The 144,179-nt window shown below is 37.0% G+C and overlaps 1 long non-coding RNA gene across 1 annotated transcript; it reads right to left on the reverse strand.

The window, feature by feature from the left end:
• Window positions 1-31,772: 31,772 nt before the first annotated feature.
• LOC120223204 lies at window positions 31,773-87,468 on the reverse strand. Its single transcript, XR_005526229.1, has 3 exons — window positions 87,371-87,468; window positions 53,595-53,671; window positions 31,773-31,900 (listed from the first exon to the last, which is right to left on the reverse strand). It is a non-coding gene; the product is annotated as an uncharacterized LOC120223204 (long non-coding RNA).
• Window positions 87,469-144,179: the final 56,711 nt, after the last annotated feature.

The raw sequence follows: 144,179 nt of genomic DNA on the forward strand, positions 1-144,179 counted from the left end.
CAGCCCAAGCGCAGAGTCATGGGAACAATTGTGCAGGTTGTGTCTTATTCATGAGGGCAACATGTTAAGAAGGTCAATGGGGACTCAAATCAGAGGAGATCTGCTTATTAGATAAGATGCCATGTTCTAATCCACACAAGAACTTAGTTTGGACTAACAATAGTTGTGGTCATTCAGACTCACTCCCTCCTAAAGGTGCCCTGGTATGCACCTCCATTCTAACAGCATGTGGATCAGACTGATTCTATGGTGTCACCATTGATGAGGTTCCTACTATCAGTTCTTAGGTGATCCTGAGCCTGGGTTATTTTTCTACACTTACCTCTCATTACTTTTGTGAGCCCCTGTAAATTTTACTTGAGCTATACACAGCCAGAGTTGATGATGATTGCCTGAAATCAAAACTTATACAGAGATGTATTAATGGATGAATGAAATACTATCACTTATAGTTTTGTTTTTGTTTTTTTTTTTTTGAGGTGGGAGATGTGGGGTAAGGTGCAGGAGGGATGTGGAGCAGAAACAGAGATTGGTAACTTATTGAAAATATAAGCTCTGGTTCTATCAAAGACCTTCCCATCACCATCTTCCTACCTTCCTCGACCTTGACTCTAACTCTCTGACCTGTGTCCTGATCATAGAGATATGAAGATACCTATTCTTGAGGCCCAGAGCAATTGCTTTCAATGACTTTATCAACACCAGTGAGAACAAAAAATAGTCATGGGAATGTGCAAGAGAGCAGGAGTCTGAATATTAGAGCAAAGAACAATATTCAGCTAGGGATAAGGTCACTTGCTCTTGATGTGGGAGATGAGTGAGAAGGAGGATCTCAGACCATAGGTTTTTAAATAATGAAGAAATTAAATAGCAGTGCCTTTTTAAAGAAATGAATTTTGGCAGAAGGCAGTAAAATGAGAGCTTGCAAAGTAAAATAAAAGGCAATGATCAAAAGTCAAAGTTGTTCCCTTAGTCTGAGGCACCACAGAAGCAGAAGAGCCTGATTAAAATGAGCAATTTACCAGATGTATGTATTATATTATTCATTTCAATGGAGAATGCTCAGAAAAGGAAGGAAGCAAAATTTAGATGAAACAGAGTGAGCTTAGTTTCCTAGGTACTGTTACTCACAAAGGGAAGTGCAGATAAGCCAATTCAGCTGGGAAATAATGACACATACTATGAGCCGGGACCCACGTGGCAAGCTGTTGATACAAAATATTGCAAAAGTCCTTGTCATAAAGGCTCAAGCAACTGGAACCTTTCAAAATGACAGAGTACCCTCTGTGTTTTGCTGACTTTTTTTCTTAGTCCGTAAGCCTCGCTGGACAATGACATACACCAAGATATTTATTAAGGAAAAAATAATATTTCAAAGTGAAGGTAACAGCCACTTATGCTATATTTGAGAAGATGAAATCACAAAGTCTTTGGAAAAAATGGAAGGTGAGTTGTGTGCCCAAGTTGGGTGTGTAAGGAGCCTCCCTGCTTGGCACTTGATTAACTGCAACAGCAGGATCCTGTGGTAATTCGCGCAGAGGCTAGATTGAGGGTTTTTTCTTCAGTATTTAGTTCACTTATAAATTATCTTATAAATGTTAATAGTGGTCCTGCTAATGGAAGCACATGGAGTTACCTAAGGAAATAAGTTCAGAAGGTGTTTGGGAAATGCACCCATGGGCCATGGAAGAATGAAGCCGGTGACCTATGACACTCTGTGATTTATGTTGCCAAGGTGCACATTTGAATCATGGGGCTCTGCAAAGCTGGAGAGCGCAGGGAGTCATCTGGTACATTTTTGTTGTTCACTACATATCTTTAAATAAACAGTACTTCTTACCTTTCCAGAAAATCGAGATTTTTGTTTCACCACAGGAAAACAGCTGGGTGGTAACTGCTTACATTTAGAGACTAAATTTGGAATGATGGAATTTCACGCTGAGATCCTTTGGGGGTAGTTCAAAGAGATAAGTTTCCATTCCCCAGACCAGCTGAAACTGAGGATAGACTGCAACAAATTTTAAGAGTATGTTTGTGTTGGTCTGACGTAAAACACTGGCTTTCTGATAAACATAAAATGCATACAATGGAGTAACATCGCCCAGACACAAGTATCTGTCCTCCAGAAGCAAGCACCAGAGTAGGAGCCCTCCAGGGGACCTGAGGGGGAGACCTGGCTTATCTACCAGAATAGGAGCCCTCCAGGGGACCTGAGGGGGAGACCTGGCTTATCTACTGTGAACCTCATGTTGAGAGTCACAGGGACAGACGCTCCTATTTGCAGGTTTACTTTTACGGTGGCTGCTTCTCATATGAACAGCGTCTAGTAGATGTAGTCTAATGTTGGACAGCTACAAATGGTTCATTATTTAACAGGATTAATAAATCCTCAGAGCAAATGCAGGTAGTCTGTCTTCAAGAGTGATAAAAATGTTCAACTGTTTATTAGAAACGGTCCAGAAAATGAAAGACAACAGTTAGTTTCCTGATGGTGATGACAGAAGGTAAAATAATAAAAAGTATAATACTGAACTGCAATAGTAGCTCACCCCTGTGATGTGATGAAGACTGATATGAGAAATAAGAAAATAGGATGTTATTGGTTAATTCTGCAGTCTTAGGATATAATCATCCAGAATGGCAAGAGGCATCCATAGTGTAAACAAGACTTGAAAGGGATCATTCAGCTACTTTGGGGATCAAATAGATTTCAGTTACCCTTAGGCATCAAAATTCACAGACCTGAACTATGCCAGTCAGATCCATAGTTAGCATTCCAGCCTATAACCAGGAGCTACTTGTTTAACATCTCTGAGCCTCAGTGCTTTGTCAGTAATACAAGGTTCAAAATACATTCCCTACCTACCTTACAAGGCTGCTCCGAGTATTAAATGGAATATAATATTCAAGAAACTTCTCTATGATGTCTCTATTACTCTAAAAAATAATGAATTAGCATTATTTTATGATGGATCCATATGCTAATTTCTAACTATTCTATCTCTTCCCTAAAACAAATTTTTTCAGCAATGTCTACCAGGCCAGTCAGCTTAGTTCCAGTTTATTCCTTGGTGCTCAATGCAAAACTACTGTTTTCACAAAAAATAAATTCTATAATTCACACTACTGTTTGGCTTTAGCCTCAAAAAGTCCTAACAGAATTTATGTCCATTGAAAGATAATGTCATGTTTGGGACATCTGGGTGGCTCTGTCAGTTAAGCATCTGACTTCAGCTCAGATCATGATCTCATGGTTTATGGGTTCGAGCTCTGCATTGGACTCTGTGCTGACAGCTTAGAGCTTGTAGCCTGCTTTGGATTCTGTGTCTCCCTCTCTCTCTTCCCCTCCCCCACTCATTCTCTCTCTGTCTCTGTCTCTCTCAAAAATAAATAACCATAAAACATTTTTTTCATAAAAGAAAAGAAAGATAATGTCATGTTTCTTCATTGCCTGAACTTTGTCTATTTCCTGCCATCCCAGCTAATTCCTGAGAATTTATTTTTTTTTTATTTTTTTTTTAACGTTTTATTTATTTCTAGGAGAGAGAGAGAGAGAGACAGCGTGAGCAGGGGAGGGTCAGAGAGAGAGGGAGTCACAGACTCCGAAACAGACTCCAGGCTCTGGGCTGGCAGTCAGCACAGAGCCCGACGCGGGGCTCGAACCCACGAACCGCGAGATCATGACCTAAGCGAAAGTCAGACGCTTAACCGACTAAGCCACCCAGGCGCCCCTAATTCCTGAGAATTTCAACATGTTTCAGATTTATTTTCATCTTCCTAAGCTATTGTGGTAGGTAAGATAATAGTCTCCCAAAGATATCCAAAGCTAATGCCTAGAACTTGTGAATATGTTATTTTACATGGCAAAAAGAGGTTTGTAGAAATGAATAAGTTAGGGATCTTGAGATGTGAGAATATCTTGAGTTATCCATGTGGGCCCATGGTAACCACAAAGAGCCTCCTTAATAAGGAGGCGAATCAGAGAAGGCAATCTGACAACTGAAATTGTGGAACACCGTGCAGTTATGAGCCAAAGAATGAGTGGCCTTTGGAAGCTAGAAAAGACAAGGAAATGAACTTTCCCTGAGAGCTTCTAAAAGGAACATATCTCTGCTGACTTATTTTAAATTTCTCATCTCCAGAACTGTAAGTAAATAAATTGGTGTCTCTAAGCCAATGAGTTTGTGGTAATTTGTTACAGCAACAAGAGGAAACCAATACACCTAGTTCTATGTTTTTTTTTAATTTGTTGGTGGAGGGATGTTGGTATTGGTAGTATAGATTTTATAATGGAGTCAGGAAAACGATGACAAAGAAAATGTCACAGTAGGAACAATCTACCAAACCCCAAACGGCTGTAATGGCTTCCTTATTCCTCATCGAAGTTGATAACAACAAACAGGAATTTGGCAATTTTAAGGTCTCAAAGAAACTGGGAAATAAGAAAATCAATAGTTAAACAGTTGCTAAGATATTTATCAGCTGAGAAATGTGGAGAAGGATATAAATGGCATCAAAATATGGTGAACTCCAAGTAATTCAAAACTTCAGGTTTTTGTTTTTGTTTTTGTTTTTGTTTTGTTTACTGTATTTGTACAAGGCAGCTGTATCCTATTCACTTTTCCATCAACTCTGAAAGTATCTATGGCTAATATCACCCATTTCAATAGAGAAATTGGAGCTGAAACAGAATAAGTAAGTTATCCAGATCACACAGTTCCTCAATATTATATCCATGCCATCCCCCTAATTATAGGAAGTTGAAATTGTACTTTCAAACTTCAGTTATTTCCTTGTCTTCATGAATCCTCTCTTTTTTTAAAATATTTTTTGCATCCCCAGCACCTAGCATAGTGACTGCTACATAAGAGACATTTACTTTCCTGGTGTAAAAAATAGATGACATTGCTATTCTGTGTCTAATTCTTAGGTTAAGGAGTGAACAATTCATTTGGTTTTGGATCCCCAGCTATAGAATCTCATCTAATAAGGATCAAATGACCCTTTGACCTATAATCCATGGTATCTGTGGGAATATAAAAAGACCTTTTTTGAGATTATTTTTTTATAATGAGTCACCTAAGATATAATAGCTTAAAATTAATTTCTGGATTAGTCAGAAGTCACTATTAAGCGAAAAAATTTAATAACAATGACTTCAAAAAGAAAATAAACAGAGAATCTTCAACAAAGTAGTAAGAAATTCTCAGGAGTTAAATATTAATCAAAAACATTCAATGAAAGTGGAATTGCTCTTGAAAGTCAGTCTGCATTTTTTGGTGGATTAACTGGACAGATTCCACAAACATTTGTCTAAGCCATTATCTGGAAAATCACTTTCAACACCAATACAATGAAAATACATGAACCATGTTAATAACAATGTCCCATCTGTTTAAGCTCTTTACAACCTACTGAAAGCCATACCTGCAGAGAGCCTTATGGTTCTGAATTCAAAAACAGTTGCAAGTTGAATGCAGGAGACAGTATTACCTGGTAGGTAAGCTCTATGAGCTTTATTTTCGTGGATTTCACTGGTACTGTAAACCAATCTTTCAAAATAAACTACCCTGAATCATCCAGGTGCAAATTTTACTGAACAACAGACAACCTTTCTCTAGCCAGGGATGCGACTCTTCAGTTTTGGAGATACTTTAATATAAATGCTTTAAGATCGAAAGCTATCACATATGAATACCTAAAGGATAAGCAAACAATACAACCCAAAATTAAGTACATTTATAAGCCATGAGTGTTTACTCAACAAAGTTAGAACACCTATCAACCCAGCCAGTTCATCAAGGAATACAAAATCTTGAAAGTAAAGGTGTAAGTTTCCTTATTATAAAGGCCATTATATCAGCTTTATATCACTTAAGAAAAGTGGGTAGGCATATTGGAGAGTGACATTCCTTCTGACAGAATCAAATTGAGCCTGAATCATCCTCCAAAGTCAGTTTAAAGAAAGCAGTAGAAAGGTGACACACCAGACTGTTTAATCTGTGTCCAACTCACTAACTATATGTACAAAAATGCAGTAACTTTTGATGATGTGGTCATATAATAAAACACACCTGAGTATAAAATTTGGCAAATATTATCTCTCTCCAATACACTGAAGGACAAGAAAAGTAAAAAATCAAAGGAAGAAGTTTCAGAGTGAGCAAAGAATACTTTGATTGTATCAAGAGTAATACTACTGGATTCCCAGAGCTGAAAGGGAAGCACCAAGCACTGATCCAAAGACATTAAATTGCTTCCAGAAATGTGAGCCTTTCTCCATAATATTTAAGGCTGATGATCCAGGCAGTGGTGAATTCTTCAAGAAAGTAAAAGTCCTGTGTAAAGTATCCCATCTAGTTTACAATCTAAAGACCTTTATAAACCCATCCTCATGTCAAATTTTCAGTAAAAAAAAATTGACATCATATCTTTAAATGCAGTTCTAAGAGCTTGAGACCCTGAAAATCTACGGGCTTATTCTAAGGAGATTATGCCCAATTTTTTTCAGTTAGCCCTACTTTACTAGATCATATTAAAAAACAAAACAAACCAAACCTCAAAACTACAGCTGATCCATCTCAGGCAGAATGTTTCCCCAAAGCGAACATTAAAAATACAAGATTTATATTGTTTATGTTTTTATTTGATTGTCTTAAGTATTTTTATCAGTTGTATTTTCATGGTATGAAAAACGTTTTTAAGAAAACAATATTCTAAGTACAAGTTTGTCAGTGGAAAATGTAGTTAGCATATGATAACATGGAAAAGCTGGGTCATTTTATTAGTTGGAAGATATGCATTGATTAAAGCCACAGTGAACCTTTCTTTCAGCAAGAGGCATCCGAGTACAGGAAAGTGAATAAAGTGTTGGGAGCTGAGTCAAAATGATACAAAGGCTTTTATGGAGAAGAGAGACTTGAAAAGGACTTTGAAGAATGGGTAGGAGTTGGCTACCTGGAGAAAGATAAGAAGTTTTTCCAGGTTGAGGGAATCTGAGTAAAGGTTTTGAGTCAGAAATGAGCATGATCCACAACTTTGAGAAAACCAGTCTGGAACAATGAGTTGTGCTTTCTTTTCATTTATTCAATAAATACTTATTGAGTGACTATTAAGTTTCTAGCAGCATACTAGGTAAGAGAGAAACACGATGAATAATACATAGGTCTGCTCTCAGTAACATCATTGTCTAGCTAGAGAAACTCTGTTAGAAATTGTGTTTGGCTTCCCGAAAAAGCAATATGAATAGTGTGGCTTAGAAAAAGATTCCCAGTAGGACTCTATATAGGATGTTCATGTTTTGTCAATGGGTTATATATAGGTGTGAAAAGATAATGGATGAACCCTTAATTCCTCTACTTGAGAGCAAAGAGATCATTTTAAATATTAAACTTTGTCTATGAGTTGCCCTTTCCTTGAAAGTTTCAAATATTATCATTTTCTATACATTTTGTGGTGTTAAAAATTCAAAAAAAGCTGGTTTTACTAAACAGGTTCATATTTTTTCATATTCAAAAAATCCATAATACACAGCCAGACATGGTACAGAAGTTCCATACTGACACTACAGCTTCCTTTTATCTACTTTATTTCAAAATCCTTCATATATGGCTTTTATTTTCATGGTTGCCACATGATTCCAAAATGACTGCCCCATGTCTCGCCTCTCATTATACTTCAGCTGTGAAGAAGGGAACTATACCCATATTAGGAAATCAAAAAGTATTTAGAAATCACCAATGTTCCAGTTATTCTCATCAATCAGAACTGTGTCATGTGATGAGTAGCAGTAGCTCCCAGAAAGTATGGGGAATATAGGTTTTTAGTTGGTTATAAGCTTTTCAAAAGAAAATCATAGTTGTTTTAGTAAGAAAAAAAGAGAATGGTAATTAAGTCTGTTGGGTCTGCTCCAGCTGCAAATATAAAAGCAAACAATCATAATGTATAAACCTAAGCAATTTGTAGAATGTCTTGTAAAAAAAAGATGAGGAGATACATTAATTTTGTCTGAGGAGATAATTAATATTTTATAAAGGTCAGGAAAATTGAATAGAGTCTTGAGTCAAAAAATATAACTCAGTGTTAGCCCAAATTAAGAAGGACAAAAATCCAGAGATGGTGAAGTGCATAGCCACAAATTTGAGTTTGGTAGCCAAAAAGTCAAAGACATCTGCAAATTTGTTTTTTGAGGCCCGGAAGCTTACATTAGCATAAGGAAACTCCCTCTGTGGTTTTGGACCTTCTCTTTGTGGCTAGGGAGTCAGCACTTCCTAGAAGAAAGATCTACAAAGAAAATAAGTGGCAAGCCCCAGTAAGAATGTTGAGCACACCTGTTTCAAAGGGGCATAGGCACCCCAATGTTTAGAGCAGTACAACTGACAATAGCCAATTTGGAAAGATGCCAAATGTCCATCAACAAATGAATGGATAAAGAAGATGTGGTGTGTGTGTGTGTGTGTGTGTGTGTAGATATATAGATATATATAGATGACATAGATATAGATATAATGGAATATTACTCAGTGATCAAAAAGAATGAAATCTTTCCATTTGCAACAATGTGGATGGAACTAGAGTGTATTATGCTCAGGGAAACTAGTCAGTCAGAGAAAGACAAATATCATATGACTTCACTCATATGTGAATTAAAGATACAAAGCAGATGAACATAAGGGAAGGGAAGCAAAAATATAAAAACAGGGAGGAGGCAAAAGATAAGAGACTCTTAAATACAAAGAACAAACTGAGGGTTGCTAGAGGGGTTTGGGGTGGGGGCATGGGCTAAATGGAAAAGGGACATTAAGGAGGACACTTGCTGGGATGAGCACTGAGTGTTATATGTAGGGGATGAATCACTGGATTCTACTCCTGAGATCATTACTGCACTATATGCTAACTAACTCAGGTGTAAATTAAAATAAATAAACAAGAATGTGGAATACACCCATTATGATGGTTACTATTAAAAACAAACAAATAAACAAAGAAAAAAATAAAAACAGAAAATAATGAGTGCTGTTGAGGGTGTGGAGAAATTGGCACCTTGTTCACTGCTAGTAGGAATGTAAAACAATGCAGCTGCTATAAAAAAGAGTACAGATATTTCCCTAAAATTAAAAATGCAATAATAAACAATATAGCCATTCCATCTCTGGTTATATACCCAAAAGAATTGAAAACAGGGTCTCAAAGAGATATTGGCTCACCCATGTTCATAGGAGTGTATTCAAAATAGCCAAAAGATGGAAGCAGCCTGTGTCCATCAACAGATGAATGACTAAAGAAAACATGATATATACATAGAATATTACTCAGCTTAAGAAATGGAGGAAATTCTGATACACATTACAACATGGGTGAACCTTGGAGACATTATGCTAAGTGAAATAAGCTAGTCACAAAAAGACAGATACTACTATTCTATTTATATGAGGTACCTAGAAAAGTCAAATTTATTGAGACAGAAAATAGAAAGGTGTTTGTTAGGGGCTGAGGGGGGACAGAAATGGGGAGTTATTGTTCAAGGTATTGTTGCACAACAGTATGAAAGTACTTAATACTGCTGAACTATACACTTCAAAGTGTTTAAGATGGTTAAAAAGGGGCGCCTGGGTGGCTTAGTCGGTTAAGCGTCCGACTTTCGCTTGGGTCATGATCTCGCGGTTCGTGGGTTCGAGCCCCGCGTCAGGCTCTGTGCTGACTGCCAGCTCAGAGCCTGGAGCCTGTTTCAGTCTGTGACTCCCTCTCTCTCTGACCCTCCCCTGCTCACCCTGTCTCTCTCTCTCTCCTAGAAATAAATAAAACATTAAAAAAAAAAAAAGATGGTTAAAAAAAAGAAAAAAGGTAATTTAAAGTTGAATGTTTCATACTTCAACAATTTTCCATCATTCTAAAGCTTTACACTCACCCCTACGATGTTTTTAGTAGTATAAGTCTAACTATGATTTTCATATATCACTTTAGTTTTCAACAGTGCTTTCCCATGTATTTTCAAACATTAGCACTATAAAACAGATGTCCTAGAAGATATGGCAAAAATAGTGGCAGACATTGTGTGATGTCCTACCTTGCCTATGATTTTTAAAACTATAGTGAAATTATTGTTCACACTGCCAAGTGCTGCTTTGGAATGAAAGTTATAACTCTAGAGATAGATTCAATACAGAAATCTATTTCTTGCCTACTTGCCTGGCAGTTGGAAGAGACAAGCACCTGAAGGAGGAATGAATTGTCTTTAAAGATGTACATGGGCTTTTTGGAAGAAAAGTGTGGGCTAGGAGTATGCAAGGAACAATATTCCTGGAAAAGGAAAGAATATATGCAAAAGCATGGGAGGCCTAAGTGAGGATGGTATTCTAGAACATTAACACAGTACAGTATGGAAAGTTACTAAGGTACATTAGAAAGAATTATGGGAAATAAGACCACAAAGGTAGGCAGAGGTGTTGAGTGCCAGCTAGGTACAAGTATTTCCTCAAGGAATCTTTACAACTCTCCCTTGAGGGAGGTACCATTAATGTCCTCATTTTTTAGATGTGCAACACAAAACTTGGGGAGATAAAGTAACAGGTACCATAATACAAATGTCTGCCCCAGGCATCATGGCACTGAGCTGCCTGGTCCATGGATTATTGTCTTTTAGAAAAGAGAAAATTCAATCTAGCCAACAGACAATACACATTTATTGCGTACAGGGTAGTCTAAATAATCCTTTACATATGGTACTACCCCCAAAGAACTTTCCAGTTCCCAACTTATAGGGTCCCATTTAAAGGAGCTAAGTGAGGGGCACACGGGTTGCTCAGTTGGTTAAGTGACCAACTCTTCCACTCAGGTCATGATCTCATGTTTCTTGAGCTCAAGCCCCACATAAGACTCCATGCTGACAGTGCAGAGGCTGCTTAGGATTCTCTCTCTCTCTGCCCCTCCACTGCTCATGAGTACTCTCACTCTCTCAAAAATAAATACAAAAACATTAATTAAGGAGCTAAGTGAGCTATCAGAGAGCAATGAATGCTGGAGATATAACTTGAATCCAAGTTTTACATATTTTCTCATTGCTTCATTTTTCAATGAGGTTTTTTTTCCCCCTTTTTCATATCCATTGCCTATTTATACCAGTCAGAGGATATGGGACATTGTTTGGTCTTGCTGGCACCTTTTTCAAAGACTTTGACAGTAAATCCTCTCGTTGAGATGAACATTAAAGCCACCAATGCTTCTCATGGTGACTCTGTTGTTGACTGAAATGTTAAGTCCACTAAATGCCCAACCAAAGCTAATATGTGACTTTGAATTCCATTACATTTCAGAAATACCTTTAAGTTTGCCATAAAACTCTTCTGACTAATGCTCTGTATCATATTATTATTTTTTAATTAAATAGGAAATTATCAAAATGGTTTACTAGCATTCTGATGAAATATATAAAGAACTATTGACTCAAGTCCAAAAATGGAAATGATTTAATATAGAAGTAAGAAGAAAGTAACAGAGGATAATTTATAGGTGGTATTAATTTGGGTATAAATTAAATTGTTTTAAAGAGGAGGAAGCATTGGAACACCTGAGTGGCTCAGTCAGTTGAACAACCAACTCTTGGTTTTGGCTCAGGCCGTGATCTCAAGTCTCATGGGACTGATCCCCATATCGGGCTCTGTGGTGACAGTACAGAGCCTGCTTGGGATTCTCAATCTCTCTCTCTCTCTCTCTACCTCTTCCCCGCTTTTGTGCATGCTCTCCATCTCAAAATAAATAAACATTTTAAAAAATAAATAAAAAGGAGGAAGCATTATTGAGAATTAATGGCAAGTGCAAATGATAGAAAGCTTTTAAAATACCTGTAGTAGATAACTTAAACCCATCCATAATTAGCTGATTTTAATTAAGCACTTACTAGGTACTGGTAATGAGTTGACCACTTTCTATCCCCAAGTCTGGCTAGAAAATTAGAGGCAAAATGGTAACAGAGGGGACACATCAAGCATGACAGGAGGCAGAGCGGAGAGGCAACATTAAGGGGTGAGGGTGAACTCCCTAGCTCCCTGTGCTATGGGGAGCACAAGAATATTTGTGTTCCTCTATCTCTACCCCAAGCAAGTGGAGGCAAAGGAGTCCCTGGGTAAACAAAAATGAACAATCTGAGAGATTACGGGAAGCAATTTGAAACAAGTTAAGACAAGAGGGAATAGTCTTTTGGATTTGAAGGGAGAAGAAAAAGAAGAGAAAAGAAGGGTAAATAGTAATGTCGAATGGGGTGGAACAAGGCAGGGAAGTGGTGCTTTAATTTACCAGCTAGAAAGCATTGCTGGTTTTAATGGGAGCCTTTTTTTAAGTAGAAGCGAGTGGCTAGAAGGTGGTTGTCGTAGGCGGAAAGCAAGCAGAGGACAAGGAAGTGCAAAGTAGTATGAGCCCCTCTTTAAGTGGTTTTTGCTAAGGGAGTGAGAGAAGAATTTGTGAAGATTTCTGCTTGTTGTGGCCTTTACCGTTTGCAGACCATAAGGTGTGAGAGGCACGAGGCAAGCTTAGGTGCCAGACAAGTTCATTGGTTGAGAGTAAGGATCATGTTGGTGGTGGGCATAGACGTCAGGGACTAGTTGAGACCAGACCAGAAGATGTGAGGTGCGCTTTAAAAAGTTAAGTCAGGTTGGCATCAAGAGAACAAGAGAATTATTCTGTGATTATTCCTTAAAACCCTATCTGTACCCTCAGAGTGCCTAGGCTGCAGTGTATTTTGAAGTTCTATTTAGCACACTCTGCCCAGAAGCAGGGAGTTCTCTGTTCCATGTGCCCCAGGTTTCCCGTTTCAGTAAAGCTATATTCTTTCCAACATTAATGCAGAAAGTCTAAGTGCACAATTCCCAGACACCAAGAGTACACTTGGATAGACACATGTGTAATACAGAGTAGCATCCACTGATTATTATCAAAAATAAATGTATACACCAATCTCTCCGGAAGACCAAAGAACTTTGCAAAGTAAATTGACGAGGCCACTGACCTCTTTTTAAAATGAGGTGAAGGATCCTTTTAAAGCAATTTCATTAGACCTGTTTGATCTCAGAAGCCTCTCAGAGTAAATGCATTCATTCAATGGTACCAGTTACCAGGTCCTAACTTGGGTAACTGTGATAATGTTCCACAGCCCAAGAATTGTCTCTAATCTGCCCTTGGAAATGCACCAGAGCACTACAAAGAATCAAACTGAAATTAAATTGTCTTCAAGCTGCAGAGAAGACGAAAATATGAGCTGGGAAATGCCACATTAACACAAGCCTATTCTTTTAAATACTAGCCTAGACTAGAATTGCCCATTGTGGGTTTTCTTACCATTTACAACATGATCTCCAGCTATTTAAGTGTAGCTTTAGTCTATCAATAAATACTTTTCTTCCCATATGAGTAGATCATGCCATCATTTGTGGGCTGCAAACCTCTGTCAATCAGAGCATTGTACCAGACAGTCTGCCCTTCTGCTCTCCCTTGTAAAACTGCCACAGATGACGTCAAGTTGCAATTCCCCTCTGCCCACCAGATAAGGAGCTGGCACATGCAAGAAAGATCGATGTCGAACAGAAGGGGGAGATAGTATTGAAGCTAACGCTTTCAGTTGCCATTTGATTCCATTTTCAGAAATCAATCTCCTTCTCCTTGACAACTCTGAATGTGTTATCACTGCAGCTTCAGTTCATTGGACGACCAAGTGCTCCCTTACACTTGTGAACATTTTCCATCAGAGTCCAGTGGAAATGGAATATTTTTGCAGCGGGGAGGAGACAAGGTGAAACAAACAAGTAATGTATTGTATGCATGAAAATGCAGTATGCGCCAGTGTGTGTACGTGCAGGTGTGTGACTACAGAGCCGCTACCCGTATAGACAAAAATGGCTACAAAGTTAATCCCATCAGTAGCTGTTCCTGAAAAACTCCATGTGCTTGGGGATTGAAGGCAATGGCGACTGTGCTGCAGACGATTGTTTAACTGTTCACAGGCATACCCATGTGGATAATGGATATTAGTTAACTTTTAATTCACTGTGTTAATCTGAGGAGGAGACAACACAAAACTGACACAGAAATACAAAACCTAATGCCTGTTACTTCTACTTGATTTATGGTGGAATTTTTATGTTGTCAGCAGGAAAGTTGCCTGGTGATCTAAAAATGGATAATACTCCAAATAAAATAACGAGACCACACGCAAGCATCCTAACTACTGAATTTGGCAGGAGTTGATGACCAAAGAATAGACTCCAATCAAAACTTGAAGGATCACAGTTGTGGAAACCAAAGGCCAAGAGAGGATAAAAAGGGTTTGCTTTCACAGGAGTCCTGCATCTGCACCCACATCGTAGCGTGGTGTAAGGAGACAGAAAAGAAAGTATAACTAGAAAAGGAACCAACCCATGCAGAACTGTGGATGAAGAGTGATACAGGTAGAGGATCAAACCAAACTGTGTGACAGAGGATGAAGACAAGGAGTCAGAAATAAAGCACGAGCTGTGGACATGTAACATCAAGTTCCAAAAACACTTAGGAAAGGTTAGGGTGGCAAGGAAAGCAATTTATTTCTAATGGCTATGTTGAAAATTAGCTGCCATCAACTTATACTTAATGTGATTAACATGCCCTTACAGTTCCTAGAGTACTCTGTTCCTATCCAGGCCAAAGAGCTGTGCATCCTAGTACCAACTTGTTTTAATTCCCTCTAATTTGCCCCATTCAGGAGTGAGAGATTCTTGCCCTAGGGTCATAGGGATGGCCATATGCACAAGAGATTCTTGCCCTAGGGTCATAGGGATGGCCATATGCACAACACCTGACACTGGACAGATGGGCTAGATGGCAGTTCATTAGTTACATATACTCACGGCCCAGGGGAGGAACACATCACATGCAAAGCAGGGCTACATGGGGGCTGTGCTCAGGAACAAAATGAACAATGGGGGCCTATGGGATGCTGGTTTTGTGGTATCAAGAGGGTGGGATGACCCCTGGTTCTGTGGGAGGATGTGACTGGCTTCTTTGAATAATCCCATGGACTGGCAGTAAACTGAAACCAGGTACTCAAGCATAAGCAGGTACTTCACTTGGTCCTCTTGATAATGAAAGTTGTTTGGTGAAGGGAACTTATCCATGGTAGCAGAATTGGGAGGGGAACTTGTAGGCAGGCCATTTGAGGTCCTCCTGGTTTCACCAGATATCAAGGCAGCAAATACTATCGGGCCTTAATTTAAGACTTTACATCATAAACCTGAAGAGGGGCCAGAAAACTTGCAAATGTACCACTCTCCCTTCCTAGATTTAGAGCTTCCTTGTTTCTTAACCCCGTGCTAGGAATATATAACCTGTCTGACTGAGGAAAATTATCTACCTAATCGTCTGTCTCTCCTTGTACACTCAATGTCCAGGATAGTGCAAGAAGCAATTAAACTTTTGGTTTCTAGTAGTTTGCCTGCTCTGTTCATGGCTATATATGAAGGAGAAACAGACAGAAGTGGGACAAGAAGTCAACAAAGTCCTTAATTAAGCACAGTAGATGGTAACAGTAGCAAGCACTTGAAAATAAGGTTTGATATATACATGTTGCTAAGAAACTGCCTGGAGGATGTGGGCAGTTAGTGCTATTTTTTAAAAAATATACCTGGAAAAATTACCACTTGCCTAGACAGTATTAAAGGAGATGGAAAAATTTAATGTCCACTGAATTAGCGTCACTGGATAATATATTCTCCAAAAAGGATGATAAAACTAATCAAACAAAATGTGACATGTGCAAAATGTCTTTACTTTCAGTGTATGTGGTGTGTTTCTTCTTCCATTTATCTCTACGTGTATCTGGTGGTTATCCCCCATTGCGTCTTTTGGAAGACAATAAGCTTAGCTTTAAAAGATCTCATACACATTTACAAGATTACTTACAGAAATTTTACCCTAGTAATTCGGCATCATTTTTGTACTAAAAATAAAGTACTATCAACTTCAAAAAGTTAGCAACTCCTTTACCAACTTCCTTAGGCAGAAAGGATTGTGCCATCATCTGATATTTAAAGCACTTTGCTCCTTTCTTTATTATAGTACTTGTCACACTGTATTGTCATTAGGCATTGATACATCTCTCTCCCCATCTAGAAGATAAACTTTTTAAGGTGAGGAATGATCTTCCTTCTTCTTTATATTAACATCCTCATCACTAGCACACTTACCTAACATATGTAATAGTCTCTTAATTTTTTGTGGAGTGAGTGAATGAGTTAATGAATGTCATCCCTCTCAGCTCTAAATTTATATATACAAACGCCTAGTTAACATTTCCACTGGAATATTTATTAGATACTTCAAACTTAAGATACCCCAAAATACATCTTAATTTTCACTCTCTCAAAATGTATTCTTTCTCAGTACTTCCTATCAGGAGATGAGAGCACCACACACAGTTGTTGAGGCCAAAAACGTGCAAATCAGCCAGAGGGAAATGTTATCCAACTCCTTAATCTAATCTAGTAGCACTCCCTGTCCACCTCCAAAGTGTGGCATGTATCCATTAATTTGTCTCCATTTCTGTTACCATCACTCTAGCCCCAGCCTTCAGCATTTATTTGCCTGATGCCTTTGTTCACACTCTTGTCCCTCTCTGTTCTCCACAGAACATTTGCGGTGATCTTTTAAAAATATATAGCACACACCACTATTCTGCTTGACACTCTCCATGAGATTCCCATGACTCCTACACTAAGTATCTTGGCCTAAGGTACCTTACATGAAGACTTTTTCTACTTCTCTTACTTCATTTCCCACTGACTTTATTCCCCTAAGTCTGTTCCAGCTCCACTGGCCTCAGAGATTCTCAGAGAGGCCCAGCACATTCTATCAAGTTGTTTTATTAATGAATTGTTTCATTTTCATAAATTATTTGTCCTCTAAATGTGCTTGTGACAAGTTCTTTTTTGTCACTGAAGGGTCAGCTTAAATTCCATCTCCCGGGGCGCCTGGGTGGCTCAGTGAGTTGAGCGTTCAATTTCAGCTCAGGTCATGATCTCACCGTTCATGGGTTCGAGCCCCGCGTTGGGCTCTGTGCTGACAGCTAGCTCAGAGACTGGAACCTGCTTCAGATTCTGTGTCTCCCTCTCTCTCTGACCCTCCCCTGCTCATGCTGTCTCTCTCTCAAAGAAATAAATAAAATATTTTAAAAAATTTAAAAATTCCATCCCCTATTAAATACCTCCCTAGCCTCTCAATCTAAAGCAGCCCCTAGGTCATTATCTTTCTCATTATTTGATTTTATTTTTATCACAGTATTAATGGTCATCTGAGACTGTCTTGTTGACCTACGCTAGTCTTTATTGTTCACAGCTAAATTTTCAGGGTTTCAAATAGTATGTGGCACATAAAAGACCTTCAGTAAATGATGTTTGGGACTGAATAAGCTCATGAATTCATTAAGAAACTGAATCAATGAATATATAAATGAGTTTGTGAATAAATGCATGAATAAAGAAATTTTATTCCTGACATTTATATTATACTGATCATAACAGTCCTAATATGAAATATTATGTATTACTAATCATGAGCTATCTATCTCTATAAACCTATATGACATACATAAATTAATAAAATCTGAAGAGAACCAACCTTATAAACTTAAATATATTTATATTAAGAAAACCACAGTGACATATTTTTCCCATTGCTGCAATTCATAAGTAAATTTTTAAAAAAATCTTATTGCAATTAGCTTTATTCTCTTTTCATCTTCTCTTTCCTCTTTCTTTTGTAAGTCTCTAATGTTACAGAATTCACCTGTTACCCATTTTATTAAAGTGACTATCTTTGGGGAGTATTATAATTTGAATCTTCTCATTTAAACTGAATAGTCCTATAATTACTTAAAAAATAGAATTTCAAGTTATAATCTTCCTAAAAAGAATACTCTAGGCCCAAATACTTTCTTTCACTGATTACGTCTGCCAGACATGCAAAAAAGGAAATATTACAAATTCTATGCAAATTCTGCCAGAAAATTGCAGACAAGGAAAAACTTTCTAGCTCATTTATGTGACAAGTATTATTCTAATATCAAAGTCAGGCAAGGGTATCATAAGAAAAGAAAACTACAGATCAATATCTCTTGTGAACAAAGATACTAATAAAATATTAACAAATTGATTTAATAATATATGACAAAGTGGAGTACAAGGTAATTTTAACACTAGAAAACAAATAAATGTAATTCATTGTATCAACAGACAAAAAAACCCACATTGAATGAGAAACAGAAAAATCATTTGACAAAATCCAACATCCATTCTTTATTTAAAAAACAAACTGTCAGAAAGCTAGGAATAGGAACTTTTTTACTTTAACAAAAGGTATCAAAAATAAATTTATATCTATCATCACTCTTCATTGTGAAAGACTAAACTTTCATTCTAAGAAAAAAAAAGGCAAGAATATTCACTTTACCACTTCTATTCAACATTGTACTACAGGTTGTAGCCAGAGCAATAAAGCAAGAAAAGTAAATAAAAATACCCCCAAAATAAAAAGCTTGCAAACAGTATGCTATTGACATGAGGATAAACAAATAACTCAATGTGACAAATAGAGCCGATAAATTGACCAACATATATATAATCAGTTAATTTTCAACAAAGAAGAACAGAATATTCAGTAGAAAAAGGATTGTCCTTTCAACAGATGATACTAAAACATTTGGATTTCCATATGCAAAAACATAATAAAATTTGATCCATACATTAAATGGCACACAAAAGCTAATTCAAAATGGATCATAGACCTGAATATGAAAACAAAAACTATAAAACCTCTAAAAAAATCTATAGGAAAAAAGTTCTTATGACTTTCGGTTAAGTGAAGAAGAGGGAAAACATAACAACAAATATGGTTTTTACTTTTTACTAGGGAGTTTAAAATGGAGTCAATAAGTTCTTTCCTAATAGAAAATATTTACAAATTTTAATAGCTGACAGAAACAACTGATTGGAAATATCTGGGTGTAGCATTAACAAGGATTCTGCTCTAAATTTGATGTGTTTTCTCTTTTTTTTCAATTCTTTATTAGTATCAGTGGCTAAAGTTAGTTGGGCATATGTTAATGGAAGTTAAAAAAGACATAGAGCTAATTTGTGAAGAATAATAAAGTCTATTGCTTTCCAAATAATTTTACCTATATAATATTTTTAATTTTTGTTTTAAAATTTTTAAATGTTTACTTAGTTTTGGGAGAGAGAGAGAGAGAGAGAGGATGAGTGGCGGAGGGGCACAGAGAGAGGGAGACACAGAATTGGAAGCAGGCTTCAGGCTCTGAGCTGTCATCACAGAGCCCGATGTGGAGTTGAATTCATGAACCATGAGATTATGACCTGACCTGAAGTTGGACACTCAACCGATGGAGCCACCTAGGTGCCCCTCTACCTATATAATTTTTTTCACCTTTGTTCTTTGCATTCACTAGGAGTTCCTGGCTTCTTTTGAACCTATATCCATGACAAGTCCTCGTCAGCTTAAACCTTCTCCCAATGATAACCAGAACAGCTAGGAGACCTATCATTCAACAATGTTCCATGGGAAAGCCCAGAGACATTTGCTTTTTCAAATCTCCAAGGAATGCACTATTGAGGGAGGGGCACTGACATCACTAAGAAGCTTGCCATCTGGTGGTGAAAGAAGCTGTTACAAAACTGATAGCAACAGGACATGATAAGATCTCAAAATAATAGAGACCAGCTGGTGGTATTTAACTATGAGAAAGCAGGTGGCTGCAATTATAGAAATAAGCAACAAAGTCTGAATGGCAGCCAGAAAATGGGGGTGGTGCTGACCCACAGAGAACTATGGTCATGGTTATATAGAAAACAATCCCCTAGAGGTAAGATGTATTGGCAGCCTGCAAGCATTATTTCTCAATCTATAAAATCAAAAGAATTCAAAGATGGATTATCAGGAAGCTGAGGGAATTCACTCCAATAAAAATCATAAACCCTTGCCACTTTACAGATTAAGTCAGATTTTAGACCCAGGACCCAATGCATGAAGGAGAGACCAGGTCCTCAGGAGGAAGGACTCTACCACCACTACAAGTGTACATTCTAAATTGTTCCTTCAGGACTTCTCCAAAGGAAATTATGATCATTGATGCAGGTAACTACACTGGGAAAGGGGAGACACTACTCAGACACGTGAAAATGTCTGACACAGGATCTGAGTTTATAACAATACTTAAAGCCTTGAGGCATGATCATGATGTCACTTTAAGACCAACCAACAGAGATCTGTCTATGTTCAGCTCACAGTAGGTCCACTGAACTCATGGATCCACCCAGTGGTCATTTCCCAAGTCATCAAATGCATAATTAGAATAGACGTATTTGCTAGTTGGTTGAGCTGTCATGTTAGTTACTTGGTCTGTGGAGTAAGAGTCATCAGACTGGGGAAAGCCAAAAGGAAGACTAAAAATCCACCCCCCCCCAACCTGGAAGAAATAGTGGATTCAAAATGATATTGTATCATCTGAGGACTGGCAGAAATTGGTGCCACCCTTAAGGAACTAAGTGATGCAGAGGTGATGGTTCTGATCATATCTCCAAAACTAGTCTGGTCTCTAAAATAAACAGATTTTTTTTGTGTGTGGATTAGACTACTTCAAACTTTATCAAATACAACCAAACATTAGTAGTTGCTGTTAAAGTTGCAGTGAAAGTTACTGGAACAGATTAATATAGCTTCAGCATATGGTCTGCAGCCATCTATTTGATATATGCATTCTTTTGCATCCTTACTGGGACCAGGACCAGAAAAGTGGGGTCAGAAGCACAGTGCTCTCACATGGGATGGGAAACTCCACGTTAACTCTTTTACTTTCTATCATCAGAGAGGCTTAAAGAACTTGGACCGTGTGGCCATAATAGTGTACCATATCAATGACACCATCTTAATGATACTGAAGAAGCAAGAAATGGCAGGTACATTAAGGTCTTGGTAAGATAAATGTGCTATAGAGGATGCACGGGGCCACTACATCAGTGAAGATTTTAGAGACACGCTAGTCTGGGGACTGTTTGAGTATCCCTTCCAAAGCAAAGAATCATTTACTGCATCTCCCATTTCCCATCAATGACTCAGGTGAATAAATAAAAAGAAAGAAGCACAAAAGTCTATCAAGCGATATGGAAGGGTGTCAAGTTTAAATTGGGCCCAGAGTAGGAGTGGGCTTTGCAGCAAGTGTAAGCCACAGTGCAAACATCTCTGCCTCTTGGGGCATACAAAATGGTAGAATCTATGGTGCTAGAGATATCTGTGATATAAAAGATGCCTTGTAGAGTTTATGTCAGGCTTCAGTAGGAGTATCACAAAGTGGATCCTTAGGGTTCTGAAGCAACACTTTGTTAAACTATAGCAGAAAATTACATGTCATCCTGGAATGCTGTTTTGCTCCCATAGAGCAAGAACACCTAGCCTTGGGATATCAGGAAACAACCAGCCCAACTGCCCATCATAATCTGGGCTCTGTCAGAAACAAGTTATAAGACCATGTGGATGTGACAGCAATCCATTGTCAGAGGTAGGTGGTATTGACATCTGAGAGGGAGCACTGGCTGTGAAAGAGAGCACAAGTAAGCTGCAGGACAGCTGCGTGGCCCAGACATGCATGGTGTCATACACCAGTGCCACCCACATGGCTCTCTCTCTCCTTACACTCATTCCACATGGGCAAGGAAGTGCTTTTACCAGTTGATAGATTAAAAATGGTTGAATTTGGCTCTTAGATGGCTTGGCTCAAATGTGGATTAAAGCCAAAAAATGTTCCATAGCTACTTTATAGCCCCATTCTTGATGGGCCTGAAAAACAGAAATGAGGAGAAATCCTGCCATTGAGCAGAGGTTTGCACAATGTAACTAACTATTCACTTTGTGTGTGGAATGAAAATTATCCTGAGATTAATACATATAATGTAAATATATACATATATAAAGATATAAATATATATACTATATATAGTATATATTGTATATAATATATAAATAAATTATAAATATATATAAAGCTAAATGTTATATATATTTTTTATGGACAGCAGTGAATGCCCTTGGAGCTTCATCTGGGGAATAAAGTGAAAAAAATATTAGCATAGCTAATACCCCCTAAGTAGGGAGGCCTTGAGAAGAGGCACATGGATGAACACATAGGAGTTGTCACAAAGCATGAGGTTTTTCATCTGATATATAAATGTCTGCCACAGACTATCCATCATGGAAGAGGCACTAATTAACTAAACAACTTGGCCAGTCGACGTCAATCAGTTCCTACATCAACTTTCCCAGTGTTGGCACAGTGGTATACATGGTAGTAAGAATGGAAAATATCTATGACCAAAGTATAGACTCTTCCTTACCAAATCTGATCTAGGCACTGCCACTGCAGAATGTCTGCTTTGCCAACAACTGAGCTCCGGAGTACTATGCCTCAGCAAAACCAAACGGCACTTGGTGGCAAAGTAGACTGATTTCATTGCCCCTCTTCTATCCTGTAAAAGGCAGAAAATCCTGTAAATTATTGACACATATTTTTGGCATAAGTATGACACAGCTGCCCACAAGGCCTCAGTTCACATCACTATCTGAAGTTTACAAAGTCTCTTCTACCCATGAGGAATCCCACATAATATCACTCCAGTCCAAGGAACTACTTGCAGTGGAAGTGTAACAATGATACACTACCATAAAATCCACTGGTCTGACCACATACTCCACCACTTATAAACTGAGGCACCAGTGTGGGGGTGATACCGAGAATGGAACAGAGTCCCATCTGTCAGGTCACAGTATATGCTCTAAATTAACAGCAATTGTTTGGTGCTGTAACCTTAACAAATAGAATACATAAATTTGAAAACCAAGGGATAGAAATAGATTATTATCGTGTTCATTAATCCATCTGCAGAATATATGATTTCCATCCCTGCACTCCAAGCTATGTGAATCTAGATATTATGTTTCCCTGAGGGAAACGCCTTCACCATGACGAACGCCACAATACTTCCATGAAAGGTTAGGCCATGCCTGCCACCTAGTCACTTCAGACGTTACATAACAAAACACCAACAGATCAGGAAAGGAGACACTATGCTGATGGACCTGCTTGACCCTGATCATCAGGAGGATGAGGAACTGCTGTTAAACAGAGGAGGCAAAGAGAATATATTTGACACCCCGAGATCTATAATGACAATTTTTGGCACTGCTTTCATCATTCTTGACAACAAATGCAAAAGTGTAGAAGATATGTCCTAAACTAGAGATTCAGATCTCATATAGATGTTAGTGTCACCAAGACCAGCAGAAATGCTAGATGAACTTGAAGATTGGCTAGAATGAATAGTAGGATAGGAAAATGGTGAGTATCATTTGTGTTCCTGAAAACAACTACAGCAGCGGGGGCGATAGTTTGTCCCACTAGCCTTTCTCTTAGAGTTTTCCCAGAAAAAGAGACCAGTAAGAATTGTGAAGAAGCTGTTTCTAGGTAAGTGAAGGTATTTCATGAAGCAAGTTGAGTTGAGTGACTAAAGGCATGGAATACAGTAAACAGTGATGCACTCCTCCTTCCCCTCTTCAGGACTGAGAAACTCATTGTTTTAGTCACTGTCAGTGTTGCTTGTCTATTACTAACAGTTGAGTCCCTGTCTAGGAATTACTTTGGCCAAAGGGAGCTGCTTCATTCAAGATTATGTCACCTTGCCGTTGTTAGCCCACATCCAATATCATCTGGTCGGTGTGTTGGCATTAAGTCCCAACATCATTGTCTCAATTTTAGGCATACCTGAAAAGCCATCCCAGCTTCAGCACTCTCTTGTGAATTCAGCTGAAGGTTTTATTGAAAATGAATTACAGTTCAACTTCTTCCTCTGTTCAAGTTTCATTCATTCTCTGTAACTAACTCATTCATACAATTCATCTGCTACAACTACTGTTCTTGAAAGCCCATCCCAACAAACTTCCTGCATACAAATCTCTGCCTGAATTTCTATCTTCCTTTGGGAACTGCAATTATGAGATTAAATAGGTAATCTCATATCTGTCTTCAGCCATTTTATTTCATGTGACATATTTATCACATTCTCTACTTCTCTTTTTTTCTTTCCTGTTTTGTGTTCATTTGAAAGGTACACATTATATTTTTATGCTTTTTAAAAAACGTTTTTGGATTTTAAGACTCATTTATGTTTACAATCTTACATCAATTTTCTAAATGTATTATCATTTATAGCTTCTTCATGGAAAAGATAAGTGCAGAGGAATATGCCTATTACTACCTCATGTTTGTGGCACACAATTTTCTGGATTGTCATTTATATAGCTTTTTAGGGTACATTTTTTAAAGAATATATTAAATTCTATTAAATTATCTACACATCCTTATTTCTCATATATCCTTTAACATCTTCCTAGAATCCTTGCTGTTCTTTTTAGTGAAATACGTCCTGTGAGAATCCTTTTACAATTAATCTTTCTGTTGTAAAACTTCTGAGGTCTTAGATGCCTGAGAATAATTTCATTTTATTCTCACATTTATGTGAGAAGAGTTAGACAAATATAACATTCTATATTAAAGTTCCTTTTCTTCGAAAATATTATTTCATTATATTTTAATTTTTTTAAGTTTTTGAGAAGTCTGATGCCAATCCAAATCTAGTTTTATAAGCTCTTAGAGCCTCTCCTTTATCCCTTCCTTTATTGGTATTCTTAAAATTCAGTTTAGTTTTTTAAGAGTTTTGTTTAACTTTGTTATTTGTTCTTTTTTGTTTGGCATTCTATGTGCTACTTTAGAATGATTTTTTTCCCTTCTTTTAATCTGAAAAATTAGGGTAAATATTTTTCAACTATTTCCTCTCATTATTTCATTCTTTATTTTTTTCTCTCTTGTGAAAACTTGTTATATATCTGCTCATACTTTTAGACTCCATATGTCTTTACCTAGCATTTTCATTTTCCATCTCTCTTTCCCTTACAGATCCCTTTCTAAGATTTATTAAAAAGGTTTCTAAATCTGACCTTTCAATTCCCTAATTCATTCTTTAGTTGTTTTCTTTGTGCTATTAAACCCATTCATTGAGTTATTTGTTAGAATTATTAAATATTCACACACAGTATTTTGAATTAGTTCTTTATAACTGCTTTCCCCTGCTATACCAATATCTTTATCTCTTTGAAGATAATTTCTGTTCTTTTCTTCTTTAAATTCATTCTCTATCTGGTCAAGGGATTCGGCTTCTTCTCTTAAAAACTGCTGAATATGTTGTCTTTCTTTTGTAGTCACTGTCTTCCTCAGGTCAGTGTTAGACTTTGCTGTAGGCAATTTGCCTCTAGCTGTATCAGGCATTGGGTTAATGACGAGTATGGGGAGAGATAGCTAAAGCACCTCCGGGTCTTATTTAGTAGCTTCCCCTAAGTTTAGGACTTGGGAAAGGAAGTGCCTCAAGGTAGAGAGCCTCTGTTTTACAAACTCCTTTATATCAGATAAATCTTCCTACAAGAAAACTCCTTCCACTTCCACCAATATTATCTAACTCGGATATAATTTTCTCACCTTCAGATTCAGAAAAAGATGTGAGAAGAAGTAACAAATGGCAATAGTCAGTCAGTCTTCCTATACTTCCTGTCGTCTGCGCTTCACCAGAGCTACATGATACTATCACACCATCCCACCGTCACACTGTTCTTTTTCTGTCTTGCAATAATTACTGACTGGACAATGGTCTTCCCAAGAAGACTGGAGAGAGTAGTGGATATTATAACAAAAAACAAAAAACAAAAAAAAAAACACAAAGAAAAAAAACCCTCTTTCCCTTTCATTGCATCTGGTCCTCTTCCACTTTAGGGAACTGTTTCTTCTTTATACTAATATAATCAACTTCTATTTCTCAAGGTGTTTGCAGAGTAAATGTATACTTCTGAGAAGAAATGGAAAGCATTGAATATTTAATAAGTCTGTAATGCAAATATTCTATTTAAATCCATAATTTCCCTCCTGTCTCTGTGTCTCTCTGGATTTGTACTGGGGAGAAAGGCATAGCAGCTCATGTTATTTTGTCAACCTGACCACCATCACTTGATCTATGCCATTTAGACATATTCCTTAAAAATAAGATTTCTGCAATATCTTTCCATTTCTGAAACTACATAAAGAACACCCTCTTTCATATGTGAGTTTTCAGTTTTCTAGCTGAAAATGATTAACATTAATCTATGTATTTTATTTAATAGAAATAGGAATTTAAAAAAAGCCAACCTGAGGCTAATTAAGCATAAGGTACCTCAAGCTTTAATTCTGGCGCTATTTCAATTTTTAGTTCCTTGTTTATGATTCATATAATAGTTTGCTTTAGACAAATTAATTAGTTGTATGTGTCAAGCTAGTTAAATGCATGCTAAATATTTTCCCAAGAGAACTAAGTTGAAACTGGGTGCTATTAAAACCTTCAAATGAACAAAATGTGTTTTTAACAAGTCACACATTATTAATTGGAACTGGATAGTGAGGCATATTTTTGGATGCACGCCGAGAATAATTATGGAACTTCTTTTTTTATTGGAACAAGATGAGTTAATCAGGAGACATTAATCCAGTTTACTATGGTTGAGGCTTGAAAGCATGGTCACAAACAACACACCTTGTCAGTTTGGGTTAGGGTTGCAAAAGCAAGTGGGAGTCCAGGGAGTCCAGGGATCATTCCTCTGCTATATAGTTTAGGCCTTAAAGAGATCTTTACCCAATGTCCTTATTTTAAGTAGGTACAAAATTAGATATCCAAAAATAATGTTATTGTCCTAAATTCATAAAGCTGGTTAGTGTCAAGGCTAGAATTATGAAATAAAAATGTATTCTTACCATGACCAAACACTGCTTAAAAACATTTACTATTCGGTAAATTTTATTATACATTGTTCTACATTAAATCAAAGTCTAAATGGTTTTTTATCTTTAAAAATTTTTATAAAATCTCTATAAACTTCTTTTCATAAAAATATTTCCAAATAACGGAGTCATTGTCAGGAAAAACTCACACAGTGGGGCTCTTGTTCAATGTGCCCACTCTCAATCCCCTAAATCAAGCAAGTTAAATCAGATTCTCCCTCCTAAGACTTTAAATCTGAAGAAGCATGATGTAAGGGCAGGAAAAATCATTAGCTGAAGAAGTTCCTCTGACTAGTTCTAGTTGTCTAGACTCAAAAATCTGAGTCTTATATTTACAGTACCTTGATTTTCTAGTGTTCTCATTACTCTTCCCATTTCTCTTGTCATGCAGGTAACTGACATTCTGTCTCCTCTGCATGAGTTAGCTATAGTCAGTTTCTGTCACTTGCCATCACTGGGTCTAACTGAACAAGCCCTATCTCTGTGCCTAAGGCAGGATACAACCTTAACCAGACTATGTTTGTAGCCAGGAATGATGTCATTGCAATAACAATTGAGTTGACACATTTATTTGTGTTCCATTTGCTGTTCCATTTGCTTAATTTTTTTATGTTTATGTATTTATTTTGAGAGAGAGAGAGCACACTTGAGTGGGGGAAGGGCAGAGACAGAGGGAGAGAGAGAACCCCCAGCAACTCCATGTGCAGCACAGAACCTAATACGGGCTTGACTGCATGATCCTGAGATCGTGACCTGAGCCAAAATCAAGAGGCAACAGTAAAATGATTGAGCCACCCAGGATCCTGTCATTGGCCTGATTTTTTTGTAAAAAACACAACATAAGAGTTGACATAAAACTTTCACTTGTTAGCACAATCTATGAGTCCTGGACATATCTAATCATAATACTCACTTTAATTCGTATCCAAATCAAAAGAGGCAACTGCCCTTATGCTTAATGCTCAACATGAAGACAATGTTTTAAGAGGACCCTCTAAAGAAGGGTTATAAGCATAAAAGTCTTAACCTAAATGGATTTATTACATTTTGCTTTTGTTACTGGATTTAAAATTTTTGGTTTCCATGGTGACATATATTTTGAAGAAATGACAAAATGAATACATGTGTTACAAGGGGATTCTTAAATAAGCCTATACTGACCCAAGAGCACTAGAAAAATCATACTAACCTTATAAAAAGCACTAAGTAATTCCATTAGATGCTGGGAGTAATGGTACAGAAGATTTGGGTAGCAGCATGTCAATATGGGAAAATGAATGATGTTTTTAGAAACTATCAGACATCAGGCTTTTTCCATTCTAATTGAGGAAGTTAAAGGCCACAGTGGAGGGAAAGAAGATAGGAGAGGGGAGGTAAGGAGGGAGAAAAAGATGGGAAAAGAAAGAAGAAAAAGAAACTAACATTTCTTACAGATATTATGGACCTACTATGTGTCAGTATATTCTAGGTGATTATAATAATCATTTCACTTATTCCTAACTATACTACAAAGTAGATATCATTATGAAAAAATGAAGGCTGGAAGAGACTCACTTCTCTAAGGTCACAAAACTTGTGAGTAGAAGTTTTTGCAGTATACAAAACAAAGTATTCAGTTTTTGGAGATGGATCTTCTGGCTCTAAATTCCATGCTTGTACAATTGCTAGTGCTTTACTGGCTGCTCAGCTAGCACTGTCACTATTATTATTATTAATACTAATACTATTGGTGTTGCTATTAGGGCATAACTAGAAAGGCTCCATAAAGTGATGGAGAAATTGTTGGAAAGCTTTCCTAAAAGGAATTAGCCATCCTTCAGTGTGTCTTAGGTGCTCATTTCACTCTTATACTAGGATGTGATATAATCTGATTGAACTCTTCAGTATTCTTTCTCTTTCCTCTTCCCACTGTCTTATCAAGTTAAAAATCATCTCTTTTCATTTAAAATTTGTTGATTCTAGCCTATTTTAGCAAACGAATTTCTGCTACCAAACCATAACCTGACCCAGTTGCAGAATCTGTTGATAACTTTTTCTCTCTTTCGTTTCTCTCTCTCTCTCTCTCTCTACACAGAGAACTGAGTCTTAAGAGAGCATAGAAGTGGCAGGGAGAAGGTATAGCAAACATTAATATCATTTAATTATACTTGTCTCCTGAACACATAGTCAAAAGTGGACCCTGTTTCACCTAAAATAAACTTCCTTCTCTCTGCAGTATAATATAATGGTTAAGAGAGGTGGACCAAGCTATTTGGTCCAAATCTATTTGACTTTAGGTAAGTTTTTTAGCATATCTATGCTTCAATTTTCTTATCTGAAAACTAGGTGCTTAAGATAAAGGAGATCAATATATGGAAAATATTTGGCATTGCACCTGGCAAATAGTGTTAGCTACTGTTTAAATTGTGATTGTGTCAGGATGAGATCTGTGATTCTTCTTCCTTTGAGGGACTCATAGTAGATCTCTAGGGGAAAGAAAGAACAACTGGCCTCTACTTTTTCTACCTCTCTAGAGTTGTTTCATGGGACTGAGAGTGAGATCCATTTGGTTTTTATTTGAGGCTACATGTTTGTTGGACATCAAAAGATAGTAAACAGAATTAAAATGGAAAACATGGAATAGATTAAAATGAGAGAAAGTTTGGGCTAATATGATAAAGGAAGGATTTGAGGAAAAAAATAAAAATTGTGCATTTGCATGAATGAAATCCTAAATGAGACTTTACAAAATGATTCCAAACTTTTATCCATTCTCCACATCAGAAGATTTTAAAAGACAAAAGGACACTAGCAATTTACAAGTATGCCTGGACTGGAAGGCCTTGATGATTCTATTGACACAGGCTTTGAAGTCGCTTCATATAAAACACATACACTGTCCATAGCTGTAGCTTATGACTGGCAAATATTCTAATAAAATAGATTTTGCTTATACCAAGGGAAATGGCATAACAATGGATCAAACAGCCTTTTAAAATACAGTAAGACATTTTAGTATCTATATCTGCTCTCACAAACCTCAAACTATCACCTAAACAAGTCTAAGTCTTTGTATAACCAAATCGCTTTATCAAGTATGCTCAAAAGAACTATATTCTCATAATCAAGTTTCTCAGGTGGAGCAAAATCAATGCCAACACAACATCGATTTTCCAAGATTTTTAAACATCTACTTTTGCTTTTAGCACAAAATGTCAAATAATGAAAAAGTATTAGTTATCATGGATTGGATCAAATAACAATGGGAAAAATGTAGCTGTGTCTGGTAACGTTTTGCACTATGATAATATAAACCTAACAGGTATTAAAAAGAATTGTGAAATCCCAGATTTCCTAGGGTGTGAGGAAACAAAATTTCTTAGAAACTATTTGCGGAGGATAAATAGGTAAAAGTGTTTTTGGAAGAAACTCAACATCTTCAATGTGTCTACCCTTTGACTTAGCAGTTGCACTCCTGGGAATTAATTCCTCCAGGAGGTATTTGTGTAGACTTCTCATGGAGACTTCTGGAATTCAATCCTGGCTCTGCAACACAAGTTAGAGAAAACTACAGGACTGTAGCTGGCCCATAAAATGCTCCAGGATTAGAAAAGCTTGCTCCCTCAGGATAAAGACAAGCTAGGGACACAAAGTTTGACAACCAGAAGGCATCTTTGGGCATTTTAGAATAAAACCTCCTTCTTTCTGTGGAAAACAATCTTGTGCCAAGGTTTGGTGAAAAGTTAAAGCTGGATGTCAGCCCCAACTTCCCACCTCAAGCAGGTACCTCTGAGCAAGGAACAACCTGCATAATCTGGAGAGAGGACAAAGAGTATCAACCATACAGGATTAGTATGGGGTTCAAATGAGATTACCCATGTAACATGCTTAGCATGGTGCTTGGTACATAGTAAGCTCTCAGTAAATTGTACCTATCATTTTATTATCATACACTACAGAAAATGAGTGTTCAAAGAAAAGTTTTGTGATATTCATTACAGCATTGCTTATAAGGGTGAAGGTTTAGAAATAATCTAAATATCCTTCAGTAGAGAGAGTTTAAACAAAATCTAGTACAGCCTTGAAATTCTATAACCTTTACTTTTCTCCCATTTTTTACTATGGTAGAATACACATAACAAAATTCACTACTGAGCCATTTTGAAGTGTACAATTCTTTGGTATTAAGTACATTCATATTACTGTGCAACCATCCTACCATTTATGTCCAGAACTCTCTTCATCTTGAAAAATTAAAAATCTATAAACTGTAAGCATAATGAGATGGATCTATAGGTAATAACATCTAAAAAAGTCTATGATATATTATTAGAAAGAAAGTAGGAAAGTTGTAGTATCTGAACCCACTTAAAAATTATTTTGATGTTTATTTTTGAGAGACAGAGAGAGAGAGAGAGAGAGAGAGAGAGAGCATGAGTAGAGGAGGGACAGAGAAAGAGGGAAACAGAGAATCCAAAGGAGGGTCCAGGCTCTGAGCTGTCAGCACAGAGCCTGAGGAGGGCTCGAACGCACAAACTGAGGGATCATGACGTGAGTCCCAGTTGGAAGCTTAACCTACTGAACTACCCAGGCACCCCTGAGTGCATTTTTTTCAATATAAAAGAGGGAGGGAGGGGAGGCAGGAAGCAGGGAGGGTGGTAAGAACACTATGGGATTATCCCGTCAGCAATGGTTTTCTGGAAATTGCCTTTCCTCTCATTCAATAGTTAGTACAGAAGCTTCCCTTTTAGTATAATGTGACACAGTATACTAATAATAGTTGCTATCTCATTCTTAGTCTGATAAATGATTTAATACTTGTATAGCAGTTAGATCACTGCTGGGCACTTACCAAGGGCCACAGAAATGTTTCTATTCTTGATGGAGTGAAGGTTTGGGGGGATCTCAGTACGTGTCCTCTAAAACAGGATGATAACAGCCCCTGGAAAGCTCATCTTTCTTGATTTCATAAAACTTCTGCTGCTGCTAAGAATAAAAATAAAACAATGATTTAAAACAATAGAAGTAACAGCTAATATTTCTTGAATCTCCCTGTGTCAGGCCCTGGTCCAATTCTTCACCAGCATTATCTTATGCCGTCTTTTCAAGGTTATGGGATAGATTCTAATATCCCTGCTTCATATTTGAAAAAAAAATTTTTTTTAATGTTTTATTTATTTCTAGGAGAGAGAGAGACAGCGTGAGCAGGGGAGGGTCAGAGAGAGAGGGAGACACAGACTCTGAAATAGGCTCCAGGCTCCGAGCTGGCAGTCAGCACAGAGCCCGACGCGGGGCTCGAACCCGCGAACCGCGAGATCATGACCTAAGCGAAAGTCGGACGCTTAACCGACTAAGCCACCCACGCGCCCCTCATATTTGAAGAGATGAAAGCTCAGGGAGGTTAAGTAGTTTGTCCAAAATCATATGACTAATAAGCATTAGAAAAAGGTTATAAAGTCAGAGATACTACTTCCAGAGGGTCTTTCTCAAGTATCACCAGGCATCATGACACCATAATACATACACAGTGAGTATATTTCCTGTACATGTGTGTACAGATATACCGTAATGTAACAAAGAATGAGATAGAGGTATATGCCAAGTTTTAGAATACTAAACCATTGACATTTTCTGGAATGTAGTCTGGAGGTACAAAAGGTACACTCCATGCTTCTTATTGTATTGCAATTCTGTGTTTATATATAGTGTCTCCTCTGGGACAAGTACAATTTTTTCATCTGTGTCTGTATCTGGCTTAACAAGTAGTGAGTACATTAAAAAAACACTAAATTTTATAATATTGAAATATAATTTAAAACTTCTTTAAAGTAGCAAATCCTGGAGTTTCCACTCTGCTTATATTTTTTGAAGACCTCTGTCATTGAGATGCGCTTCTCAAATTGGATTACTTCCCTTGTATATTTTCTGCACTAGTCACATATGAGGTGATCTATCTGCCCTGTCCAATTAGAATGACCAACTCCTATGTAGAAAATTCGTAAGTAATTTCAACATACTCAACTCACTCATTTGCTTTTCCCAAATAAGATGCTAGATTAACCCTTTACAATTGAATATCTATTTTCAAAAATTTATTATTTCATCTGGTAGCAGTAAGTTTAAGAGTAGTGATTATAATAATTAATAGTCTTCTATTTATTGAGACCTTATTCTATGACAAACACTTGACATATATCATCTCAATCAATTCTTACAACCACCTGATTAACTAAATATTATCCCCATTTTATTGCTAATGAAACAGAGACTCAGAGAGATTAATTGCCAAAGATCGCACAGTAACTGCTTACAAATACTTGAATCCATACTACTTTGACTCTAACTCTTATATTATGTACTTACTACAATTCAAGATTTTATTTTTTTAATAACATGGTAGTTCTGCAGAAATCAGGATTAATAATCTCCAAGATAAATTCAATCATAAAGGCCATAAGGAATAAGCCTTACATAGCAGATCAATTGGTATTGAACTTTAAAAGGTGAAAATAAACTGATCTGAAGAGGCTAACACCCATACATGCAAGGCCAACTCTTGCTATTTGTTCTGCTTCCAAAATGAAACACTAATAAACTCACCAAGTTCTAAAGATCTTGCTTGCCTTCCAATCTCACCTGGTTACTTGTTTTCCCTTAACTTCTTTGTCTCTCCGTTCTCCACCACATGTCTTCATCTTTCCCTAATGCACCTGCCACAGAATGTTTACACACTGTTCCCTTTTCCAATTATTAGATCACTCTCCCACATGTCCCAGTGTTCACACGGTTGACCTTTTTTTATCCTTCAAATTTCAGTTTAATTGTCACTTCCTCTGAAGCACTATTCCTGGTCACTCAATTTAAGCAAGTCCCATCTTTCTTGTACTATGTTTGTTGACCTTATAAGCTGTAATTATATATACAATATATAATAATAATTTATAATAATTATAAATATATAAAATTGTACATGAATATTTGTTTGTTTGCTTATTTATTATCTTTCTGGAAGCTTACTGGTAGACTTAGTGTCTGTTACCATTGCATATCCACAGCCTAATTAAGGCCTGCTCACTAGTTATTCTAAGAATATATCACATAAGCTTAAGATGTGGAGTGAATAACAATAAATAACATTTACATGTAACATCAAGGCAACCTGTGGCACTTCAATTTATCATATCTGCATTTGCAACTTCTTACTTTTCCAACATTTCTTATCATAAGTGAGACCCTTTATAATAATGACCAAAACTCATAGCTATAATCTGGTCATGACAGCAAAGTCCAACTGACATTGACAATGCACTAAGCCAGCAGGCACTTGGTCAAAATAATCAGGGGTCTGAGAAGGGAAGGAAGGACATTTCATACACTGCAGATTTTCATTGCAAAAATTCAGGATAAGACCTAGGAAATCCATGTCGATATAAACCATTAAAACATTTTACAAGTTGAAGAAAAGGACCAATGAGGCATCAAAGGAAGCTATTTTTAGGACAATATTTTTTATTAATAAAGGAAATTAGTTGGTATGCTATAAGATTTGACATAAGCTATTAACATCAAAAGAGGTGACACCCTCATTCACCAAAGTTGGACTCGCCTTCACTCTCCAGAAACCATTTATGTTGTAGTTGCAGGCCCTCTTATTTGACTTAAAGTTTTCAAATACTCGGTAAACATTGGGAATGTTGAATCTCAGTTCTGAGAGGGGAAAGACCTTCTTATTATTTCACTGATTCAGTCATGAAAACTGCATTCCCCCCGTGTGCATGGTGCTGTGTAAAATCCCTCTTGTTCCAACTCTGTTGTGCTGTCAGCAAAAATCAAGGTTCCTGAGAAAAGAACCTCTGGCCTTGAGAGATACTGAAAGACCCAGAAACAGCTCGTTGCTTTGTTCAATTCTGTGCAATACGCCTCTAAGGGGATTAAGTTTTGTCCCATCTAAAATCCATCATGCTTGACAGATCTGCCCTTGCTTGAACTATACTTTCTTGATGGATCTGTGCTTAGTAGGTGTGTCTAGCAGTCCTCTCTTCCCCAGTGGCTTGTAACTTCCTCCTCAACAGTCTACTCCTTCTCTGAACTTCACTTTCATCTCTCCATCTGCCAGTTCAACATTACTCCTTGGAGAGCTAACAACAAAATTAACATGTCCTAAATGAACTCTGGATTTCAACATCCCCTAAACTTTCATCGTCCCCATGTGTCTTCTCCTTCAGCAAATGTCACGAACAGGTGGCATTCTAGATGCCCTCTTTTTCTCACATCCCATTTCATATTACACATTCTGCCATCAAATCACATAGACTCTGTCTTCATGTTGTATTAGAAATACCCCCAGTTCTCCACTGTGCTTAGTATAAGCCACCATCATGTCTCCCCTGCACCACTGGAATCTCACCTCCTACTTGGTTTCTCAATTCCATTTTGCATCCTTTAGAATGCATTGCCACAGTAATGGCCATAATTCTCTTTCACATCATGAATCTTGAAAAGACAGTCTTTTGCTAACTGTAGTCTTTCACCCCACGGCTCCCTGTGTCATTTGGAACTTAGTGCAAAGGCCTCACCATGGCCAGAAAACCTTCCCTAATATCACATCAGGGATGGATACACATCAGCTTCCTTGTGTTCTTCACACCAAACATGATTTTCCTGTTCCACCACTCCCAGAAACTTGGTGTTCTCTCCAGAAACTTAGAAGATACTTTTCCAGATAATCTCAAGGACAATTCCACCATGCCATTCTCCCTGTCTCTTCTTAGGAAAAACCATTTCTTTCTATATCATAAAAAGTGAAAAAATAGCAACCTCCTTTTTGTTTTGTTCTTATTTTATAGTTTTCCCTTAACCTTATAATAATATCCACCTGATATTATGCAGTGCTACATACTTGATAATCGACTACCCATCTCTCTATAATATACATTTCATGTCTGTTTGTTTACCTTAATATCTCCACTACCTAAAATAATGTCAGGAACAAACTTGAATTTCAGAAAATATTTACTGAATAAATACATTAGTCCAAAAGCATACCCTAAATCTGGTTATCCTAGGGTTACAGGGTGGCCATTATATCAACTAGAGATTTTTTAGAAAATCCTCAGTCAGCTACATAATGTAGGAAAGATCATGCTGGAATTTTATCCTAGCTCTGGCTTGTTCTTTGCTTCTTACTTGTTACTTTAATATACTAGGGGACTGGAATGGGCACTAGTGGCAATGAGAAAGTAGCCAATTCCCTGCCCTTATGGTTTTTATTCTCTATAAGTTTATGATATATTGAAGAATAAGGCAAGACAAACATTCAGTGGAAATAGGATGTTACTGTAGAATTAGATAGCAAATAATAAGTCCTACCAATATATGTGTTAAAAGAGCTCTTAAGTGTTTTTCCACTTTGGTGAGTTTCTTATTGTTCATTTGTCTTGAAGATTCTTCTAAATCAACTTAATATTTTCTCTTTTCTTTTTTTGAAGACAGTATTGGTTGTGATAATACTGACTTCTTGGTGAAAACACCACTTTATTTGTTTTATTAACTTCAACTTAAAAATACATACCTTAATTGCTACACAAAGAATGTGCCATGCTTTTGCCATAACAGCTATATTTCTTGTCTACCGATCAAATTGCCCTTGAAGCTACAACTGAATAATCTATGTTGAAATTCTGCTTCACATTGTAGCAGCAATAAAATTTTGCAGTGTTTTGTTTTGCCCACCAATTGAGTAGAGCGGTCTTATGAAAAATTTTTAAAACCAATGAAGTCTGTGATATTTCTTTTTTTTTAAATATTTATTCATGAGACAGAGAGAAAGAGAGAGAGAGCACATGAGAGCAGGGGAAGGGGAGAAAGAGAGAGAGAGAGTTAGAGAGAGTGAGAGAGAGAGAATCCCAAGCAAAGCAGTATCTGCACTGTCAGTGCAGAGCCTGATGTGGAACTTGAATCCCAGGAACTGTGAGATCATGACCTGGGCAGAAATCAAGAGCCAGACAATTAACTGACTGAGCGACCCAGAAGCCCCAAACCTATGATATTTCTATGATACTTGCAAATATACCCAACTAATTTTGCCTTCAGATTATCCTAATTTCTCTCTAACATGTCCATAGTCCTTGATTTAAGGAATGACTACATTAGCCCAAAATGTACCCTATTTTTGGATTCAAATTACCCTCAGACAGTGCCTAGACAAATAAAATATAGATTTTTGAGGTATTTATATACATAATTCAAGTCTAGGGCACATTTGTATGATTTGTTCTCATGTATCAACACATCATTCGTACCTACATATAAACATGCCACACATATGTTATTAACATGTGTGTATAACAAAATTCATAAATTCATAAATTCAATAAATATTTATTAAGCACCTATAATATGCCAGACAGTGTTATAAATCCTAAGGATAATGTGGTAAAGAAAGCAGACAAAAATATTCTTGGAACTTAGTTCTATGAATGCAGGGAAGGAAATAAGACACATAATACATGAGGAAAAGCTGTTAGATGGTAATAACTGCCAAGGAGAAGACAGAGCAGAAAAGAGGACTATGAATCAGGTGTAGTGTAACTTCAGGAAGAATAATCAAAGATTGTTTCATAGAGAAGGCATATTTTTGGGAACCACATGAACAAAACATAAGGGTTCTAGATATTCAAATGTCTGGGGGGAAATCCCTCTTTGGCAGAGAAAACAGAGACTGCAAGTGGCCCAAAGGAGTGTGCCTGGGACTCTGAGGATCAGCCAGGGGGTTATGTGGGGCTAGAGTCAAATGAGATCAAAGAATAGGAGGTCAGAAAGATGGGGCCAGGAGTGCTGTAAATAATGAAAAATCATGTAGGTCATTACTAAGACTTTGACTTTTATTCTAAGTGGAATGGGAAATCAATTGGAAAGTTTCAAGCAAAGAAGTGATATGCTTGGACAACATTTTGAAAGAAGGCGTTAGCGGCTGTGTTGAGAATAGACCACAGAGTAGAAGCAAGAACAGCAGGTAGGTTCTCATGTAATCCAGAAGCAAGAGAGGATAGTTTTGATGGCAGCCTTGGAACTGAAAATTGGTCAAATTATGAAAGTAGAGTCAAATGACTAGACCACATGTGGTATTTGAGGGAAAGAAATAGGACAAGGATTATAGGAAGGTTATTGGCCTGAGCAACTATAAGAAATGATATTCTGTTAATTTAAGTGAGGGAAAACTGAAGGACAAGTATAAGAATAAGCAGTTGTCCTATCACGCGTTTAGTTTGGTCATGTTAAATTTGAGATGCTTTTTTGCCATCAAGACAGAGATGTTCAAATAGGCTGTTAGATATATGAGTATGGAGCTGAGGAGTAATGTCCATGCTAAGGAAATCGATGTTCAATGGCTAAATGGCATTAGAAGTCATCAGAGTAGATGAGACCACCAAAGGGGTAAATGCAGATTGGGAAGGAAGAGGTCCATGGCCTGACCCCTGAGGCACAGCCTTTAGAGGACAGGGAGATGATGAGGAATCACTAAAAGAGATTTGAGAAGTATCTATAAAGGTAAGAAAATTCAGCAAATATATTTTCAAGACAGAGTGATCACTGTGTCAAAACTCTCGATGAGGCCCGAGAAATGCCCACTGAGTCTAGAAGCATAGAGCGTCTCTTTACCATAAAATGTATTATTTATCCAGATGTTTCCATGTATTAGGACAAAAATGAATCTCCAAAATACTATGACAAGACAATATAATTATTCACTTAATTCTTTATTATGTCCATTGCTGCTTCAGATTTACCTAGATTGGCAGAAGATATTTACAAATGACATACTGGATAAAGAGGTTGTATCCAGAATCTAAAAAGAACTTATCAAACTCAAAAAACAAATAATCCAGTGAAGAAATGGGCAGAAGACATGAAGCGACACTTCTCCAAAGAAGATATACAAATGGCTAATAGACACATGAAAAACTGCTCAACGTCACTCATCATCAGGGAAATACAAATCAAAACTACACTGAGATACCACCTCATACCTATTGAAATAGCTAAAATTAACAACTCAGGAAACAACAGATGCTGGTGAGGATGTAGAAAAAGGGGAACACTCTTACACTGCTGGTGGGAATGCAAACTGGTGCAGCCACTGTGGAAAGCAGTATGGAGGTTCCTCAAAAAGTTAAAAATAGAACTAGCCTATGACCCAGAAATTGCACTACTAGGTATTTATCCAAAGGATACAAAAATACTGATATTAAGGGGCACGTGCACCCCAATGTTAATAACAGCACTATCAACAATGGTCAAATTGTGAAAAGTGCCCAAATGTCCACTGACTGATGAATGGATAAAGATGTGGTAGATACATACAATATAATATGACTCAGACATCAAAAAGAACAAAATCTTTCCATTAACAATGCTGTGGAGAGAACTCGAGTGAATTATGCTAAATGAAATAAGTCAATCAGAAAAAAACAAATACCATATGATTTCATTCATATGTGTAATTTAGAGGCATCAAAGCAATAGAGCCAATAATATGAATCTGAACAACCTTCTTATGCAATTTCTTTATGCCTCTGGACCTCCTCAGGCCCAATATCCAATATCCATTACCATGTTATAAGCGAATGTTGCTGATCCTGTCAAATTTATGCTTCAGCAGTTCAGATAACACTAGTCAAAACTGCAGTTTGAACAACTCAGTCACATTATATCCCATGGTCAGGCTCTACCCTCTACCAGAACCCAGTAACAAGATTATGAATTAGGAAGTACTGTTACTACCATTTCTGCAGAGGTGAAGAAATTTGCACAGTTATATCAGAAGTTTAAGTGGTGGATCATATGTGTAATTTAAGAAATAAAGCAGATGAGGGGCGCCTGGGTGGCTCAGTCGGTTAAGCGTCAGACTTTGGCTCAGGTCATGATCTCACGGTTGGGTTCGAGCCCCGCATCGGGCTCTGTGCTGACAGCTAGCTCAGAGACTGGAGCCTGTCTTCAGATTCTGTATCTCCCTCTCTCTCTGACCCTCCCCTGATCACACTGTCTCTATCTCTCTCTCTGAAAGAAAGAAAGAAAGAAAGAAAGAAAGAAAGAAAGAAAGAAAGAAAGAAAGAAAGAAAGAAAAGAAAAAGAAAAAGAAATAAAGTAGATGAACAAGGGGAAGGGGAGAAAAAATAAAATAAGATAAAAACACAGAAGGAGGCAAACCATAAGAGGCTCTTAACTATAAAAAATAAATTGGGGATTGTTGGAGGAGAGGTGAGTAAGGGGATGGACTAAATGGATGATGGGCATTAAGGAGAGTACTTGTGATGAGCACTGGGTGTTATATGTACGTGATGAATCACTAAATTCTACCCCGAAACCAGTACTATACTATACATTAATTCACTTGAATTTAAATAAAATCTTAGAAAGAAAAAAAATCAAATTTACATAGATTGGACTCTGAGCATAGAGGGTTGTAGATTAATATCAGCATCTGATAATTTCATATAAATCACCATCTTTAAAATGAATTGCTGATACTGGTAGAACCTTTAATGTTTACAGTAGCTTCCAAGTACATTATTGAGTGTGCAGTATTCAACATACAGGAATAGTGTAATTATTAATGTCATTTTACAAATGTGGAAAGTGAAGTTCTAAAAGGATGTAGGGACCAGTTTCGCTATGCATGCATTGGGAAGTGGAATCTAAACTCTGCCATCTGGATCCAAAAGCCCATTTACATCTTATACCATGCTGCTTATTCCACTGACTCTAAAACAGCAGAATATGTATGTGTATGTATGAACCCATGTGTGTTTATATATGTATTTTGTGTATATGCAGGGATGTGTGTGTATGTTGGTATGTATACACATATACATTGTCATTGTTTCTGCTTTTTTAATTAATCGACTGATATTCTCTTAATCATTTCCCCCATCAGCAAACAAGCTCCTGGGAATGATATAGGGATGGCAATCTCTTCTGCAACAGACAAAGGCTTTGGAACCAGGGGTTAATACTCCAGGTGTCATCATTTCTACCTGTGTGAACTTGATGTAGTTTCTGGCTTAATTTCTTTATCTGTACAACACAGATCATCATACCTACTTAAAAGATTTTAGGGAGTCAAAACACACAATGCATAAATTTGTCCACTAAATCTTTCTAAGGTGAGACTGGTTACATGAGCGTGTTATTCCGCCCCACCCCTTCTTAGCTTGTATCACACCCATTGCAACTGTGAGTCTTCCACATAAGCATTTTGAAGGCAATTACTTTGCCATATTTCTCCCATTTTGCTCCAAGAATACGGTGAAACGATGGTTATGAACTGAAAGAACAAAGCCCATGGCAAATGTTAGGACTGTATTATTGATCTTATTATTATATCATCCAGAGCCACAGAAATCAAACCAGTAATTCCTGTCTCAACGACCAGACAGTTGATTGACAGAATTCCACTGCCATGAGCAGTTTGCATCTAATTTGGACCTTTCATTTGTCATATGAGCATGTTAATTAACGATAGCTCAAAGATAACTGACCAGTGCTCCAAATTATTTTTAAACTAATCCCACAGGTTGGCAAAACTCAAATGAAACATATTCAACTTCAACTAGATGTTCACTTATCCTGAATGTAAAATCCCATGTTGTCCAAGCTTCTGGAGCTTTTCTTTTAATATACATATTTTATACATTTTTAATATTATAGTTTTAATACACTAAGTAATACATTTAATACATTAAATAATAATACAATAAATAATACATCTAATAATAAGTAAAAGGTTTTTTAATATACATAAGCTGATATGGAAGTAGAGTTGAGTATATAGTGACTCATACACAAATGCTTTTTGAGAGAATTAAAGAATAAATAAATGTACCAGTGATAATTATTAGCAACAACAAAGATTAAAATATACAAATATTTTTCTAGGTTATCAAATACCAGAAGAATGAAGGTTCTGGGTATTTTTTTCTATCAAGAACATAATCTTTTTTATAACTGTGTGTGCATGCTGTGAAATCTTTTTCCCTTATTAATTTCCTTTTTACACCCGGTTTTTAGACAGCTGAAAATTATGAGTTTACAGAACAAGATGTACTTTCAGTTCTTATTTTATGGCCAAGGACTATGGCATGCACTATTATGAAAACAATTCTAAACTATGCTTTATTATATTATATTGTGCAATTTATATTCAGAAGATACTATCAGCACCAGGGAACAGACAGAGTTAATAAAAGACACAGTATTCCTGTTGTCCTAATAGTTATTAAAATGAAACTTCCCAGAGACATTTATAGTGTCTTTTCAAAGATATTCTGCATACTTTGACAGATCAATTGGGGCCTCTACGTATGAATAGCAACATCATAGGCCTTAGAGACACACAGTGCTATGCTGGGAAGGATCTTTATAATTAACCAGGCTGACTTCCTCATTTCACAGGTGAGGACACCGAGGCTGAGAGAGAACTCATGACTAGGTCGTGCCTGGAACTGAGGTCCCTTGCCATCTAATCAAGGATTCTTTTCACTGTTATTGTCAATGATGGTAATAATCTTGTAGGGCATTACCAAAGATATCCATATCACCCCTACGCGGCTCCAAAGGTAGACAAGAATGATGTGATTTTAATCATTTCTCAAAGGAAAATCCACAATCTTAAGAGGAATAACTAACCTGGCTTCTATTATCTTGGTTATTTATCTGTTAACATTTTTTTGGTCTGTCCCTTGATAGAATATGAGTACCATAAAAGCAGGAAGCATGGTCATTTGGGATACTGCTGAAATAATTCCCCATGCTCAGAACATGTCAAACACATTATTAATTCAATAAATATTTGTTAAATAAATGAATATAAATTCACTAGATATGATAAGAGATACAAAAATCTATTAAAACTTAAGAATTGACCCCTAAAATGTACAGTCAAGAATCATACACATCCGTGCGCACATGCACACACATACACCATAAGGTAGAATATGCTAAATGCCATGCAAATGGAATAAATAAGAAGTTGTAAGAGAACTGGAACAGTCACTATCACTCTTATAGTAAGGAGTTTACAAAAATTACTAAGTAGCTATGAAGCTTCAGTAATGTTACAAAGTATGAAAAACATAAAGGGCACATCAGAGTTTTGTGACCCTGTCCAGCTATGCTGACTAGCCTTGGTTGTGGCAGGTAAGGACTGGGTGACACAGGGAAGCCGAGCTTGTCTGAAGCCTGTAGGGTGAATAGAAGTCATGATAAATGGTGAGAGTATTTCTGAGGCTAACAGGATGCAGTCTGGGAATGGTTAAACAGTGTTTGAGAAATAAAACGACTCTTTTTAGAGGTGTAGAGTAAAAAAAGGGTAGACAAATATTAAATAAGAGACTAATATTAGTAAGAGATTGGCTATAACACATGGCTATGAATTTGTGAAGAGGTAGTGGAAAGAAAGGAATGGAAGAAGAGGAGGAAGGATGGAAGAAAAGGAGGGAAAGAAGGGCGGGATGGAGAAGGAAAGAAGGGAGGGAAACGTAGAGAAAAGGGAGAGGACGAAGGAAGGGAGAAAAAGTGAAGAAAAGAACTATTTAAGGGACACCTACTCTACACTCAACAGTGGACACACAACGCTTTCACATACTTTTTTATTTGATCCTCACAACTTTCCATTTTTAGATAAGAGAATCAGCCTTCCAAATAACCCTAAAGTCAAGATTCAACGGGATTCTATCAAAGCCAAAGCCACTTGTCAGACACACTTTCAATCCATTTTGTACAGTTACTCTCCACATTTAAAGCTTTTACATTTAATTTAGGCCTTAATGATCATAGAGCACCTTCAAGTAATTGTTTATTCTCTCTTTATAATAACCCTGTGAAGATATTCTTATCCCTATTTTATAAAGAAATGGAAGATCAAAGAGGTAGCTTAATTTGTCTAAGAACACATGGAGATCAAACCCATGTTGTGGTTCTCAGCTGATGATCCTTTCTACTATGACATGTAGTGAAATCCATGACACAGTTCACAGCATATCAACACCTACAGAGTGTCAAGCATCCCACCAGGAATTCTCCACATTTGGTCTTTTCAAAACATTTGGGAAAGAAACATATTTTCTTGCATTTCATAGAGAACAAACTGGCACGTATCTTTACTTACAGCTCCTCTATAAAAACAGAAAAATATACATTTTTAAATTCAAAGAGAAGAAGAGACATTTTACTTATCTAGAAATGCTCCATCGTGCCTCACTCTCAAGTTAACTAGACATTGCTTTAAACTCTCCACCACTCATGATCATCTTTCGCTACATTCAGCAACTTAGGAAGCCTTGAGGAGCTCCTTTAGAACAGCAATAAACCCAGAGTCAGTGAGTATAAGCCTAGATCTTTTTACTAACTCATTCGATGACTTTAAAATAATTCCTTGGCTTCCTTCTCCCTCATCAACCTAACGCCACTTGCCGAGGTGCCGGGAAATACAGGGTAGAAGCAGAAAGACAGTGATACTTCTCATCTACAAGATGTTCCTACAGATCTGTACAGATTTCAACACTAGCATGACATCCTTTCAATAATATCTATTTAAAAGTTAAAAGCAGAATTAAGTTAGTTTTGCAAATTTAGAAGATAAGAGTTTTCCACAAACACAAATAATATTGACACTTTACTGAAATCTCACCGAGATTTCTCGTAAATTCACAGACATAAATTCTAAATATTTACAGACATTTGTCTGAGAGTGCCCCTCCCTCCCCCTTCTGCTTCCTAACTTGTCTTTGGTAAAGCCTTCCTCATCTTCTAACCCAGAGTTAATCATTTCCCTCTGCAGCTTCCAGAGAACTGTAGATTCCCACCACTATGATATTTAAAATATATTTTGCATTTATTTGCCAAAGAATTTCCCATCTAGATGGCTAGTTTCCTTAGATCAGGGTTCAAGTTCTTTTACGTGCAGAAAGTGTTTAATAAATGCCTGTTTAATGAAGAGATTAGTTCCAGAATTATTTCATATGCTGGAAAGGAGCAATACATTCCAGAAAGAGCAGGAAGTAGAAGTAGTAAAACTGAATTTTTTAAACTGGCTATCCACATATGAATTGGGAGTTTGAGGTTAGCATGAGCATACAACAAAAATGTAAGAGTTTTGGTAACAATAATAATGCATAACTTATTTAGTGCTTGGCAAAGGTCTAAATACTTGATAAGCAGTAACACTTATTTGTCAGAAGAACTCCATAATATTATTATTGATATATTATTTTAAATTATTTTTGTTTATCAACATATGCAAATTGATATGTTAATTTTACACAGTTATGTAATTAATATATTAAGTATATAATTTAAAATATATTCTGAATGTTCTTATTCTCATTTTATAGATGAGAAACTGAAGTGTGGAGAAGTTAAAAAGTTTTATTCGACATCCTAGCATGGCTAAGACATGGTACAAACTGCCCTGGTAAAGTGGTTAAAATGCACAGTCTCTATGAGTAATGCACACAGGCCTATTAGGGACCAGCATGTGGGCATGAGTTTTTAGGTTCCTGAGGCATGTCTCTCTTAGAAACAAGAGAGCTGCAGTCAAGTGCATCAAGAAGTTCCTCCCCATATATACCCACAGAGTTTTACTTACTTGCAGTCTTCTAAACTGGAAATTTCTCGGGTGCCCAGTTTCTGTATTGCATCTGGGGATGGATAGGGATAACGCAGCAGAAAGGGAGAGGTGACTAATACCTCTGCCTCATTCCAGCAGTCTAGCCATAACATACTCTTTATATCAAGCCTGCCAGCTCCCACTGGTGGGAGGCCTTGGACCTGAACCTGTGTGTTCTTACCTTGTCAGTTAGATGAAGGGGTGAAATTGAATTTCTTTATATGATCACATCTCTGGTAGAGGACAGCAATGTTCCATCATTCATTCACTCATTCACTCCGTGTTTTATGTCCATACAGTTAGTAAAGAACGTTTATTCATTGTTGATTAAGACCATCGATACGCTCATTGTTTTGTGGCCATTCGGTTGATTAAAAGCAGTCATTCAATGTTGATCAATAGCATTTATTCATTTAGGTTAAGAGAATTTATCACTTAGCATTTTCTATCCATATAGTTGGTTAAAAGTGTAGGCCCTCCTGTTAGACCATTTCTAATTTTGGCTACACGGCTTCCTAGTTATTTTATCTTGAACAAATTCCTTTCTGCTTGCCTCTAAAATTTATTTTCTTACTTTAAAACCAAGGAAAATAATACTTTTCTCATAAGATGGTTTAACAACTAAAGCAGATGATACAAGTAAATCTCAACACTATCTGAGACCTAGATAGTGCTCAGTAAAGTGTAGCTATAAATATTGATTACAATCTACTTTTATAATAATGGTAACAACAGTAAACACACTCTACTAGATAGATTAAATAAAAGATAAATTGACACACAGTCCTTGACTGTTAGTGCCACCAGAAACCTAGTGGTTTTCAAAGTTAGAAGAAATTGAGTGGGAGATTAACTAATTAAAGACCTTGAATATTAACCCAGACGGCAAGTATCTGACAACAAAATACAAAATTATAGATAAATAGAAATAAAATATTTTGACATAAAGATATATACAAATAGTAATATTCAAAATGTTAATAAAGCCCATTTTTGAAACTGGCTGATAGCATAATGGAAATGGTAAAAACAAAATATATTGTACGTTAGATGTCATAACTCACTTGATTATAAAAAAACACATTCTTCATTAAAAATAAGTCATGTGCATTATCTGTCCAGTGATGTGCAATGTCATTTAAGACATTCCATCATTCTGTGCTTGAGCACTCTTCTGTAATCTGATGAGGTGTCCAGGGAAGAGACAATGATAGCCAAGGCATTAAAATGTAATCAAGATATGCAAATTCATATCTAAATGTGATTTGCTGAGAAAAAGAAATTAATCTAGGCATGGTCAAATAAACAATGTGTAATATGGATAATTAATCACCAAATTAGCAGCTGCAGTCCCTTGAGGAAATTATGCAAATTGAAAAGGCCCCCATCCACTGACACAATTAGACCACTTAATGCAAACTCTCAACAAAATAACCCTGGGGAACATCACAAAACAAATAGCCCAATCAACCTTAGTGTCCCAAATTCCACTGCAATATTTAATATTATTTAATCTTGTTTCTTCTCAGTTTGAACTTATTCAGAAAGATTTCATCATACCTTGCTGGCAAATATCTAAGATGCCACCCTATGGATGTTCCATTAAGAGGTCCCCTCAAAGCCTAGTTTTCCTCTATCAATCAAATATGTTATTATTGAAAGCTGAAATTGTGCAAATGATAACACTTCATAAATGAAGAAAGGCCAATTATATATCTCCTGTCGGTAATAGCAAAATCAGGAATGTTGATGCACCATGAAAATGTGTATCCTCTGTGGCCTGATGTCACCTGGATATTATATTAGTAGCAAAGAAAGGATCCCTACAGTTCCCTGACAATAAATGTCATCTCAGACAAGAGTATATTATCTCCAGGAAAGTTAGAGTGTCCTATGTCTGCTCTTGAAGTGTATAGAAAGTAATCCTACCTTTGCTCCCTCTGCTACACCTACACAAAGGTAGGTGACAAAGTTGAATCCTAGAACCCTTTGACATTAAACTAACAGAACCCATGAGATTCTGCTGCTAACTCCCTTCAAAAAATTTGACTCCACCACTAGAGAGATGCCAAAACTTCCTGAATAAAAATTAAAGATCCTCTTCCCCTCACCCAAAGAAAAGGGTTTATTAGGTGCTTTACTATTATAATTTTACAATTATAATTGCTGAAAAGACTAATCACAGAGAAGAAGCTATATTAGTACTGATTGCTGATAGTTTAGTTGTACCCAGTATTTACAGATACCAAAGGCCTCATAGCTCAATGAAGTGTATTAATGCTCTCCCTGGTCAAATTTCCTCAATTTATTTGAGAATCACCCTACGTAAGTCAACTCCCCAAGGTCATACCTGAGTGACTAGTGTTCCAGCAATCTGACAGTGCCTACTTCCACCTTGGTATTAAATCTTATCCACAAATCAACAGTATCTCTGACTCCTTTTATGCGAATTTCTTCTCTGAGCCAGCATTATTACTCATTTCCTATTTTTTTTTTTTTATCTTTTAGAGTTTTGGAGTCAATCTGCGTCAAACATTGATTTGTCAAGTGAATCTCATGACCGAATTCTTCCTTTCACAACCCAGAATTTCTACACAGACAGTTAGCATTGTCTATTCTAACCACATACCTTTACATCAATATAACCTATTGACTTAGCACATTTCCAGTGAATGGCTCCCTAACACTTTTCCCTAATGAACTAGGATTCTTCAGTGGTTTGAACCACTCTAGGTTTAATTACTAGATCACAGTGATCACTTGCCCCATTGCCCATGTGTAATGTCATTCTAGCCTTTTAGATTTCATTTACATACCTGATTTCTCTAGTTTTTTGTTTTTTTTTTAAATTTCCTTTGTTATTAAGGAACTTTGGCTAAGACTATTAGAGTCCTAGTTGTATCCTTTACCAGACCTATAAGCTTGGACCAACATTGTTTGAAATACACTAATCTACATCATTTCTAATTATAGTTCCACTACTAAAATATTTAACTCTTTGGATCTTGATTTTATAGTTGATAATATTAAGATAATAATATCTGTTCCATCTTTCCTTTGAGTTGCAGTATGTATAGCATGAGCTGAATGTGGGTATGTATGCATGCATGTATGAATATTCTTTGTAAATTACATAGTAAACCAAAGAAACATATTATGATTTCTGGACCTGGTCTCAATTACTGCATCCTATATGATAATATATGGCTTCAAGAAACACCTGGCTATACAGAGATGCATTACTTGGATGTTTCCTTTAAATGTTTTTAAACAGCATATCCTCAAATTTTTTGTACACTAAGATATAAAATCCCAGGGTTTTGTGACATTTCTTTGATGTGGGAGAAGAAAATAACACAAGAAATCCTACCTAAGAAGGAATCAGAAACATCAAAGCAGATAAGTACAGTGTGAGAAAAAATGTCCATCCCCCAAACATGCTGACTAGAAATTTGTAGTGTCACAAAGTAATGGTATCAACCACATTTTTCCAGAACAAAATCTAAAGGCAGGGCTATGAACAAGAAAAAATAAGCTGAGCAGAAAAACTGGAAGACTGAATTAGAGATTTGATCATGTCTACTCCGCAACTAATTTTAAATATTGTTTTGCATCATACTTAAACACAAAAATATATATGCCAACACATGCAGACATATACATATCCGATACACCCTCCCATACACCAAAGAAATCTTAATAATAAAGTATATAAACTTGTTTTCTTAATGAAAGAATATGAAGTAAATAAGAACCAGATAGCATACCTAGTACCCCCACCTGACACACTCTATAGGCATAAGTTGTGATGGCGAGAACCTCATCCTCATGTTAATTGGGTCAAGGCCATATGTCCTTCATTCCAAGAGAAGTTAGGAAAACACTACGCTAGAAAATATTTGTTGTTTTAGTCACATGATGACAGACATACATTTAATTTTTTCATTAACTTAATAAAGCTATCATTAAAAAATTTATACCATGTAAAGAGACCAAACTAGAAGGTAATACTCCAGTCAAACTACTAGAGAATACAAAAATAAAGATCTAGGAAACCATGTGAGTAACTGGTAGCAAAAGCTTCTTAGTTTTTGCTCCTTTAGCATCATGCTTCCTAATTGTTCTTTATTTCTTCATTCCTTCTGGGGTTTCTACCCATTCTCTCTGAAATGTAGCTTTTTGGTAAATGATGATGATGATGATATCATGTTTGGTTTGAGACAAAGACGAGTAAGAAATCTTCAAGCATACCTACATTTTTTTTTCTTGTTTATTTCTGAGAGAGAGACAGCCTGATCAGGGGAGGGTCAGAGAGAGAGGGAGACACAGAATCTGAAGCAGGCTCCAGGCTCTGAGCTAGCTGTCAGCACAGAGCCCGATGCGGGGCTCGAACCCACGAACCGTGAGATTATGACCTGAGCCGAAGCCGGACGCTTAACCGACTGAGCCACCCAGGCGCCCCAAGCATACCTACATTTTGCCCTTAGTCTTGGGTAAAGCACAAAGCTCATGAGGGATATCTTTAAATATAGAAATATACTTTTTCCTATAATTTTATTTCTGTATGATAGTCTCTGAATCAGAAGATAGTATAGCAGCACCATACTTTGGGGGTAAACAATAGAATAAGTCCACATAACATTATTTTTTGGTTTGCCTATTCCCAAAAGTTACTTTTACTGAAAAAGGAATATTTAGTAAAGAGTCTTGTCTACACCTTAAAAATCAGTACATGATGGCAGAGTCTACTGTGAACTTTCAGCTTGCTTAATTAATTGCTTGGATCACTTCACAGTTAATTAATATAGACTCTATTGTGAAAATGCCTGAGAATCCCCAAGGAAATAGCCTGTATGGCTAGGTCATCAGCATGAAGGGCAAAAATCAGTAGGGGGTGTATAGAACTGAGACATAAAAACAGGCTTTTCTTCATTTAGGTAAAGAACATAGGATCACTCCCCAAATAAAAACTGCCTCATATGGTCCAAAAATACGAGTGTCCGGTTTTTTAGCTTTGGTACAATTGATTTTCAATGACTGTCCTACTTTTCACTTTGTGAAGTTCAAATATCATATTGGAAATATTTAGGGCTCACCCAATATTCCAGGTGCTCCTCTACATTCCCTAACACCCCCACCAGACCCTCTAGGTATGAGGGTTTGGGTCACCATCCCAAGTAAAGAATGCACTAGCCTTGGCTTGCTAGTGCCTGCTGAAGCCAAAGAGAATATAGAATAAGAAGGAGAAGAAGGCAATTATAAATACTAGCTACAACCACATAACCAGTTACAGAAAGAAGAACTGAAATTGTCAAGAATATTTCCTCTTTATTTTGTTATGAATATGTTTGGCGGTAGCATGGGTGTGTGTGTGTGGCACAAGTATATACATTTAAGCAAGTAACTATTTTCTTTCTCTTCTTATTCCCTTACCATGTAACATAAGGTATATGGATTTTATATCATAGTGTTTAAGTATTGTTAACCTTATATCATACTTAAACTTCAGGATACTGAGGAGAAGAGTACACCTCACTCATAGATTTTACATCCCTTTCTGGGGAAGAGGATATGTGTTTTGGGTTGTAAGCAGGTTTGTTGTATTAGATTTGGTAGAATACTGATCTTGTTATTGTCTGTATTTGAAGGTTAAAGAGGTGTGTCTAAGTGCCTCATTGACAAGGGGAAGATGTCTTAATTTTATGTGTCAACTGGACTAGGTCATGAGGTGCCCAGACATTTGGTCAAACATTGTTCTGGGGTTTTCTGTGAATGTGTTTTTGGATGAGATTGACATTCAGATTCCTTAAGTAGACTGAGTAAAGCAGATTGTTCTCTCTAATGTGAGCGGGACTCATCCAATCAGTTGAAGGCCTAAACAGAAGCAAAGGGTTGACCCTCCCCTGAGTCAGGGAAAGAATTCTTCCTGCCTGACTGTCTTTAAACTGGGACATGTTTGTTTGTTTGTTTGTTTGTTTGTTTTTCCTGCATTTGGACTAGAACTAAACCATTAACTCCTCTGGTCTCCAGCTTGCTTATTCAGCCTGCAGATCTTGGGACCTGCCTGCCTCCATAATCAGGTGAACCAATTCCTTATAATAAATTGATAGACAGACACATAGATAGATAGATAGATAGATAGATAGATAGATAGATAGATACATAGATAGATACATAGATAGATAGATAGATAGATAGAATGATAGAATGATAGATAATCAATCTGTATCTTATTCATTCTTTTTCTCTGGAAAACCCCGACTACCGATTTTGCTACCAAGAGTGAGGAACCTCCTCTATCCTTTCCTTCCTTCCTCTGTTTCAGTGAACATGGAAGTCATGGCTTCCACATGGCATGACAAAATGGAAGACATCTGGTCTGCAGCAGACTTCACCTGAGAAACAAATCTTTATAATGGCACATCACCCTGACAGCTACCACCAAGTTTCTTAACCCCATATTTTGAGATCTCAGCTTCATTCTATGTTTAGGACTCCGAGACTAAAACTAAAATAGGCTAAAATGTATAACCCCACATATTAGGCCATATCATTTGATAAATACAAGTAAACCTACAATGAAATCAATAAACCAATATTGTTTGGTTCTATCATTGTTCTCGTGCCTGCAGAACCACCAGGCTCTTTATGGTCCCCAGATGCTGGCCAGGACATCCCCCAAGGAATGCTACAAGTGTTGTTTGCAACTCAAGCCAAACTATCAGCTATAGCATACATGTGGTGCCCATCATGTTCTACTTCTGCTCTGGATCTCGCTTTTGAAGAAGGATGCCTAACAAAGCACTTAAAGAGCCTATTCATTGCTGCTACCTTGATGACGTTTGCAACAGGAAGGCTGCCTCTCAGTGCTGTCAAGGCTGCAATGTGGGTTTTTCAGAAGAGGTGGATAAGAACTGACTTCTCCTATTCATTTGCTCTTTTCGTCTTCCGGATCCCCAAACAGAATGGGTATACACAGATTCCCAAAGTCACTCATCAAAATAGCTTCTCCGACACTAAATGATCAAAGACAATAATAAAGGTTAAAGGAACAAAAGCTATGCTATGCCTCTCCATTTATGTCCCTCTCTACTCTAACAAAATTGCTTCTATTTTCTTGATTTAGAAAATAAAAGCCCACGTATAGTTCAATGAATGCAAATACATACTAACGGATGATGTAGGCCAATATAAGGAAGAAAATTCTCCTTTTACAAAATTAAAAAGTTAAAAGCTATTTTTTCACTCACGTGACTTGCAGAAGACATAACTCTTTTTCCTAATTACTCTACAATTTATCCAATACCTCTTTATCCCCGAGTATCACCCTGGTGAGCTGCTTCTCCCCTATCCTATGAGCATTCAAGGACATATCAGGAGATGTACACTACTGCCTAGTCATATGGACAGATGAAGCTATCTAAACAGTAAGAGTAAATTACAAAAAAAAATTTTTAATAAAAAAATCAAATAGTGATATTTAATGCCCTCAAACGTCAGAAAACAGCACAACATTAATTATGTCAATTGTGATTTGTAATGGTTCAGGTCAAAGTAATTCCAAAGGAAAAATAAAAACTGCAACAGAGGGAACTGATTCTATATACAACCTACTATAAATTTTTCCATGAAATAGTTATAATGATTACATTTTTGTCTATTTTTATTGAAAAGATAATGTCATCCAGCACTCAGGAACACTTAATTATGTGAAAGTGAATCCCTTCAGAAAAATATTTTAATTAAGATAAAATCATTCTTTTTTCCCCAAATTTCTAAATAATGCCATTATACACTAATGATATATATGATCTATTTTCCAGAACATATATTTATTTTAAAAAAAAAACCAGTATGTTAATCCTCATTATTGCCATGAATATGAAACTTATACTTGAAATATTGATGTTTTCTTTTATGCGTTACTCTCCAGTTAGTAATAGCAGCGTGCTAGAGAGGATAGCGATGTGGAAATCAACATTTCTCTAATGGTGTTCTTCTCAAAGGACTTACCAGATAACTTAAAGCACAGTGAGCCTTCTTTCACGGTTTTCTCTCATTTGCTATCAAAAACCATCAAGCATCAGCACCTGCACAAAAGATTAGGAATGATAGAATTTCTAGGAGCTCATTTAACAGGAAAGTACACAGTGACAAGACAACACGACATATTTTTAAAGCGGTTGCTTAACTAGTTATAATTGTTTAGATGGCCTCTCCATGCTACCATATTGTCATCTGCTAGCTCCCATCTTTTACTTTTAAGAGAAGATGTGGGTCTTGAGACCTGATGTCAGCATTTGGTTCTGATTCGGTATTAATGTTAGAATCCAGTGTTCTAGGAAAGTCTTGTTATTCTGATTGATTACTTCACCTCCAAGATACTACAGGTCAGTAGGTGTTTTACTGAAGTAAATCTTGAGTATTCAGATTTTTAAAAAATTCCTATATGTGCTTTTGTGAAATTTCTTTCACTTTTAGAAACTGTGAGGTTTTAGAGTAGGCTTTCAGATCTTTTTTCACATTCTATTAAAAAAATCCATACAATTTTTTTTTCACTTGACTTTGCTTGCTCTTTTTTTTCCTCCATGTATTTACCAAGACAGGGCAATCTAGAGTATATTTCTATTTATGGACTAAACTGATGATCTTCATTTTTGTTCTGAACTGTACTGAAAGGAATAATTATCTCCACTGGGAAAACTAGTTACTGTTTTGGGACAAGCTATTCCCTGGTTTCACTTAAAATAGTAACAGTATGATTTGCTTAAGATGTGTTACAATATCCATGGCAGCAGTGTTCAATATCTTTAAAATTAAGGGGGCAGTGGTTTAAGCATGCTATAGAAAAGTTAATGACCATTTTTCAAAAGTAGATGGTAAAATGAGAACTTAACAAAACAGGGCAAATAACTGGAACACATGTACATTTCTTAAATCAGTTCTAAGAAAGGAGAATTGATACATATTAGTTACCTTTTCTCAATACACTTTAAGAGAAAGTGACATAAAGAGATTTGGTTTTGTTCCCTTTACCAAATGGAAACAGGGTGGCCTTACATGGTCAGTTGAATGGATTAATGAAAAGAACTGAGATGGTAAAAATGCTAACCACTCTTTACTCAATTAAGAAGTATCTATATAAAAGCCTGCCCAAAGTAGATATGCATTAAGCTTTCAAATGCCACTAGCTCCCAGCACAGCACTGAAAGATTTATGAATTTAAAGAGTAGAATTCAGGATGTGGAAATTAATTCTGAGAGAATATCAGAAGTTGAATTTTATACACATACATAATGCATACATATATGTGCATATATAGACACGTACGTGTCTGAGAATAAAGTAAAATCTGTGACTTTCCAACTATAATTGGTTAAATCTTGCTCCATTTTATCTTTTTTCTAGACCTTTCCTTTATAGCTTACTTTAATCAATATTTATGCTGAATATTTTATTTAGAAGTTTTATGTTTATAGAAAAGCACACTTGATTATGAAAACATTGATTTTATGTCTTGCTCCCTAATCTATGACTAGGCAGATGAATGGTAAAGTTAACTCACTCTCCCAAATGGTTATAAAATTTGTATTTCAGGCACAGTTCCAAGAGGTCATGGCTTGTTTGAAGACTTAACATATTTTCATGCAGATATATTGCAGAAACCACCCCCTAAATCAGAGGCTAACAAAATATATGTCGGAATAATTTACCATGCAGATCGGGTGAAATAAATAGAGCTCCAATAGTGTATCAGTGGGGTGGCCAGTGCTGGGGAAGATATTACAGAAGGGAAGATCTTCAAGAGGAACACTGCATGAATGAATGAGTGGTCAGAAGCCTTGAAGAACAACAAGATAAGCTAATACTCAGTCAAGGTCAACCTAAACTTCTAATATTAGAAAAATAAAATGAGGCAAACATGAGACAGTGCATGCATAAAGTTACAATCTATTTAGATATTATAGGAACTTTTGTGCCTGAATTTAAATAGCATGTTTCTTCCTTAATGTGATTAATACAGGGCAATTGCAATTATAAAGGCTGATGGTTTTGTTATATACTGACACAGATGATGCTTTATAGGAAAATGTGACTTAGGGTCTTATTAAGCCATGAAAGTTCCACCTCTGAGAGAGCCCATCATAAATTCTGAGAGAACTTTGGTTGGCCTAAAGACCCAGGCTTCACTTTATTCTTGAGGGAACTCTAGCCTCTCTCAAGTTTTCCCAAATGGTTCTGGGAATACCCTCTGGGTTTTTTTCCATTGTAGCACATATCACAATAAATTAAAATTGTGCATTTCTGTGCCATTTCCCATTATACTTAAGGTCTTTGATGGAGAAGTGTCCTACTCAAGTTCTTTTTTATTCAGACCCTACATCCAACTAATGACAAGGTTCTATCCTCTCTACTACTAAAACATATCTCTGTCCCAACTCCCTCTGACCAATTTCAATACTACAATCCTACCACACGGTCTCATCATCTTTTGTTTGGATTCATACGATAGTCACCAAAGTGGCCTTCTTGATTCTGCTCCCATCCCACTACAGTCTACCCTACTGAGTGCAGCCAGAGCAATGTTTGTTTCTAAAACTTATATTCAAGTCATTTTCCTTAATAATTCCTTCAAATAACTTCCAATGGAAAGGATGACAAAAGCCAGTCCCTTTACCCAATGATTTCTTTTCATATTTCCGTAGGTCGTACACTTTACGGAGAATATCTTCCATTCTCTTTCTTGAACATTCTACATTTATTCCCACCCAGGGTCTTTGCCTTTGGATGCCTTTCTGTTTGGATTCTCTGCTCCAAGGTCTCTGCATGGCTACCTGTTTGTAGTCACTCAGGTCTCAACTCAAATTTCACCCTCTCAGAGAGATCTTCTTTGACTCTTTAGATAAAGGTGCCTAACCTCCCCCAGTCACTCATTCTCACATTTCCCTACTTTACCTTTTTCATAGCACGTTTTAGTGTCAGAACTATCATATTCAGGGTTGCCTGGGTGGCTGAGTTCATTAAGTATCCGACTTCGGCTCAGGTAATGATTTCATGGTTCATGGGTTCAAGCCTTGTGTTGGGCTCTGTGCTGACAGCTCAGAGCCTGCTTCAGATTCTGTGTCTCCCTCTCTCTCTGCCCCTCCCCAACTCATGCATGCTCTCTCTGTCTCTCAAAAATAAATACACATTTTTTAAAAATTGAAAAAAACAAACTATTATATCAGTTAATGTATTTATTGTCTACCCCACTTGAAGATAAACTGCTTGAGAACAGAGACTTTATCCCATTCATTACTATATTCTCAGTTCTTGGACCTGTGCCTGATAAACAGTTGGTGATTAATAAATATTTTGAGTGAGTGGTAGAGAGTTTGTCTTCTTAACCACTCTTCCTCCAATGCCTCACACCATATACATTTTAGATACATAAGAAATACTCATTGATCAAATTAGCGTTTTCTCTGAGAATAATCTGCTTGACAATTATTTGGTGCTATGGGTTGAATTATGCTCCCCGAAAGATACGTTCATTTCCTAAGCCCTGGTGCCTGTGAATGTGATCTTACTTGGAAACAATGTCTTTGCTGATGTAATCAAGTTAATACAAGGTCATTCTCTATTAAGTTGGCCCTTAAGCCTAGTGTCCTTATAAAAACAGAAGAGATACAGAGACAGACATGAACAGAAGGAATAATACCATGTGACAGTGGAGGCAGAGATTGGACTGGTGTGTGTGCAAGCCAAGGATTGCTGGTAACACCAGGAGCTAAGAAAAAGCCATAGAACAAACTTGTCCTCAGAGATCTCCAGAAGGAACCAACCTTGCCACAACCTAGAATTTTTACTTCTGGCCTCCAGAAGAGTGAAAGAATAAATTTCTGTTGTTTTAAGCCATGCAGTTTGTGATACTTTGTTAGGGAGGCCATAGGAAATTAATATATATGTCAAAAAGAAAAAGGAAAGGTTGGAAAAATGAGTAAGAATTAAAATGTGAGGTACAATTTACCATCTTACATAGGAAATGTACGAAAATGTTCCAGTTTTCATTATTTACTAGACATGTAACTATAAGTATACATTTTAATCTCTCTGAGCCTGTTTTCTTGTTTATAAAATGTGCTTTATAACGCCCATCCTATAGTGTTACGATATTAATATAGTTAACATATGTAATCCCTCAGAACAGTGTCTAGTATATAGTGAATATTCAAAAACTATTAGCCATTACTCTTCCTTAGGGGCTGAAAGTGTAACAGTGAGTAGAGACAGGTTCCATAGCCATGAGCTACATAAATTCTGCTCATTACGCGGCAACTCATTCCTCCAGCAAAGATTACTTTGAGTTCCAAGTATTGTACTATTCTCTGTGTTCCAGTGCCAGGTTGAGCTCTTCAGCAGCATTCCCATAGAATCATCTCCTTGAGGATTAAGGAATCTGGAGTCAGATTTCAGCCTAATAGAAGGTTCAACATAATATGAGTTATTTCTTTCTAAATGTAGACAGAAATACACATGAGGTACTGACTTGCCTGAATTTGTGTGATCATTCCCCAGGAGGCTGTAGATGAGATTCATATAGATCTGGTAAAACAGGTGCATTGCCATGTGTGGTGGATACTGCAATACACTGTCCAGGGCCACTTTCAGAACTTAGAGCACGATTCCTCATCAGCTGCCAGTGTATCTGGTCATCAGTCCATTCTGGAACCTGCTTTTGTCTGAAGAGCTAACTCACCTAAAGCTACACCCTCTTCCTGAGGCAGTGCAGATCCAAAATTGGCTGTTGTAGAGGTAAATAAGACTCAGTCTCTTCTCCCCAAGTCAGGACAATTCTGAAGGATCATCTCACTTTCGAGTTCCCAATAAGATCAGCCAAGAACTTTCCTGAGTCAGATCAAGGTGACCTCTTCCCTCTGCCCAATCTTATTTTCATCTCATTGTCCAGAGATCTTGAACTCATGAGCACTCCCTATAGCCTTCTTATATTTAAATCTCAATCTTCTTCAGGAGGAACCCAACTTATTACACCATCTGAAGCAAACCAACCAATCTCATACAAATTAATTAGCTTACATGGACTTTTAGAGCCTAAATATTTTCCAGAAAGAAATTTGAAACTTTGGTCTAAGTAAGTATGAATAAAATGAGCTCATTTGCCACTGGGTGGGGGTGGGAATAAAAAGGAAAAACAGTTCTCCATAATTTATTCACATAAAAACAAAATGTGAATGCATCTTCCTTTCATTGTGTCATTCAACAGTTGAGGCTAATGGTAAAATTTGCAAGTCAAAAATTATTGCTTTTTATGTTGATAGACACATAAAAATGATGAATGGAAAGAAAGCAGAAGATGTCACAACCCTTGCTAATACTACCTTTACATTTCTATGGCTCATTGATGCTTATAAAGCCTTTCATATGACTGCTTTCATTTGAATTTTGTTCTAGTGCTGACAGAGGTGAAGAATAAGTGTCATTATTCCCTTTTCAGAAATGAGAAAGCTGAACTTCTGAGGGTTGTTTTTTTTTCCTTAAGGTCCAGTGGAAGAGCTGAGATGCTGATTTTCTAAGCAAAAGCCTGTTGGTGCTTGGCTCTCCTTCCATAAAACAACTCAAACTGTAGAAACATATTCATTCACAAAATAATTAGTGAACAATGAAAAGGTTTCAATTACGTGGAGAGATACCAGTTAAATGGTACTGACTCTAGATGCAATAGCACTGACGAGAGGCGAGGGGAATATTGGAAGGGGACTAATGAAGAAAATTACTTACAAAGACTTTGTTGTTGCTGCTGCTATTTTCAGGAGCTAAAGTTAACATTTACTTTCAGATATTTGTACTACGCGTTTTACGTGCATTACATAAATTTTTCCCAGGATCAATCCAATGAAGTAGGCACTAACTAGCATACAGGAAATCAGGTCTGTAATTAAAGTCAAGGATTATGGAAAACTTACTTTCAAATCCTGCCGCCATGTTTGTGCGGCACTGGGCAATACTCAACATCTTTAAGCATCAGGTATCCCTTCAGCAAAAGAATGAGTGTGTGTATAATGTTGCCTACTTCATAATGTTGTAAAGGTCGAGAGGGATTAAGAATGAAAAGTGCATAGGACATAATACAACCTCAATGCATTTTAGTTGTGTTCATCTCACAGATGAAAGAATGTGGGCACAGAAAAATCGATAACTTGTCCTACGCCATACAGCTTGCTGGTGGCAGTGGATTTTCCAGACCATCATATCTCCTTAACTAATATTTTGTGTGTGTGACATTATTTACCATTAGGCCATTTCCTGACATCTTTAAATGAAGCATTTTTAAGACACACAGGTGGTGGTCCTTTTGTCCACATTACAATTGGTATTTGGCTCGACGGGAACAAGTGGATGGACCCTTTTGGTGTGACTTTCCCTTCCAGCCCACATTCTACAGGGCCTCTGTATCCAGTGATGGTCCAGGACTCTGGCTGGCAGCCACTGTCCTAAGCTATTGGTGTCACAGGTGCATGCAGCAACAGGGGAGATCTGGCAGGGAGGAAGGGAAACTGTCCTTTGAGAACTGATAGATAGATGCCTTCTAACTCAGAAAATACAGAATTCCAGTGTGTGAAGGATGACTTGTTTAGGAGATATTTCAAATCCAAAATATTCACTTTCCAAGCACTCTAGCTTCTCAGAATGGAAATGTGGTGCTCGAATGAAACATTTTTTTCATCCTCCAAAAACACCACCTCTAAACCAATCTTAATTAACACATTTTCTATTAACTAGAATGATCTGAAATTCCAAATCCATCATGCAAGACACAAATAGAATTGGACTGCACACTAAAAATGTGCACACTTCACTGTTGTACATCTGTTTGGATCACCTTTAAAACAATTAAATGGTGAATGTGCGACTAAATTACCACACCGTGTTCTCTATTTAATTTCAAGGTTGAAGTGTCTTCCCATCACAAATGTGGGTAAAACCCTAGAATGCTGGGGGACAGAACAGGAATTAATGGCTCTTTCTGTTGTTTTGATTTCCACATATTTGATGGCTTTGTGTAATTTGAATAACTGTAAGCTTCCAGCATGCTGATAAGGTTCACCTACAGTATTCATTTGCATGAAGTGCTGATCAATTAAAGCTTCTCTCTTAAAAAAAAAAAATCATCATCCCATTCTTCAGCAACAAAGCTTAGGTTACCCCCAACTGTCACTACTCTCTTTTACTAGAGAATTTCAACAGGAAATTCTTATCCATCTTTTTCTTTCTTTTATTTTTATCCTAACCTAGTTTGTGTTCTTACCCTTGGTCTAGTCTTCTTCACTTAACTCTTACAGTCTGATTACTGGACTTGTAACACTTACTTCAGAAAAGCCTTTAATAAACATGACCATTATTGGAAGGAGATTGTTAATTCCATGGTTACTAATTTACTGGCAGCACAAAAAGTGCATACATCCAAATCCATCTGTGATGAAATACAGAACTATTCCTTAAAATGGAAAAATTGGTTTTCTTCCTTTGTCTTGTAAGAAAAATATGATGGTTAATTTTATGTGTCAGCTTGGCTGGGCCATGGTACCCTGATATGTAGTCAAATGTTAATCTGGGTGTTTCTATGAGGTTGCTTTGGATGAGATTAAACAAGTGGAGTTAAAAAAATTTTTTTAAGTTTATTTTTTTTTTTATCTTGAGGGAGAGAGAGAGCACAAGAGAAGAGGAAATAGTGAAAAAGAGGGGGAGAAAGAATCCCAAGAAGGCTCTGCACTGTCAGTGCAGGTTTGAGACTGATATGGGGTCTTGAACTAATGAACTGTTGAGATCATGACCTGAGCCGAAATCAAGAGTCGGTGGCTTAACTGACTGAGCCAGTCAGGAGCCCCTAAACCAGTGGATTTTGAGTAAAGTACACTGTTGTTCCTAATGTGGGTGGGACAATTAGTTGAAGGCCTGAATAGAACACAAGACTGACTTCCCCAGAGCAAAAGAGAATTTTGCAGCAGATGACCTTCAGACTTGAACTTCAGTAGTGGCTACTCTGTAGGTCTCCAGCCTGACAGACCTGCCTACACATTTCAGACTTGTGAGCTTCTATAATAGCTGGAGCCAGTTCATTAAAATAAATCTCTTTTGATAGATGGATTTAGATAGATAGATAGATAGATAGATAGATAGATAGATAGATGTTCTTTCCTCTGGAAAAGCCTAATACAAAAGCTAATCAACAAAAAAATGACTATATCTATTTCACAATTATAAAAAAGGATCCAGGTAGCTTATACGTCTAGAATGCCTTCCCAAAGAAGGTAATAGACATTTCATGGAAAAGTTTGTGGTGAAATAAGTTTGGGAAACATGGAATTAAAATTAACTATATTTTCTTTATAGTAGGAAGCTAAAGTCAAAAAGGAGCAAGATGAGCTAGGAAAACTGGTGGACACAGAAAGGCAAACGAGTGCCCATCAAATAAGGAGAGATACGTTTTTTTTCTCCCCAGAACCCAGATGGGGAGACTAGATCAGGGTCCTAGCTTTGGAATCCCCTCCAGTGGCTTCCACTGCATTTAAGATGTACTTCATTCTCCTTACTGTAATCTCTAAGAGCCAGAAAGCTTTTACTCTTCCCTACCTCTTTAATCTCTTCTGTTGCTACTGTCTTCTTTTTGAGCTTTATTTCTAACCCCTCACGGCTTCAAATTCACCCCCATCTCAGGGGCTTTTGTATACTTTCTCCTTGTACACATACCATTGAATGAGATCATCTCATTGTTGGCTCCTTCTCATTATTCAGGTCATCCTCTCTCAGAGAAAAAGTAAGAACCTTCTGGTCTCTCCCCCTCTAACACTTCACTGTTTTATTTTCTCCATAAAATAAATCAGCATAATATTTATTTGTTCATTTTTAATACTTGTCATTTGAGTAATTCAATGCCACTTAAAATTTTACTCGGTGGTCTGAAACCATTTATGAATTGGTTCATCAATCAAACATTTTACTAACACCGTGTCAATAAGGGAGATTATCTTTCATAAAGTAGTCACATTTGGGAGGTGAAGAGAGAAAGGAGCTTGTTGGAACCACCAAAGACAGAGATATTCAAAGTCCATGAGTAAAATTCAGTTAGAACTGAGTGTTGGAAGGGGCATCTGGGTGGCTCAGCTGGTTAAGCATCACACTCTTGATTTTGGCTCAGGTCATGATCTTGCAGTTGTGAGATCAAGCCCCACATCAGGCTCCATGCTGAAAGAAAAGAAAGAAATGAAGTTTGGAGGAGAAGCTCAGGAGCAAAATGCAGAAGAGAAGGACAAGTGGAGATACCAAAGAAAGAAGGTAGCCAGCCTGAACCACTATGAAAGCAATGCTGGGGGCACCTAGGTGACTCAGTCAGTTAAGGATCTGACTCTTGGTTTTGGCTCAGGTCATGATCTCAAGGTTCTGGAGTTTGAGCACCCGAAGGGCTCCATGCTTACCATGTGGAGCCTTTTTGGGATTCTCTGTCTCTCTCCTCTCTCTATGTCCCTCCTCTGTTCACATGCTTGCTCTCTCTCTCTCTCTCTCTCTCTCTCAAAATAAATAAACATTTAAAAAAGTAAAAAAAACAACAACAACAACAAAAAAAAACCAAGAGCAATGCTCAACAAACCAATACAGTACAATGATGGTTTGAGGTCATGGAAATAGGTCCTAGACAATGGGGCACAAGGGAGTCATCTGTCTTGAGCAGAAGATAAAACTGATGAAAGCACTATATCAAAAGTTCAGTATATGTAGTACTCAGTGGTACTACAAGATGATTTGAAGTAGTGTACAGATGGATTTCTTAAAAAATTATTAGTTGTTAGCAAAGGTGTGCTAGCATGCCTTAATCAATATATCAAAATTATAAGTTAGAACCATGATAAATCTAAAAAATATATATCAATTTAACAAAAAAAAGTTGCATGTATAATTTTATAATTTATATGCAACCATCTACAAAACTATTCATGAAGGGGGCAGATATAATGAGGCTAGAATAGAAGGTTAAAGAAAATGGAATATATTTTCCTTCCATATCATATTCTTGAAAAGAGTTCATATCTCAATATATAACAAATTCAAAGCCTGGATCCCAAGGCATGTTGCCTTCTTTCTGTAACCTGCCATTCAAATTCTAGCACTTTCTTATCCCCGTTGGCTTAAGCTTGGTACAAAGAGGCTTATACTCAGAAGCACAAACCATGGCTCTGCCACTTGGGTGAGGCATAACTTACAGAAAGATACTTTGCTGCTCTGGTTCACAGCGCCTTATCTGTGAGTCTGATTCAGTCCACGCCCTCCCAGCTTCCTTCCCTGGCTGGTCACTGCTATTCCATTCCTTCTGCTTTCCACTCCCTCATCTCCAGTCATTCTCAAACGCCAGTGTCTGTCAGAATAAGTGCAGCTTCCTGGGACCGTGCCCAAAATTTTTGATTCTTACAGGTCTCGATAGGGTCTGATAATCTGCATTCTAGCAAGCAGCCTCGTGTTTCTGAAGCAGAGGCAATATATTAAGAAACACTTCTCAATTCACAGTGTCAGCATGAAAACTACAAAAAGAGGTACAAGGTTTTCAAGTCATTATTATGAAGTGACCTCTGACCCAGCAGCCCATCCCTTCCCACCCGCAGTGACTCCTAACTCCATTCCTGCCTGTGAATTGTGTCACTTTTCTTTTTCTTCCCACGGTGGGTTAGTCCAGCCACACATCTTGGCCTCTCAAGTTCGTCTATCACACCATCCATCCTGTGGCTGTCTTTGCCATCCTTCCAGATCAATAGACTCACAAGAGAAATAAAGGTCACTCCTATAGAAAAAGAGACATAATGAGGTACACAGTCCACATGTGACCTTGGATGGAGAAATAGCAGATATCCCTGAACTTAAGAGCTCCAGTCTACAGGCTTCTCTGATCCCAGAGTCTGGAGCAAATCTGGCTAACCCCAGATAATTGTTCCGCGGCCCCTTGCAGCTGCTCTCAAAGCCTGTGTGTAGACACTCAGTGATGTACCGCTCAAAAAGCTAATAAGGTTAATATCTACTTTTAGGGAAAATATAAGAAGAGGGAAGCAGAAGAGTCATTATTAGGAGATGGTGAGGGGGGCTTCTTTTCTTTCCCCATGACATAATCTAAAACTAATTAGGGAATCCTTGGCATATGCAGGCTGAGGTGCTGGGTTTTGAACAGTTGTGAGAACACATCCCATAGAGAAGGACAGAGATAGCCTTCTGGTCCACCTCTCCTTTGTTGAGGCATGTTCTCCTCCCCCAAGTCCTCCCAGAAGATCTGAGCACAGGCTCTTTTTATGCACATGCATCCTGCTGAGGGCTGCAGAGTCACAAAACAGCCCAGAAAAACAACGCCCAGCACATAATATGCACATTGTTTTGATTGAGACATTGCTGTTTGAAATGCATTTATTTCTGCCTCTCGTAAATACTCCTCCACAGCAGAAGAAAAAATAACAAATGCGTTGTAAATAGAGGCCCAGACGTCTTACACTTAAATTACAGTCACGTCATCCCAGTCCTATCCGATCTTTCAATTATAGTCATTAATTGAGGATGTAACCCAGAAACAATTACATCCATGAAATTCTAATGAGTCTCCTGTAGTTAATATAAAAAGAAAACAATGGGAAATGCATGCTGATGCTGGAGTCTAATCCAATTCTGTCGATTAAAATAAAGAACAGCATTTTGTAACATGTAAATCTGATTCTTTTTCCTCTACCCAGTTTCATTTCTCAGAGAGTGACAGACTCTCTGCATAGATTTGCTTATCTAACAAGCTTATCGAGTTGCCCTCTCTCCATTATGTCCAGAGCACATCTTGAAAACTCACCAGTGGGGAGTATACTTTGCTCAGGGATCCATCTTTTAGAGAGTCTCATATATCCACAAGAAAAGGCCATTCTTTATTTACCTGGCCTAAGTGAGACTATACTTCGTGTATTCACTATGACAAAAATAATTACATTAATTACAGTTCTGGAAGAGCATGATAGCTGCTTAATTCTGAATATGTCTGCCTCTGCTAGAAATAGAGCAACAAGATAATGAAAAGAATAGAACCCCCCCCCAAAAAATCACAAACTCCATTTTCACTTAAAATAGGAGACAAAGAAAATCCACAAACTTCCAATTATGTGTACATGCTGCCAAAAGCAACGGAAACCAGCAGAAGCCGGCAGGAAGGCCCAGAGCAGCCATGCTGCACTGATAGGGAAGATCAGGATGTGCTGCCACTGGGGAGGCCAATCGCCGAAAGCAATAGCAGCACAGATACCTACTCTCCAGAAGGTGAGGGTCCCAAACTGTGGGCAAAAGTGCTAAGAACAGTATGGAAAGACAGTTGGGCATGAACAACTGGAGGTAGAAGGAAGACTTAAAAATTTTGCCCAGACAAATGCAGAGGAGAATATATTTAGAGAATGTCAGGAAAAATCAATTTTCTGAAAGTAAGTGGATTACCTTGGAAAGCAAGACATGTGCCTGTGGGGAGGAGCAAAAGCCAATAGAATACGCAGAGGAGACATATGACTGGATGAGGAAGTTCTCTGGAGCCAAGTCAGGTTCTAAGAGGCAAAGGAAGGTGCCCACATAGAAGTGCCACAGTACAACAAAAAATTTTTGAACCCAGGACTGATTTCCAACAGAAATTCATTTCTGAATTATTTTTTTCTATAAGACTGTAATCATTGGCTGAGATGTCTATTTTAAATTGCTTGGTTTCCACACCATATCAGTGCCTATACTATTCTGGTTTAAGTTGTGAATCAGGGAAGCTATTCCTATTCACTCTACATCACCTCATACTCACATCTAGGAACATACTGTTCTCATCTATAGGCTAACCAAAAAATGAAAGGGTAAAGACATACACACAAAATTTAAATGGTGTCAGAAAAAAATAATTTGGGAATTTTCCAACAGAAAGAAACACTCACTAAAATTATCTTACAATATAGCAGATAAAAACTTCAACCCAATATTTCAATAAATGTTCAAAAATAATAGATTATTTGCAGCTATGAAGGAAGATCACAAAGCAGAAATATAAGAGTTCTAGGATAACATAGTCAGACAGTAAAGTTGCCAGAAAACCAGCAAAGTTAAAAAATAAATAAATAATTGACAGAACTCAAGGGTAAAAAGGACAAAATTATTTTACAACTGGAAGAGAAACTACACAAAGGATCTGACAAATAGAATAAAGAAAAGGAAACCAATAAAGCAATGGAAACAAATAAAAATTAAATGATGAATATAGAAAACAAGTAAAGGAAATGTGTAACTGAAGATTCCAGTGAAGAAAACCAGTTAGAGAATTAACATTTAAAAATATCATTCAAAAATTATTTTAACTAAAAGAAGAAGTAAATCTATATATTGAATCTGTGTACCAAGACAAATTGGCCCCAAGACATATCCTAATAAAATTATTGGGCTTTAAGAATAAAGAAAAAATCCACTGGATAGGCAAAAACATCCATACTCTTATAACAGGGTGGGGGAATAAGATTAGTAACAGTTATGGGCGTAATGTTTGTCCTTCCCCCCACCAAATTCATATTTTAAATCTTAATGTCCAATATGATGGTATTAAGAGGTGAGAACTTTGGGAAATAGTGAGGTCATGAGGTTGGAACCTCCATAAATGGGATTATTTCCATTATCAAAGTAGCTCCTGGGACATCCCTAGCCCTGTCTCCATAAGGATACAATAAGGAAGTCTGTGGCCCAGAAGAGGGCACTTAGCCAACTACACTGACACCTGATCTTAAATTTCCAGTCTCTAGAGCTGTGACAAATCAATTTCTGCTGATTATTAGCTGCCCAGTCTCTGGTATTTTGTTATAGCAGCCTGAATAGGCTGAGATAATATCAAACTTCTCTCACAGTATCTTTTAATGTCAGAAGACAGTGGAAAAACACCTATAAGATGTTTGAGGAAGGAAAGTATGAGCCATAAAAAACGATCAAGGTTGGTAATCTCAGATCAGGTAGAAATTATACCTAAAAGCATTTGGAAGAAAAGAGAAGGGAGGTGAAGGAAAGGGAAGAGAAAGAGCTAGAGCAAAAGTGAGAGATACACTATATCATAGTTAAGATTGAAATTCACAGTGAAAATATAATAGTAATGATCATCTATATATTAAATATCATAGTGCAACTTTAAAAAAAGTGATGCCTATGGGGGATATATTCTCTTTCCGATTGCACCATTTTAATTAATGGAAACATAGATATTTCTGCTATAGTCAGAAAAATCTCAAGAATGTCCACTGTCACCATTATATTTAACGTTATACTGGGAGGGTCAAAACCAACAAAATTATGCAAAGGAAGAGTTAGAGTAAAAACAAAAATCTCAAAAATTGTAATAAAAGAGGTAAAACACTATTTGCTAATTAAATATGTAACTGGTAATGGAAGAGAATCAAACATAAAAAGAAAGTGATAGAATTAAATAAGATTGTTGGGTACAGGGGCACCTGGGTGGCTCAGTTGATTAAGCATCCAACTCTTCTTCTGGGCTGAGGTCATGATCTCAAGGTCCTGGGATTAAGCTCCAAGTCATCTCTGTGCAGTAGTGTGGAGAGTGCTTGGGTTTCTCTCTCTCTCTCTCTCTCTCTCTCTTTCTCTCTCTCAAATAAATAAACATTTTTCAAAGCATAAAAGTAATATATAGAAATCAGTAATATAATAATAAATGCCTAGTTATGATATAAGATGAAAGAAAACACTCAATATATAAAGTCAACAGGAAAAAGAAATGCCAAAGAGAAATACTCCGGCACATTGTATTTCTGACAAATTATTTCAGCAATATCTTTCATCCCACACATTCTTAAAATATGACTAGACCCTTCTCCTATCAAGGAGTGGGATCTATGTCTTTGCCCTTGAAACTGGACAGGCTTATGACTATGGTGGAAGTGATGCCGTGTGACTTCTGAAGCTAAGTTCTGAAAGGTCATAGAGCTTCCATGTGGTTCTTGTGGGACACTTGCCTTTAGGACCCTGAGTACCAGGTAAGATGTCCACGGCTGCCATGCTGTGAGGCAGCCTGGGCAACATAGCCCATATATAGGTGTCTGGGTGACAACCCCAGCTGAGATTCCTGAGAGGAGTCAGTATCAAGGCTAGACATCTGACTGAAGATGCGTCCAAATGCTTCCTGCCCCCAGCCACCCATTAACCTCCTGCCTTCAACTCTTTTCAACTCATGTCACAGAGAAGCCAAAAGGGCTGTTGCTATTCTTTCCTTTCCAAATTCCTGACCCTCAGAATCTAGGAGCCTAACCAAATGGTTGTTTTACACCACCAAGCTTGGGGGGCTCTGCAATATAAATAACTGTTAGAAATATTTAATAAGAAATATTCACATCACTTGTAAGGCAAATTTTAAAACTTCTGAAAGACACAAGAGTATACTTGACCAAGAAAAAGAAAAGCTTGTTCTTTCTGTGTTTTTATTTTTTTTTCAAGAAGTTGGGGTGTGTTGTTTATTGTTGTTGTTTTGTTTTGTTTTGTTTTGGAACTAAGAAAGGTGATTCTAAAATGCATATGGGAAAACTTTTTAAATAAAAATATTTTGGAGAACTATGAAAAATGATAAATTATTGATACTAACTTAACTAGATATTGAAGCATATTACAAAAATTATATGATAAAACAATAGATTCACTAATAGACAAACCAATAGAACAGAACGTGGAGTCCAAAAATAGATCCAAACATGTATGGAAATGTAGCATGTGATAAAGTTAGCATTTTCAAATAGAAGAATAAAAATGCATGGTTTTGAGGGAATTGCACAGCCATCTGGAAAAAAAGACAAAATTGGATCCATACCTCTAATCAAACACCAGAATACTCTCTAAAGGTATAAAAATAAAATATCAGAAGTAAAGCCACAGAAGCATTGGACTAAAACATGAATAATTTCCTTTATGACTTTGGAGGAAGAAAAGCCTATTAATTGTGAATAAAAAATAAATAAATCTTAGTTTAAAAAATAACAAATTTAAGTACATAAAAATAAGAAAATTTGCATGACAAAAATATCAGTACAAAGAAAAAGGTAAATAAAATGGAAAACAAAATTTGCAATTTCTATCACAGACATAAGGTTAATCTCTTTAATAAAATGCTTCTATTTTTAAAAAATTTAAATATTTTTATTTATTTTTGAGAGAGAGAGAGTGCGAGCAGGGGAAGTGCAGAGAGAGATGAAGACTCAGAATCTGAAGCAGGCTCCAGGGTCTGAGCTGTCAGCACAGAGCATTATGCAGGCTTTAACACACAAGCGGTGAGATCATGACCTGAGCAGAAGTCAGAAGCTCAACTGACTACCCAGGTGCCCCTTTAATATAGTGCTTTTAAAGAAAATAGTATTTAAGGACACCTAGGTTGCTCAGTTGGTTGAACATCTGACTCTTAATTTTGGGCTCAGGTCTCAGGGTTTGTGGGATTGAGTCTCTCTTCATGTCAGGCTCTGTGCAGACAGTGTATAGCCTGCTTGAGATTCTCTCTCTCTCTCTCTCTCTCTCTCCCCCTCCCCCTCCCCTGCTTGTGCTCTCTCTCTCTCTTTCAAAATAAATAAATAAACTTTAAAAAATAATACTTAAATACTTTAAAATAAAATACTTTTAAAAAGTATTGGACAAAATACAAAAAATGTTAAAAAAAAGTATTGGACAAAAAAATTAGTGATGATTTTACAGTGATACTAGTTTACATTTCAAATCACAAGTTTTAAATTAATTTGATTTTATATGTTTTTTTCCTGCACTGAAAATACTGGTTTCTATAAAACTAACAATGTATTCAAAATAATAGCAGAACTATTAAAAACAAGTCTACTGAATTCAGTCAACTACTTTTTAAATAGATGTTTATCTTTAAAATATTTCTTATTAGGGTTATACAGTAAAAAATAATGCATTTTACATAACAGGAAGTACTCTTTTTTTCATGTGATTATTCTACACACAATATAAAATTTGAATCATTTATTTCATCTTTATTCCGTTTTTAGCAATTATTTTTTCTTAATTTAGTTTATTTTTGTTTTAATTTTGTAAACACTAAATAATTACAAAATAAAAATATAATGCAATGTATATCCAGAGAAGTCTTTGCTTCCACCCTGGTTCCTTTTTCTCTTCTCCTCTTTCCTACTTTATAAGTTGGGGAAATTTTCTGCATTATTTTCTTCACTTAAACAAATACTCTGGAGTTACCTGATGTGAGTCTTTTTCATTACATTTTACAGAGGATTAGTGCTGTATTATGGAGAAATATAATTTATTTTAAACTAGTTCACTACAGATGGACATGTAAGTAGTTTCTAGATTTTGTTATTTTAAATATTGTCAAAATTAAGGGCATGTAGGTGGCTCATCTAACTCTTGGTTTTCACTCAGGTCATGGTCTCATGGTTTGTGAGATTAAGCCCCAAGATGAGCTCTGTGCTGACAGTGAGGAACCTGTCTGGGATTCTCTGTCTCCCTCTCTCTCTATCCCTCTCCTGCTTGTTCTCTCTCCAAACAAATAAATATTTTAAAAATAAAAAATAAATATTGTCAAAATTAATATCCTTGTAGGTACAGTAAAACCTTGGATTACGAGTAGCTTGCTCTGCAAGTATTCCACAAGACGAGCAAACATTTCTAATAAACTTTAACTTAATAAATGAACGATGTCTCACACTACTATATGACACCAAATGTCACATGATCACAACTGAGTCAGTGATTCTTGAAATTCGCTTTGATATACAAGTGCTTTGGATTACAAGCATGTTTCCGGAATGATTCATGCTCACAAACCAAGATAGTACTGTACATCATTCTGTATTTTTGCAAGGGTATCTTTATGTAGATTGCTAGAAGGAATTGCTAGATAAAAGAATAAAGACATATTTTACGGGGTATTTCCAAATTCCGTTGAAATGACATTTTGCATTCCCACCAAGCAATAAATGAAAGTGCCTGTGTCCCCAGAGCCTTGTGCACACATTTATTATGGTCAGTCCTTAATATACTATCTCACTGTGATTTTCACTTGGAAATCTGTCATTGTAAAATGAGTTACTTATGCTGTTATATTGTTACACCTTACTCATATTGTGGGGCTATTTGCATTACTTTTGTTGAGTTGTCAATTATTAGTATTTTCTTCTCTTTTTAAAAAAAATATATATTAGGGTTTTAACCTTTGTGTTATAAACTGAAAATATTTTTTTTTCCAATTTGTAACTAATAATTGTGTTTTGCTGACTGAATCCTGTTTTTCTTCTATTCAAAAAATTTTTGAAACTATTTTTGGGGTTGCATTCTCAAGTTCTCATTACAGTGATGACTTCTACCTGTTACTCTCCAGTCCAGGCTTCTACCCTGAACTTGAGATATATAAATGTGGCTGTCTACTCCAATTCCCCTCCCTGTCTGAAACAGGCTACCTAATCTCATTTACCGTCTTCAGCCTTCCTAAATAGCTAATAGCAACTCTATCTTTCTAGTAGCTCCAGATTTTTCAAAACGTGTCTCTCTGTTCTTTTCTTCCTCACTTCTAATTAACTTCAAAATAAGTTCAAGATCCGTCAACTTTTTACAGTCTTCAGTGTAACATCTGGGTCCAAGAGCACATCATCTCTTACTTGGGTTACTGGAAAAGTCTCCATACTCTTTGTCCACCTCTGCCCTCTCTATTGCATATTCTCAATAAAGTAATTAAAATAATCCTGTTAAAATGTTGATCAGATAATATCATTCTTCTGCTAAAAACTTCAGACCTACAAGTGAAAGCAAAATCATTCCATTGGCCTCGGAGGACCCACACAGTCCAGTCCACTCCCACCTTCCCCTCTGACTTCATCTCCTACTATTTTCCTCCTTGTAGAACTTGCTTGTGGAAAGACTGGCTTCCTTGAGGTTATTGGATGTGTTCACTCTAATATTGGAAGTGAACACCTCCTTGGGTTCCTCAGCGGGGTCTTTCTAATTGCTTCTCACTCTGGCTGTCCTTTCCAAGACACCAGCATGTTCCACTTTCTCATCTCTGCTAGATCTTTATTCTAAGTCCATCATATAAATGAGGATTCCCCTATCCACTCTGGAAAAATTATAGGGCCATGTGCCAAATTTATCCTTCTCTGAGTTACCTTCTAAACCCAAATTACTTCATGAATTTAACTTATTATAAATTTACTTATTTTGCCTATCATTTTTTTCTATACATACAAACACAAACAACACTAAAAACATACATTCTAAGAACTGTAGAAGGCTATTATTTGTTTATTTGCTAACTACTGTCTATATTTACTGCACCTAGAATAGTGCCTGTCACAGAGCCAGAGTTCAACATGTATTGTTGAATGAATGAAATAAGTAGATGTATAGAGAAAACAAGTTAACCTTTTTCTGTAAAGTTCTATTATAGTGACAGGTTATTTCTCCATCTTCACTCCTAGCTCTAAAGCCCTTTTTTCTTCACATTTGTAACTTGACTGATGAATTTGTATTTTATAGCTCTTAAATTACAATTACTGATTTTCTTTTCTTTTTAATTAATCAGAAAGAAAATAAACCTTATTTGTTTCAAGAAAAAAATATTATATTATAAAAATAACCAACATTTGTTTTGAGTGCTTACTAAATGCTAGGTGCTATATAACTTTGCAAGTATCGGGGTGCCTACGTGGCCCAGTCAACTGAGCGTCCGACTCTTGATTTCGACTCAGGTCATGATCTCCTGGTTTATGAGATGGAGTCCCTGTCAGGCCCTGTGTTGACAGCATGGAGCCTGCTTGGAATTCACTCTCTCTTTCTCTCTCTACCCCTACTCTGCTCCCTTGTACTCTTTAAATAAACAAACAAACAAACTTAAAAAAAGAAGTATATTTAAAAAAAAAAAAGAAAACAAGTGTCAACTTACCAAACTCTCATAAAAACCTTGAGCAAGGCCTATAACTGTCAAGTATACCACGTGAATCCAAATATAGAAAATCCATCCTTAGAACCAATGTGCTTGGCACTATCACAACATTGCCTTTATATTCCTATGTTGTAGGAAGTATTTCTACTCCCATTTTAGAGATGATAGAGTTGAGGCAGTACATTGTTAAAACCTTCCACTTTTATAAGGCTAGGAAGTATAACCAGAGTGAAAGCTGGCCTTTTACGCATAATGTATTCTAATTTTCACTATGTTATTCTTTAACAAAAAATAAACATTGTAGGAGCGTCTGGGTGGCTGAATCAGTTGAGCAACCAACTCTTGACTTTAGCTCAGGTTGTGATCTTGAGGTTGTGGGATCGAGCCCCACAGGCTTTGTGCTGAGTATGGAGGCTGCTTAAGATTCTCCCTCTCTCTCTCACTCTGTCTCTCCCTCTTTCTCTGCCCCTCCCCCGCCCCGGGCTCACACTCTCTGTGTCTCTAAAACAAAAACAGAGAAAAAGGAAAAATAAACATTGTAACATTATTTAACACTAGATAAATCCATCCTTCCATTTATCTATCTATTTATTCATCCAGATATAGTCAACACATATTTATTGAGCACCTATTACAGCAACAGACTTTATGCTTATTACTGGGGATACAAAAGTGAACAAGATAGGCACAATCCTTGCCTTCAGGGAGCTTATAATCTAGGAAGGAAATATAATGATAGATAAGGGTACTTAGGAAGCTAGAAACAGGAAAACCATCCCAAGCATCCATGGTAAACTATTTATTATGAGAGCATATTTTAATGTCCAAGAGATTTATTAAAATTTATAACTACCCCAAAATTTTTGTTTTTTTTACATAAGCAGCTATACTTATAATACATTTTCCATAATATTAATTACTTTTTATACTTAGAGATTAAGGATTGGTTTTCACAAAGAACCAAGAAAATAACAATTAGGAAATAAAACATAAATAATAATTAGGAAAAACAATATATCATTTTATTTCTAGCCAAAAACCTCCTAACTAGAAACAACAGACTTCTGAGAAATTGCATTTTCCAGCTCTGAGTAATCTATTTTCAAAGCATTTTCACTCATGGAAAATTAGCTGCCTTTCTTTGGTAAACTCTGAGAATGGACATTATAAACATAGAAGAATGACACTTAGAATTCCTATGAAAAGAAAAACAAATAAATAACTCTCCTGTAGCTGAGGGGACCAGTAAGTCAACTTTTCACATCAAACCGTGTGCAATTATAGCTCTTCTGATATTTTGGAGCTCTTCTCAATGTTTATGTTCTTGCAGGGGTCAGGAGTTGAACAGTGAGTACATATGCTGCTTGCGTACATAACCATATAGAGGCAGTGTGGTTTCTAATACTGTCCTACGGTTTGGTGAAATGTGGAGGCTAACCATCTGTCATCAATAATGCTGTCGAGAAGATCTGGAAAGTGTCCGATTGGGTTTTGGCAGTGAGTTATCTGTTAAAATATCGTTGGAGGCAAACCTGGGAAGATCTGATGCATTTTAAGGAGACACAAATGTCTCAGCACATGGGCACCCTGATATGGGGCTGGGGAAGTGTTTTATTTAGTAGAGGCACAGATTTCGGTGCAAGTCAATAAAGAAAAGAAGTAGTGCTGTGTTTGTATATTTAAGCATATACGCTAGGTTCCACAATAGAGCACTTTTCGGTACTCAGAAAAGATGGCATCGGGAAGCAGCATCTGTCGAACACATTAAGGAAAACGTCTTTTGCACTGAATAGAAACTGAAGTGTCAGAGAAATTACAGGGAAGGCCTGGCTGAAAATCAGGCAAGAAGAAACACAAAGTAAACTTCGGCTCATCAGACACAGGGAAATGGGCTTGATAAAATCATGTCATTTCAGACCCCTGGGTGTTACTGTTACTTCAGAAGAAAAGAGAGAAAAGTTGGGGTGAGGTCGGGGTGGGGATAGAAGGCAGGCACGTGAAGGAGGAAGAATCCAGTTAAAGATAAGACGTGCGTCATTTACAAGAAGGGCTTGATGGAAGCCTCAGGGAGCGTTTCTCATCCCAGGCTCTGGAAAGCAGCCAGACTCAACTGACCCGCGGAAATCAACAACTACTGCAGGATCTAGTGGGCTCGACTTTCACAGGCTGTCTGGGTTTGTTTCTCAAATCCTTTGGACGCAGTAAAGAACACCAGATACATCTACATTAATCAGCAAGACTAATAAATACCCAAGCACAAAGATTTCAGACCAAACTGGATTTTATATAAGAAACATGGACAGTGAGGACCAAAGTTAACCCATGGTGACCACACTGGATCAATGGAATGTGATTCTAAGGAGCTTTTGTGAAAACATTAAAGAAAATTTTTAGTGGAAAAGATAAGAGTGTAAGAGAGAAAAGGGACGCCACCTGAGGATTTCCCTCCATTGATGGTAGTTTTGTAAGAGATTATTGAGACATTTAAGAAAATAAGCTGGAATGATGAAAAGAATTCTAGCATTAAACAAAACAGAATGCAAAAATCTTTTGTTTTAATTTTTAAAAACATTTTGATTAACTGTCTGTGGAATGTAAGCAAACTTGTGCCTCATTTTTTTTTCTTTCTATACAATAGGGATAAATCTGATTACACTGGACTATAAGAAGTTAAAAAGAAGCAAATATTTAGTGCAAGGTCAAGTCAAGTTAAACCTTAACTTGGATTTTTGTAAGTAGCATATGTTTTATATCTAAATATATATGCATATATGTACACATATACGTAATGATTACCCCTTAAATGAGGCATCTTCCTTCCTGGAAATTTACAAGAAAGAGATAAACACTCATCAATCTGTTTTGATTTAATGAAGCCTGATTGGAAGACAGATAATGACTTAAATGACTTCAGGTATATAGGCCTTTTAGTTTATACTGCTTTATACTCAGTGTATCATTTATACTTATAGGTCTTTTGGGGAGTTATTAATATATCTCGGTGAAATCTGTGTATGTTTCTTGATCCACTTGTAAATCAGAAATTCTTTTGCCACTGATAAAAAGAATGAATATTGTTTCATCTACATGTTTCAAGTGCATTTGATTGCCAAATTATTAGTAATGATCTAAAAAGGGAACCGTGTGAGAGAAGATGGAGAATGTCTCCATAATCAATGTTTCACATGCTCAAAGGGGAAAAGAAATGAGTATTTTCTTTCAACATTAAGATAAGCCTTAGGGACATGATGCTTTATCAAGAAAGGGCATGAGGAATTCAATACCATCAGTGGAAAACAGAAAGTAATGAGTAAGAAGCAATGTCTTACGGGATTTGTGTGTGAAACCTCCCCCCCACAATCACACACACACTCCTCTCTTTCTGATTGACTCCCCTACCTGATTAACATGATTCTAAATCACCTTCTTAAATAATAAGCAGGAGTGTGCTAAGACATAAAGATTAATTTTAGTCTTGTTTTAGACGAAGGGTTACAACATACATACATATTCACATAATAAATCCACTAATTCTCCCTAAATCGTGTGGTGCATGATTTAAACTGGACAAAATTTATTTTTGAGGTTTATTTTTGTTTTGAACCACTGTTTCCTTCTGCAAGTAAGGAAAACCCAAAGTTGGCTATAATTATGTATGTATTTGCATATGTTATAGCTAAAGACAAAACTCTAGCAACCCCTCAGCAGGAAAAAATAATCATTTGCAAACTCAAAAACAACATTTTCATTCCCTTAGGTAATTACTTAGTTAATACCTTCTGTCTTTATTATGCCTTTACTAAATGAAAACATCTCTCATTTTTACCAGTATGTTTGAACTTTCCACATTTCTTATATCCCGGAATCAAAGTAGACAGTGTTATTTAAACAATAAGCAACCAAAGAAAATATCAGCCTGGGAATATACATATAATATCACTATATCGAGCAACATAAGCTAACCAAAAAATTTAATACTTGAATTTTATAGTAATGAATTCATTGTTATATATCACTTTTCAGACTATAGGAACTGCAGACAAACATAATCTCTTTTTTCTTCATAGTAAACTGATAAGGGAAAGACAGTAAACTGAAGCAATTAAGCAAACGGAGGGAGTCTTCATAAACATGACAGCTAAGATGCATTGAGTATTTACTATTTCCCAGGCACTGTTTTAAGCACTTTATGTATTTTCATGATAAGTCATTAATCTTCACAACAGCTATCATATAAGAGGTAGATAGAAGTCAGAAAACCAAATGCCCAAGTAACTTGACCCTGGTCACCTGGCTACTGGAACCAGAATTCACACTCCAGAGAGACTGGGCCGTGCCACAAACACAAGCAAACATTCCCAAACCTAAGCCCATGGGTTTTGTTTATAACTTGTTTTGTGTTATTGTGTTAGAAACCTTTTGTGACTATTGAATCAATGAAATGTTTCAGGTGAAAAGAGATATGTTTCAGACATTGTATGAGCCAGGATTCTGCAGAGAAATAGAACCGGTAGGATGTATACAGAGAGAGATTTATTTTAAGGATTGGGCTCATGTGATTGTGGAAGCTGCCAAGTCCAAAATCTTCAGATTAGGCCCGCAGGCTGAGAATCCAGAGAAGAGTGACAGTCCAAAAGCTGCCTTCTGGCAGAAATTCCTCTTCCTCAAGGGAGGTCAGTCTTTTTCCTATTAAATCTTCAACTGAATAGACATTATAAAATATAATCTTTTTTATTGAGGTCTATTGATCTAACTGTTAATCTAACATTAAACAAAATATCTTCTCGGGGTGTCTGGGTGGCTCAGTCGGTTAAGCGTCTGACTTCACCTCAGGTCATGATCTCATGGTTTGTGAGTTCGAGCCCCACATCAAGCTCTGGGCTCACAGCTCAGAGCTCAGAGCCTGCAGCCTGCTTTGGATTCTGTGTGTGTGTCTGTCTCTCTCTCTGCCCCTCTTCCACTAGCGCTCTGTCTCTCTCTCTCAAAAATAAACATTAAAAATTTTTTTAAAAAAACACTCAGAGACATCTAGAATAACGTTTGATCAAATATCTGGATATCAGGCCCTGGCCAAGTAGATACATAAAATTAACTATTATAACTATATATGTGTATGTGTTTGCATATTTGTATGTTATGGCTGAAAACAAATTAGCAAACTTCTTTGCTGGGAAAGTGTCAGCCAACTTTGAAGCAACATTTACTGAGCATATCAGGACTTTTTGCTGCCTATCAGGACCTCAAAGAAGGTCCCAAATTTCCAGGTTATTATAATCTGGGTGGATCAAGGACAGAGAGACAGATATGTAATTCATACGGCCAACTATGTTACACTCTACTGAGTTTTAATGAAGATGTTGGGATAGAGTTCCACAGGAAGATAGGAGAAACAGTAAGGTACTTCTTCATGGCTACCCCAGAGCTGAGAAGAATCTCAAAGAGCAAGAGACACTTCAACCCCACTGAGGAGGATGAGGATTTCACCAGGAGGAAAAAGCTGAAGAACAAAGATATGAAGATACAAGCACAAATGGAGTTTAAGGATTTGTAAGAAATTTGGTGAAATAGGAGCACAGAATTCATGGTGAACTGAAACTGGAAGAACTTTATGAGTCATGGCATAAAGTTTGCTGTTTACACTGAAGCTAATGGGAAATTGTTGAAGTTTCCAGCTAAGAGAATGACATGATCACAGATAGATTTCAGGAGGATTCTATTAATGGCAAAAGAAGAAACAAAGTTGAAAGACAATAATGGAGGCAGGGAAAACATTTAGGAAAGATGGGTGAACTCTTGAACCAAGACAGTAAAGCAAGATGAGGGAGTAAATTGGGAGAAAAGACTCAAAAATCATTTTCTGAATAAAAATATACATTTAATTATATATAATTTATAAGAAAATGAATTTTTTCATTCGACAAACATATATTGAAAATCTATGTGTTTGGCTCCCTCACAAAAATATTGGACTATAAAGATAAATAAGAGGGTAGGGGTGCCTGAGTGGCTCAGTCGGTTAAGTGTCTGACTTCGGCTCAGGTCATGACCTCACGGTTCGTGGGTTCAAGCCCCATGTCGGGCTCTGTGCTGACAGCCAGCTCAGAGCCTGGACCCTGTTTCAGATTCTGTGTCTCCCTCTCTCTCTGACCCTCTCATGCTCCTGCTGTCTCTCTCTCTCTCTCTCTCTCAGAAATAAAACAAAAAACATTTTAAAAAAAGATAAATAAGAGGGTATAAACAAACAACTATAGTGTGTGATAAATATAATAATAGAAGAAAAGCAGGACATGAACAAAGAAAGAAGAGTCAAGAAAACCACACAGAGGAGGGGACACCCACGCTGGGTGGTCATGAGTAATAACAGGATGAGGAAGACAAGACTGGCAAGAGAATGCCAAGCAGAGAGGCAAGATTCAGAAAGCACTTAGGTGGGGACAAAATCTTTGTTCAGGGCTCAGAGGTGGTCGGGATTATAAAGTGTGTGGGAGAATAAGGAAAGAAAGTCAGGCTAGGTTGGGAAGAGGCTTACTCGCATTTTACTGAAAGACATTGACTAGTGACAGAGTAGGATCTGAGTTTTGATGGAAGCACAGAGAATGGATTGATGGGGAAAACTGGTATGGAGTTATCTTAGTATCCAAAGCTGCCATAACAAATTTCCACAAATTTTGTGTTTTAAAGTAACAGAAATGTAATCGAGGTATGAACAGGGGCATGCTCCTTCTGAAGGCTTTAGAAGAGAATCTCCCTGGCTTCCTCCAGCTTCTGGTGGCTCCTGGTTTTCTTTGGGATCTAGCAGCATCACTCTGATATCTGCCTCCATCTTCCCATGGCCCCTACCCTGTATGTGTCCATGTTCATCTTTCTCTGTCTCTTTTTCTATTTCCTATAAGGCACTGTCACCCTAATCTAGAATGACCTCCCCTGATTCCTTACTTTAAATGCATTTTCAAAGACTCTATTTCTAAATAAAGGCATATTCTGAGGCTCCAGGTAGACACGCATTTTGGGGAAACACTATTCACCCTACCGCAAGAGGCTGTTGCAATAGCACAGGTGAGGACCTGAAATAAAGCAAGGCAGAGGAGATAAAGAGATAGGAAGGAGGTCATGGTGGCAAGAGGTCATTGCTGAAGTGGAAGAAAAGGCGAAGTTACGAACTGAGGATAACCCCAGGATTCCTGGCTGGGGAATCCAAGTGGTTTCGGCACCCCTGGTTGGGATATGCAGAAGAACAGATTTGCGAGGTGGGCTCTGAGATGTGGAGGATGTAGAAAAGTACAGTTATACCCAATGTAAAGTGCTTTGAGTGAGGATATCCATCAGGGAGAAGAAAATGTTTTCGGATGATTTAGATGACTGAGTCAGCGGTGATGCCATCCACTAGGATTGTATGAACAGTGGAATAAAGATTTTATTGAAGAAAATAGGGTTGGTTTCGAAAATCTTAAGTTTGAAGGGTATGTAGTATATACAAGGGAAGAGGCAGAGCACGGAGAAGGAAATCTACCTTTGGTGCTCTGGAGAAGAAATGACAATGTTCAGCAAGCGCCTAACAGCAGAAAGCAATACATCTCATAGGAAACTAGACAAGTGGAAAGGAACAATTAGAGAATAGTCAGTGAAGTTAAGAAAGGAGTTTCAGTAAAGAAAGACCACTAGTATTCAAAGTTTCAACAAGGAGAAGAACTGGGAATGATCTCATTGCATCTTATTAGAGGCCACTGTTCACCTGGGACAAAGCAATTGGTTTGTAGCATGGGTACCACAACGTGACACCGGTGTCCTGGGGCAGTAAGGTGAAGAGAAAATAGAGACTCAGGAGGTAGAGACACACAACACAGTTAGATGGGAAATCAAGTTGTTAAACAATTGGTACAGATCCCAAATAAAAATCTGTGTGCAATGAAACACACATGCAATGAAAACACCAGAAATAAACACATTAACTATAAAAAAAAAAGTACTAACATAGTCATCATTTTTTTACTAGTACCAATTATTATAAATGTTTTATAAATGTTTTACATTAACCTGTTTAATTACACAACAATTCCTTGAGGGGCTGAGGTCATACATTTTGCATGAGAGGAAACAAAAGCACTGAGATGCAAGGTTACTTGACCCTAGTCACATACCTGATGTATGACAGAGCCAGGATTCAAACCTTGAGTCTAACTCTGAAAGCTGTTCCCATAAATCGATGGTTTACGACCAGCCATAATCCCAGTATTTTCCTTTAGGTGGTGGGGTTATGAGTGGTGTTTATTTCTCTTCTTAAAACTCTTAAATATTTTCCTAAATTTTCTATATTCATTTTCTAATTTGAAAAGATCCAAGTAATATATTTTTAAAGAAAGTATGGTTGGTGAGCATACATCTTTCAAAGATAAAGAAATAAGATTGTAGTCATTTGATGAGTAACATTCAAGAAAAGCAATTTCTCACTTTTTTAAGGAGAATTTACACATATTTGAAGGCTAAGGATATAGACTCAATGGAGAAAGAGAAATCAGTGATACAAGAGAGGGAACAGGGTATAAAAAGGAGCAGAGGACGGGGTTGTAATAGTTGAGTAATAGCGCCCCTGCAGGACAAATGTAGAAGAATGTTCTAGACTGAGTGGCAAAGTTCAGAGACCCTGAGATATAAACAGCCAGCTTTGTCCATGGATCAAAAGGACTTTGGAGCAAAAGTGTGAGGGAGGAAATATTAAAAATGAGTAGTAGCCTTGCAAAGGAATAAGGATAGTATCGAAACTAAGGGGCTTAATGAGGTTAGTCTAAGATGAATTGGAAGAAATCCATGATTCTGCATGTCTTTTTTTTTTTTTTTTAATTTTCTAATGTTTTTTATTTGTTTCTGAGAGAGAGAGAGAGCAGGGGAGGGTCAGAGAGAGGGGGAGACACAGAATCCGAAGCAGGCTGCAGGCTCTGAGCTAGCTGTCAGCACAGAGCCTGATGCAGGGCTCGAACCCACAAGCCATGAGATCATGACCCGAGCTGAAGTCGGACGCTCAACTGACTGAGCCACCCAGGCGCCCCTCTGCATGTCTTTTTTTAGTGGATAAAATAAGTTGTAAGACCTGATAAAATTGAGGAGCGTTGGCTTGGTTGAAGGTAAATGAATGTAAGATTTGGAAAACCTTCACATGGAAGGGGGAAGTCAGGTGCCTGGGGATGGATGAATGTGAATGTCTGAGTAGAAAGAGGGTCCGTTCTTCCCACCAGGACAGTGATTTGTTCACTTTCATGCAATCTTCCTCAGAGTCAGAATTCTGTCTCTTTCATCCCCCTGGTCCAATGCTTAAATTACAATCTAGAACAAGCTAGTCACTACTAGTTACAGAAGCTTGGGGTGAAGTTTCTCTCACCATTATCAGCTTAGGCATAAAATCAGGCACAGAAGTAGCAGTGACTCTGCATTCACTGGTTCTTGCTCCCACCTGGTAAGTAGAACTTAGCAATCACTACATTTTCATGTTATGGGAGTCATCAAGCATCCCCAAGAAACTAGGCATGGTGCTTACAAAATGTGCAAATCAAACACGTGAGGTGGAATGAAGCCTGCCACTGTTCTCAGGGCAGAGAGCTGAGCAAGCGTTTCTTGGTGCCCTGACAACAGAGCATGTCTGCTAAGTCTACTAAATGGGATGACTGGCCTAATTTGATTTTCCACTTCTTTTCCACTGTGTGTAACATAATCAGTTTCAAAGAAACGTGTCCACCTCTATCTGATTCCACTACCACCAGCATATCTAGAAATTGTTGAGAGGGCCAAAATAATGTTTTGATGGCAAGGCTGATTTGACATGAAGTCAAAACAGATGACTTAAAATATTTCTATTGTTTTACCCACACTTGTCAAACATCCAATTCAACAGACGGTGGCAGGAATTGTGACGGCGGTGGGGGGTCGGAGAGGAATCCATCGAATGCTTTCATTGTCCTTTTCATTAACTAAGTAGGTGAAATCAATGACCAAATCACTACTGGGTGTTCTGGAAGGTGAGGCTAAGTGAGGAAATGGAATTCTGTGACTCCTGGTCCATGTAACTTACTTTCTTTAAAAGGCAATTGTGAGGTTAAACACTACCTGAACTTGGTAAAAGAGTTTTCTCAGCAAAGTTCAGGAATCCTACTTATAGATTAAGAAGCTTCTTTTTATTAACTGAAGGCCAAAATAGCCTTCTGCCAATAAAGATTTATTAAATTTGGCTCATTTGAATTTATAGCCATGGCCCTGATCCTAAAGTAGAAGCCTTCAAGAAAACACAGAAGATGTTCTAATTAAATATGCCACTTCAAAAATGCACCACCTCACACCTTCAGGAATGCATGTTTCTGATGCTCATGAGGTCCCAGAGATAACAGGAGTTACTTGAACATGTTCTAGTTCCATATCAGTTATACATGATTCAGGCACCAAAAAATAACTAACTTTAAAAGTTACAATTTCCCTTAGAAGAAAGATAAATGTCTTCCATAACAAAGTATTGAGACCTTGTACACTGATTTATGCCTTTTCCTCAAAAAAAAAAAAAAAAAAATTATGGGGTGAGTAGGGCTGAGGGTGGAGGGTTTTATTTTGGAAAGGTACCCAATTCCCATGTGTCACATCTGTTTCCTTCCCAGTATGAGTTTCTGTGACCAGTCGTAAAGGGTTCAGTCAACCTTTCCTAAATAACTAATGCTAGGAACCTTTATTACACCTAGCTCCTTTATTTTATGAAAATGACAAGTACATAAAATTTTCTATGCAAGTGCTTCTGTGATTTACTTAGCAAGCATCCTGAACTAAGTAGGAGCTGAATGAGTTCTACTGCTGGGTCATACACATCGAAATTTAATTAAGCTTCTGACCTAAGATTCCCCCTTGTTTCATCGAGTAGGGAAGTCATGGGTGGACCACGTCATTCACAGAAGGACTGTGCAATTGTGAAATCTAAGCAGTCTATATATATATTTTTTGCCTGAGTGTTCTTTTCAAATCTCATTAGATTATTATGAGTGTTACAGCTGTGCTAATCTTTTTCTAAGAAATGAACTTTTAAAATTGCACATTTTTAAAGTGACTTCTAGAGTTACCATGGCAGCTTCATTATAATGCACAGAGATGAACATTATCACAGCAATGCCTGATCTATCCAGGGTTGCCAGGAAATGAGAATTTCACATAAAGTGCGTTCTCCACTAGGGCTCATAAAACTCACCAGATCAAGTGCCTAGACTTTCGTTTAACAATTTTAAATGAAAAGCTTTCATCATATGCTATGCACATCTCTGTTTCCTTAAATGTATTCTTGATGACTCAGGGTCTCTGTTATCAATAGCTTATTGTACTTAGAGTTACACACAGTGCAGTTTGAATTTTTTTTTTTTTTTTGGTCTTCTTTTTCATCTCAGTTTGCTAGCTGCTTATGATGACCAGTGATAGTCAGAGTCATTTCAGACCCTGGGAGAGTGAGTTTTTGTCCCTCACCTCCTAGCAAGAATAGATTTATATAGATATATTACCCGGACAAGTCAGGTCCTTTTCTGGGGCCACCAGAAATGGTAGCTTTGTACTGACATGCAGTGTATTTGGTCCACAGGCCCTCTTTCTAGAAGTAGGATTGGTATTTTGTACTGGTTCCTGGCTCTCAGAATCCACGATAGTCACTCCTTACACTTTCCACATTCTAATGGGCTATTAACTTCCATGCACCAATTGCCTTAAAGAGTCTCTTACATAGACATTTCTAGAGCTCTGACAAGAGATTAGGACACACCATTGACCACGGAACTTAGGGGCATAGGTCCTGTTAAACCTCTCTAGAACTCTGTTTCTCATCTCTGAAATAATAGTATTATAATGAAATGCAATTATATGTTGGGAATACACAGTGCAATCCTTAACTCATAAGAAAAAATCAATCAGTAGAAACAACCATATGTGTGGAATACAACAGTAGTTATAGATAGAAAAGACTGGCAAAAAGTATTATTGTAAAGACTATTTTAGGACCTTCAGTTTTATTTGGTTTAAGTATTGAGCTACCATGAAATGATTATTCAGCTGTGTGTGTGTCTGCTTTTTGTGTTCATTGGTACTGCACGAAGTCTGTGCTAAGAAAATAGTACTATTTATTATAGGAAATTTGTAATGAAATGAGAGATTACAGGTATCTAACAATACACTGAGAACAAATTACGGTGGTGGCTTAGTAAAACATTACGACTTTGGCTTCTGAGAGAGCTCTGAGAGACCTAAGTGTAATTCCTGCCTGAATGGCGAACGCAGCTCTCTAATCTTGGGGCTTGATTCATCGTCTCAGACCCTGAATTTTCTTATCTGTAACATAAGGGAAAAAAAATCCCTCTTTCCAAGATTAGAAAAAAAATGTCTTTGTACATAGTTAGCGCATAATAAAGTTATCACCATATATTTAATTTCTAGATGTAACTGTATTTAAAATAAGAATGTCATTTGTGTGCATTCAGATGCATCTGAAGAATAATTCTGAGTTCACTCCTGGCTGCATCTATGGCTCCCCAGAAAGAATGATATATAAGATTATAGAGTGGTGTTCTCTGCTGCAAAAACAGAGGATCATCAATCATATTACACGTTAGGAGAACACTTTCCTCCCCTGCTCTTTCTTAAATGCAGGAGAATAGTAAATACACAGAAGAGACTGACATTTATCATCCACTGGCCAAAAGCATGGGGCCTGCCTCTACGTTCTTTGCTTTTCTCATTCCCTTCAAGTTTTGCTCAGATGGTACTTTTACGACTGATACTCCTATTTAAAATCGCAACTCTCAGGGTGCCTGGGTGGTTCAGTTGGTTAAGCGTCCTACTTCAGCTCAGGTCATGATCTCAGGGCGTACCAGGCTCTGTGCAGACACCTCAGAGCCTGGAGCCTGCTTCAGATTCTGTCTCTGTCTCTCTGCCCCTCCCCCACTTGCACACTGTCTCTCTCAAATATAAATAAGCATTTTAAACTTTTATAAACAAGAAAATATAAAATAAAGATGCAACTCTCTACTCACTCTTTCTGGCAGTTATCATTTGCAATACACTTTACAATTTACTTTTTCTTTCTGGTATTTATGGCCTATGCTTTCCCACGAGACTGTAAGGTCCACAAAAGTAGATATATTTTTGTTTTGGGTGTTTTTTTTGTTTTTTTTGTTGTTGTTGTTGCTGTTGTTTTCATCCACTGCTGTATCTCAAATACCTAAAGCAGTATCTGGAGTTGAACAGTACTTATCAAAAGTATAAAGTTTTAATATTTCTTCTCAGAGACAATTTAGAAAAAAAAGAAAAAGAAAAAAATAGTATAATTATTTTGGGACTAAATTTATAAAATTTATTAAAGACTAATTTTAATTGATATTATATTAAATTAGCAATATAAATATATCAATCTAAAACAAAGCGTTTTTATTATTTTTATCATTTTGTTATTTTTTATTATTGTTTATGAATCCTTTACCTTCTTTGCAAGTAAAATTTGAGGTTTTAGTTTTATTTATTCTCTTGTCTTCATTTGGTCATTCTGTAGTAACGTTTTCTATACATGGGTTTTAATCCAGCTATGAAGAATGTGGGTGTGCATTTGCCTTTCTTTCTCTGATTAGGTTTCCTCAAGGACACGCCCTTCCATATCTGACCTGCTGAGATAATTAAGGTGGGGTGCCGTGATCTTGAAGACTATAAATACAGCGGTCGCCCTCTTATGCTGGGGGGACACTTTCTAAGGCTCCCGGTGCATTCCTGAAATCGCATGTAGTGTTCTGTCTCTCAAAACACCTTTTAGTACAGTACTCACCCTGCTTGTGATGATGGGAGACGATAAAACGCCTTCGAGGAGAGATGAAGCGAAATGAATGACACGGGCGCCGGGACACGTTGTTAGGCTACTACTGACCTGACCTTGCCTCCGGAGGATCATCTGCTTCCGGTTCCCAGTTGCCAGGGGTAACTGAATCCACCGACAGCGAAACCGCGGTGAAGGCGGAAATGCTGCATCCGTGGAAGTTGGCCTTAGTCACACAATGGTGTGTTTTAGGGGGTATTTTTTTGCCTCTAGGTAGCTTTACAATAGTGGCCTAGGTCACTGTTTTTTTGTTTTTAAATGTTTATTTATTTATTGAGAGAGCGAGTGAGCGAGCACCAGCCTGGGGAGGAGCAGAGAGAGAGAGAGGGAGAGAGAGAATCCCAAGCAGGCTCTGCATTGTCAGTGCAGAGCCCGATGCAGGCTCCATCTCCATCTCCGTAGCCAGAACCAGGAGATCAAGACTTGAGCGGAGATCAAAAGTCAAGCACTTAACTGACTGAGCCACTCGGACGCCCCAGGTCAGTGTTTCTTAAGCTTTAATGTGTATGCAAATTACTTGCAGATCCCGTAAAAATGCATATTAAGAATAGGCAGATCTACCGCAGGGCTCTAGATTCTGCGTTTCTAATCAGCTCTGAGATGATAACTGATGCAGCTGGTGCCGAAAGCACCCTCTGTGTAACAAGGGTCTAGGTTAAAATTTGGTATTGGCATTAATCTGTTTACTCCTGCGTTGAACTCCAATTTGGTTTCTTTTTTTTTTTTTACAAATAGTTTATTGTCAAATTAGTTTCCACATAACACCCAGTGCTCATCCCCACAAGTGCCCTCCTCCATGCCCATCCCCCCTCCCCCCCACATCTATCAGTCCTCAGTTTTTGTCAGCATTCAAGTGTCTCTCATGGTTTGTCCAATTTGATTTCTTAAAGGACAGCAAAGAGAGAACTTACACAGTTTAAAACTCAGGGCTGGTAATATTTTTATCCAGGGATATTAATTATGGATTTCAAGTTTACGTACAATAGCATTTACTATAAAATAGGAGAGCGTTCGTTTTTAGGAATGTTCTAAAGACAGGTGTAGATTTTATTCACTATGAGGTTCAAATTTAGGACTATAATGAGCCTCACTAAAAAAAAAAGTAAAGCAGGAAATGGCAGATTTGTTTTGATAGAGACCAAGAATTTTAAGTGTGTGTTGGCTTTACACCGTCTTTGAAACTCTGTGCTATGAAAACACAGGAGCCAGGAAATGAGCCCAGCCAAGCGATTCCACTTTCTAAAGATGTCAAAGTCGGTTCTCTGCAATATCCAAATGCTCCTCTTTCAGAAGTAAAATGAGAAAAGGCCTCTCTATCATTTGTAGCTGCATAAACCAAGAGGACTTCTTTCTCACGTAGATCAGTCACAATCCCTTAAATGAAAAAACAGCCTTCCTCTTGAGGGCAGGCGAAACTTCCTTCTCTTCCTCTAGTCCACGCTCTGTTTTCTCTGGAAATGGACAGGAGGGCAAATGAAATGTTCTTGTTGTTCCTTCAAGAGAAATGAGCTAGTTTAGAGAACTGAAGAACTGGGGTGTGTGCACATTTGCTGAGCAAGCATTCTCATACTGTTAGTAACTGTCTTCATGTGTACTTTTCTTTTTAATCTTTTTTAATGTGTATTTCTATTTGAGAGAGAGACAGACAGACAGTGTGCAGGCAGGGGAGAGACAGAGAGAGATGGAGACAGAATGTGAAGCAGGCTCCAGGCTCTGAGCTGTCAGCATGGAGCCTGATGCGGGGCTCAAACTGAGGAGCTGAACCGTGAGATCATGATTCTGAACGTTTAACCGCCTGAGCCACCCAGGCACCCCTGTACTTCCCTTTCATGACTCAGTGTGATCGTCATGTTTGGGCTGGGCAAGATAAAAGTTCTTAAATCAATCTGACGCAATCTAGCTGGACAGAGACTGTGTTCCTCCTTTTCTTAAAACTTTTGGTAGCATTGCTGTGACTGGAGCAGTTAAGGACCTGAAAGCAGGAACTAAAATCATGGCCTAACCTAGGATTTTAAGGTGACAGAGCATAGTTCTCATGGTCACATTACTGCATTGACGCTGAAGCATTTGCCTTTGACGCTGAAGCATTTGCCTTTGAAATTGGGTAAATTGTGCTTAAAATATGCATGAGACAAATGAGATGTAATATCTGAAGATCTTATAAGTCTCTTTTCATAGAACATCTGTTTTCCAAAGCAAAGCTGGCAGGCTACATCGCAGCGAAAAACTGAGATCATTAGGACAAAATCAACCTCAGTAGGTAATGTATCACTCTAAGGAGTTTCCTAACACAAGAGTTATACCTAGACACTTCTGAAATTGTATGAGACATTTGTATCATTTACTGAGAGAGGGTACATTAATTTTCATCATATTGCCAAATGATTTTGTGATTCTCCCAAAAAAGGTCAAGAACCATTTCCCTGTGTCTATTAAAGTTTAAAACCTTCATGACTGAGCTAAACATTTCATTTCCAGGGATCTGTTCTACATAACTATCCATCCTAGTGAACAAATAATGCACAATTTTTATTTCTGACCTTTCTGTTACAGCGAAAGAATAGGAAGTACCTAAATGCCCATCAACAGAAAATAGTTTCAAATATTATAGCACATTTGTACTAGGAAATACTAAGCTGCTATTAAAAATAAAAAAGCTCAAATGGAAAACTCTCTAATATGTACTGTTAACTTAAGAGTCTTTCAAAAAAAGAAAAGAGTCTTTCATTCAACAGGTGTTCAATTAAGGATCTATGGTGTACAAAGCACTGTGTTTGCTACTAGGGATCAAACTGAGGAACTACTGACCCATTTTACTCGAGGTCTACATAAGATCAACATGTGTTCATAATATGTGGACAAAAACAAGTGCAGGTGCTTGCTTACAGGAGTATATTTGCATATATATGCCTAAAGTTTGGAAGGATATAAATCAAGAAGCCAAGTTTTAATATCTGGGATTTGGAAAGGAAGGAATGAGAAGAGGGTTTCAATTTTTCCTTTTATTTTGTTTGAATTTTATTTAAAAGTGTGCATTACTCTTGTAAAACTTTAATACTTTTTAACCATTTACTTAAAACTCTAGACTGAAAATGCATTGCTTTTAAGTGGAATGTGTAACTAGTTGTTATAGTCTCCATACAGTAACAAAACAACTATAGGCTTCGATTTCTTAAGAAATCAATTTTTTGACTGACCATAAATAGCCAATTTAACTATTACTTTGTATTTAAGACAATTTTTAAAACTGTTGACTGGCTTCCTATCCTATTTCCATGTAACAATGATTACACATGAACCTTCTTCCTCGCCCTCTTCTTTGATTAAATCACAGACATATCAAACGCTTCCACAGTGTTTTCTGACATATAAAATACTGATATCAATCCTGGAAGAATTAATAGTTATTTGAGTTAAATATACAAGTGCTTTTGTTCAGTATGCAAGCCTCAATCATATGCTTTTGGGAACCTTTTCTACTGTGTGCTCAGTTCCCTGAGTAGCATCTTTAACTCTAAAACTCGGGCTCTAGTTCTCAAGTACTATTTGAGTACAATATTGAGTATTATATCATGCTTTACTAATGTAAGTCTTTGTGAGGATGTCTACAGAGATATTATGACTGTTTCGTGATCACTGACTCTTCCATGAAAGCAATACATATGTATTGGTTGAGCTGCTCTGGCGGCCATGAGGGGGCCTGGAATGGCATGAATGGTATTTGAGCATTACCTAAAAACTCATTTAAAAACACATGAAATAATGGCTCTTATACATTATGCCCAGAGATAATGATCTGTAATTGTCATCACTATCAGTTCTCTTCTCCTAGCCATCAGCCCAGCCACCTTGCAGTTTCATAGGGTCAAATGCCAGTTCTGGCTCATGACTGAGCATAAACTAAAGTGTGTTAATTCTAAGGTGAAACCCACCTGAGATGTATTAAGCACTGTGCTGGGTACCAGGGATACAAAGGTGAACATTGCACTAGAACCACCTGGAATGTGGGGTGGCTCAGTCAGGTAAGCTTCAGACTTTGGCTCAGGTCATGATCTCTTAGTTTGTGGGTTCAAGTCCCACATCAGGCTGTCTGCTGTCAGCACAGAACCTGCTTCAGACCCTCTGTCCCTCTCTCCCTCTGCCCCTCCATGGTCGCGTGCTCTCTCTCTCTCTCTCCCTCTCTCTCTCAACATAAATAAACATTAAAAACAATAAAAGGCCACCTAGGTGGCTCAGTTGGTTAAGCATCCAACTCTGGCTCAGGTCATGATCTCACCACTCATGGGTTCCAGCACTGAATTGGGCCCTGTGCTGACAGTTCAGAGCCTGGAGCCTGCTTCGGATTCTGTGTCTCCCTCTGCTCATGCTCTATGTCTCTCTCAAAAATAAATAAACATTAAAAAAATAAAAAAATTTTAAAAACCTGAAATGCTGCTAAAAGTAAAAAAACTTCCTAGAATCTAATTCAGACTTATTAGAAGAGAATAGAACAAGCTTGTCAAATAAGTCTTGGGCATCCTCATAATTGGCTCTAATATAATGGTAAATGCGGCACATAAATTATTTTTATTTATGCCTATAGATTTAAAGATAGGCTGCTGTACCTACCTAATGAAAATTATGAGATGCCCTCCAGAGTTCTGCTTAATAGACTGAGCCATAATGGCATTATTTCAGCCCTATATCCTGGACAGGACTATTTCAATGACTGTAGGAAGACAACTTTGCTGAAAACAGAAGTCATGTCTCCATTTCTAAAATAAATGGAAAAACTGAACAGACTTTCATTGTCATGGACCTTTGCTAATTTATATTTAAAGAAACACTGATTTTAAGTTACTATAAATTTCTAACCTTAACTTGTGAACTTATACGTTTTAAACACCAATAATGGGGTTGTGATGTAGTGGCTGGAGTGGTAATACATATTTTCAAGGGAGTTTCTTGAATCTGGATTTTATAGGAAAACAGAAACCACTAATTTTTAAATATCCATGTGTTAGAAGAAATTGGAACAGAAGGAAACCTTCCTTTTCTAACAAGAATATTTAAATTCTGATACAAGCTAGGAAGATGCTCTTGTCCATGCTCTTATTATTATTATTATTAGCTCTCAACCTATCCATGCCTTTGTTCTAGTACAGGTCCACATAGAATGCACCATGCAGATCAATAAATAATTATCATACACAGAATTTATTTGTACTGTTCCCATCACTTAGCTGTCTGCAATCTGTCAACTGCATTTGGGCCGTATTTAGATTTGAATGAACATAATTGTAAATGGCTTGTCATGACCTATAAAGGATTTCATGGGATGGGAAAGTAGGAAGCTCTCTTTTTATCATCCTGATGACAGCAGAAACTGGACTTATCTGGAAGGTAAACAAAAATTTAGCTCAACGGTCTCGATTTCCAAGCCCACTGTATATTGATTTTCTGTCAGGAAGATGTACAGCTCTTGGAACATGCTGCCTATATTCTTATTTATTTATATATTTATTTACTCATTCATTCCTTTTGTGGTGGGGTGGCTGTGGCTGCCAAATAAAATAAGCGTCTGGAGAAATAGAATATATCAAAGCCTTTAAAATGTGCGTCCAATATGGGAAAACACTCCTTTAGGAATGAGGTAAAACTCATTATGGGGTGGCGGGGTTAGATGGTTTCTATCTACTGTGAACTTTGCATGGAGATTAATATGTACACCAATAACTCACTTTAAAAAAAAAAACACTTTATTTTTCTTTTAACATTTATTTATTATTGAGAAACAGAGACAGAGCATGAGCAGGGGAGGGAGGGGCAGAGAGAAGGGGAGACACAGAATCTTGAAGGAGGCTCCAGGCTCTGAGCTGGCAGCACAGAGCCTGATGCGGGGCTCGAACCCACATCCTGTGAGATCATGACCTGAGACAAAGTCAGACGTTTATCTGACTAAGCCACCCAGGTGCCCCAATAACTAACTTTTTAAAACATGAAGGCTTTGGAATGAGTCAGGACTGCCCAGCAAATGAGATGCACCACAGGTACATTCCAGCGGAAATATACCAAGGAATCATGGACTGCTATCTAACTTTCATTTGATGTCCTTCCTTATACCATTTTTCCCCTTCCAGATTGAAGAGAAAGTGGGAGGTGGTCACAGCTCTAACTTCCTACAGACAGCTAACACAGAGCAACAATAGTAAGACAGTGATTTGTTTCAAGAGCTCTAAAATTGGAGATGCATTGAGGTGCATGTTAACACAATAAAGGCTCTGAGAAGGCCTGTAGGGATGGCACCGGTTTTTCTAAATTTATTTGACTATTTTTATGCCACCTATTAACTTCCCGCAGAATATGTGGAAAATAAGGCCTGATTAGCTCTCCAGTCTCATCTCTTACTGTTCCGTATCTTAAAATATAGGTCCCAGACAAACATCCCTCCATCTCCACAGCTCTTACACATGCTGTTCTCTTCAGCTAGATTTTTATCTTGTTGTTGTTGTTGTTGTTGTTGTTATTTGTTTCTTTGCTCCCCTCTCTCATACTGTTGTCCCACCTTCAATGGGTTAAACCTTACCTGTAGTCTAGGTATATAGACTTGTACTATAGCTTGGCTGTCACTTTGCCTGGGAAGATTTTCCTAACCCCTCAATTATGCACACCTGTGCTCTGTTTCCCTACTTAATCCAGTACTTCTGTCATAGCTACAATCACCTTTCATCGTAATTGTATGTTTAATGATCTCGCTTCCCTGTCGGAGGATAAGCTCCATAGACCTGTATGCTCTGTTGTCTTATTCAGTATTTTAGATCCAGCGTCTCATAGGGCTCCTGACACATCATAAGTACTAAACAGACATGTACTAAAAGGAAATGAATGTTTTGAACCCTTGGTTTAGAGAAATGTTCTTGGTGCTTTTAGACTAAATGAGCAGGGCGCTTGGGTGACTCAGACTCAGACTCTTGATTTTGGTTCAGGTCATGATCTCACCGTAGGTCAGTCTGTGAGTTCGAGCCATGCATCAGGCTCTGTGCTCACAGAGAGGAGCCTGCTTTGGATCCTGCCTCTCTCTTTCTGACCCTACCTACCCCACTCGTGCTCTCATGTGCATGCTCTCTCTCTCTCTTTCTGTCTCAAAAATAAATAAATATTTAAAATAAATTTTAGGGGCTCCTGGGTGACTCAGTCAGTTAAGCCTCCGACTTCAGCTCTAGTCATGATCTTGCAGTTCTTGACTTCAAGCCCCACTTTGGGTTCTGTTGCTGACAGCTCAGAGCCTGGAGCCGGCTTCAGACATTGTGTCTCCCTCTCTCTCTGCCCCTCCCCTGCTCACACTCTATCTCACTCACTCTCTCAAAATTAAATAAATATTTAAAATTTTTTTCTTTTAAATAAAATTAAAACTTTGAAAATTCATAAAGAAAAGACTAAGAGAGCCACAGAATCTCAGTAAATTGCTATGCCTTTGAGCTGAATGAGTTACATCGGGTCATATATATTGCTTCATTCTACTTTACTTTATTTTATATTTTTGTCTTATGATTTTATGTCATCTTATGATTTTATTTTATTCATTTTATTTTACATCTGGGCCCATCTGGAGGTCACAATATAGTTTACAAGCTAACGCCCAGGTTTTCCAGACTTTACGAAGTACAACACTGTGTTCTACTTGGTGTCATTCAATGATATGCTCATCTCTCCCTAAAAAGACCACATGATATTTGTTTCTCATTTACATTTAAATAAATTTACATGGACATGTGTAAGCCTTACAGCTATCCTCAAACTACTGAGCTGTCCCCTGGAGTGCCGGCAAGCATCCCGTTAAATTGAGGCTCATTCCTGATTCTTACTCTGCTTCTAATATCCAAGGAAAGCAGGTTATGTCATATCTCAGGTGACTCTGACGACATAGACACAAAAACTGTGGAACATAACAAAATTTACTGATGTGTTTTACATGGTTTAACGGCATTCCTACAAAGTGGGATCACGGCTGACACCCTGACCAATCTTTGCTCTCAGAACAGTTTAGTAACTGACTCCCTCGAACTTTCTGTCACCCTGCTTCAGTTTCTCTGGACAATGTTTAGTACTGAACCGCTGTGATGGTTAATTTTATGTGTCACCTTGACCGGTAGATATCCAGACAGCTGGTAAAACATATCTGGTTTTGACTGTCAAAGTGTTTCCAGAGGAGATTAGCATTTGAACTGGTGGACTGAGTAAAGAAGATCACCCTCCCAGGTGTGGGTGGGCACTATCCAATCCTGAGGGCCTGAATAGAACAGAATGGTAAAGGAAGGGTGAATTTACTCTCCCTACATTGGTGGTCTCCTTTCCTCTGACATTGGCTGCCTTGGTTCTTGGGTCTTCTGACTCAGTGGGATTTATACCATTGCCCACCCCCCCTCCCGGTTATCAATCGTTTGCATTTGGATTACAAAACAATACCACCAGCCACCCTGGGCCTGCAGCGTGCTGCGGGCAGATTGGAGGACTTTTCAGCCTCCCTAATCACATGAGCCAGTCCTTCATATTAAACATTTTGCTTTCTCTCTCTGTCTCTCTCTACCCTCTCCTCACTGGTTCTGATTTATGGAGAAAGCTGAATATACACCCTCCTCATAAATAAACTTATTTATTCAACCAATAAATATTTTGACTGATCATGGTATTAGGTATTGTATCTATAGGGTAAAGATTGATCAGGTCTGGGAAGTATGGATATGGATGCTGTGAAAAAAGAAAAGCTATAGCTCTAAGTGAAATGGCATGGGTGAGTGGAGAGTTTACATTTAGCATCGATAGTTTCCAGATTGCACTTATAAAACAATACCTGTCCTTCAGTAGGGAATAAAGCAGAACACATATTTGGGAATCAGTAGAAACCTTCTGTCTTTGGAACTGTCTCTTCAATGCTTTCCAGTACTTATAGCGACATGTTTGCCTTTGCATACTGAGGGGTATTTTCTAGAATATTTTTATACGGTTTAAGAAAGATATGGCACTATCTGGGGCTACCTGAAGCTCCTGTCTCATGACTTGATGTGAAAATTAAATTGACTCCAGAGAAAATAAAAACAACAAAATAGAATTTAGACTGATTATATAGTACAATTTAGAAAAAAAAATGAATAAAATAAAATTGAAAATAAATGCATTGAACTATTTAGAGTGGCTATGTATGCTAGCTCATTTCTTCTTCCTGCAATATGAATTTTCAAAATTTTGTATAGCAGAAAGGACTTATAAGATTTAATAAAATTTGTTTTATTCTTTTTCAATTAAAAATTTAAATGTACATTTTATAATTGTATACAATATATAGTCCTGTGTTGTTTTTTTAAATCAGGATTAATTGTTTAGACTAAATACAGACTTCTCACACACAATGGTAGCCTTACCTTCCTCACTAACCTTGGACGCCATTTAAAGACCATTAAAGAGTCTACAAACGCCAGCCTGAAAGTCCTGAAAGCATCCTATAACTATTGCCCATCCCCCACTCACCCAGTCCCTGCTCTCACAAGCGCTCTGCACCTTATTATACCATAAAAACCTGCCTCCCTCAATTATCCTCTCCAGCATCTCCACAGCCTGGCCCATAAAACTACCTTCCTTATCTTTGGAACCACTCTCTCGGCACATGTAAACACACTCAAACGCATATAATTTGCCCCATCCTAATAAAGCACGCTGCTGTTGGTCGCTGTACACATATGCATGCATGTTATATTCTTACTACAAAACAACCCATTCATCTAGACTACATAATAATGAAAAATGATTTACCCAGTTTATTCCCAATATTCATATTTTATTTATTATCATAATTAGCTCGACACATATCAGAAAGATGGAGTGCCATTTGGACCTTCTGTGGGGAGGTTTCTGTTTTCTTCCTTTATCTTTCAGCTCCCCATTAATAAACTTTAGGAAGAAATGAGAGGAGGGTTCATTCAGGGAAGACAGAATTTCTGTTCTACCCGGGCCACTCTGGTGTAAATCTAAAATTATTCCAAAATAAGATGTTTTCAAAAATAAAAGAAAGAGGAAAAGGAAAAGAAGGAGAAGTATATGAGGATGGAAAGAGCAAGGGAGAAGGCAAAGAAAAAATAGAGTGTGTGGTTTTAGGGACCAAGAGACCTCGGGCCTCAGACGTGAACGGTACAATCATTACGCCTGCATTTGTGTGTGTGTGCTGATTTGTGGCAATCAGTTTTTAGTATTGAGGTATAGTGTTAATTAGGGCTTATGTACCTCCAAGTCAATTAAATTTGGTTTATTAATGCATAATTCAATATTGTTATGTACAGCAGAACACTTGAAAGGATTTTAAAATTCTCTCTTCTGATGTGGCCTGAAATATTACAAGGAAACACCCACTGTCAAGTGAGTGAAAATGAATAATTATGGGAGCCCTAAAACCCCACAGTTGAGCAGACAAGACAGCTGCTATTATTAAGCACTCCAAATTGAAAGTATGGATTCTATCATTATAAGAACAAAGACAGTGCTGTGATAATTATGGAAGCATTATGGCTTCCATTTTTGCTAATGTTTTTAGTAGAATGTTTAAAGCCACAAAAGGTTAAGATGGAGAGCTCAATTTTTGTATCTTGTTACTCACTCAGATGAATGCATTTTTCTACCAATTGTAGTCATAACAGAGCTTGCCATCCCTGCGACATCATGATAAGAAAGTGCCGATTTGGGCAAGAAATTAAATGATAATAAACATAGTGTAAGCTCAGTGGGGGTGATATTGTTTAACGTCAGTGGTGATTGAAACCACCTTCTAGATGACTGAAGCTTTGTTGGCCTCATCTGTTTATATTAATTTCTCCTTTTCAAAGGCCATTATCTTAAATTGCATGTTATATAACTTGCGCCGCCTCCCTCCAGCCCGCAGCACTGCTTCTAAAGCAACTTGATGATGCATATTGTAGAAAAAAAAGTCTTTCCTAGGCTTGGCGTCCAAGGAGATTACAATCTTGAGACCACGATAGGGATAGATTAAACTTTGCACAATTTCCTTGTGCCACGTGAACTGAATCCTGTTGTGCCATTTTCTCTCCTCCTTTCAATCTTTGTCACAGAAATGATCTATGAAAGTGTTACCCCCACTTAAGTAACCCCAGCCTGGTTTGAACTGAACCAGGATCTTACAGTGTGATTGGCTCTGAATTTTCCAGCCCTGAGAAAACAGAGAGAGAAGACTCAGACAAACCCACCCCACAGATGATAGAACAGGGAAAAGGTCATCGTCCTTTGGCTCAAGCAGGCTTAACAAGGACAACCAATGATCTTCATGTTGCTCTCATACAAAAAAAATTGAAAGGGAAGGGGAAACGTGGCAACATAAATTCAGTCATGTGACAGCAAGGGCACCCTCTGCAAGAGGGAGGCTGAGGCAGTACAAAGGTGCTCCCTTCTCCGTACAGCTGCAGGCTCTCAGATTCCACACCCGGGCTCTTCCTCAGATGTCAGACTTTCCACGTTTTAATTAACTACCACACCTACTTCTAAGGTTAAGGTGGAGTCACTCAAATGTCGATGGCGCCCACAGATTTTTATATTGCCTTTTATTGACCCACACCCACAGAGGAAACAAAAACATGTACACTAAGGAGAAGAAGAGAATTCCTTCCTCAGAACTCAATTTAGTTTTGATCTCTAGAGTGTCTTTGATGTGGGGCAAAGCTGCTCTATGCAATGCAGTCTCCGGGATTTGGGGCTGCATGCAAATTAAATTCATTTGGTGGAAGTTTAAAAAAGTGAAATATATTTGCTACTTATTTTTGTGTTGACTTCATGTACTTCCATGACCACCAATAAATAATTTCTCCAAACCGAATCCATCAAATTTGCCACATTAAGGTTTACAGTGATAAAGAATGATGCACTTTAAGTTAGCTGCAACCTACAGCTGTTCATTTTTTATTATAGGAACCTAGGTGAATTGCTGTGTCTCATCTCTGCCTTGTTTTAGAATAATTCATTTGTGGGCACCTGTTTTCCAAGTAGTATATGTTTTCCAAGTAGCAATACAGAACGTGGAATTATGGATCAGGAAACCAAGTGCTAAAATCTTGGATGGATAAGCTCTTTTTACCACATTATATGAGATCAGCATTAACCAATAGATCATACATTGGGTCTGCACCCTTTTCTCAGGACTAGCTCAGAAATAGTCCCACTAGACTTTTGTCCTATCACAAATCACTAGAGGGACTGCTGAATGTTTCTAAAAAGAAATTTACTAATAGAGAGATGACCCTTTAGATCCACTTTACCCTGTTTTACACTTATAAGCTGTGTTGATGCAAAATTTTAAATGGACTCAGGTTATACAATCATATGGTGCCCCAACCAGAGTGGTTACAAACAGCCCTAAAGGGAATTTCAATCTTTTTACCTTCTAAGATTTTACCTAAAAATAAAACTTAATGAAACTAGGGAGCCAACTAATAATATTAATTGATATTTACTGAGCACTGGAACAAGATGGGGATGTCCACTCTCATCCCTGTTATTCAGCATAGCACTGGAAGTCCTAGCAACCTGCACAATCGGACCAAAGAAGAAATAACAGGCATTCAAACTGGCAAGAAAGAAGTAAAACTTTCACTATTTGCAGATGACACGATACTATATACAGAAAACCAGAAAGACTCGACAAAACAACAACCACAAAGCACTGGAACTGATAAATGAATTTAGTGAGATCACAGCTATAAAATCAATGTACAGAAATCTGTTGCATTCCTATACACCAATAATGAAGGAGCAGAAAGAGAAATTAAGGAGTCAATCCCATTTACAACTTCACCAAAAGTAATAAGACACCTAGGTATAAACTTAACCAAAGAGGTCAAAGTCCTGTACTCTGAAAACCAAAACACTGATAAAAGAAATTAAAGATGACGCAAAGAAGTGGAAAGATAATACATGCTCATGGGTCAGAAGAACAAATATTGTTAAAATGTCTATATTACTCAAAGCCATCTACACATTTAATGCAATTTCCATCAAAATGACACCAGCATTCCTCACAGAACTAGAACAAACAATCCTAAAATTTGTGTAGAACCACAAATGATCCTGAGTAGTCAAAGCAACCTTTAAAAAGAAAAACAAAGCTGGAGGCGTCACCTACACTCTAAGCCTATAGTAATCAAAAGAGTATGGCACTGGCACAAAAATTGGCACATAGATAAATAGAACAGAATTGAAAACCCAGAAATGAACCTACAATTATATGGTTAATTAATCTCCAACAAAGCAGGAAAGAACATCCAATGAGGGGGGGAGAAGTCTCTTCAACAAATGATGTTGGGAAAACTGGACAGCAACATACAGAAGAATGAAACTGGATCACTTTCTTATACTGCACACAAAATAAATTCAAAATGGTTGAAAGACCTAAATATAAGACCTGAAACCATAAAAATCCTAGAGGAGAACACAAGCAGTAACTCCTTTGACATCGGCTACAGCAACTTCTTTCTAGATATGACTCCTGAGGCGAGGGAAACAAAAGCAAAAATAGTCTATTGGAACTACATCAAAATAAAAAGATTCTACACAGAGAAGAAAACAATCAGCAAAACTAAAAGGCAGCCTAGAGAATGAGAGAAGGTATTGTAAATGACATAGCTGATAAAGGTTTAGTGTCCAAAATATAGAAAGAACTTACAAGACTCAACACCCAAAATATGAGTAATCCAATTAAAAAATGGACAGATGACATAAATAGACATTTTTCCAAAGAAGACATACAGATGACCAACAGACACATGATAAGATGCATCACTTGTCATCAAGGAAATATAATGTCAAAACTATAATGAACTATCACCTCATACCTGTCAGAATGGCTAAAATCAATAACACAGGAATCAACAGGTATTGGTAAGGATGTGAAGAAAGGGGAACCCTCTTGTACTGTTGGTGGAAATGCAAACTGGTGTGGTCATTCTGGAAAACAGTATGGGGGTTCCTTAAAAAGCTAAAGATAAAATCACCCTATGGTCCAGCAATTATACTACTAGATATTAAGCCAAAAAATAAAAAAAATACAAATTCAATGGGATACATGCACCCCAATGTTTATAGCAGCAGCATCTATAATAGCCAAATTATGGAAATAGTCCAAGGGTCAATTGATTGATGAATGGATGAAGGAAATGTGGTACACACACACAATGGAATATTGCTCAGCCATAGAAAATAGTAAAATCTTGCCATTTACAATAACATGGATAGAGCTACAGAATATTTTTTTAAATGTTTATTTATTTATTTTTGAGATAGCATGAGAAAGGGAGGGCAGAGAGAGACAGAGACAGAGAATCCCAAGCAGGCTTCATGCTGTCAGTGCAGAGCACGGCATAGGGCTCAAACCCATGAACCTTGAGATCATGACCTGAGCTGAAATCAAGAGTCGGTCACTCAACCAGCTGAGCCATCCAGGCGTACCAGAGCTACACAATATTGTGCTAAGTGAAATAAGTCAGTCAGAGAAAGACAAGTACCATATGATTTCACTCATGTGTAGAATTTAAAGAAACAAAACAAAATGAGCCAAAGAAAAAAGAAAGAGAAAGACAGAGAGATAGAGGAGCAAGCCAAGAAACAGACTCTTAACTATAGAGAACAAACCAAGAAAGGAAGTGGGTGGGGGGATGGGGTAAATAAGTGAAGAGGATTAAGGAGTGCACTCCTCATGATGTGTAAAGGGTGTTGTGTAGAATTGTTGAATCACTATATTAGTCAGTTAGTAACTGACTAATAGGAAGAGTTGTCCAGGGCCTGTTAAAACTTCAGTTGACTTTGACCAAACTTTCAGTTAAAAAACTCTATTACTGAAAGGATATTGAGACCACATGATTGAAGTTGGTCATTTTTGTTTATTCCAGGCACTAAAATATCCCATGTGCTACCACAAGAAAATAAACAAATAGTTATAAATACAGCCAGAGATATGGACATAAACACAGACATTAGTGCAACTAGCTAAACTAGAAGATGGGAAATTGCATTTTTGCAATCATAACCGAATCAGAGTCTGAAAACAGTCTTAATTGAAATGTGCATCTTTCAACATTACAGTGAAAAGTGCTCATCTTTTTCCATTATCTCAGGTTACAATGCAAAGCAACTGCTTGGACACCTGAAACAAGCCTCTTTTTTTGAATCTTCTGATTCTATATTCCTTCGAGATTGTTTTTTCATGTGTGGACCTCTCAGGTGCTTTTACCATCAGGATTATCTGGAAACAGGACTAGACCAATGCATGGAAACTCTCAGTAGTAACCAGTGATTCCACTGAAGAGTTCGTGCCCTTCAAAAATTTCTGTAACTCACAGCGATACGTCAAGATTTACATAATCTCCCAAATTTTTTGCAATAGAGTTTAACATTTCCTTAAAATCAGTTCTCTTATTACGTTATTCCTGTGTCCCAAAGCACTGTCAATTGTTCAGATAAAAAATAACAAATAAACAACATTTTAGAAATGATTGCTTCTGTATTTTGGAAAGCTGGGAATTATTAATAGAATTGTAAACATTGTTTCAATGTTTATTTATTTATTTAGAGAGAGAAAGTGAGCAAGAGAGGGTCAGAGAGAGAAGAGAGACGGGGAAATCCCAAGCAGGCTCTGCACTGTCAGGGCAGAACCAGATGCAGGGCTCAAATTCACAAACCATGAGATCATGACCTGAGCCTAAATCAAGAGTCAGATACTTAACAGAGTGAGCCACCCAGATGCCCTTATTGATAGAATTTTAAAAGATGATGATATAATATTAGCCAATTAGCCAATAGGAGAAAAGACAACTATTGATAAATAAATTGTTTTTATTATAAACTAAACTGTTGTCAGTTGGAATTATGATTTGATTTCCTTTTAGAAATGGTAAAAGTAACGGTTAGCAACAGGAGTAGTACTGGCTAGTAGGGGGATTTTCAGAATGTTTTGGAGGGCATTTTTTGGTTGTATCAGTAGTGAGTATGGCAAGGCATTTCGTGAGCAAGAACAATAAATGTTAAGTGTCCTGCAAATGCTCAGAGTTGTCCCATTCAGCTTAAATATCTTCCCATTCAGGTAGAGCCATCACATGGAATCATTTCAGTTCTGCTCTGGTTGTGCACACTGTTTTAGTAGAATTACTTCCCCTGTGCTGTTTAAAAATGTTAAAGCTAGGATACAATATTGTTTTGTTTTTTTTTAATTATGTGGTTGGTAATTTTGTCGTCTATTCATTTCATTCCAGAAAGGTAAAGAGCATATTACAAAATATTTTTTATAGAAATATTTTTTAACTTATAAAGTTGAGATCTAGAGGGTAAGAAATGGAAAGGGCATTAGATTGACTCTTAGAAACTCCTAAACTAGAAAATGTCCAAAAATGGTTATGACCCAACTTATGAGCTACTGATATCAAGCTGAAGTGCCTTGGTTTGTTTTAATAGTTTGACCTTCTCAAGTCTCCTAGTGAACCTGGGAAGCAAATGTTGATTTCAGCGGTATTTTCAATAGTTTCTAGGAGTACCATTTCAAGCTCTTCAGGGAAAAGCTTCTCCAAGATATTTGGGTCAAGGTTTCATTGTGTGTTGTTGGTGGTAATGGTGGCTTTATGTCCATGTCAGTCTCTAGAGAATTATTCATGACATTTCCAAATGGAACTCTTTAAAATTAAAGTGGCATCTAAGAAAATCAGTCCAGAAATCCTAGTATTAACAGCTCAAACTCTGACATATTTACATTCCTTTGTATTTTAGCCCATCTGGGTTCTATGACTGAAGTCTTGCCCAAAAATGTGACCTTTTGAATAAGCTTTAAATACTCACTGGGCCAGTTAAAACAAAGGTTCACAGGCATCAAAGAACCCTCTTTTTAAAGGATGATCAGGATGAAGGCATATGTAGCCATCCCTAATGGGATTCTGTCCGTCTTCTTAATAATTCAATCACCTGCATAATCATAAAGCTTAAAATATACTCACCTTTGTATTCCTTTTATTTATTAAACAAACACTGACATCTAACTGTATAATACAGAATTATCTTCAAAGAACATATTTCCTCAGTTCTTTTTTTCCCTCTGAAGCTAAAGCATGATTAATATATATAAGATGTAACTCAAGAGAAAGCATCTTATTAATTAAAATCCTAAATTGAACAACATAGGAAGATTGTTTCTAACCAATAGCTTCATAGTTATTTTTCTATGAATAAATGTATGTGAACATATGAAGTATCCAATAACTTGTTGCTTGAATAAATGACTATAGTAATTAATGAATGAATACATGTGTGGAGTATTTGTAAGTACTAATTAAAACCTCATTTTGGGGGCACCTGTGTGGCTCAATCAATTGAGTGTCCAACTTCATCTCAGGTCAAGATCTCAGGTCATGATCTTCCAGTTTGAATGTTTGAGCCTTTCACTGGGTTCTCTGCTTTCAGCACAGAACCCACCCTTGAATCCTCTGTCCCCTCTGTCTGCACTTCCCTTGCTCACACTCATTCTCTCTCAAAAATAAATAAGAATTTAAAAAAAACCTCCATTTTGGAAATATGCTAAGCAAAAACATAAAGACATTCCTAATAATGCTTTTTTGAATAGAAAGAACATAAAAAGAATAGGGGTACCTGGGTGGCTCTGTCAATTAAGAGTCTGATCTCTGCTCAAGTCATGATCTCACAGTTGGTGGGTCCAAGCCCCACGCCGGTCTCTATGCTAACAGCTCAGAGCTTGGACCCTGCTTCAGATTCTGTGTTTCCCTCTCTCTTTGCCCCTCCCCCTCTTGCAGTCTGTCTCTGTCTCTCTCTGTCTCCCTCTCTTTCTATCAAAAAATGAATAAATATTTTTAAATAAAAAAAGAACATAAAAGGAATATGGTTAATTATATGAGTGTAAATAATTATAAAGTTTAAATGTATTTGCTATTTTCTATACATGCTTGGTGTTGTTATTCAGGATTTGTGTATAAACTCACTTCATTCTTACAACAAATCTATGAAGTGTTTTACACCATTTTACTAAGAATCTTGTTAGATGACTTGCCCTAGGATACATATGACTTTGGAATGCATTATAATAAAAATGCCATTGCTTGAGCTAATGAGTAAAATCAGGTGTATTGGTAAAAAATCAGTATTATAGACTTATAAGAGTTAAGACTTTTGTAGTGAGTACTGGAAACATGAATTAACTGAAGAAGAAGGAGAAGGAGGAAGAGGAGGGGGAGGAAGGGGAGGAGGAGAAGAGGAAGGAAGGAAGGAAGGAAGGAAGGAAGGAAGGAAGGAAGGAAGGAAGGAAGGAAGGAGAAAGAAAGAGGAAAAGGCAATGTATCTCCTGGACTATCTTGCAGACTCTGGGGTAGGATGATGGTCAGACCTGTGAAAGGACAAAAATCCAGAACAGAAAAGCTACCAGGAGCATCACAAGATGTTTCCTGTTTCTCAGCTTTTCCTTGGTGCCTGGCTCTGACCTTACTCCTTTTCTCTCTGTGTCCCAGCTCACGTGGCCATCGATGGCTTACAATCCAATTTGTTACAATTCTGGTCACAAAAGCCAATTAAAATTCCTTCAGTTCCAATGTCAAATTCCTGGAGAAGCAGCTTTGACTGTCCAGATTGAGCTGGGTGGTAACTCCTGCTCCAGTGGACAGTGTGCTGCTGTGGGATCTGTGAACCTTGTACCCCAGCATCCCCTCTATGGTTGTGTGCCGTACGGAATCAAGGTGGCTGTTTCAAGTCCCTCTGGTACCATGGAGAGTGATAGTTGCCAGAATTTTAGGCAGAGAGCTTGGTGGGCGTCTATCTAAAGAATCATGCACTTGAGATAACAAATACTCAAGAAAGATTCTTGTTAGTTGCTCTCAACACATTCTCCTATGTTGGCCTCTAGTGTTGTGAGATCATTTTAGGGTATCTGGGTCAGACTGTCAGGTTTTCTGATAAGAAGCTACACTTGATTTTCTTATCTATATATAGCATTTCAGGTTCTAGGGAATTAACATTAAACTAATTCAGAGCAGACAGCTTAAAAATATATAATAAAGTAAATAAAACAAAACCTTAGCCCCAATTTAATACAAGGACAAATAGGCATGAATGAAAGATCATGACTGATCCTGGATGTAACACTTCCCAGGACACTAAGTTATAAATAAAAATTGATTTAAAAAAAGAAGTCACAATCACATGAGATAATCATTAGCAGGTGAATTGTCCTTTCTCTAAGAAAAGGATATTTTTATCTAAATAGGTAGGGCAGACCTCTTGGTCCAGACAAGGGAGCAGAATCCACTATGTAGTGTCGTGTGGACACTGAACGCTCTTGTCCTTCTCCCTTTTGTATGCAGTCTGCCTTCTCTGAGTAACAATTACTTTAGTTACATTCCAGACCTAAGGGTGCCATTGTGAAACTATTGGAGTATTTTCTAGGCTTCCTCATAAAACATTTGCAAATATCTCTTCACAGGTATCAGTTTTCAGAGGGATGCTTTCATCTTCTTCATTCTGATTTTTACCAGTTATATATCAGAGAGCAACCTTTTGAGTATGTATATGTGTGACAAGAAACACAGCTTGATTACCATCAAGAACATTCAGTAAACAAAGACCTAAATAAGAGATGTAGTCAAGAATCAGGAAGTGGATGGGATTAGAAGCAAAGTGTAAGAGTAAGTGGAGATGGCCCAGGAAGTCTGCCACAATATTTGCTGGTGTGAGAATCATCTAGTGTGCAAACTAGTATGTCTGCAGATGTCAGGCTAGATAAAAATACAAAATGAAGATGTGCCTAGATAAATACAGCATCATGCAGGATGGCCAAGAACCCATCAGGAGAAATTATGGAGAAGCAATCATATATCACCTACCAAAATAGGTGCATTTATTTGTATGAATGATGTACTGCCTAGAGGGTACCTCACATGTTAGTTGTAATATATTTGTATACTGATTACAAATTTATGGCAGATAATGACATTTCTTGAGGATGAGTGTCTTTTTCAAATTCATATCAAGTTAATAAGCTCGAGTGGTACCAATTGCCATTTTTGTATAGGTAGAATGCAAATGCTACTAAAGATTATAAAGGACACACATTTATCTTAACCTCTGCTCAATGTTAACAACTCCACTTGTCAACAGTGGACAATATAGGGATGCCTGGGTGGCTCAGGTGGTTAAATGTCCGACTTTGGCTCAGGTCATGATCTCACATGATCTCACAGTTCGTGAGTTTGAGCCCCACATCAGGCTCTTGGCTCTCAGCACAAGGCCTGCTTAGCATCATCTGTCCCTCTCTCTCTGCCCCTGCCCCTTCAGAAAACAAATAACAACAACAAAAAAGAAAGCCAGCTTGGGATGAGGACACCCTGCTGTAATGCGGCCACAATTAGTATCTCGTGCCTCTTACCCCAGCTCTAAAGAAAAAAAAGATTATGGACATGGACAATATATTATATGCTAGGCATGAAAACAGACATTTCATATTTTGTTTGCAATCAATGCAGATCACCAAGTTTTCCACCTAACTACAGTAACCAATGCTTGGTGGCTTACAATTTTGGTTAAACAGATTCTGGACCTACAATCAGATTCATAATAGCTAAAATTTCTATTCTCATGATTAAAAAATATTTCTGTCTTAGAATCTTATTCATAATTCTAAAGAACCCCCCAATTTCCACCTCAACCCCTGCCTCTCCCTCCCCTTGAAATAAATTGTGAGTTTTTAGTACTTCTTTGAATTACCTTAAAATATGTGATCTGTGTGGTAGAGAGAGACCAAAGAGAGAAAGAGATCATAGGAAAGTAAGCTTTAGTAATTGAGCTTGAGATGTTGAGGAAAGAAGGCAGAGCATGCCTCTATTAACAGTGCTTGAACAGCATGGCTCCTATCATCCCTATTGTGGGACAGAATAACCAATGGTTTATTTTATAATTTGAAAGCCAAACTCAAGGTGAAAGAAAACTCCTGTCTTGCCAATAATTCCAGGCTTCGAGATGCACACGTTCCCATGGGAGGCACGCAGCAGGTGTGAGAGCACGGGGCCATTGCTGTTGGCTGTTGATTACTCTCTGTGTAATTTGAAAAGCTTTCTATTCCCACAGCTTTATGCAATATATCAACAGTAATAGATTCATAATCATTATCCAGCCTACTAGAGGTTTGGCCACTGTGACAGATGTCTTCTCAGTTTCACATTGCGAGCTTTCATTTATTTACCCCTCCCTCTGAAAAAGATCTTACATAAAAATCTAGCATTAATATATCTGATGTGATGTTTATATTCAATAGTGACGTTAGTTACCAATCTCTAATTTCCAGTGAGCAATTAATTATTAATTAAGCATGATGAGCCAAACACACCAGCACTGATTCAGTATAGTTTATCCTTACTAGAGTTTACTAGATTAATAGATGATGAACAATTAAACTATAAGGTATACTTTTGTTTTCAACATTTGGAATAATCTGCATGTGGGCTAAATATTTAAAGGCATTGTTTTCTTTCAGAACCTCAGAGATTTTTGTCTTACTAATTTTTGTGTGTCTTAGATTTTTGTCTTAGAGATATTCCATCACTGTGGAAATGCAGAGTAATCCTCAAACATCTCCACCAGGTCCAGCAGCAACCCCAAGCAAGACAGAAAATGTTGTCCAAACCACCTAAATTGACATCTTTTTGCAAGAAAAATTGCATGCATTCTCAACACACTCTGTTTTTTCTTTCTTATCTCTCACCCAGAGGACTTCTGGTGAATATATAAGAAAGGAACAAATGTATTTCACTCTATTTATTGTTTAATTTCTTAACAAACTCTTGAGTTTAAGACACATATATTTACTCTAAAAATGCATAACTCTATTTGGGCTTGAAAAACTACTTTCAGAGTTCTGCTATTACTTGCATCATTGTGATTCCTTTAACTTTGAACAAAAATTATTGTTATTGTCTTTAAGTATTAACCACCTGGTTTACTTTATCTGAATTTTTAAATATTTTATACTAATTACTTCTTTTAAATAATTTTGAGAATCTTAGAAACAGTCATGAATAATAATGAGTTATATACCTCACAGAGAGAGTGAGAGAGAAAGAAAAGTGCTAGTTCTAAGCAGAAAGCAAGTCCTCTGCACATAAACCTCTTTTGGTCTTTTTAGTTCATCATCAGATCACCCAGAAAGCACCGGTTAAAAGCTTTTAAAAAAAATCTCTCCTTCAGTTGAGTCTGAATGCTTTTTGAAGAGCTTACAACATTTCTTCTCCATTTGCATGTTTTCTTGTTGTTCTGACAGTAAGTGGGAGGCCGACGGGAAAGAACTGCGAAAAATATATGCTTGGTATGGATGAGTCTGAGATTTCCATAAACAGTTCCATTTTCTAGCATCTGAGATCAATTTCTTATAATGACATTGAATAAAAACCTGTTAATGCATCACTTGTAAGCTCTGAAGCTACTTATTCTACAAAGTGTATCTCCCATTGACTTTCATTTATCCTTTACCTCATTAGGAAGTGTATGTAGTTGTATTAAAATTAATTTACTGAATAACATTAAGAAATATTCCTAAATATTAACATTGCCTTTTTGGTTCTTCCAATCCATAAACATGAAATATCTTTCCATTTGTTTGTGTCATCTTGAATTCTTGTATCAGTGTTTTACAGTTCTCAGAGTACAGGTATTTCACCTCCTTGGTTAAGTTATTCATAAGTTTTTTTTATTATTTTTGATATAATTGTAAATGGGATTGTTTTCTTAGTTTCTCTTTCTGCTACTTCATTATTGGTATATAGAAATGCAACAGATTTCTGTATATTAAGTTTTTTATACTGTGATTTTACTGAATTTTTTTATCACTTCTAGAAGTTTTTTAGCAAAGCCTTTGGATTTTGTTAAATATACCTAGTACCCAAAGTGATCTAAAGATTTCATGCAATTCCTATCAAAATATCAACATTTTTTACAAAACTAGAAAAAATAATCCTAAAATATATGGAACCACAAATGACCTGAATAGTCAAAACAATTTTGAGAAAGAAGAACAAAGCTAGAGGTATCACAATTCCAGATTTCAAGATATACTACAAAACTATAGTAATCAATATGATATGGTACTGACACAAAATACTGACACATGGATCAGTGAAACAGAATAGAAAGTCTAGAAATAAATTCATATAGTCAATTAATCTCCGACAAAGGAAGCAAGAATTATACAATGGGGAAAAGAGAGTCCCTTCAGTAAATGTTACTGAGAAAGCCAGATACAAGCAAAAGAATGAAACTGGACCACTTTCTTATACCATACACAAAAATAAACTAAAAATGGATTAAAAACCTAAATGTGATATCTGAAACCATAAAAACCCTAAAAGACAACATAAGCAGTAATTTATTTGATATTTAGCCATAGAAACATTTTTCTAGATGTATCTCCTGAAGCAAGGAAACAAAAGCAAAATTAACTATTGAGGTTAATAAAGCTTCACACAGCAGAGGAAAGCATCAACAAAAGTAAGAGACAACCTACTGAATGGGAGAAGACCTTTGCAAATGATATATCCAATAAGTGGCTAATTTATCCAAAGTATATAAACAACTTATACAGCTCAACACCAAAAAAAGAAAGAATCCAATTGAAAAATGGACAGAACACATGAACAAGTATTTCTCCAAAGGACAAATAAAAATGGCCAACAGGTACATGAAAAGATATTCAGCATCTCTCATCATCAGAGAAATGCAAATCAAAACCACAATGAGATATCACCTCATACTTGTAAGAACAGCTAAAACCAAAAGCTCAAGACATAACAAGTGTTGCTGAGGATGTGGAGAAAAAGGAACCTTTGTGCACTGTTGGTGGGAATGCAAATGATGCAGACACTGTGGGAAACAGTATGGAGGTTCTGCAAAAAATTAAAAATAGAACTACCCTATGATCCAGTAATCACATTACTGGGTATTTATCCAAAGAATACAAAAATACTAATTCGAAGGGATATATGCACTCCTATGCTTATCGCAGCATTATTTACAACAGCCATATTATAGAAGCAGCCCATGTGTCCAACAATAGATGAATGGACATAGAAGATATGGTATGTGTGTGTGTGTGTGTGTGTATGTATATATATATATATATATATATATATGAAATATTATTCAGCCATAAAAAAGAATGAAACCTTGACATTTGAAACAGCATGGATGGATCTACAGAGTATAATGCTAAGCAAAATAAGCAGAGAAAGACAAATATGTGATTTCACTCATATGTGGAATTTAAGAAACAAAACAAATAACAACAAAAAAAGAGAGACGAACCAAAAAACAGACTATAGAGAACAAACAAATGGTTACCAGAGAGGAGGTGAGTGGGGAGATAAGAGAGGTGAAGGGGATTAGGAGTATTTATTTTAATAAGCACTGAGTATTATATTGAATTGTTGAATTGCTGTATAGTACACCTGAAACAAATACAACAGTGTATGTTACCTATACTGGAATTAAAATTAAAATTAATTAAAAATATGCAAAACAAACTGGCAGTTGCCAGAGGGGAGGTGGGTGAGAGGATGGATTAAATCGATAAAGGGAATTAAGAGTACACTTACCTTGATAAGCACTGAGTAATGGATAGAAATGTTGAACATTGTATTGTACACCTAAAACTAAAATAACATTGTATGTTAATTGTCCTTCAATAAAAGATAGAGAGAGAGAGAGAACAGCCTTTTTGTATGTATCAAAGGTCCTGGGTCTAATTGAAAATCCAGTGACAGTTTTAAGTTAAAAGAGTAGAAACATCCAGGGGATAGAAATGATGCAGAAAAGAATTTTCCATCAGGATATCAAAGGGCATTTGCATAGTGGTTAAGGCCATGGGCTCTGGCAATAAGACCACTTGGTTGTAAATACCAGCTCTTTCATTTAAATCCCATGTGACCTTAGGCAATATACTTAATATTTCTATACATTGATTCTTTCATCTACCAAATGGGTAGAATAATAGTACCTAGTATTATTGTGAGGGTTTAGTGTGAATTTATTGAACAGTATGTACTAAGGTGCATTAGCTACTATATAAGTATTCACAGCATCTCTTTAAAGTGAGACTTAATCCATTAGTGTCTGAAATTAACTTCACTTCTCAGACCTAGGGGTTGTATTTTTCCTTTGAAAGAATGCTCCAACAATAAAACTGTACAAAAAAAACAAAAAAACAAAAAAAAACAACAACGGAACACATTCAGAGTTCCATCACCGAAAGCCTTCAATGGAACCTGAATGGACTTTTGTCATGGATAATGAAGAGATAAACCCCACAGCAGATTAGCTATTTCTTGGATGACCAGGGAACCCTTCTAACTGGAAGATGTAATGATTTTCCCTGGGTTTTGAGATTGTTAGAGGGGGAAGTCAGAGGACTCGGAGGATAAATTGGCACATAGGGGAAATTATTTGATAACAAATCCTTTAAAAAGATTTCCAATGGTTATGTTTTTTTCCACTGGGATTCCTAGCCAAAAAGGAGTTGGCTCTGTGACAGCATGTTTAGAAATGCGTTTAGTAAGATTTATAGTTTTACCATGTTTGTTAAAATCTAGCCACTGTGCCCCCAGTGCCTGGAAGGGTGGTCAGATTCTGTTCATTACCTAAAAGAAATTAATCTCAACCCACAACTTGTCAGAGTTGAAAGATTGTCAGTCTTTAGTGGGATGCCTGTAGTCCCATAATCTCCTTCTCTTTTTCCTTTTCTCCTTTTCCTTCAGAGTCCAGACTCCATCATGCTTCAGTACTTTTTGATTAAAGTTCCATCCTGAAAGGGATATGTTACTACCCTCTTCAGAAAGGATCGGCTACAAAACAGACAAAATCTCATCGAATATCTCTTTTAGCAAAATCCTAATCCTTGAGGGTGATTAAAAACACAAAACAAAACAAAACAAAACTTTCCATTGCAACTGTGAAAATGCAAGCAGCATAGGCAAGAAAAAACCACGTCCTGCCACAATTTGAGGAGATTAGAAGGAGACCTTCTCTAAGATCATGCTTGACTTGATATTTCATGATTCTATAATTACTTTCAACTGTATAGAAAAATGCAGCCTCACTTCTGCCAAAGCCAGGACCCAATAAAACAAGACACAGTTTGCCCAAAAACCAGTTGATTAAAAAGGAATCAGTATGCCAGTGAATTTTAAGGAAACTCTTGAGTGTCCTAAGTTTAAATAATAAAGGAATAGTGGTTAAAAAAAAAACAGTGGGAAAGAAAATAAAGACTGACCAAACACAACCTACTCAAAAGTGCCAGTAACTAACTTTGCTATATTTTAATGTAATTTCTATGTTTTACATGCTTTACGTATGCTGTTTGGCACTATTTGTTTTTTCTCTAAGTTGTATGTCAGTGATATAAAAAAAGGAAAGAAGCCTCTTTAGTTTTTTTCCATTTTAAATTAAATAATTCAATGTAATGCTTCAAAAAGTGAAATCTAATCTCACATGACCTCTAAGGTCTTTTTGATCTCTGCTCTTCAGGATGCTAGGAGTCTATGACATGCTAAACACGCAACCCAAATCTGCCATGACCAAGTCGATTTCAGATTTCCATTGTTACCAAGCTTGTGGACTAGATGGATACGGACTTTGTAGAGTGCTTTATAATTTATCTGGTTGTCTTTCTGTGCTTAATCCATCTGTGGGAGTGACAGCTTGACATAATCAGTAGCTTCAAATAAGTAATTCCATTCACTATCAGTTTTTAATTTTATTTCCTCATTCCTTTATTGATGCAGTAAAATGCTGGTTAATCTGCAGAGCCCAGGCAAGCCTGGTGTTGTCAGTATTAATTTCACACTACTGCATCTTCAAGTTTGATCTTATACAGTAATTAAAGGAAATCATTATAAAGTTGAAATTAAGCTGGATGTATAATCTTTGGTTTTAGTTTGCACGAGACCAATAGATGATTCATAGCAGTCTTTATTATTTACTTCACATAGCCAAGATTTTCCTTCTCTGGTAGAATATCTAGTCAGGGGTATTTCTTTGTCAATGTCGCTTTTATTTTATAGTGTGCAACCTTCCCCAAAATACCTATCCATTAGGCAGATAGAAGTTATTCTTTTAACTCTGCTAAGATTTAAATTTTCTAAGAGCAGTGGTCCTCAAAGTTTGGTACCCAGAGGAGCAGCATTAAAATCCCATGGGTCTTAGTCTGTTCAGGCTGCTATAACAGAATACCATAGACTGGTGGCTTATCAACAACAGAAAGTTTATGTATCTGGTAGCAGAAGACTGAGATCAGGGTGCTAGATAATGGGGCAAAATGATCAGTTGAGGACCCTCTTCCAGCTTGCAGACTAATGATCTCGTTGCATTCTCCCAAGGTGGAAAGAGGGCTGGGGAACTCTCTGGGGTCTTTTTAACAGGGGCACTAGTCCCATTCATGAGGGCCCCACCCTGTGACTTAATTACCTCCCATAGGTTCCACTTCCTCATACCATCACTTTAGGATAGTAACGTCTGAATTTTAGGGGGGCATACAAGCATTCAGTCCATAAACACAAGGTCTTGCTAAAATGTAAATTCTATCAAACCAGAAACTCTGGAGATGGGACCGGCAATATGTTTTAACAAGCCTTCTAAGTGATTCTAATGTATGCTAAAATTTGAGAACCACTGAGCTTGACTGTTTATTTATTTACTTATCTAGAGTTAGGTTTTTAAAAGAATTTCACTCACTATACCTACTTTACCATCATGACAGCCTACGGAGTAACCTCATTAATCCCACTTTATAAATGAAGGAAGAGGGGCTTAGAAAACTTCAAGGAGATGCTTAAATTCACAGAACTGGTAAATTGTAAGGCTTGGATTTAAACCTGAAATTTCATAATGTTTCCCCCTACATTTATGATTTCAAAAATATCTCAAAGGAAATATCATGTGGATGCCCAGTAAATAAACTAGATAACATCAGATAATTCTTTTATTGAAATGAAGCTATATGAGAGTATGACTTCCACAAAATGACATCCACTTACTCCACATCCCTTTTCTGCATACACACACACCATCACCTCTTCACATAGTGGACACTCACCCGTCTCTTGGTAGATTCTTCAAACAATACACGGTCTCCATTTTAGATTCTGCCCTTATTGGTAAATGCCTTGAATATCATGCTAAATACTTTGAACTTTAATGTTACAAATCGGCGAGTCTGCCCTTCAGGGCCAAGGATGGATACTCTGTTGTGGAGGAACAACTTGAATTTTGCAAGAGGTCCACCCATCTAGAAGCATGGGAAGCAGTTACTTTAGTCAGGATGAATATTTCCTTTAAATATGTAATGCAAATATCCAGATGCCTAGGGATTAATAAAATATCAATTTATCTGAGGGTACACTAAATTCAGAGTAATATTATGTCATCATGGATTTTCTCAAGCAACAGATACCGAATATTCAAGTGCCAGCACATAGGCATTGGCAGAGTTTATTGACATTCAAAGGGAAATGTGGACTCAAAGTTTGGTAATTCTTGCTGTTTAAGCTTCTTGGTCTATACCTCCTGTCTTCATTCAAATTCAGGGCTTAATTTGCCTTGACTATCAAAATAACTTGGGTGACCATATAATTTATCATCTAAACTAGGATACTTTTGAGAGTGAAAAAGGGCACTATTAATAATTCCACTGGGATAATTGCCATAACCCAGGGCAGCCCTCAGCAAATAGAAAAGTATGGTGATCCCAGCAAAAACCACTTCCTTCCCACCCCTGGCCTCTCTCTTTTGCTCTCCAATGTACATACAGTTTGCATGGTTAATACATAATCCTGGTCATGTCACGCCCTTGCTCAAAGGTCTCCTCATTCCCTGACACAAGAAAATATGTTATTTATGTTGACATTTAAGATCCTACAGGATGTCAGGATTTTTATTTTAGTCACTTTCTCTAGTCAAGACTGGTCACATAAATTTTAAGGGCCAGTGAAAAATGGAAATGTAGGATCCCTTGTCCAAAACTAAGGACAGATTTCAAAATGGTGACTACAAGGTAATAAGCCCAGGGGAGGGCCCTGGGTAGCTGTACAGGCCAGATGACCAGGGAATCTGGCCTGGCCTCCACCCAAACCAGCCCATCCTCCAGCATCTCACACATTGGGCACTCTCTCCCCTTTCTCAGATCCTCCTTGGAATGCCTCATTCCTCGTTTCTGTCCTTTGAAACTCAATTGGGACTTTAAAGTCTGGCTTGGAAACTATTTCTTCCCTCATAAAGTCTATCTTAATTCCATTCATTTCTTCTTCCTTAAAACCCTCACTTCTGTTTTATCTGCCTACTTCTCTTGGATCATATTGTATTACTTAATCATCTTCTTCTATTTCCTTAATCATCCACACCACCTAATTTCCAATTCAGTTTAGTTATAAAAACATAACAAGAATTGAAGAATGTTTGCTCAATGAATGCATTGGTAAATTTTTAAATTTCACTTCATTTCCAAATATGCAGAATATTATTGTTTTCTGACAATAATGCCAGTTTCATTATACATTTTTTAATATTGCCCAAGTATATTGGTTTATCTTCATTTGGATGAAATTCTTCAATTTCTACTTCAATATATACATATACTACCTAAAATTTCCTTTCTTCTTGTACAGTATGGAAAAGGAAAATGCTAGTCACTAGGGACATATCGAGTGCCAAATAATGTAATAGAAACATTTACAAAATATATCTAATTTAGTACTTGCAACACCCATGTGTTAATATACCCAGATTACAAATGGGAAAAAAAAAAAGAGCCAAGGAGGTAAAGTTACCTGCCCAAAACCACATGGCCAATGAGAGAGTCAGGAGTTAAAACAATGTCTGCTGGTCTCTGTCTGTGCTTCCCACCAGACAACATAAGAATAGCTCATCAAGTGATAGGTGGTGACAATCTGTCAATTTAATATTCAATTCACGCAAAGATGGCAACAAACTGTTAAAGTCTATGACTGGGCATTTTCACAGCGGCATCCACCTGGCTGAATCTTTTCCCTATGTTTCAGGCAAGGAGACGAACCATCCTCAGGATGTGGTCAGTTCTGAGGCCACTCTAGGTAATTAGGTGGCCTGGCAGCACGTCCAAGGTTATCCTGATCTCCTTTCCTTTCTGAATATGACCAGATACGTTACAACTTTATGCTGCCGCTAGTAATGTTCTGCAGCCTGTAAATATTTGTTGGCTAAAAGTGAGCAAATGGATACATTATAAAACTCGTGAATTCCCACATTTGACTTTAATGAGAAACATCTGTCAACCATTCCAGATGGAAATAAACATGCAGGGTCCTACAAGGGTCCACGGAACCCCTCCACCACCCAAGGCCAGCCTCCCTTAGGCAAGATGGTTTGTTTTCAGAGATCTCAAATCTTGACTGCAACACATCTTTAGTTGTTGAATCCTTAGTGATGTTAAAGATCTTGCTTTTGTACTGAATTCAGAATTTTGATTATGAGTAGCCCCAAGAATTGCCCTCAGAATCAACACATTTCATTTGCATTTAACACTTAGGAAATAGCTGATGCTCAAGAGAAAAAAATTCATGGTTATGAGAAGCTCACTTTAGAGCAATTACTCTGGGTGGAAGTGAGGGTCTAAGGTCCCTAGGAAGTGGGAACAGGTGAGAACAATCAGAGAAAGGGTTATGTTTAACTGACTAATTAGAAACCTCGGTCTCTAAAATAAGGAGGCCCTTGTAAGCTCAACAGTACCCCTGAGGTGGGTCAGGCTTTTAACCCATACTTCAGAGACTGTCTGCCCACATTTTCTCTTCAGATCCCGTGTTATATGTTATCTCTTCAATTTTCATTTCACTTCTGAGGAATATCACAGAGACAGAAGAGTTAGTGAAACTATTTCCCTTCCAACATTAGTATTGATCTATTCTTTGAGATTCAGCTCTAAAGTCAAATTTCTCTGAAGTTTCCCTCAGTTCCCAAAGAAGAAGATGCAACATGTAATAGCAGAAAAGATGATAGAGTTTGGATCCAGTTCAAATGCTGATTCTTTGATCTACCTGCTGGTGACCCTGCACACATTAACTTACCTTCTCTGAGCCTCAGAAAGCTTCGATGATGATCCTTACCCAATCAGATTTTTATCTGGTGGTACCTGGTTAATAAATGTTGGCTCTTTCTCCTCACCATATCCCCCCACTGTAACCAGTACCATCATTAACTTATTTTAGGGTTTGAATACACATGACTTGTTTTTTCTTCTATGATGCAAACTGCCTTTTAAGAAAGGAGATGTGCATCCTTGTAGACTTTGTATGTTTTACAACATGTGTTCAGTGCATGACCTTTCCAAGGAATTAAATTAATTTTATTCACGGAAAAGGAGTAAACTTTGCTTCAGATGCAAAGCAAATAATCATGAATATAGACATTTATCCAAAGAAGATATACGAATGGCCAACAGTTATATAAGAAGATGTTCAACATCACTTATCATCAGGGAAATGCGTATCAAAGACATAATGAGGTCACCTGTTAGAATGACTATTAGAAATAAAAAAGAAAAAGAAAAGAGAAGAGACAAGGAAAGGAAGCAAAATAACAAGTGTTGGATGTGGAAACTTTGCAACCCTTGTGTACCATTTGGGAGAACATAAAATGGTGAAGCTACTCTGGAAATACGGAGGTTCCTTAAAAGTTAAAAATAGAGTTACCATATGATCCAGCAGTCCCACTTCTGGGTATTTATCCAAAAGAATTGGGAATAAGATCTTCAAGAGATATTTGCACTTTGACATTCATTTCAGCATTCTAGACAATAGCCAAGAAATGGAGACAATCTGAATGTCCATTGACAGATGAATGGATAAAGAAAATATAGTATATACATACACTGGAGTATTAGCCAGCCTTTTCAAAGAAAGAAATTCTGTCATATGCTAGAACACTGATGAACCTCGAGAACATTATGTTAAGTGAAATAAGCTAGTTACAGAAGGACAAATACTAGGATTCCATTCACTCAAGATATCTAAAGGAATCAAACTCATAGATGCAGAAAGTAGATCGATGGTTGCAGGGGCCAGGAGAGGGGAAATGGGGAGTTGCTTTTCAAATGGGTATAGATTCTCAGTCATGCAAGATGAAAAATTCTAGAGATGTGCTGTACAACAATGTGCCTATAGTTAACACTACTGTACTGTACACTTAAAAAATTGATAAAAAGGTAGATTTCATGTTATGTGTTTTTACTACACACGAAATTATTGTTATTATTAATAATGAATACTAGTCCTGTATTGCTTGCAAACTTCTTATATTTAGTACTTTCTTAAAAAAAACTTTTAAGAATGGAAATATTTTTAGTGCCTTGTATTTTAGTACTCTGGGGTTAAAGAAAGTCAAAATGTAGTATTTTCTGACCAGCAATACCCTCTAAACAGTGGTTCTTGACCTGAGTTTCCTGATAGTTAAACCAAGGGGTCAAATCATATATAATTGAACAGTTAAGACTTCAAGCTAAAACGGCAAATCTCAATCTCATCTCTTACTGGCTTTTTACTTTGAGCAAATTACCTGGGCTTTGGGCACCTTTATTTACTCAGATATAAGATGTAAGTAACAGGACACTGGTTGGCTCAGTCGGTTAAGCATCCAGCTCTTGATTTCATCTCAGGTCCTGATCTCACGGTGCATGAGTTCAAGCCCCACATCAGGCTTCAAGCTGACGGTGCAGAGCTTGCTTGGGATTCCCCTTTGCTCTGGCCCTCCTCTGCTCTCTTTCTCTCTCAAAATAAATAAATAAACTTAAATTTTTTAAAATAACATTTAAAAGATAAATGAATAAAATGTAGGTAACAATAATGCTTCTCTCATAGTATTATTGGAATGTTTCAAGTAGATAATATATCTAAAGCACCTAGCTCAGTCAATATAATACTATTAATTGGAACTCAGAATAGGTAAAGAGCTCAGATTACACATGAGGATGTGTGTGAGTTTGTTTGTGCACTTAATTATCTTGTTTCATTCAGGTTGACACTGTGAAAGCATGACCCTCATATTTCTGTCCATGATATATTTATTTTGTCAAATTCATTTTTTTTTCAACATGGGTCACTTTAGCGTTTTCATCTACAAATTGTGAACTCTTTTAAGACAGATTACATGCTCTGTTCTGATCTCCTTTCCTTATCCCAAATCTAACAGTATAACTGGTCTACTGTAGGCTTTCAGTAACATTTTTTGAATGAATGTATAAATGTATAAATTTAATTTTTAAGTTTTTTTTAGTTTATTTATTTATTTTGAAAGAGACAGAGACTGTGAGTGGAGAAAAGGGCAGAGAGAGAGGAGAAAGAGAGAATCCCAAGCAAGACCTGTGCTGGCAGCACAGAGCCTGATGTGGGCTCGAACTCATGAAGCCATGAGATCATGACCTGAGTGGAAACCAGGAGTCAGACACTAACCAACTGAGCCACACAGGGCCCCTATAAATTTAATTTTTATAAGAAAAGTGCTGTAATTATTTCATCAGAAGAGAACAGAATTTACTTGTTTCTTCTCCAAGCATTTCAAATGCAGAGTACTTTAAGGAATATTTATGTAAGCATTTGCCTTCTAAGGGAGCTATTAATGAAAGTTTCTATTTTATAGAACTATACAGTCAGAAGGATTATAGGGGCGTGAAAGTTCATTCATTATAATTTATAGGTTTATAAGATAGGAAATTGAAACACAAATTGACCTAGAGAATTGGCTATCAAGGACTTGGGGCAGGTATCTTCTGGTGTCTATACCTGGCTGCTTCAACTAAGATCTCTGGCTTCACTATAGCCAAGACCATAGCTAATAGAACAGCTGTCAGTGGACCGCAGAGTACTTCTGTCTCTGGGGAAATATGTTAGTGTTTACTCCACTGTACCCTCTTAAAGTTTCTTCCTTCCTCTCCTTTCAATCTCTCTCTCTCTCTCTCTCTCTCTCACACACACACACACACACACACACACACACACACACACTTTTTTACATACTCAGCCAAGGAACATTTGCAAAGTCCTTTTGACCACCAGGGGGCCTTCATGAGAACCGACAAGCCTGGGACAAAGTCCTAAAATTTCCCCCTCGTTCTGTCAAGGAAACAATTGTATGGATTGCTAGAATACGAAAAATATCACCTTTCAGAAACCAGAAGCTTTCCTTAAATGACAGTACTCTAGCTGTGTAAAGTCATTCTGTCAGTAAAATATAGTTTAGCATAAAAATGTAGATTCAATACATTTTCATTCTTCTTGAATTCACATTGTCATTTTCCTTCACAGTGAGTGGATCATTTATAATTTTAAGGAATTATTATTTTTTGCATTTGCATGATTTATAAGGTATATAAGTGATTAATACAGTAATATATGTATACAATTTATCATTATATGTTTATACATACATTAGAATGGGAGTTATTAATTTTTGATGAGATAAATGGTATTGTGGATTTCCTTTAAAGTCTTATTAGCCTTTAGAAGTATATTTTAACTATTTGTAGTTGAAAATGAAACAGTGTCCAAGATTTGCTTCAAAATATTTCAAAGGCAGAAGTATATGGGAAAATAGATTAAAGAAACATGGCTATGTGCAAACAATGCAATGATCCAAGCAATGCAAAATATTTTACATATTACATGTCTATCTATGTAATATAACCTTAAATGATATGGGTAGATGGATAGAGAGTAATGAAAAGCTTATGACAAACCTCAACCATAAATAAAAGCAAGATTTTTAAGATAGGATTACAGATAATTTTTATCTTCTTTGACTTTTTCCTGCATTTTACATAACAAATCTGTATAAGTAACATAATCAAGAAGACACTGTAAACACAAAGTGTTCAAAAATTATAAGTATTTGGAAACATGAACATTGTATAAAGATGATATATACACATAGCTCCATCCACTTCCCTCTAGTATGTTGTAGAATGTGGTCACGTCAAGCCGCTGCTGGGATTTAGCAAAGGGTTACATGTTTTATATGCAGACTACCGGCAGATTCCTTCTTTCCCCCAAGAGTGTTTATGACTTAAGAACTTCCTAGAATAGTAGTCTTCAATCAAGGAAGATCACTTTCACCCAGGAGATATTTGGCCATGTTTGGCAATATTTGTAGTTGTTACAACTGACATCTAGTGGGCGGAGAGCAGGGATGTTGTAAAATATCCTATAGAAGACAGCGCCCCTCCAACACAGAATTTTGTAGCCCAAGTTATCAATAGCTTCCAAATTGAGAAACCCTCTCTTACAGTCATATTAATTCAGACCCAGTAAAAGTCTTAATTCCATATAATACTTTCACATTTAAGATCAGAAAGCTAAAAGTAATTCACCTTTCCCTCAATAAGTATAAAGTAGAATATTATCTGCTAGTGAATCAGACCTGAATCAGTGAAAATCCTGTAAAGAATAGCTCATGGTTAATTAACATCTCTCCTGATATTTATATTTTGCAGTATCTAGAGTCTTCAGCTAAGAAGATTCCTAAGTCAAAAATACTAGCATAGTTAGTTTGGGCCTTTCCTTTGTGCAAAGTAAGTGCTCAGCAAATTTGTTGACTCTAATCCAGACCATAGTCATTACAGTAAGAAGCTTGGTCTTTGCTTCAGAACTTGGCTCAAACTTCATTGCCCCAATTAGACCTGCTGAAAGGGGTTTTGTTGGGAATGACTCTAGCCAGTTATAAATATGAGAGATCAATTCAGAGACCAATTTTTCAGCAGTTTTAAATTGAACTCTCTCAGTACCTTTGAGATAACACAGAGCTTTTATAGAGTTACATGATGGACTGAAAGCAACAAGGCTAGCTAACCTACTGTACTTAATGTTAGAGAAATAAGGTTTCCAAACCTCAGTAATACCAATGTAATAGTGTAACAAGAACCAGCAGTCAGCCAATATATTAATGATTTATGCATGCATTCTAAATAGTTCCTTACACAGAAAATCAAGCCCCAAACAATCCTCATAGATTCATGAATCTGAGCATGGAGTTTCAATGGTTGGCAACATCACAAAAATAGAGGTGATCAAGCATGGTAGGCTTCCAATTGGAGAATACATCATCACCTGTATATCTTCCCTTCCAAAGAAAAGAAATTGAGTCTAATCAAATCTCTATCAAACTACTGATTTACCCAAAATCCAGACAATAAGAATTTCTATGGATCAAATGACCCGTGTTTAAGAAACATTTTTAAAAAAATAATAAAGATAGGGGAAGATGGTTTAGATGAAAAAGACTTAAATAGCACATTAATAAAAAGCAGGTAAAATACAGTGCCTAAGAATGCGAATTTGGGTGGAAAACTGTGAAAGAATTTAAGAAAGTTATTAAAATATAGGGCAGAGGTTTCTCTTAGGTAAGAAGAAGAGCGCTTGATTCATGCAGGACACCTGGTGTATCACTTGAGTAACTTTCAAATATCTGTCTCTTAATCTGAGTGATAGATGCATCGTGAAAAGCTATCTCTGCATGTGCTGTATGCAATTTCCTGTATATTTTATGATAAATATTTTATTAAAATTTTATTTTATAGTGAATATTTTATAAAAGCAAACCACTCATAGTCTAACATTTGCCCAAATAACTAAGGTTATCTCACACACAGAATTGAGGAATGACATACAACAATCATGTGTAGTGGTCATGATATGTAAGGTAGGCATTGTCCACTCGGATGACACCTTGCAAATAGAGTTTGAGATAAATGTTATTAAGCTATACTTTCAACACACATCCTTTGCCTCACATTCATAGTCTCTTACCACTTTAACTGACACAAGCTGGGAGAAAAAATGACTTTTTAATATAAAAGGTAGGTGTTCCCATAATTGTAGTACTTAATCACTATTTCTATGACAGTTTACTACCATTGGAAACTCATATCTCCAATCCATCATGTGTAATGATAAGTGCTGCATGTTTAGCAAAATTACATTAGCATTTCATTAAATATACACAGTAAAATTGGTGACATTTCAAAGGCCCTAATGACTTGTCATTTACTGGAACTGTTTAGGTCAGTAACTGTGATGGCATTGCCTGTTTTTAGCCAAGTCTCAATTACCCAGCAGTAGATGGTTCACAAGACATTGCATTATAATTCACATCAACAGTCATTGCTTCTTGGCTACAGATGTGAGTCCACAGAGATGCTTTAGAAAGCATTTGCTCCAGTGCCCAATTACACAATAAGGAAAATAAGACTCAGCCAGATTAAATAACTGTCCAAGGTCAATCACGTGATAAATGCTGAAAAGGTGAGACTAGAGTCCAGGTTTGTTTGATGTTGGAACCAGCGTTCCCACCACCAGAAACTTTGGAATAATTTGCACACTGTGCTCTTTTTCAGATTTTTCAGGATTTAATCTGTTCGGTGATGTTTACACCACACATGTTACTTGTGACCCAGAAATACTACCACTACCACTACCACCATGTAGGGGAGAACTGTACCTCAGTGGAAAAGTATACACTGTCTATAACACGTGCCTCTTCATTTAAAAATTTTGATTCCATGGAGGCTGTTTTATTATTCTATAAGCTGTAGATAACATGACAACATAAAAAGATCTCATCTATAGACATGTAAGCTCTAGTCAGCAGGCATTCAGTTATTCTCCCTCCTCCGCTGAGGAAGAGGCCAGTTTTGGCCCCCTTTGCACATTCATTTTTATATTTCTAATTAGTTAGTGTATATAGGGTGTCTGGTGGCTCAGTCAGTTAAGCGCCCACCTCTTGGTTTCCGCTCCATGCTGGACAATGAGTCTGATTAAGATTCTCTCTCTTCTCCCTCTATGCCTCTCCCCCATTTGAGCATTCTCTCTCTCTCTCTCTCTCTCTCTCTCAAAACAAAAAAATTAAAATAAATAAAATAAAAATAAATGTGTATATTCTTTGGGTTCCCTTTTGAACTGGTTATAGCATATGCTTGGTTTCCTCCCTGATTAATAAATTAAATAAAATTTACCATATGTTCCAAGGGAACCTGGGGGGCTTAGTTGGTCAAGTGTCCAACTCTTGATTTTGGCTTAGGTCATGATCTCATGACTTGTGAGATTGGGCCTTACGTTGGATTCAGAGCTGACAGCACAGAGCCTACTTGGCATTTTCTCTCACCTTCTCTCCCTGCCCCTCCCCTCTGTGTACACTCTTTCAAAACAAATAAATAAATATTTTTTTTAATTTGACACATGTTCCTTTTTTATCTCTATAAAAGTCTTGATTTGCCTATTTTTCAAAAATTACCTTTCAAACTGTTACAACTATTATTATTACTGTTGTAATTTCTACTATGAGAGATATTGATACTACTTAATTAACTAGAGACTTTATGCTAGCAGAAGTTCACCATATTCTTTAAATCAAACCAATAATTTATTTGCTCATGTAATATTCACAAAAATTATAAGAGGTAGATAATCTGATTATTAACCCATTTTATGAAGAAAGAATGTGAGGCACAGAGAGGTTAATTCACCTGCATATGGTAACATAGTGGGTGTCTTCCCAAGATTTTGATATCCAGTTGCATCTAACGTCACAACTTTTAGTTTTTAGTTGCTTTTAGTTGCAATACTATACTGATTGTCAACATAACACCACTTAAGCAAAATTATTCCCTCCACTGGAGAATGGAAGCAGAAATACCAACAGTCTGTAAAGAAGTTGGACAACTCAAGTTAAGCTGAGGTTTGTACCAGTTTATCATATGACTGTCTTCAAATCTAGACTGAAATATGGGAGTGCCTAGGTAGTTCAGTTGGTTGAGCATCAGACTCTTGATTTCAATTCAGGTCATGATCCCTGGGTCCTGGAATTGAGCCTCACATCAAGCCCCATGTCAAGCTCCGCAATAAGCATAGAGCCTGCTTGGGATCTCTCTCTCTCTCCCTTCTTCTTCCTCCTCTTCTTCTCTCACTCTCTCCCTCTCTCTCTCTCTCTCTCTCTCTCAATCTCCCTGTCAAGAAAAAAAACCAATTAGACTGAAATCTAAATCTGAATCTGAATCTGAATCTGGGTAGAGATGAGGAGGAAATCACCACAAAGTCAAGACAATAAAGTTGAATCTATTTGACCCTTCTAAGTTTATTATTAAATAAAAACTAGTTTAAATACCTAAGGTAACACAACTGTAAATAATGAGGTGTAAATATGCAAGAAAAGTTATTCTCCACACAGCAGTAGAAAAAAATGTGTTAGAATTTTGCTATCAGAGGTTATGTATTTCCTGATTTCCTACATTGTTATTTAAAATGATGATTAAACAATATCACCAAGTAACTGCACTATCTAGTTATATACAAATGCACCCTTGTTTCTCCAACATAGACACTTTCAAGAGGTTATCTCTAAATATTTTCATTCAATAAAATAATATGTAGCGTTCTGATATTATCATTTGTCCTTATCACTTTTCTACATCATCCATCTTTAGGTTTTTCATCTGTGCACTTCTGAATCTTACCAATCTCTCCATCTTCTAGATTTCTAGGACATTCTTTTATATTTTTCTTTTGAAACCAATCACATTCCACTTTATTTATCTGGGTTGTTTTCTCCTGAATTTTTGCCTGCAAGGGCACTAACAAGGGGGCTGTACAGTGACATGGTAGCTTTAAATGCAGTGGATCCTTTGTGTGTCTACTGATGGAAACATTCCACCATTGAGAATTTGAACTTCTAAACCAACAGAAACTAAGGTTCAGGTGATGAGAAATATGAATCTGCAAGTGAGTTGGTCATTAAGAATGATGATGAGAGATTAATGATACTTCCACCCATAAGTTCCCAGACTCATGTGTTTTAGCTATTGGGTCAACATATATCAGTCCCAGGTTCAACCTACATTCTGTAAGGTGTTGTCCCTGAGCACCACTGTAGAATTTTCCATATCTATCTTCTCAATCTCATGTTCCATTGTTTATCAAGTGCAATGCATTTTGTCTCCTGAGTTTTCTCGATGGTGCTATTACCTTACTTCAAGCCTTTATTATCTACTTGGATTTCGTAATGCATTCTAACTAGTCCTTTTCCTTCTTGTCTTTCATACACTTTCAATGGTGCCAATAAGGATGATCCAAATGAAATCCGCCCCCCCAAACTATTTCTAGATCTACATTTGGACCCGCTTCCAATTCCTTTTGACTTTTTACTACATTACTCATTATCCCACCCACAGCTTCAGCTGGCTCTTCAAATTTGACCACAAGCATTGATTTCTGGCTATCTTGGTTGCATTATCTTACTGTTTCAAATTCTCCCTCTGGCTACACTGCCTTAGGCTATCCTGGTCTGGTCTAGACCCGGACAAAGAACACTAAGTCCAGACTGGACAGTTCTCCTGCCAAGTGTGTCCTGGTCCACCAAGAAGGATTGGGACACTTCTTACCACTGACCTGGCTAAGTTACTTTATGCCATGGATGCTTTGTACATGCCATTCCCTTTGTCTAAATGTCCTCTTCTGCCTTCTACTGGTAAGATCACTATTCATATATTGTTTTCTCTAATATGCTTCTCTTAGGAATAATGAAAATATTCAGGTCTTCCTATAATCCTTGACACATATTAGTAACCTAATACTTTGTCACATTAATAATAATAATATAACACAGTAATAACACTATGGCACCAGATTTATTAAGTGCCTTTTACATGCTGGTCTCTGTGTTAATATCATTGGTCTATGCAAATCAGTCAAACCCCAAACTGTGGGTTTCTTAAGGAAAGAAATGTCATTCAATGTCTAAGATATACTCCATTTCAAGCCTTGATGATTGGTGTTTATAAATGATTACTGAACTAAATTGAATTGTTTGAGATATACTAAGTTTACCACCTTTCCTTCTACATGGTTAACAAAACAGTAATTCTTTTATATTAAGTCACTTAACACTGAAATTGCAAACTTAATTCTTGCCTGAAATTCATTCTCCCAAACAAGTGGCTTCAGTCTTGTGTAACAATTGCATTTACTCTGATTGTAGTTTTTTCTCTCAACAATAACAGCTTCCAGGGCAACAGAAAGAACTCTGAAACTTGTTATTCCAGTAGGGATTGGTGAAGGTGAGGGCCAAAGAGAGCAGGCCAAAGCCCCCTCATGGAGGCTCAAGGAGTGTTTCCTGTACTTTGTTATATATGCCAGAGCCTCTGCTTAACTGAGTCGAGGATTAAAGTATTGAACAAGCAAAGAATTGCTCAACTCCCTGGAGAGGTGGGTCTCATTCAGTATTTGACAGGTAACTCTTTCATTTGATCGCAATCTGTACTTGGAAAATCTCTGTATGTTCTGTGTGCAGTCTTTGCTGCTTACCAAAGTTGATAACATTTAGTAGTCTGCTCATGGGACATGGAGAGTCTGCCTTGTCTCCAGGCATTGAAGTCTGAAACAAATTAAGTTTCCATCTCTCCTCTGGCTGTTTGGGTCTGGACGATCTCTAAAACAGTCTAGTAAGCAAGCATACAAGACCGTACTTGAATTGCAACCCTATTTATAATCTAAAGCTAAGGACTTATGAACTCACACACCAGGTTGGAGCATGTTAGATCTACAGCAAAACATCAAAGATTTGCAACTGAGACATACGGGTAGGGCAAGGCAGTACTGTTGAGTTAAAATGGATGCATTTTCCAACGTGTCTCAATGTGAAAAGGGGTTCAGAAAAGCTGCAGGGCACTCAGAAAGGGATCTGTTTCACAGCAGAATGGCAGTGGGCCTATGTAAATTAAAGGTCTAAGCCAATGTAGAAAGCATGTTTTCAGCAAGTAAATAATGCCATTTAAGGAGACGGATTGCTAAAGCAGCCTCACCACCTAATGGGAGCCGAGTCATTCATTCAACAAATATTTATTTCTGGTCTTGGAGCTGACACAGCAATATATGCGGTACCATGGTGAGCAACAACCCCACTCTGGGGTTCCACTAGTTTTATAATGAAAAATAACAAAAAATAAAATAAAATAGAGATTTTTTAAAATCCTATAATTTGTAATAAAGACCTGAAGGAAACAAAAATATGCTGTTCTGTTTCTAGTGATATAGTTACTTGGGCAAAGTATGTACAGATATTTTTATTCCCCAAAACACACACACACACACACACACACATACACACACACACACACACTAATCTTTGAGACCCTTCCCTTGAGCTCTGTTCCAACTGTAAATTTTTATTGCCCTCATCTTTCTCACTATTCAAGATGGTAGACTAGAGGACCTGAATTATATTTAAGAAGGACACAACTACCTATTGAAATATGGCTTTAAGCTTTAGTTTAGAAGCTTCAATTGTCTAGATCAAGATGATCTAAATTACATAAGGTGAATAACTGACAAGTTCTTCCATTTCATGCGGTCCAGGTAGCCGCACATCCTAATTGCTTAATATCGGTAATAATTACAATGTCACCTTCATGCAGGGTGTGGTAATTCTGTTAACAGGCTGAAAGAAAAATATACAGAAAAGAAAAGAATTACAGTGGAGCTGACATTAAGTTATAAGTAATAAAATCATCATTAAAAGATACAAACCTAACATTACCACGTGGCAGAACCAACCTCTGTTGACAGAACGATCCATATGTTATGTTCATGAAATGTCATCTCTCAGAGTGGACATTCCTGTCTTCTGATCCAAAACAAAATCCTAATAAAATCAGGACTTAGAAGAGTCAAGAGCCTAGATGCATGCCATGCATTCTGTGACTGATTAATGATATTAGGTTATAAATCCTCCAAACAAAAATATCCATTCAAATGCCATTTTCATATCTCATAAACAAATACAATTTGATGCACTGTACCTTTTGCTTCTTCAGCTGAAGATATTTTTAAATTAACAGTATTTTTTTTCTTTTCCTTTGTTGTCTTGCTTGGCTTTTAAATGAACTTGCAGGAAACAGATTTGAATTAATTCATGGGTCATAACACATGATCAACACTGATGCGTTCATGACCCTCTTTTATGTTTTTTTAGTAATTTATTCATTTATCTCAGTAACTAATAAGCATCTGTGATCCCAAAATCCAGGCCAAGAACTAGAACACAGACAAGTGTTTACACGTATCTCTGCACTCATCCCATCCTGTCTTCCTGCCTACAGTTTGAACCCAAGTTTGTTCTTTTTTTTTTTTTTTTTGTATTTTATTCCCCTGTTTTTCAACAATAGTCTTATTACATACAGCATATGCTTCAGCATATATAATTGTGTTTTATATTGGGCTGTTTTTCACTTTTTTAAAAAAAGTTATATACAAAGTTATGTTAGATACAACTTCTAAGGTTTGCTTTTTACCCAAAACTAGGTATGATTCATCCATGCTTTATGTTGTGGTTCATTTATTTTCACTACTGTGTGATGTCACAATATTAATGATTTCATTTTATCTATTCTCCTTTTGCTGACTATTTGCATTTTACACAGCATTCTTATACATGTCACTTTGTGCACATAAGCAAGTAGGCCACTTGAATTTTTATCTAGGGAAGAAACTGATAGGTCACAGGATATGTGAATATTCTCTTTCACGTGACAATGCCAAATCGTTTTCCAAACTTGTTACGAAACAATAGAGGAGAATAAAATAGTACAACTGCTTGGATCTACATCAGACTTCATTGATCCATATCTCACCAACTATTGATATTATCAAAGTTTTGTTTCAATCAAATGGATGTAAAATGACATTTCCTTGTAGTCATGATTTATAGTAATCTGACTACTAATTAAGTTAACTAATTCTTCATGTGCTTGTTGTCTAATGGCTTTCCAATAGGTTTGGTAGCCAATCACACTAAGCAGCCTAATAGGGAGTAATTTATTCTGGATAGGAAAGCGTTTCTAGCCCGACATTCTCTAACTTAGTTTCTAGAATATTAGCTTTTTCATAATCGATAGATTTACAGGCATTCTATCCATATTGTTTGACCTGTGTGGCTGATCTATTTGCCTCTGCTGTGCACTTATAGTTTTGCCATCTAATAACCCCCCCAAAATTCCAGAATGAAAGCTGGTGAATCTCAAAGACAAAGGATGCTTTCTAAACATTGCTCATCTTTTTGTTTATATATGGAAATTAGTTCCAGCTTGTTAGAGGTTTATGTGAATTATGGAGTTGAATCGTGTTAGATCTAAGGTCTGTTCTTTGATGGGTTGTAGACTTTTCTTCTATGTCTTCAAATATCTCTAGGTTTCTCTGAGGACTGAAACATACAGATCAATCTCAAAAGATTATAAAAAATGACTTTCATGTTCTTTCCTATTGCATAGGAATTCATTTAATTCATAGAAGATATAATTTATAAAATAACTTAAGCAGTTTCTCCTTAGGAAGTTATAAATCACTGCTCTGCTGATATTGTCATCCTTAGGAATGGCAGGAAACATCTACAATCCATTTCATGTACTCACTCTATTATGGAAATACCATTTATTTCTCACCCTGTCCAAAGGGTTGTTGGGACTGGTCCGATATGTTGTAGGGTTTTGTTCTTCCCTGGGTATCCAATCTCAACAAACTTTTCAATCTTGCTATCAGAAAAGGGAGAGCAAGAGGTTGAAAAGAGAATTTAAAAGCCAGAATCACAAAATCATGGGAGACAAGTCCAAAGTCTAGGGATACTGCCTCATTTGAGAACTTGTGCCATCTTTCCAGGTAAAGTGATGATATATTCATAACCTGGTCATGATATGCACTCACTGGGAGAAAATATAGAAATTATGTAGTCAAAACTCAAGTACCAGTAACTCGCAATAAAAATCCTTTCCTTTTCATAATTAGAACTTGCTATTATTTTTGGCAGAAATTAAAGATCAATTTGTTTTTGGAACTGATTTCAAATGTATTTGCTGTATACTAATCAGCACAGGATGGTTTGGTTGCTTTTCAGGAAAAAAAAAGTATTGCAGTTGTAAATAATATCTCCTCACAAATTTACTTTAAATCAGTTTGAACAGTAAATAATTCTTAGACTTCTTACATCTTTCATTATATAATTGTATAACAGCCAAACAAAAATAAGTCAATCTGAATCATATAGTTGAATATCTTAATTTCTCCATTTTAACCAATGTAGACTTTTGTGATTATTCCTTGTATAAATGTATTGCCAGTCACAAGTATAAACTAACCCTTTTGTAAATTAAATAATTTACAAAAATTGATTATAAAATATGTTTTTATTTAAAGTGTCCACTACTGGGGCACCTGGGTGGTTCAGTTGGTTAAGCATCCAACTCTTGATTTCAACTTAGGTCTTGATCTCCCAGTCATGGGATCAAACCCTGCATTGTATTCTGTGCTGGGCATGGAACCTCCTTGAGATTCTCTCTCTCCCTCTGTCTCTGCCCCTCCCCCCCACACTCTCTCTGTCTCTCTCAAAAAAAAAAAAAACCCAAACCTTAAAATAATAAAAAACAGAGTCCACTATTAATGTGCAATTTGCTTTAAAGCATTATATATATATATATATATCATATATAAAGCATCATTTATATATATGTCATATATATAAAACAAATCACCTTCAGTAGATGTAAAGAATACTCTACTTTATTCTTTGCAGAGTGATAAATGACTAGAACAGAAGAGAAACAGATTGGAGTTAAGTAGTTAGTGATAGCTACAAATGGAATTTTGGCAATGGAGTAGTCCCATTCTTCAGATCATTCTTCAGATCACCTATAATAAAATCATATTTGAATAATCAAAGTCCTGACATATATCTGTGGGGAAGTATGCAGCAGGTACTCAGGGAATTCTGATTCCAAGTTAGATGATATATCCCTTAGCTTTCCAGTCTTCAGGGTAACATAGTGCTCTGGCATGTTTTAAACAAACCACTAACAAATATTTATTATCTACCACACGCCTAGCACTTTGAGGGAAACAAACAAACAAATCCTATCCAATTTACACTTGAAAAAAAACCCAAACTTGTAAGTATATAATTAATAGTTTTTCTCTCTTTTTTATTTTGTGCATTTGTTTCCTTTTCTCTTTCATTTAGTCATTCAACAAATGTATTTATTACATACTTAATGCAGAAAGTACCAAGATACCCTATAGGGAATAAAAACATAAATGATATAATTTATCTCTTCCTTTTTTTTTTTTTTAATTTTCTAACACTTATTTATTTTTGAGAGACAGAACATTAGTAGGGGAGGTGCAGAGAGAGAGGGAGATAGAGACTCCAAAGCAGGCTCCAGGCTTTGAGCTGTTTGTCAACACAGAGCCCGACGTGAGGCTCAGACTTACAAACCATGAGATCATGACCTGAGCTGAAGTTGGACACTCAACCACCTGAGCCACCCAGGCGCCCCTATCTCTTAAACAGAGTTTAAAGTCTATGAGGGAAGGTAAGTATTTGTATACAAGTAGCTACAAGGACAGCAATGAATTTTCTGTTGGATAAAATGAGTTGATAGACTTAAAATACTCAGAACATTGTACACTATATGTTAACTAACTAGAATTTAAATAAAAACTTGAAACAAAAAATAAACAAAAAAAGAGAAAATAAAAATATTTTTCAAGAAATAAAAATAAAATAAAATAAAATACTCAGAAAACAGGTGAGAATGGAAGGAAGATAAATTAAAGATACAAACTCCTAGTTATAAGATACATAACAACTAGAGATGTAATGTATAACATGAGAACTATAGTTCATACTGCTGTATGGTATATTTGAAAGTTTTTAAGAGAATAGAACCTAAGAATTCCCATTAGGAAAAAAATATTTGTAAATATTTTCTTTTTTTATCTATATGATAAGATGAGTATTAATTAAACTTATTGTGGGAATCGTTATATTTAAGTCAAATCATTATGCTGTACATCTTAAACTCGTATAGTGCTGTATGTGAATTGTATCTCAATAAACCGTGTAAAAAGAAAAGTAGAAATAAAAATAGTGCATTTTAATGTGAAATCAAAAAATAAAAATAAAAAATATCCTCAGAATAGTGCTTGACATATAGAAAAACTGATTAATAACATCATTTTACTAGTATTATTAGAGCTGGATCAATGTAGATGTATAAGAGCTTGTCAAATGGAGAAGAGAAAGACAGGCATGGCTTCTACATGTACACCAATATGATTAACTCTGTGTGTCCTCAGAGCTTTCACCTCTCCTAAATTTCAGATCTTTATTCTCAACTTTTTATGGCCCCTCACTCTGGATGACAGCATACAGGCAGCAGTTGAGGAAAAGGCAAGAGAGGAATTAAGTATAGAAATAAAAGATCAAGGTTCTCTCTTTGGAGATCCTCCAAATTTCAGGGACTGTAGAAGAAGGAAAAAACAAAGAAGAAAACAGAGCTAGAGTGTTCAGAGATAATAAAATATCAACGATGCCAAGGTGAAGACAGGCTTTATGGCAAAATGGAAACATTTATACAAGTCAGACTGATTCCTATGTACTACAGAAGGAGGTTCCTTCCATACTTTAAAGTATTATTTATTTTATACTTTATTTTCTGAGAGTCTTTGCAGCTTCAATACGTACAATGTCCCTATTTGACCCAACCTCCCCTAAACCTAGGACATTTAATCATTCATGGAACCTGTGGGATTCTTTTAGATACACATCTCATTGGCACCAGCAGTGACTTCAATTTTATAAACAAAATCAACACCTGGTGTGGGCATTGCTTCTTATATTACAGAGCTGTGCCACGTTTTGTCAGTGCAATTTGCAAGATTTTTTAGACCTACTTCACGATCATTTTATATGTGGAGTTCATAATTAATCCTTCTAGCAGTGTGCTCGGTAGAATCAAAACTGGTTTTTATTATGGTTTTGAAAAGGCCCCTATCCAATGGTATGATATTGCCGTGGATTACTGAAATTAAAAGAACAATATAATATAAATATCTGGAACATACAGGTGATATTCTTGATGCTGAGAGCTGCTGGAGTAAAATCATATAATCAGAGACATTTCAGATTTGTGGTCTCCGTCCTCAGGTATCACCAGGCTACACTTCCTAGTGTTTGTCACCAGTTTATCACCCTTTCACTTTTCCCTCAGAGGCTAGCATATAAAAATTCATTTCTCCTCAAAACCCAGACTTGATGCCTCCTCCCTCATCCTTACTTATGGACATTGTGTTCTACTTGAATGAGAAAGTGAGACCATAAAACAAAAGGTCTTTCCAGCTTTGGCCCCTCATGCCTACTGTGTAATCCATCCACCTGTATCCCCTCAGAATTTCCTCCTTTTGCAGTGAAAGAGGATTTCTTCTTCCTACATAAAGAACTCTCTCCTATGAATTCCAATGTCAAAGTCCTCAGGGACCTTGGTTCATCAGTTACCCTTTTGCTTCCTTGCTCCTATTTCCCAGCCCCTCTTCTTCCTCCTTCTCTTCTCACTGCTGTCCTCTCTCTCACTCTCTTCCCTTCCCTCTTTTCCTCTTTATCCTTAGTCTTTTCTTAAAATCGGTATATATTTTCATGTATATGGAGTTAAGTCTCCCCAACCCTAAATTTTAAAAAATGACCCCATACTCCCCTCTACCTCTACTTTTTTACTGCCAAAATCCTTGAGGAATTTCCTAGTGCTTGCTGTCTCTATTTCCTAATAAGCAATTTATTCCTTACCCTGCTGTGATCAGACTTTTGTTTTCTGACTCCACTGGAGCTGTGCCTAGAAAGGTCACCAAGGACTTTTGTCTTTCCAAAGACAATGGGTAATTTTCAGTTCTTCACTGATATAACTATTTTGCAGTATTTGGCCCATTTGATTAGTCTTTCCCCTTTCTGAAAACTTCTTCCTCTCTGGATCTCTGAAACACCATCCCTCTTTGTGCTTTGCACCTGCATAGACATCAGGCTTTTTTGACTTTTATTCGGCTTGATTTTTTTTTCTTCTGCCTTGGTTTGACCGATGCCCTGATTCCAGAACACATAGAATAAATTCATTAATTCTGTTTGTACTTGCACCACAGCTGCCAATATATTCAGGGTTCTTCTGTCACAAGTGCTATGTTCTGAACTCTTGCCTTCAACAAAGCATGTAAACAAGACAGGCCAGATCTTTAGCCAAGGAATGATATAGAAAAGAATGTAGGAACTGAATCTGTGTTTTCTAGCTATTGATGTAGAATTAAGTCTTCTCTATGATAAATAAGATGTGGTATTTATTAGTGCCTTCATAAAAAAAGATTCCAGAGAACTTCTTAATCCTTTCCATCAGGTGAAAACTGGTGGAAGCATGGCAAGAAAACTGCTTTTTGTGAACCAGCAAGTGTATTCTCACCAGGCGCTGAATCTGCCAGCCTTCATCTTTGGTTACTCAGTCTCCAAAACTGTGAGAAATAAATTTCTATCATTTGTGAGCCATCCAGTCTATGGTATTTTTGTTACAGCAGCATGAACTGAGGCAGAAATTAGTACTGAGAAGTGGGGAACTGCTGTAACAAATACACACAAAAAAAGCAAAACAAACTATCAAACAAAACACCAAAACGTGGAAGTGGCTTTGGATCTGGGGGATGCATAGAGGTTGGAAGAGTTTCCAGATGCACACTAGAAAAAGCCACATTGCCATGAATAGACTGTTAAAGGTGATTCTAGTGATAGCTCAGAATGAAAAGAGGAAAGATGAAGAGAAGACCTCAATCTTCTAAAGAATATTTAAGTAATCCTGAATGTTGGTAGAAAAATGGATAGTAAAGGTTATTCTGATGAGTTTCAGATGGAAATGAAGAATGTGTAATTGCACAATGGAAGAATGACCCTAACGGCAATTCAGATGTCACCAAAGTGGCCCCTATCATCACAGGTTGACAGCTGGAGAAGTATTTGCCCCAGGATTAATTGTACCTTAAGTCTCAACCACATCTGACTTAGATAATATTATTTGAGACCTTGAACTCAGACTTTAAAGTTGATGCTGAAATGAGTTAAGAATTTGGTTGTTGTTGGGATGTAATGAATGTACTTTGCATGTGATAAAACTGTAAATTTTGAGGGTCTAAAGGCTAAATGCTGGGGCACTTGAATGGCTCAGTCAGTTAACCATCCAGCTCTTGATTTGGGCTCAGGTCATGGTCTCACAGTTCGTGAGTTCTACACTGACAGTGCAGAGCCTACTTGGGATTCTCTCTCTCTGCCCCTCCCCTGCTCATGCTCTCCTTCTCTCCCTCTCTTTCAAGATTAATCAACTGAAAGAAAGAAAGAAAGAAAGAAAGAAAGAAAGAAAGAAAGAAAGAAAGAACAAAAGGAAGGAAGGAAGGAAGGAAGGAAGGAAGGAAGGAAGGAAGGAAGGAAACTATAGACTGAGTTCTTGTGTATCCTCCCCAGGTTATTAAGTCCTAATGTTCAACATGATGGTATTTGGAGATAGAAGTCTTTGGAGTGATTGCATCATGAGGATAGAGCCCTAATGAATGGGATTAGTACCCTTATAAAGACACCCCAGAAAGCCCCCTCACCAATTCCACCATATGATGCAGAGCAAGAAGACAGCTTTCTTCCTGTGAACCAGGAGAGGATCCTGATGAGACCTGGAATCCAGCAGCACCTTGATCTTTGACTTCCCAGTCTCCGTAACCATGAGAAATATATTTCTGTTGTGTATAAGCCACCCAGTCTATGATAATTTTTTTTAGCAGCCTAAACTCAAGGAGACATTGCCCAATTTAAAAATGTGCTGTGGACTTTGAATAGACATTTCTCCAAATAAGATCTATAAATGGCCAATAATCACATGAAAAGATTTTCTACACCTAGTGACATTAGTCACTAGAAAAATGAAAATCAAAACCATGAAATACCATTTTACACCCATTACAATGGTTAAATAGACAGATAATAACAAGTGTTGATGAAGATGGGGAGAACAAAACCTTCATACATTGTTTGTGAAGATGTAAAGTAGTGCAGACATTTTGGAAAACTGTTTGGACATTCCTCAAATTACTAACCATAGAGTTATCATAAAACCTAGCAATGACAGTACTAGATATACCCAAGAGAAATGAAAACATAGGTCCACCCAAAAACTCATTCACAAATGTTCACAGTACCATTAATTATAAAAGCTAAAAAATGGAACCATCTAAATGTCCATTAATTATAAAAGCTAAAAAATAAAAACCATCTAAATGAATTCATTGTTCATGAATCAGTGAACAAAATTTGGGGTATCTGTGCAGTAGAATATTGTTTAGCAATAAAAATGAAGTACTGATACCTACTACAACCTGAATAAGTCTTGAAGACATTATGTTAAATGGGAAAAAAAGTCACAAAAGATAATGTATTGTATAATTCGATTTATTAGAAATGCCCTGAATAAGCAAACCCATGGAAACAGAAGATAAAATAGTAGCAGTCCCCAGGTGGTGAGCTGGGAAACAAGAATGAAGAAAGATTGCTAATTGATATGGATTGGGGTTTCTTTAATCTTTTCTTTTTTTTTTTTAAGTTTATTTATTTATTTTCAGAGACAGTGTGTGATAGACAATGAACAGGAGAGGGGCAGAGAGAGAGGGAGAGAGAATCTCTAGCAGGCTCCACGTTGTCAGCATGGAGCCCAACGTGAGGCTCCATCTCATGAACCATAAGATCACGACCTGAGCTGAAATCAAGATCAGATGCTTGACCAACTGAGCCACTGAGGTGCCCCTGCGATTTCTTTTTGTAATTTTTTAAGTGTTGTAAAATTAGACTATAGTGATGTTGTACAACTCTGAGAATACTAAAAACCACAGAACTGTGAGACAGGCAACAAACACAGTCTGTATAATAAATAAATAATAACACAATATTTTTGTTCAATAATAACAGAGACAGTTAAAAAAAAAAAAGCTCTCAAAAACTCAGGTAAATACCACAATATTTGAAACAGATGAGAAAAGGTAGAGGCCGGATTTCAAGTCAGGAAAGGGTGACATCATCTAATATAGGCCCAGGTACCCAGGGAGTGTCCAGTAAATCTAAATTGATGATTCCAAGTTCCTTGATCTGGCTGGGTCCTTCAGAGATCACAACATTCATCCCTTTGCCCCATAAAATCATACCCAGATAAGTGGGCCATTTTCAGTGATGCTTTTATAGCCAAATGAAGAAAATATATATAACAGGGCTTCACAACCTCTTTGGGTTATGCTTACTTGATCTGGGTGGGATGCTGAGTGTTAGGGGTGAGAGTTTCTTCTCTGAGCCTTTATGATCATGACATTGAGCACTCTGATAAGCACTTCTTGGTAAGAGACGGGGGTACCACAAGAGAAGAAAAAGCGAACAGCTAAGTTCTTCAGAGGAGAGCATTCAAGACAGTGAGTGAGATTTAGAAGGAGCAGGGAAAAAAGAGTAAAGCCAACAGCAGGCAGAAAAAGTATGTGGGCAGGAGACAATGATGATAGAATCATGATAGAAAAATAAAAGAATATGTCATAGAAACTTTGATAAGGCCAAAAAGTTTAGAGAAAAGAGACGAAAAGTAGGGGAAAACGAGAAAAAAGAGAACAAAGTTGTGTCATGTTTTTTCTTTTAACATGTCTTCTTCTTTCTCTCAAATATTGATAAATGTGGAGCAAAACAAGACATTTGGCCCTGACATTTGCTCTTTGCTTCACCAGCAGAAAGGGCATTTTAAAATCCAATACTCAAAAGTGATGGAAAAATATTCAGAAGAATGGAGTAAGCAGTACAGTATCTAATTCTCCATAATATAGCTCTCCTGGAGCAGCAGAGGTGATTTGCTTACTGTGTTCTCATTAACTGGTTAATAAATAAATTCAAACTATTTTTTCTATCCAATTTATGATGAATGTTAGTGATAAAAATAATTAGTTTGTTGTTGACTAAAAATTGACAGAGGCAAAACTTTTTGATAAAATATCTATCTGCAAACTTTGATTTAGAACAAATGGACTTGGTAGTTATAATGTCCATAAAATTACACTTCCAATCTACTAGCTCTAATCGTTGATAGAAATAAAACTCTTGATTAGAAAGACTTCATTTTGGTTGAAATTTTTACATGGAAAATAATGATTCTGATGAGAATAATTTCAGCAAAATAAAAATGAACATTAAGAAATTGGGTGTGATTTGAGTGCTAGGTAGGAAATTGATTAAGGAATTAAATTATCTCAATGGGAAAAAAGTCTTCTCAGTGTAGATTTCTTTTGTCTGAGTACATGCCTCTCCCGGTACCCTGGAGGCATTCCTGAGAGTGTGTATTACTGGCACATAATGAGCCCCTCTGTATCTATTTCAGAGGAAGCTTGATTTAGTTGTCCTTCTGATAAACAGTGTAAATTCAAGAGAATAAGCAGCCCATATTCCCTGGGCTTGGCTCGGGGAGGAAACAGATGATCTGATAGGTTTTGTTGCCTCTAATTTTTGTGACTAATATAGAGGCTCTGTTTGAAAGCACCCAGATCTGGCTCCATTCTGGTTTAGCTAGAAACAAATTTGGAACAAAATGTACTCTTTCCCAAAAGCCAGGCCCTCAGAACTATCCTAAGGATAGTTGTGAAAAGCAAAATGCAAGCCCAGTACAGTTCAGAGCATCCATGAAACTTACCAAAGGCCTAAAGAAAGTCAAAGAGGCGTAATTAATTTCAGACAGTGGGTCTAAGAGAAGTCGTTGAATGCTAAGATGAAGAACTCTCCCTATTCCCTTCTTAAGGGTCCCCTACAGAGGGAGCACCTTTAGACAAAGTCCTGCCCTGCCCATACCCTCCTTACTCGTCTTTATGTGATTGGTAGATTGAAACAAGGAACTGGGAGTCCTCTTCTCAACTCCCTCCTCGAATTCTCTTTGGAACCCAAAAAGAATCCCTCATGGAAAATGCAATCTGGCTTCTTGCAGCTATAAAATTGACAGGAACACATACCTGCTTGTAACTATTTTTGTATCTGGAGCACTGATTTGTCTACCTCTGTCTGGTGAACCCAGTGATGAATCTGTCCCATTCTGGGCAAAGGTTTAGTGAGTCCACTAGCCACATATGTAAGTGATGTTTTCTCGTGGACCTTTGTCTAAAATAAAGCTGATATTTTGATGAGCATCCTGACTCCCATTTCTTAGATGGTTCCAAACTCAGGCAAGGAAGAGGGAGTGTTGTACGTTAACTGCTAAAGTTCCAACATAAACTCCAATCTGCTCTCTTCATCCTCTAGCTATTTCCTTCCATGGAAACTTTTGGAAATTTTGTTTATGGTATCTGTGTATGTATGTGTGTGTGTGTGTGTGTGTGTCTTTTTATTTTTAGACAATAGAAATAGAAGTAAGAATTTGGGATGCTGGTAGTATTCTAAAAATCTTTCATAAATTAAAAACCACAGGCTTTTTAAAGTTTTAGGACAAAATTCTAAGGAAAAAAGAGGGTAGTGACAAGAAGTAGAAGTAGGAAGGGTAGGGAGACATATGTTCACAAAGAACAGGCTTATTTCATGTAAGGAGGACATTTGAAACAAATATATTTTAACATGTAGCCGCTGAATTATGCAAAATAAACATCTCTTGAATAAATCTCTTAATATCTCAGAGACACCAATATATCTTTTATGAAATTGATCTCAGATTTGAACAATTGGTTTGAATCTCATGAGACTTAACTTTTAAACAAAATGGACATTACTCATAGTATTACTTTCTAAACCAATATTTCCAGACCATGTTAGATTTATTCAGTAATTTAATGGAAAATACTCTACAAGGAAAATGCATGTACCCCAGGGATTACATTTCTACTTATGCTTGTACTTGCCATCAACATCAATAAATGCCAAAAAAAAAAGTGTTACTGCAATTAAATGCAGAATATAATTTTAGAAATATTTGAGAAACAAAGGAGAAAAGTTCCAAAAAAGGAAAATAAAGAGTTTCTCCGGTAAGATGGAGTGGTACCAGAGGAAATTGGAAAGCTGGTAAAGTTTGTCTTTCAGTTTCTGGTTTCACTGGTTCCTTTTTAGACACTTAATAATTTCATGCCACCTTTTCCGGACTTTGGACTTGGCCTATCTTGACTAAGACAAGAGGAAGAAAGCAGACCTACTCACTTTTCCCCAAGCACCTTGGTCCATTGGCTTACTTCTATACACCCTTCAAGAATTAGCTGAAATACACAATATTACATTACTCAACTATTAAAAAAGAGTAAAATCTTTCCATTTTCAACAATATGAGTAGATCTGGAGTGTATATGATAAGCGAAATAAGTCAGTCACAGAAAGACAAACACTGTTATGATTTCACTCATATGTGAAATTTAACAAACAAAATAATGGACAAAGGGGAAAAAAAGAGACAAAAAAATCTGACTCAAATATAGAGAACAAGGTGACGGTTACCAAAGGGAAGGGGAGGGAAGGGGGGATGGGTGAAATAGGTGATGGGGACTAAGGGTAAACTTTTCATGATGAGCACTGAGTAATAGGCAGACTTGTTGAATCACTATATTGTACACATGAAACTAATATAACCTTGCATATTAATTCTATGTGAATAAAATACATGTGAAAAAAATCTTAACATTAGAAAAAAGAAGTAGCTGGAATTATCCTTTCTCTGAGTTAGAGAATCCTCTCTCTTTTTCTACAGTGTCCTGTGCATACTCAGACAGAATAGAAAGCATTTCTTTGCCTAAATGATAAACTGTAGGTTTAGCCTTGTGGGTATAGGAAAAGTCTGAGATGATAATACCTACTCATAGCCCATCAATCACCACAGACACATTTGTCTACCCTGCCTTTACCTCAGTCTAGCCTTACCCTATTATTCCATTTCAAGCTGAGAAAACTTGAGAGACAGACACTGTCTACCTGGGCATTTCTATCCATAAGAACAGTGTTCCTCATCACAGAAAATTCTCCAATGGTTTTAACCTATATCCAGTGCAAAGTTTCATTGAGATTCCTAACAGGTAAAGAACCAGGTAACCAATTTGAATTTTACCGTCATCATTGGCATTGTCAACAAACACTTAATGAGTGTCCCTGGAGCACTGCATCTTGTATGTACACTAACGGTTCATCTTCTTTCTCCCAAAGGACATTTTCCTGAACAGTGAAATAACCAAAATATAGACATGAAAAAAAAAGAGCTAGAAAAATAAAAGCAATTAATAATCAGTCCCTAAGTAAAGAGCTACCTGGATTTTCCTCATTCCTTCTTTTTTCTTATTTATTTATTTGTTTGTTTGTTTGTTTGTTTAATCTTGAGAGAAAGAGAGTGAGCATGAGCAGGGGAGAGGCAGAGAGAGAAGAGAGAATCTCAAGCAGGCTCCATCCAGCACAGAGCCCAACTCAGTGCTTTATCTCCCAACCCTGAGGTCATGACCTGAGCCAAAATCAAGAGTCATTTGCTTAACCAACTGACCCACCTGGTATCCCTCATCATGCCTTCTTAATATCAACAGCATAAGTCATTCAAAGATATAAAAGGATTTATTTATACACAAACTGAATAGAAAGAGAGAGATGATGTTATAGATTGAATGTTTGTGCCCCTCCCCAGATTCATATGTTAACCTAATGCCCAAGATAACAATATTAGGAGATGGGGCCTTTAGGAAGTGATTATGTCATGAAGGCTCCACCCACATGAATGGGCTTGGAACCCTTATGCAAAAAGACCCCAGAGAGATTCCTCTGTACTCTGCCATGTGACAACACAACAAAAAGT

The sequence above is a fragment of the Hyaena hyaena genome, unplaced genomic scaffold (assembly GCF_003009895.1).
Source record: "Hyaena hyaena isolate Hyena2069 unplaced genomic scaffold, ASM300989v1 scaffold_966, whole genome shotgun sequence".
NCBI lineage: Eukaryota > Metazoa > Chordata > Mammalia > Carnivora > Hyaenidae > Hyaena > Hyaena hyaena.